Source organism: Haematobia irritans, chromosome 4, assembly GCF_050003625.1.
Source record: "Haematobia irritans isolate KBUSLIRL chromosome 4, ASM5000362v1, whole genome shotgun sequence".
NCBI lineage: Eukaryota > Metazoa > Arthropoda > Insecta > Diptera > Muscidae > Haematobia > Haematobia irritans.
The window spans coordinates 13,884,185-14,028,363 of record NC_134400.1 but is presented as its reverse complement, the minus strand read 5'-3'; the positions used below and the strand labels follow the sequence as shown (position 1 = coordinate 14,028,363).

Genomic DNA, 144,179 nt, shown 5'->3' with positions numbered 1-144,179 from the left:
GTTGATTCCAATATAAGGGATCAGCACATTTAAATCTATATGGTATACCATTGCTACACTCTATGTAATATTGGCAATCATAGGGATCGGGATAATACTGATTACCATTCAGACATATACTGGGATCTATAGGATTTGGAGTTTCCACTGTCGTTGTCTCATTGGGTTCCATGGTGGTTATCTCGGTAGTGGTAAATTCTGGATCATTTGTATTAGCCGAGGATATTTCTGGATTTGGTGTAGTTGTCGTCACATCATTTCCATTATTACAATCACCAACATCACATGAACCCTTTGCCACATTCCAATAGGTTTTTTCTGGACAATTTAATCGATAAGGATGTCCTTTGTAGCATTGAATGAATTGTTTACAATTCTGAGGATATGGATGATATGATGTTTCATCACCAACACAAAAACTGGGAGTTGTTGGATTCGTGGTAGTTGTTTCTGTGGTTCCAGGTGATGTGGTACTTTCCCCATTATCGCATATACCAACAACACATGCTCCAATTTTATCGTTCCAATAAGTAAATCTCGGACAACTTAATGTTATTCCCTGACCATCTATACATTGTATAAAATTAGTACAATTATTGGGATCCGAATGATATGAGATACCATCACCACAATCTTGTGAAGGTGTTGTCGGAGTAAGTGTTGTCTCTGTCGTAGTTGAAGTTGGTGAAGATGTCACTGTTGTAGTTGTTGTTGTTGCCATAGAACAATGTTCAGTTCCTAATACACATGCCAATACCTCTTGATTCCAGTATAAACCATTGGGACATTTTCTTCTTTCGCTACGACCATCAACACATTCCAGATAATATTCACAATTGCTAGGATCTGCCTGATAAAGTTGATCATTATCACAGATAGGATAATTAGGAGTTGTTATAGGATTTTCAGGGCTTGTAGTTGGAAATTCGGTGGTTGTAGTGGTATCCTCGGTACTTGTAGTGGGATCCTCGGTACTGGTATTGGGTTCATCAGTGATTGTAGTGGAATCCGCGGTACTTTTAGTAGGTTCTTCGGTGGTAGTAGTTGGATTTACGGTGCTTGTTGTAGGATCTTCAGTGCTGGTAGTGGAATCCGCGGTACTTGTAGTCGGTTCATTAGTGATTGTAGTAGGATTCTCGGTGCTTGTGATAGGATCTTCGGTACTTGTAGTAGGATTATCGGTGCTTGTTGTAGGGTTTTCAGTACTGGTAGTGGAATCCGCGGTACTTGTAATCGGTTCTTCAGTGATTGTAGTAGGATTCTCGGTACTTGTAGTAGGTTCTTCGGTGCTTGTAGTTGGATATACGGTGTTTGTAGTTGGATCTACGGTGTTTGTTGTAGGATCTTCAGTACTGGTAGTGGAATCCGCGGTACTTGTAATCGGTTCTTCAGTGATTGTAGTAGGATTCTCGGTGCTTGTGATAGGATCTTCCGTACTTGTAGTAGGATTATCGGTGCTTGTTGTAGGATTTTCAGTGCTCGTAGTGGAATCCACGGTACTTGTAGTCGGTTCATCAGTGATTGTAGTAGGATTATCGGTACTTGTAGTAGGCTCTTCGGTGCTCGTAGTAGAATTTTCGGTGCTCGTAGTTGGATCTTCAGTGCTTGTGGTAGGATTGTCGGTGCTTGTTGTAGGATTTTCAGTGCTTGTAGTGGAATCCGCGGTACTTGTAGTGGGTTCTTCGGTGCTTGTAGTAGGTTTCTCGGTGCTTGTAGTAGGCTCTTCGGTGCTCGTAGTAGGATTTTCTGTGCTCGTAGTTGGATCTACGGTGCTTGTTGTAGGATCTTCAGGTTCTTCAGTGATTGTAGTAGGATTCTCGGTACTTGTAGTTGGCCCTTCAGTGCTTGTAGTAGAAGGATTTGTTTGTTCCATGCAATGATCCGAGGTCCAAACACAGGACAATAGTTGTTGATTCCAAAAAAGAGGTGTAGCACACTTGTGCCTATAGGGAATACCATTACTACATTGTATAAAATAATGACAATCCTCAGGATCAGGATGGTACACTTCACCATTTGCACATATAGTGGGGTTAACGGGGTTGGTAGTTGGACTTGTACTAGTACTGGTAGTAGGTCTCACGGTGGTTGTATTAGGAACCATGGTGCTTGTAGTTGATGGATTTGACTGCTCCATGCAATGTGCCGAAGTCCAAACACAGGACAATAATTCTTGATTCCAAAATAAAGGTGGTGAACATTTATGCCTATAGGGAATACCATTACTGCATTGTATAAAATAATGACAATCCTCTGGATCAGGATGATACATTTCACCATTTGCACATATATTTTCAATATTTATTGACGATTTTACTTCGTTCTGCGAAATGGGCATCGCAGCCACCTTGCAATGATCCGATGTCCATGTACAGGATAATAGTTTTTGACTCCAGTATAAAGGCGATGAACATTTTTGCCTTTGTCCAATACCATTACTACACTGAATAAAGGATTGACAATCTTCAGGATCTTCATAATATCCATCACCATTCACGCACAATTGATTAATCCATACAGATGTGTCATCTTTAACTACATTTCCAATTGACTTCCAAGGATATCTATTTGACAATTTCGATGTGTGGCCAGGATCTGCTAGGAATACCAAGAGACCACATAATGTGGTAGCGAATATCCAAATATTCATATCACTTTTTTTCACTATCACTTCGCTTGCACTATCCAATGGCTCGTCGCATTTAAGTTTTCCTATAGAATTGCAATTTTCAAATGTTTCAAATTCATATCAAACGATAGAATTTATAAGTTTTGATTTAATTTCTATTACAACGCCTTTTTCAAATCAATTGACAATCTAACGATTCGATTTCTTATCAACTCATCAAGATAACACTAAATTGGTATTTGTCGAATTTTATTCCATGTTCTTCTGTTCTGAGTTTGTCATTGATAACGAAATGCATTTTTTATGCAGATCTGATAGTGTGGGAAAATATTGAAATTAAATGAATCGGAGACAAAAAAAAATTCCTGAAAAAAATCAGCATATCTGCAAATACGCTCTTCAGACCTGAAACTAGGTAATTTGTCGATTTGGAGATTTCAGAAGCAATTCCATGTATATCTCAATTAATAAACTTTTATCAAAAATGTTATTTCTATAGAAAATTTTTACAAAATTTTATTTCTATAGAAAATTTTTACAAAATTTTATTTCTATAGAAGATTTTTACAAAATTTTATTTCTACAGAAAATTTTTACAAAATTTTATTTCTATAGAAAATTTTGTCAAAATTTCAATTCTATAAAAAATGTTGTCAAAATTTTATTTCTACAGAAAATTTTTGCAACATTTCATTTCTATACGAAATTTTGTCAAAATGTTTATTTCTATAAAAAAATGTAAAAATTTTATTTCTATTGAAACATTTCTCAAAATTTTATTTCTATGCAACTTTTGTCAAAATTTAAATTCTAGAAAATTTTGTCAAAATTTTATTTCTATAGAAATTTTCTCAAAATTTCATTTCTATAGAAAATTTTGTCAAAATGTTTATTTCTATAATAAAATTTTGTCAAAATTTTATTTCAATTGAAAAATTTCTCAAAATTTTATTTCTATAGAAAATTTTACAATTTTTTTTAATAGAAAATTTTGTCAAAATTTTATTTATGTAGAAGATTTAAACAAAATTTTTTTAATTTTTGAAAATTTTATTTTTATAGAAAATTTTGTCAAAATTTTATTACTAATGAAAATTTTGTCAAAATTTTATTTATATACAAGATTTTGTCAAAATTTTATTTCCTATAGAAAATTTTTCCAAAATTTTATTTCTGTAGAAAATTTTGTCAAAATTTTATTTCTGTAGGAAATTTTGTCAAAAATTTATTTCTATAGAAGATTTTGTCAAAATTTTATTTCTATAGAAAATTTTGACAAAATTTTATTTCTGTAGAAAATTTTGTCAAAATTTAATTTCTGTCTTTATATGGAAAATTTTATTTCTATAGAAAATTTTCTCAAAATTTTATTTTTATAGAAAATTTTCTCAAAATTTTATTTTTATAGAAAATTCTTTGCAAAATTTATAGAAATGAAATTTTTGAAAATTTTATTTTTATAGAAAATTTTGTCAAAATTTTATTACTAATGAAAATTTTGTCAAAATTTTATTTCTATAGAAGATTTTGTCAAAATTTTATTTCTATGGAAAATTTTGTCAAAATTTTATTTCTATGGAAAATTTTGTCAAAATGTTATTTCTGTAGGAAATTTTGTCAAAATTTTATTTTTATAGAAGATTTTGTCAAAATTTTATTTCTATAGAAAATTTTGTCAAAATTTTATTTCTATAGAAAATTTTGTCAAAATTTTATTTCTGTAGAAAATTTTTTAAATTTCGTGTCACGTGCACACCTCTAATCGCTATGGCTATATTTACACACTATTTTAATTGCTGGGCGGAAAATTTTGTCAAAATTTTATTTATATGGAAAATGTTATTTCTATAGAAAATTTTCTCAAAATTTTATTTTTATAGAAAATTCTTTGCAAAATTTATAGAAATGAAATTTTTGAAAATTTTATTTTTATAGAAAATTTTGTCAAATTTTTATTACTAATGAAAATTTTGTCAAAATTTTATTTCTATAGAAGATTTGGTCAAAATTTTATTTCCTATAGAAAATTTTTCCAAAATTTTATTTCTGTAGAAAATTTTGTCAAAATTTTATTTCCTATAGAAAATTTTTCCAAAATTTTATTTCTGTAGAACATTTTGTCAAAATTTTATTTCTGTAGGAAATTTTGTCAAAATTTTAGAAGATTTTGTCAAAATTTTATTTCTATAGAAAATTGTGTCAAAATTTTATTTCTGTCTTTATATGGAAAATTTTATTTCTATAGAAAATTTTCTCAAAATTTTATTTTTATAGAAAATTCTTTGCAAAATTTATAGAAATGAAATTTTTGAAAATTTTGTCAAAATTTTATTTCTATAGAAAATTTTGTCGAAATTTTATATCTGTAGAAAATTTTGTCAAAATTTTATTTCTGTGTTTATATGGAAAATTTTATTTCTATAGAAAATGTTCTCAAAATTTTATTTTTATAAAAAATTTTCTCAAAATTGTATTACTATATCCGCCACCTTGTATATAACTGGCCAAAAATGGACGATATTATTAATGCACAAGAACAATCATGGATAAAAAACTGATATCAATTGATTTCTATTTGCTGCCAACGGATAGATATCACTCACTTGTCGGCATGGGTTGGTGGATGTGAACTGCACTACCTACATTACAACATTGTTTTTCACCATATGAAAATGATAAAGCCTAAAAGTATGCTAACTAACCATTTTCAAATTTCTTTGTACTTTGTCTGCCACAATTGTATGGAATGAAATGAGATGGGGTAACGAACATAAAGCTGATAAGGGATGCAAGGGCTAGATTTCCCCCCGTCAAAAAAAAATTAGACACAGAAGGTTTGGTTTTAATTGTGAATGCTTATTGAAGAAATAGAAAACGCTTTGTTTAGTGGGGTCTGACTCATTCAGTAACCTCTTGGATAGGTCGGGTACCCAGGAATTAGCTGCTTGGAGCCCATAACATTTCACCAATTTCCGCCTATCGCTATGGCTATATTTACACACTATTTTAATTGTTGGGCGGAAAATGGGCTAGTGTTGCTATCGCTTATGAAATCTTGTTAACTCCCTACCATAAAATGAAGCCGTCTAGTCGCTCGCCAGTTTTAGACTTCGCCAACAATTTCTGCCCACTGAAAAGATATGGGGGAATACAGTTTTTCTATCGTTCGAGCATTTAAAACATATTGTAAATTGTATGTTTATTTCTACTACAAATTATGAACATTTGTTTGCAAACAAGAAGTTACACGAAGGTAAACATACCATCTCAGGAAACACCACCACTTAAAGCGACAATTCAAAAAGAATACCGAGAAAAATTACATTTTTTCAATTTGGAAAGATCTCTTATCAGTCCATCAATTATCGATGTAGACAAAGATAGTAGAAATGCGTTGTCAATTTATAATTAGATCATGTAGTTTTTCAAAGAACTTCATTTTTGACACATTTCTATAGATGCTCGCTTCTTCATATTGCTACTGGAATCGATGTTGTTTGACTGCAGTATCAATCTTATATAATAACACCAAGCAATAGAAATAAAATGTTGACAAAATTTTCTATAGAAATAAAATGTTGACAAAATTTTCAATAGAAATAAAATTTTGTATATAGTTAAAATATTTTGACAAAATTTTCTATAGAAATAAAATTTTGCAAAAATATTTTATTGAAACAAAATTTTGATAAAATTTTATATAGAAATAAAATTTTGACAACATTTTCCACAGAAATAAAGTTTTGACAAAAATTTTCTATAAAAATAAAATTTTGAAAACATTTTCTATAGAAATAAAATTTTGCCAAAATTTTCAATAAAAATAAAATTTTGAAAAAATTTTTTATAGAAATAAAATTTTGACAACATTTTCTATCGAAGTAAAATGTGGACAAAATTTGCTATAGATATAAAATTTTGACAAAATTTGCTATAGAAATAAAATGTTGAGAAAATTTTCTTAAGAAATGAAATTTTGACAAAATTTGCCCATAAAATTTTGACAAAATTTGTCTATAGAAATAAAAATTTCACAAAATATTCTATGGAAATAATATTTTGACAAAATTTTCTATAGAAATAAAATTTTGATAAAATTTTATATACATTCGTGTTTTGTTTTTGAGAAATAAAATGTTGAGAAAATTTTCTTAAGAAATGAAATTTTGACAAAATTTGTCTATAGAAATAAAATTTTGAAAAAATTTTCTATGGAAATAATATTTTGACAAAATTTTATATAGAAATAAAATTTTGACAACAATTTCTACAGAAATAAAGTTTTGACAAAATTTTCTATAAAAATAAAATTTTGACAAAATTTTCTATAGAAATAAAATTTTGACAAAATTTTGTACAGTTAAAAAATTTTTACAAAATTTTCTATAGAAATTTCACAAAATTTTCTGTGGAAATAAAATGTTGACAAAATTTTCTATAGAAATAAAATTTTGAAAAAATTTTCTATAGAAGTACAATTTTGATAAAATTTTCTATAGAAATAAAATTTTGAGAAACCTTTTTATAGAAATAAAATTTTGAAAACAATGTTAATAAAATTTTCTATAGAAATAAAATTTTGAAAAAAATTTTTATAGAAATAAAATTTTGACAACATTTTCTATAGAAACAAAATTTTGACAAAATTTTCTATAGAAATAAATTTTTGAGAAACTTTTTTATAGTAATAAAATTTTGAAAAAATTTTCTAGAGAAATAAAATTTTGTCAACATTTTCTATAGTTATATAAATATAGTTATAGAAATAAAATGTTCAGAAAATTTTCTATAGAAGTAAAATTTTCTTAGAAATAAAAGTTTGACAAAATTTTCTATAGAAATAAAATTTTCGGAAAATTTTCTATACAAATAAAATTTTCAGACAATTTTCTATACAAATAAAATTTTCAGAAAATTTTCTATACAAATAAAATTTTCAGAAATTTTTCTATACAAATAAAATTTTCAGAAAATTTTCTATACAAATAAAAGTTTTATAAAATTTTATATAGAAATAAAATTTACAAAAAATTTTATATAGAAAAAAAAATTTTCAGAAAATTTTCTATAGAAATAAAATTTTCAGAAAATTTTCTATAGAAACATAAATTTTAGAAAATTTTCTAAAGAAATACAATTTTCTGAAAATTTTCTATAGAAATAAAATTTTTACAAAATTTTCTATAGAAATACAATTTTGATATTTTCTATAGAAGTAAAATTTTGAGAAACCTTTTTTAGAAATAGAATTTTGAAAAATATTTTCTAGAGAAATAAAATTTTCAGAAAATTTTCTATAGTAGTAAAATTTTCAGAATATTTTCTCAAAATTTAATTTCTATAGAAAATAATGTCCAAATTTTATTTCTATAGAAAATTTTATCCAAATTTTATTTCTGTGGAAAATTTTCTAAAAATTTTATTTCTATAGAAAATTTTCTGAAAATGTTTTTTACTATAGAACATTTTCTGCAAATTTCATTTATATCGAACATTTTTTCAAAATTTTATTTTTACAGTAAATTTGGTAAAAATTTTATTTCTATAGAAAATAAAAATTTTATTTCTATGGAAAATTTTGTCCAAATTTTATTTCTATGGAAAATTTTCTGAAAATTTTATTGCTATAGAAAATGTTTTGAAAATTTTATTTCTATTGAAAATTTTGTCAAAATTTTATTTCTGTAGAAAATTTTATCAAAATTGTATTTCTCTAGAAAAATTTCTCAAAATTTTATTTCTATATAAAATTTCATTTCTATGGAAATTTTTCTGAAAATTTTATTTCTATAGGAAATTTTCTGAAAATTTTATTTTTACGAATTTTACCAATTTTTTTAAATAATGTGTAGCGTAGTGTTATTGAAGACAAGCCCCGATAAAAGTATCATGTTTTTCTCGGTGTCTTTGATAAGATCGATCTATCACTAGATGAAGTTCAAGTCCTATAAAAGGCCAAGAAATCATTGTTATGGAAGAGTTCAACAATTGATTTATACTTGAATATTACCCGGAACCTCAAATAAGGATAAAGAAGCAGCTGGAAAAATGAAAGGTAAGAAAACATAGAGGACTATGCCAAGGATCCTTTTAATTCTCTAAACATTCCCGGTAGCATTGCTTCATATCCTGGTAGCGTTGGCTCTTTCACTCCAATTGTGTATGGCTGGAAAGGCAATTTGTGATGATGGCGAAATTACCGGAAACCCCAACAACTGTTCTTCCTATTTTGAATGCTGCAATGGACAATATCAGGAGATATTCTGTGAAGCAGGCTATTATTTCGAGATAGAATCTAAAAAATGCCTAGAAGATGTTAATAATATATGTGGGAGACATTGCCAAGAGGGCGATATTTCAGCAAATGACAAATGCTGCTCCTCTTACTATGTTTGCTGTAAGGGGGAATTGGTGGAAGAAATTTGTGATACTGGCTACTATTTCGATTTGCAAACAAAGCGATGCGAGAAGGATGTGGACCATACCTGTTGGCCTCTGTGCCACGATGGCGAAATTTTCCCCAGTAACAATTCCTGCGCATCGTATTACATCTGCTGCAATGGAACATTAAAGGAAGAATTTTGCCAAAATGGATATTATTTTAATGCGTCATGCAATAAATGTGAAGAGGATATCGAAAATGTATGTTGCTCCAAATGCCAAGAAGGGGAGATTAGTGCCAACGACAATTCCTGTTCGTCTTATTACGTTTGCCAAAATGGTCAAATGAAAGAAGAATTTTGTAAGGTGGGATTTTACTTTAACTCTCAAACAAAACAGTGTGAAGAAGATCTCCATAACAATTGCTGGCCCATATGTCAAGATGGAGATGTTAAACCAAGCGAATCTTGTTCAGTTTACTTCAACTGCAGCCATGGAGCATGGGAGATAGAATTTTGCCCGGAAGGTTACTACTTCGACCATCAAATGGAAAGATGTGAGCGGGATCTTAATCACTCGTGCTGGCCTCAGTGTCAAGAAGGTGAAATGACCGGAAACCAACAAAATTGTTCAGCTTATTACATTTGCTCCGAAGGAAGTTTGCTGGAGAAATTCTGCAATGTTGGATTCTATTTTAATAACCAAACAAAAAAATGTGAAATCGATACACACCACAATTGTTGGCCATTATGTGTAGAGGGCGATAGTTCGGAAAGTGATTCCTGTTCTTCTTATCTCATCTGCAGGAATGGAGCATGGCAGGAAGAATTCTGCAAAGAAGGATATTATTACAATGGCCAAACAAAGCAATGCGAAAAAGACAATAACAACATCTGCTGGTCTCAGTGTCATGAAGGAGAATTTGCTGTAGGCAATTCCTGTTCATCGTATCTAAATTGCAGCAATGGCAGTTGGAAGGAAGAATTCTGTGCAGTTGGTCATTATTTTAGTTTCGAATCCAAAACCTGCATATACGACCTCAACAATATATGTTGGGATCGTTGCAAGGATGGCTCAATACTGGCAAATGAAAACTCATGTTCTTCTTACTATAATTGCACCAATGGGCTTTGGAATCAAGAATTTTGTAATGGTGGTTATTATTTCAATTCCCAAAGCGAGCAATGTGAGCCGGATGTTAATAAAATATGTTGGTCAAGATGTCCAGAAGGTGGTATATCGGCAATCTCATGTGCCTCCTATTATATCTGCAGTAACGGAACTTGGATTAAGGACTCCTGCAATGAAGGCTATTTGTTCAATGCCCAAATAAATAGATGTGAACCGGATGTAAACAATATTTGTTGGGATCAATGCCACGAAGGTGAACTTAAGCCCAATAAAAATTCATGCTCTTCTTACTATAGTTGCAGCAATGGTTACTGGAAAGAAGAATTCTGCAGCGAAGGATACTACTTTGACGCCGAAAATGATAAATGTGAGAAAGATGTGAACCATTCGTGTTGGCCACAATGTAGCGAAGGGGAAATGACAGAAAATAGTAACTCCTGTTCAGCTTATTATGTCTGTAAAAATGGCGATTTAGTAGAGCAATATTGCAAAGTTGGATATTATTTCGATGCTAAAACCAAACAATGTAAATATGATACCAACCATGAATGTTGGCCAACATGTACAGAAGGCGAAATTTCCGAAAATGACTCGTGTTCATCATACCTCATTTGTGCGAATGGAGAATGGAAAGAGGAATTCTGCAAACCAGGATACTATTTCAATTTGCAAAACATGAAATGCCAAGAAGACATCGATAATAGTTGTTGGACTCATTGTCAGAATGGAGATACCTCGGCAAGCAATTCTTGTTCGTCATACCTCACTTGCAGCAATGGTTACTGGAAAGAAGAATTCTGCAGCGAAGGATACTACTTTGATTCCGAAAATAAGCAATGTGATAAGGATGTGAACCATACTTGTTGGCCACAATGTAGCGAAGGGGAAATGACAGCAAATAGTAACTCCTGTTCATCTTATTATGTCTGTAAAAATGGCGATTTAGTAGAGCAATATTGCAAAGTTGGATATTATTTCGATGCTAAAACCAAACAATGTAAATATGATACCAACCATGAATGTTGGCCAACATGTACAGAAGGCGAAATTTCCGAAAATGACTCGTGTTCATCATACCACATTTGTGCGAATGGAGAATGGAAAGAGGAATTCTGCAAACCAGGATACTATTTCAATTTGCAAAACATGAAATGCCAAGAAGACATCGATAATACTTGTTGGACCGATTGTCAGAATGGAGATACCTTGGCAAGCAATTCTTGTTCGTCATACCTCACTTGCAGCAATGGTTACTGGAAAGAAGAATTCTGCAGCGAAGGATACTACTTTGACGCCGAAAATAATAAATGTGAGAAGGATGTGAACCATACTTGTTGGCCACAATGCAGCGAAGGAGAAATGCAAGCAAATAGCAAGGCATGCTCATCTTATTACATCTGCAAGAATGGCGATTTTGTAGAACAATATTGCAAAGTGGGATATTATTTCGATGCTCAAAAGAAACAATGCGAATATGATACCAACCACGAATGTTGGCCTTCATGTACAGAAGGCGACATTACGGAAAACGACTCGTGTTCATCCTATCTTATTTGTGAAAATGGAGGATGGAAAGAGGAATTCTGTAAACCAGGATACTATTTCAATTTGCAAAACATGAAATGCCAAGAAGACATCGATAATAGTTGTTGGACTCATTGTCAGAATGGAGATACCTCGGCAAGCAATTCTTGTTCGTCATACCTCACTTGCAGCAATGGTTACTGGAAAGAAGAATTCTGCAGCGAAGGATACTACTTTGATTCCGAAAATAAGCAATGTGATAAGGATGTGAACCATACTTGTTGGCCACAATGTAGCGAAGGGGAAATGACAGCAAATAGTAACTCCTGTTCATCTTATTATGTCTGTAAAAATGGCGATTTAGTAGAGCAATATTGCAAAGTTGGATATTATTTCGATGCTAAAACCAAACAATGTGAATATGATACCAACCACGAATGTTGGCCTTCATGTACAGAAGGCGACATTACGGAAAACGACTCGTGTTCATCCTATCTTATTTGTGAAAATGGAGGATGGAAAGAGGAATTCTGTAAACCAGGATATTATTTCAATTTGCAAAACATGAAGTGCCAAGAAGACATCGACAATAGTTGTTGGACTCATTGTCAGAATGGGGATACCTCGGCAAGCAATTCTTGCTCATCGTACCTCGCATGCAGCAATGGTTACTGGAAAGAAGAATTCTGCAGCGAAGGATACTACTTTGACGCCGAAAATAATAAATGTGAGAAGGATGTGAACCATACTTGTTGGCCACAATGCAGCGAAGGAGAAATGCAAGCAAATGGCAATGCATGCTCATCTTATTACATCTGCAAGAATGGAAACATGGAAGAAAATTACTGCAAAGTCGGATATTATTTCGATTCTCAAACGAAACAATGCGAATATGATACCAACCACGAATGTTGGCCTTCATGTACAGAAGGCGACATTACGGAAAACGACTCGTGTTCATCCTATCTTATTTGTGAAAATGGAGGATGGAAAGAGGAATTCTGTAAACCAGGATACTATTTCAATTTGCAAAACATGAAATGCCAAGAAGACATTGATAATAGTTGTTGGACTCATTGTCAGAATGGAGATACCACGGCAAGCAATTCTTGCTCATCGTACCTCACTTGCAGCAACGGTTACTGGAAAGAAGAATACTGTAGCGAAGGATACTACTTTGATTCCGAAAATAAGCAATGTGATAAGGATGTGAACCATACTTGTTGGCCACAATGTAGCGATGGAGAAATGCAAGCAAATATCAATGCATGCTCATCTTATTACATCTGCAAGAATGGCGATTTTGTAGAACAATATTGCAAAGTGGGATATTACTTCAATTCTCAAAAGAAACAATGCGAATATGATACCAATCACGAATGTTGGCCTACCTGTAAGGATGACGATATTTCGGAAAATGACTCCTGCTCATCATACCTCATTTGTGCGAATGGAGAATGGAAAGAGGAATTCTGCAAACCAGGATACTATTTCAATTTGCAAAACATGAAATGCCAAGAAGACATCGATAATAGTTGTTGGACTCATTGTCAGAATGGAGATACCTCGGCAGGGAATTCTTGTTCATCGTACCTAACTTGCAGCAACGGTTACTGGAAAGAAGAATACTGTAGCGAAGGATACTACTTTAATTCCGCAAATTACCAATGTGAGAAGGATGCGAACCATACGTGTTGGCCACAATGTAGTGAAGGAGATATGCAAGTAAATATTAACTCCTGCTCATCTTATTATGTCTGTAAAAATGGAAACCTGGAAGAAGATCATTGCAAAGTGGGATATTATTTCGATTCTCAAACGAAACAATGTGAATATGATACTAACCACGAATGTTGGCCAATATGTACAGAAGGCGAAATTTCCGAAAACGACTCCTGTTCGTCATATCTCATTTGTGCGAATGGGGAATGGAAAGAGGAATTCTGTAATCCAGGATACTATTTCAATTTGCAAAACATGAAATGCCAAGAAGACATCGATAATACTTGTAGGCCTCAATGTCAGAATGGAGATGCGTCGGCAGGCAATTCTTGTTCATCGTACCTCACTTGCAGCAATGGTTACTGGAAAGAAGAATACTGTATCGAAGGATACTACTTTGTTTCCGCAAATAAGCAATGTGAGAAGGATGTGAACCACACTTGTTGGCCACAATGTAGCGAAGGAGAAATGACAGCAAATAGTAACTCCTGTTCATCTTATTATGTATGTAAGAATGGAAACCTGGAAGAAGATTCATGCAAAGTGGGATATTATTTCGATTCTCAAACTAAACTATGCGAATATGATACTAACCACGTATGTTGGCCTACATGCAAGGATGGTGACATTACAGAAAACGATTCCTGTTCGTCTTATCTCATTTGTGCGAATGGGGAATGGAAAGAGGAATTCTGTATTACAGGATACTATTTCAATTCTCAAAACAAATCATGCGAAGAAGATATTAACCACACTTGTTGGTCTTTATGCAATAATGGCGAAATTTCCTCCAGCGATTCCTGTTCCTCATTCCTCCAATGTCAAAATGGAGTATGGAAACAAATCTACTGCTCAGAAGGATATTTCTTTGACTCCCAGTCAAAGAAGTGCGAAGAAGATGTAGAAGGCATTTGTTGGACTCCTGTACCACCACCCCCAGCTACTTGTGATCCTCTTTGCTGTAACCAACCAAATGGAAAGCCTATTCTTGGGGACACGTGTCAGCAATTTATCGTATGCGATTCTGGAAAGCCAAATGTTTTTAATTGTCCAAATAATTTACACTTCAACGTTATGACCGGTTTTTGTGATTTCCCTCAAAATGCTAACTGTGATAAGCCTTATACGCCTCCTTCAGGACCCAATGCTGGACCCTCAGGAACTTATTGTGCCACCAATGGACGTTGTTTGGGCCAACATGATGGCACTTTTCTACTTGATTCAGAGAGTTCGTGTAGCGGAAAATACGTAGTATGTCAATGTGAATGCGAAGTGGAACGTTCGTGCAGCCCACCGTTGATGTTCAATAGCAAATTAGGTGTTTGCGATTGGCCAGATAACTTTGGATGTTAAATGTGTACACTGGCATCACAGCAGATATTGTAAATAAATATTCTTCAAAGATTATTGTAAACTGTATGATATATATCCAATAAATATAATAATGAAAGCATAAATATACGGCCCATAAAAATCATTGGTTGATCACATTTCGTTCGAATTTTAGATATTAGAAATTTTGTCAAAATTTCATTTCTATAGAAAATTTTGTCAAAATTTCATTTCTATAGAAAATTTTTTCAAAATTTTATTTCTATAGACAAATTTTGTCAAAATTCCATTTATTAAGAAAATTTTCTCAAAATTTTATTTCTAAAAAAGATTTGATAAAAAAAATGTTAAAATTTTATTTCTAAGAAATTTTTGTCAAAATTTTATTTCTATAGAAAATGTTGTGAAAATTTTATTTCTATAAAAAATTTTGCCAACATTTTATTACTAGAGAAAATTTTTCTATAGAATTTGTCTATAGAAATAGTTTTTCCAAAATTTTCTATAGAAATAAAATTTTGACAAAATATTCTCTTGGAATAAAATTTTGACAAAATTGTCTCTGGGAATAAAATTTGGACAAAACTTTCTCTAGTAGACAATATTGTGTATAGATATAAAGTTTTTCCAAAATTTTCGATAGAAATAAAATTTTGACAAATTTTTCTCTACGAACAAAATTTTCTCTAGTAATACAATTTTGATAGAACTTTCTCAACTAATAAAATTTTGACAAAATTTTTTATAGAAATAAAATTTTGACAAAATTTTTTATAGAAATATTTTGAGAAAATTTTTTATAGAAATAAAATTTGGACAAAATTTTCTATAAAAATTTTGAGAAAATTTTCTATAGAAATGAAATTTTGACAAATTTTTTATTTCTATAAACAAAATTTTGATAAAACATTCTCTAATAATAAAATTTGGATAAAATTTTCTATAGAAATAAAATTTTGACGAAATTTTCTATAGAAATAAAATTTTGACGAAATTTTCTACAGAAATAAAATTTTGACGAAATTTTCTATAGAAATAAAATTTTGACGAAATTTTCTATAGAAATAAAATTTTGACAAAATTATCTCTAGGAACAAAATTTTGACAAAATTTTGTATATAAATAAAGTTTAAACAAAATTTTCTCTAGGAACAAAATTTTAATAAAGCTTTCCCTAGTAATAACATTTTGACAAAATTATCTCTAGGAAAAAAATGTTGACAAAATTATCTCTAGGAAAAAAAATGTTGACAAAATTTTCTTTAGAAATAAAATGTTGACAAAATTTTCCCTTGGAATAAAATGACAAAATTACGTATAGAAAGAAAATGTTGACCAAATGTTAATAAAAAATTTTGATAAAATTTCCTATAGAAATAAGATTTTGACAAAATTTTTTCTAGGAATAAAGTTTTGAGAAGTTTCTTTGGGAATAAAATGTTTACAAAATTTCTCTAAGAATAAATATTTGACAAAATTATGGTAAGTATCAATTTTCCCCTGTTGGTGCAATTTAAAAATAATTATAATTTATAATATAAAATAAAGTTTTGAGAAGTTTCTTTGGGAATAAAATGTTTACAAAATTTCTCTAAGAATAAATATTTGACAAAATTATGGTAAGTATCAATTTTCCCCTGTTGGTGCAATTTAAAAATAATTATAATTTGGGCACATTTGTAATTATAATAATACACCAAAATAAATTTTTCTTATTAAAATTAATAATAAGTTGTTAAAATAAAATAACAAATAATTTATTTCGAAGAAACATTTTTTTTATAACCACAAAAATTTTATCAAAAGCTGCAAAATAAGAATTTTTTCATTTGGTAGTTTTTGATAAAAATGTTCTTCATATTTTGGTAGAATATTTTTGTCTCGAGGGGCAATCTTACGTGCGACTCAGTTTTTTAATCTTTCCAGCCTATATTGATTGTTACCAAACTCCCTAGAACAATACGGCCCAAAAAAAGTTAAAATAATAGGAAAACCTTCAAAACACTTCTGGATAAATTTCAGTTTTTATGTAGATTTGTTTGTTTTTAATTTATTAAAAATTATATTTAATAAAATGAACATAAATAAGTATATTTCCTTGTTGTGTGTTTGTTTAATATATATATTTTTTTTTATTTTTACTTCCTTTTTCAGTTTGTTGTTTAATTTAATGTTTTGTTTCAACTTCTCGTTTACGGTACGTATAGGGAAAAAATTATATAGAAGAGAAGAGAATTCTTGGTATTTTCTTTAAAAGGATTTCTTTGTTTCGTGTTGTTGCTATCATTTTTTTCAATATAAGTATCTCATTTTTTTTTTATTATTTTGTTTTAATCGTTTCAATATTCTTATTTTGAAGTTATTTTTTATTTTAATTATTATATTCATATGGTTGGTTTTAAGAGTAAATACATAAATGTGTTTTCTTGTTTATCATGTAATAATAATAATAATGAAAAAAAAATAAAGAGGGTTTTCTGCCTTCTGCTTCATAAGTTATTTCATAGCATGAATGGGGGGGGGGGAGAGAGGTTTGGGTTGATGATAGTGGAATAAGATGTAATTTATGAAATTGGATAAGGATGTAGACGAATATGTTGAAAGGAAGAGTATAAAGTGGAAAACCAAATGCTATTGGTCTTCCGTATTGGAATTCCTGGTTCCATATTAGTTTTTATTTTGAAATATTCCTTGATTTTGTTTATTTGTTTCGTTTTGTTTTGTTTGTGTTTGTGTGTGTGTGTGTTTTTTTTTCTATAAATAATTGAGAAACTCTACCATGGGTTTATGTTAACAACACAACAACATGGCACCTTTGCGAAAGGGACGAGAGTTATAGTTCGCTTAAACGATGATCCATCGTTTTCATGAGTGTATATGTGTGTGGCGAATGTGGTGGGGGGAGAGGCTTGTTGGGCCGGGGATTGGTTTGGATTTGAGGGTGATCTATCTGGACGATTCCTTTTGCGGTTATCGTGGTCTTTGTATATATATTTAGATATATATGTATATACTACTTATCTGCTGCTCTAAATACGTACGAATTTTAATAGTACTAAAATTCTTATTTCTTGTGGTTTAATGCTACATATTCCATTTTTTGTATTATTTGTAATGTAAATGTTTTCTCTTCCATATGCTGGAGTAGTAGAATTTTTAAATCCTCGTTTATCTCTGCTCTGGTTTGGTGGTGTGAAACGTGTTTTTAGTTTTTATTCTCTAAACCCAGGGGCATGCGATTTGAAGACTGCCGTGAGTTCATGTATGAATTCGAGTTTGAGTTGGATGAGTTGCTTTGGCCGCCCTGTGTGCGTCCTCCGCCGCCGCCGCCACCGCCCATGTGACGTGGTGGAGGTCCATTGCTGCGTGGATTCGATGAACTATTACCAGATGTGCGGGGACCACGATAGTTTCCAGGGCCGGTGGGTTCATAGCGGGAGCCACCATCTTTATTGGCGGCATACACATTGCCACCACCACCACCGCCGCCACTGCCATTTTGATAATAGCCACCGGAATTGTTATTCTCATTATTGCGGAAATAAATACCGCCACTACCACCACCGGATTGACCTCCCCCTCGTGTGTTACCGCCATTTTGTTGGGGTCCCCCAGAGCCATAATTGGAACGGCCCCGATAGCCTCCACCGCCACCGGGATTACCACCACCAGGACGTCTATCGTCACGGCGATCATCATTGCGTCTTTGATAGCCACCGCCGGCATTACCCTGACCTCCGCCTCCTGTTCCCTGATTACGATTTGCCGAATTGCGTCCATAACCTTGTGAATCTTGAGCATGCCAATGATTGGAGGCATCATTGCGATTATCATAGCCCTCGGAAGAGTTGGCATTGCTGGAGCCCGCCGCTGATGATGAGGTCCATTCGTTTTTACGCTGCTGTTGTGTTTGCACCGTAATCGGAGAGTTGGCATTAACTTCGGCCGTATTCCATTTGTTGGTTTCAGGGCCGGCATTGGATGATTTGAAATCGCCCGTATTCGTAACAGCATTGTTGGCATTAGTTGCGGCCACAACACCTGTGTTTTTTAATCCCGCATCCGCCCAATCGTTAATCAAATCGGTTTTATTTAACGGTACCACCACCGTCGTTGCTTTGGTTTCATCGTCTCTCACTCCCAATGATTTCTTGAGAACATTGGCCGCATTATTCAATTGATTTTGCATTTGTTGGTCATAATTAAGACCGGCTACCACGGGATTGTCGAAGGGGAAACCTCCCGCATTCTTGGGGGCGGTGGTGGAACTCAAGTCATTTTGGTTGTCATTGGGCAGTTGATGTTGTTGCATAACACCGCCTCCACCTCCAACTCCTACTCCTGCTCCTCCCATCAAATTTTGGGCATTTGATGACGCCACTTGTTGTGGCAGCAATCCAGTTTGTTGCTGTTGTTGTTGTGGCAGAGATTGTGGCATTTGATGCTGAATTAATGAATTTTGAGGATTACCAGTAGCACCAGCTCCCAAACGGTTCATTAACATCAATGCTGGAGCTTGTTGTGCTGCATCCACTGAAGTGGACATTAACATTTGTTGTTGCTGTTGGGGGGGATTTTGTTGCATGTTGCCCTTTTGCGATTGTTGAGCGGTTTGTTGCTGCTGTATCTGTTGCTGCTGCTGTTGTTGTTGATGGAATAGGGGACTTGGTGAATTGTTTGCCAAGACATTGGCAGCCTGTGAGGCTGGCGCAATTTGTGGGAATGATTGGTTTGTGAATGTTTGAGTTTGTATAGGTGCTTGTGCAACATTCTGATGAACCTGTTGCTGTTGTTGGGGTGGCATATTTGCGTTCACGGGGACTTGCGAAGTTGGTGCAACACTACCGTTTGTCAAAATTTGGGCATTCTGTTCTGCTAAAAGATTTGGCGAGGGTTTCTGCTGATGTGACAAAGTTTGCATGTTCACTTGCTGTTGTTGCTGAGCCTGTGGCGCCATCATTTGTGCCTGTTGTTGGGCCGTTTGCTGTTGTGGAGGCTGCTGCGGCGCCTGAGTCTGTCCCTGTTGTTCAAAAATTAAGGTAGCCTGCGGTCCACCTGCCTGGCATTGTTCGGGGGAATCTAATTCGCTGTCCTGCAGGAAATAGAAATTACCACCGCCAATGACTTCAGCCAATGGACGCATTTGCTGCAAATACTGTTGATGCTGTTGCGCTGCCTGTTGTTGTTGTTGCGCTACATGTTGTTGCTGCTGCTGTTGGGGGTGAGTGTTGAAGAATCCCTGTTCTACAGCATGTACAGGAGTGGGATTATACAGACCCGGAGGAGGTGGAGGTGGTTGTTGCATTGGTGCCATACCAGGCACAGACACACCAGTATTTGCCGGACTACCAAGCATTTGACGCTGCTGTGTCTGTTGATTAACACCTCCGCCGCCAGTAGGAGCTTGTTGGGGAGCTAATTGAGCGGTTGTCGCACCCGATACCAGCTGACCAGGTCCTGTGGGTTGTGGTACATTAGCCATCATAGCTCCACCGGGAGGAATTTGTTGCATTTGTTGAGGAGTAGGTGCTGGTATTGCAGCATACATAGCTACATGCACCGGGGTAGTAGCTCCTGAATGTGCACCCGGAGCTGTAGTTTGGAAAGCAGGCACAGCTGAAGCTGGGGGAGCCATGGGTGTTTGTATCAATGGAGCAGCCGGCATATTAGAAAGCACTTGCTGTTGCGACTGTTGCTGCTGCTGATGAGGCTGCTGCTGCTGTTGCATTTCCATATGTTCGTTATGTAGCTGTTGTTGCATTGGCTGTTGTGATTGAACTTGCTGTTGCTGGACCATAACATTCTCACTGACCTCATTGCCAGCGGTAACATTTTCAGCCATATTCAAATTTTCCATATCCTCCTCCAAGGCAGTGCTTGCAGCAGCACTATCTTCTTGCTCTTGCCCAATAACCTCCATGCCACCATCTCCGCCATCTTCCATGACATTATCCGTATCGTTAATCTCCTCTTTCATTTCAGTTTCTGCCACATCTGTCAAATAGATTTTATCCAAATAATCACATTCCTGTATGCGATGGAAAACACGATTAACGTTTTCATAGGTGGTTTCACCATACTGCTTGGGACGTGCATCAATAGTCATGGAAAAAATTTCGGCCGCCTTTTGGGCCGAAGTAGCGAATGGAACATCCTCTGCTGTTTCGGGTCGTCTAGTTTGAACGTCCATACAGCTGAAAAAAGAGGACAGGAAAACGGAATAAGAACTGTGTTAAAATTCTAAAACCAATTCACTTACAATTTTTCAATAATATCCAGTTCACTTTGTTCCATTTTGGCAGCACCATGTTCGCCCGCTAAGAAGTCATTACGCACAGCTTCGTCAGTAAAACAAGACAAAATATTCTGGATGATCAATACTTCACGTATCTTGACAGTTTCAGCTTGGGCTTTGGCAATCAGATCCTAATTATAAAAAAAAAAAAAAAACATTTTTTTAACAACTCAATAAAAATAAAAATTTGAATTAATTTTGATGGCAAAATTCAATTCATTTTTTTATTGAAGCAATCAATTATTCATTGTATTATTTTACAATCGTCTTGTAATTCAGATTTTACATTTTCATACTAATTGTCCTTTTGACAAAATTTTCTATAGAAATAAAATTTTGACAAAATTTTCTATAGAAATAAATTTTTGATAAAATTTTCTATAGAAATAAAATGTTGACAAAATTTTCTATAGAAATAAATAAAATTTTGACAAAATTTTCTATAGAAATAAAATTTTGACAAAATTTAGTATAGAAATAAAATTTTGACAAAATTTACTATAGAAATAAAATTTTGACAATACTATAGAAATAAAATTTTGACAAAATTTACTAAGAAATAAAATTTTGACAAAATTTTCTAAGAAATAAAATTTTGACAAAATTTACTATAGAAATAAAATTTTGACAAAATTTACTATAGAAATAAAATTTTGACAAAATTTACTATAGAAATAAAATTTTGACAAAATTTACTATAGAAATAAAATTTTGACAAAATTTACTATAGAAATAAAATTTTGACAATACTATAGAAATAAAATTTTGACAAAATTTACTATAGAAATAAAATTTTGACAAAATTTTCTATAGAAATAAAATTTGAACAAAATTTTCTATAGAAATAAAATGTTGACAAAAATTTCTATAGAAATAAAGTTTTGATAAAATTTTCTATAGAAATAAAATTTTGATAAAATTTTCTATAGAAATAAAATTTTGACAAAATTTTCTATAGAAATAAAATTTTGATAAAGTTTTCTATAGAAATAAAATTTTGATAAAATTTCTATAGATATAAAATTTTTACAAAATTTTCTATAGAAATAAAATTTTGACAAAATTTTCTATAGAAATAAAATTTGAACAAAATTTTCTATAGAAATAAAATGTTGACAAAAATTTCTATAGAAATAAAGTTTTGATAAAATTTTCTATAGAAATAAAATTTTGATAAAATTTTGACAAAGTTTTCTATAGAAATAAAATTTTGACAAAATTTTCTATAGAAATAAAATTTTGATAAAGTTTTCTATAGAAATAAAATTTTGATAAAATTTCTATAGATATAAAATTTTTACAAAATTTTCTATAGAAATAAAATTTTTACAAAATTTTCTATAGAAATAAAATTTTGACAAAATTTTCTATAGAAATAAAATTTTGACAAAATTTTCTATAGAAATAAAATTTTGACAAATTTTTCTATAGAAATAAAATTTTGACAAAATTTTCTATAGAAATAAAATTTTGACAAAATTTTCTATAGAAATAAAATTTTGACAAAATTTTCTATAGAAATAAAATTATGACAAAATTTTCTATAGAAATAAAATTTTGACAAAATTTACTATAGAAATAAAATTTTGACAAAATTTACTATAGAAATAAAATTTTGACAATACTATAGAAATAAAATTTTGACCAAATTTTCTATAGAAATAAAATTTTGACAAAATTTTCTATAGAAGTAAAATTTTGACAAAATTTACTATAGAAATAAAATTTTGACAAAATTTACTATAGAAATAAAATTTTGACAAAATTTACTATAGAAATAAAATTTTGACAAAATTTACTATAGAAATAAAATTTTGACAAAATTTACTATAGAAATAAAATTTTGACAAAATTTTCTATAGAAATAAAATTTTGACAAAATTTTCTATAGAAATAAAATTTTGACAAAATTTGGTATAGAAATAAAATTTTGACAAAATTTACTATAGAAATAAAATTTTGACAATACTATAGAAATAAAATTTTGACAAAATTTACTATAGAAATAAAATTTTGACAAAATTTACTATAGAAATAAAATTTTGACAAAATTTACTATAGAAATAAAATTTTGACAAAATTTTCTATAGAAATAAAATTTGAACAAAATTTTCTATAGAAATAAAATGTTGACAAAAATTTCTATAGAAATAAAGTTTTGATAAAATTTTCTATAGAAATAAAATTTTGATAAAATTTTCTATAGAAATAAAATTTTGATAAAATTTCTATAGATATAAAATTTTTACAAAATTTTCTATAGAAATAAAATTTTGACAAAATTTTCTATAGAAATAAAATTTTGACAAAATTTTCTATAGAAATAAAATTTTGACAAAATTTTCTATAGAAATAAAATTTTGACAAAATTTTCTATAGAAATAAAATTTTGACAAAATTTTCTATAAAAATAAAATTATGACAAAATTTTCTATAGAAATAAAATTTTGACAAAATTTACTATAGAAATAAAATTTTGACAAAATTTACTATAGAAATAAAATTTTGACAAAATTTACTATAGAAATAAAATTTTGACAATACTATAGAAATAAAATTTTGACAAAATTTTCTATAGAAATAAAATTTTGACAAAATTTACTATAGAAATAAAATTTTGACAAAATTTACTATAGAAACAAAATTTTGACAAAATCTACTATAGAAATAAAATTTTGACAAAATTTACTATAGAAATAAAATTTTGACAAAATTTTCTATAGAAATAAAATTTTAACAAAATTTACTATAGAAATAAAATTTTGACAAAATTTACTATAGAAATAAAATTTTGACAAAATTTACTATAGAAATAAAATTTTGACAATACTATAGAAATAAAATTTTGACAAAATTTACTATAGAAATAAAATTTTGACAAAATTTACTATAGAAATAAAATTTTGACAAAATTTTCTATAGAAATAAAATTTGAACAAAATTTTCTATAGAAATAAAATTTGAACAAAATTTTCTATAGAAATAAAATTTTGACAAAATTTTCTATAGAAATAAAATTTTGACAAAAATGTCTATAGAAATAAAATTTTGACAAAATTTTCTATAGAAATAAAATTTTGACAAAAGTAGTGGATTTGAAACACTAATTCTCAATAGTAAAATATGGAGCACGCAGATTTCTGGAATTAAGTTCCGATATTCGGAAATACAAATTGCAAGAATTTATTTTTTATAACGAATTCAATCCATTTTGGGTCCAAACTGGATGAACAACAAATGGGTGTTACTCGACTAAGCACGAAAAGTAAAATCGGTAAGTAGTACTTCTAGTTTCTGACAATCTGAGTCATCAGTATACTTATACTTTGAATGGAGTCATAGATTAAAATGGTTCAAAAACTGCGACCTCAAAAATACGAAATTTAATTTTCGATTACAAACCTTACGAGCTTGCTTTTTCTGCTCCTTTTCAGCATCCTTGGCAAATTGTTGCATTTGCTTGACCAAATCCCGAGCAAACTCTAAAGTTGCACATACAGCATCGTACTTGTTTACGGCAGCACGTTGTTCAGTACTCAGTTCTTTGCCCGTGGCATCTAATGCACGGTATCCTTCCAATTTCGTCTGAAATTAATAAATAAATAAATAAAATACTAAATAATTCATATAAAAAACTGACATTTTTCATACAATTGTTTATCGTTTCTCTCTTTGTTACTCAACCAATGTCCAATTCATTAAAAAATAAATGTATTTTTCTGCCTTTTTATACATTTGAAATTCTAGTGGTCTGGTAAAAAAATAAATTTTTAAATATTTTCATCCAAAAATTTAGTTCAAAGGATTTTCAAGAGCCAAAATGGATTGTTTATAAATTTTCTAGGCCCTTAATGGCCTTAAAAGATTTTAAATGGAATCGAAACATATATTGTTTGCTGTTACGCCTTAATTTGAGAAAATTGAAATTTTTCGCAAATACAAGACATATTCTTAATATATTACTTCTATTGTGTTACAATCGCTCTTAGATTGTCAATTTTTCAGCCACTCTAAAACATGTTTTAAAACAATTATATTAAACAATTTACAGACAATGTTAGTCTTCCGCTTTTCAACATACTCTTTCCTGCTTTAATAGACTTTTCTTCTGCCACTATTAAAAAATTTCTTTGGGTGTATAGCTTTGCATGTTTTTGTGTTCTTACTGACTCCAATGGCTGACCTATGATCCTTCTTCTTTGAAAAAAAATATATTTCTATAGAAAATATTGTCCAAATTTTATTTCTATAGAAAATTTTGTCAAAATTTTTTATTCCAAAACAAATTGTCAAAACTTTTTATTCTATAGAAAATTTTGTCAAATTTTTTTATTCTATATACAATTTTGTCAAAATTTTTTATTCTATATGCAATTTTGTCAAAATTCGTTTTGTTTTGTTATTGTTGGTTTTGTTCTTTAAGCATTGTTGTTGTTTTTTATTTTCAGTTTAAAACCATGCATTGACTAAACTACAAGTGTAGCTTAACCAACAGAGGAAAAGAATGTTTGTCAAATTTATTTGGACAAAGCCCTATAGACTGCAAGATGGTTGGATGGACGGACGTTTCGGAATTACCACATTCCTCATCAGCATCCTCTACTTGCAGCAAAACTATCAACCAATTATCAGAATAAATTCAGGCAGTTCATTAAACCCAACAATGAACCACACTTGAACCTTCCGAAAAAACGTTTTGCATGATAGCAGGCTTATGCCGAAATAAATTCGTACAAACATATCTCTTTTCTCTTTTCCTATTTTTTTATTCCAAAAAAAATTTTGTCAAAATTTTTTATTCTATAGAAAATTCTGTCAATATTTTTTTATTCCATAGAAAATTTTGTCAAAATTTTTTATTCCAAAAAAAAAATCTGTGAATATTTTTTATTCCATAGAATGTTTTGTGAAAATTTTTATTCTATAGCAAATTTTGTCATAATTTTTTTATTCTATAGAAAATTTTGTCAAAAGTTTTTATTCTATAGAATAATTTTTACTCCAAAAAAAAATTTGTCAAAATTTTTTATTCTATAGAAAATGTTGTCAAAATTTTTTTATTCTATAGAAAATTTTTTCAAATTTTTTATTCTATAGAAAATTTTGTCAAAATTTTATTTCTACAGAAAGTTAATGTACCTCTTAGTTGGAGAGGTATATATTGCAAAATCTACCAAAAACATAAAAAATTCTACCAATCTACCAAACAGTAGAAAATCTACCATTTTTGCTAGAATTCTACCAACTGTGGCAACCGTGGGGCGTTATTTTTTGTGTAAGCTGCTAAATTCGTAATAATACACCGATTTCCGCGAACCTTTTTTGCAGGGAACTCATAAAAAATCGGGGCTTTATTATGGAAAAATTCGGGAAATCGGGCGATACGTATATTTGAGAGCTATGTCTCAATTTGAACCGATTAAGAAGATAGTTTGCAGCAAACGTCTGCAACGAATACACAAGCGAATACTTCAAGCACACGCCACACAATTCGAGTAGTAACTTCAGTGTCCATTTCTCAAACGAGTGAAATAGAAACCTTGCACATTGTGAACCAAAACAAATAGAACCCAGTAAAGCAAGCACCCAAAAATGTTTTGAAGTATTCGAATGTAATCGGAATTCCAAATCCATTCGTTTTATAATTTCCATTTCTGTGTAGATGAAGTTATTTCGTTTTCTCAACCATAAGAGTATGCTACACACACATACACACTTGATCGACGATTGTGTTTGTCTTTTGTTTGACAGTTACTTCGTGTCTCATACGAAGTTTCGTCGTTGCTAAAGCAAAGTATTCTATCTTCACTAAAAATGTTTTGATTTACTCGTATCGTGACGATTACTTCAAAACCAAAATATTGAAAAGAACTGTAAAACGATTCCTTTTGAATGTGATGGCTCTGCAATGCTTGACACTGTAATCGCTTTACAGTGGTTTTGTTTTATTCATTAATCGAAGTATTCGAAGTATTCGTGGAGTGTATTGCCTTCACTAGAATATCGATTACTTCGAATAGGCTTGCGCAGGCCTTTGTTTTGCAGAAGATTACCTTGTGCTACATTTGAGTAAGATTGGTTTATAAATGGGGGAATTATGATCAAAAATACGATTAGGGTCAAATTTTGGGAAATCGGGTGATACATATATGTATAAGAGACATATCTAAATCTGTACTGATTTCAATGATCCTTTGCACATATAATTAAAACTATAGAAAACTAGATTTAATCAACTTTGAGTGAGATCGGTTAATACATTAGGGGTTTATGACAAAATTTGGGAAAATCGAGCGATACATGCATATATAGGGGACCTATATCTAAATCTAAAACGATTTCGATGAAATTATGTAGGTTTGGTTGTATCCACAGAAAGTTACCTTGTGCTAACTTTGAGTAATATTGGTAAATAAATAAGTCTATTATTGCCAAATTAGGGAAAATGGGGCGATACATATATAGGGATATCTAAAACTGATCCGGTTTAAATTAAATTTTGCACACTTAATAAGTGGTGAATTAGTTAACGATCGCGTAAAGTGACCCCAATTATCGATATCGGGCGATACATATATATGGGAGCTATATCTAAATTTAATCCAATGTTGTCCAAATTCAATAGCGTGTACAAAATTCATCAAAATCCGTTAATAAGTGCGACCGGAATGCTGCGAACCCTAAGGGCTAGATCGACTCAAGTGGTGATTCGATCGGAATATATTTTATGGGGTCTAAAATCAATATTTCTGGGAGGCACATTTTTTTTTTGCAGATCAAAGTATTATACCCTGACCACTAGGTATAAAAACAATGCCCACCAATTGAATTAAATTATATGCGTTAAATCGAACTATTTTCATAAGCGCGAAAATTTCAACTCGAACCACGGACATAGTTCTGGCCTTTAGTAATAACCCAGCAAAACAATTTGGAAGTTCTTCCAAAGGCACAACTTTAAAAGCACTTCCAGAAGATGCACTCCCAATGATGTTCTTTATTTTAACTACCCAGGAAGTTATTTTAATTCAATTTTTTACATCTTTGTTTTTTTCCATACCTTTAATGGGTAATTTGAACTTTTTTTGTTTCAACTAAGTTAAAAACAGAGTAAGAATTCATAAAAAGGTACAAATCATTTAAATTTTGTCGAAAGAAATGCTAAATCCAATCTGAAAAAGTTGTGAATTTTTGGAAATATCTGAGGTCAAACGTTTCCGACAAGCGTTAGAATCCATTAAAAATTATAAAAAATTAAAAATATTATTTATTTTACAAAAGATCACAGAATTTGTTAATTTACATCCAAAACATTGAATTCGGATCACACCTAAAGAAGTGATGCAAATTCAGTGCAACGGCTGTTGAAATGGAGGACTTCCGTCCTATGACAAGCCCATGTTAAATTCATCGCTTCTGCGTCAATTTTACACCACTTCCGAACCAAAAATAACATTTTCATTACTTTTTTGGGGACGCTTTTTTGCTGGGAATTGAGGTAATATAATCATATTTACAACCCAGCAAAAAAAATTTGGAAGGCACTTCCAAACGATGTACTCGCAAAGATGTTCTTTACTTTAACTACACAGGAAGTTCTTTTAATTCAATTATTTATAACTCGCTTTTTAATGGGTAAATTTAATTTTTTTGTTTCAAAAATGTTAAAAACAGAGTAAAAATTTTGTCGAAAAAAATTCTACATCCGTTCAATATATATTGCAAATTTTTCAAAGCCTTAGAATGCATTAAAAATCATAACAAATTATAAAAAAAAATATTTATTTGGCAAAATATGATAACATTTTTTAATTCACACCCAATACACTGAAATCGAAACACAGAGTAAGAAGTGATGCAAATTCAGTGCAACGGCTGTTGAATTCATCGCTTCTACGCCAATTTTGCACTACTTCCGGTTCCAAAAAGAACATTTTCACTAATTTTTGGCGACGCTTTTTTTGCTGGGAATATATTAACCGATTTGATGAAATGTGAAAATTGGCACATTTCTCATATAATATTATCGTATAAAAGATTTGAAAGCGGTATTACATCGACAGGCATTGCTAAATCGACTCATTGCGGTTTGGGATGGATTGTTAAAACAACCTACATATCACTGTAATAGCACACGGAATAGGCACCTAAAAACTATAAAATGTGTCATTCATGAGATTTCTACGACTTATAGCAGAACCACCGCCGTTTAATAATAAAAATATCTTTGAATTGCTATATAATAGTTTAGGTTAGATATAGTGGCATACCGTTATTCCAGGATCACGTAGACTATTTAGTCCATTGTGATACCAGAGATACCAGAGTATGTTTAGATCAATAACAAGCGACCAAATGTTTTAATGCCAAAGTCCGAACGCCATTTCTGAGAGGGTATAATCCACCGCTGAAAACTCTTTGGTGTTCAGTCGAAAGTGGGGTTGAACCTAAGCCTCTATGTAAGCAAGGTGGACATGCTAACCATTGCACCACGGGGACTCCCACGGTACTACATAGTAAATGGACGCATTCGTTTTTTGAGTCGTCACCTATTACATTGCCCTGATCAAAAATCCCAAAAATCTTGGAGTTTAAAATCCCATAAATTGTGGCAAATTCGCAAGTGAATCAAATTAGAAGACCACCCAACTGCTTAAGTATATGAATCATTGCAAATAAATAAGAAATAAAGAAAAAAATACATAGCTTCATTACTCAGCTACTCAAGATAACCTAGTAAATTAGCAATACTTCATAATAATTCCAAATCATTTGTAGCAGATATAAACACAACCCTTGTTTGCAATCATCCAAACATTATTCGTATGAAGACAAAAGAAAAAACAACAATAACCGAAGAGGAAAACAGAATGGCAAAACACATGCCAAAAATTGAGTAGCCATATCTAACGGATGCTAGCCTTGCCACATGTATGTATAGATTGTTGGCTTTTATTTTTCTTATTTGTTTATTATTATTATTTTTTTTTTAAGTTTCACAAACATCTCATAATTATAGTACGTTAATCGTGTTGATAGAATGTTCACAGGATAAGATTCAAAACTAAATTATAAAAAAAGAAAAAATAAATAAAACGAAGTTTAAGGTTAAAAATTAATGTTTATACATTTTGATATTCAAAATTGTTATCCCCCAACAAGGTTAATATTATAAAGAGGTAAAATTCGAAATTTGAAGAAGTCTTCTGAAGGGGAAGGTTAGGTATAGTGGCAAACCCGATATTTCAGGCTCACTTAGGCTATTCAGTCTATTGGTGGTGAACTTCTCATCACCACCCATTGGTGGTGGACTATACTCAGTGGTGAACTTCTTCATCACTGAGCACCTCCCGATACTTTTTATATTTCTTTTTATAGGCGAGTCCGAACGTTCCACAAAGCAGTGAAACCACTTAGAGAAACTTTGACACTCAGAAATGTCACTAGCATTACTGAGAAGGGATAATCCACCGCTGAAAAAAACTTACAATTATTTAGCAATACAAAATTTTTTGAAAGGGGGATATACAAAAAAATATTTTTTTTTTTTAAATTTTAAATTACTGTGCAATTCTTGTTCATATAAAATTTATTCTTTTTTATTTTTATTTCAAAATTCTTTTATTTTTATAATCTCCACCATGGGATGGGGGGTACACTTTGTCATTCCGTTTGTAACACATCGACCCCATAATGTATAATTCTGAGTCGATTTAGCGATGTTTGTTCGTCAGTCCGGCTATCCGTCAGTATTAGAGTGATCAAAAAACTGGTTTTTCTGAAAGTCGGGTTTTCTCGGTTCTAAAAAACCGGACCATTTTTTAAAGCCGGTTGGCGGTATTTTAAAAATTAAATAACCGGCATAACCGCTCCAACCGGTTTTTTCCCCAAGAGTAGGTTAGGTTAAAGTGGCAGCCCGATTAAGTTTCGGGCTCACTTAGAGTATTCAGTCCATTGTGATACCACATTAACTAAATGTAACTATTACATATGGGCACTTCTAGTTTTAATCGCTGAACCTTCTGATTATTTTCTTCTGCTGAACCAACCAGATTGTTCCATAAACATTAGCAGACTAATTAAATTAACGTTTTCCAGGTCCGACAGTAATCTAAAGCTATATGCCCCTAAAATTTGCTTACGCCTTACACAAAATGCAGGACACTCACACAAGAGGTGTTTAATTGATTCATTTTCCCCCGCATTATGACAGCTCATACAATAGTCATTATACTTCGCGCCAATAGTTTTTGCAAAATCACCTATCAGGCAGCGACCCGTTATAGCAGATATCAGGAGTGATATCTGAAGTCTTGAGAACACTAGCATATCTAGTGTGCGGTTTTTGCCCCAAAAGTAGCACAAACGCTTAATTTAATATAAATGAAGGAAAAAATACTTCAACGTTTTAATGTAAAAATTAGATTCCTTCCTTAGATGCATTTAGCTTTAGAAGAATCATTTTATTGTTTTTCAAAATATTCACAAAAAGAGCTCATTTTCTACCGAAAGGTACAGCAAATTAAGTCGAATAATAATGTAAGAAATATCATAGATTTTGTTGACAAAATATATGCTCCTAATTGAACAAGCACGATTTGCTTTGAATGTGCGCTAACTCCCGGACGAAACAAGCTATCGATTTAAAACTTGGCACAAGTAGTTATTATTGAAGTAGATCTGATGGTATTGCAAATGGGCCATATCGGACCATATAGGTATATAGCCCCCATATAAACCAATCCCCAGAATTGACTTGCCGAACGTCAGGGAGGAGCAAATTTCTCTAAAACAACCATACAAAAATTGGTCGATATCGTGAGGGAACCAAGAATATTATTTTGTTAAATCGCTTTATTTTTTTTAATTAACATTTAATGTTTTATTTTATGGAATTTGCAATGTGATCGAATATAGTTTTGGAATTAGTTTGGAACTGGTTGACGAATATGAGATTTTTATACCCTTCGCCACACTGTGGAACAGGGTATTATAAGTTAGTACATATGTTTGCAACACCCAGAAGGAGTCGAGATAGACACATGGTGTCTTTGGCAAAAATGCTCAGGGTGGGCTCCTTAGTCGATATAGCCATGTCCGTCTGTCCGTGAACACATTTTTGTAATCAAAGTCTAGGTCGCAGTTTTAGTCCAATTGACTTCAAATTTGGCACAAGTATTTGTTTTGGAATTGTTTCAGAATAGATCCCTATTGATTTTGGAAGAAATCGGTTCAGATTTAGATATAGCTCCCATATATATATTTCGCCCGATATGGACTTATATGGCCCCAGAAGCCAGAGTTTTACCCTAATTTGCTTAAAATTTTGCACAAGAAGAACATTTAGTACTATAGTCAAGTATGCCAAATTTCATGAAAATCGGTTCAGATTTAGATATAGCTCCCATATATATCTTTCGCCCGATATGCACTAATACGGTCCCAGAAGCCAGTTTTACCCCAATTTGGTTGAAATTTTGCACAGGGAGTAGAATTAGTAGTGTAGTCAAGTGTGCCAAATTTTATTGAAATCGGTTCAGATTTAGATATAGCTCCCATATATATCGTTCGCCCGATTTACACTCATATGACCACAGTGGCCAATTTTTTACTCCGATTTTATTGACATTTTGCACAGGGAGTAAAATTAGCATTGTAGCTATGCGTGCCAAATTTGGTTGAAATCGGTTCAGATTTAGATATATCTCCCATATAGCTTTCGCCCGATTTACACTCATATGACCACAGAGGCAAATTTTTAACTCCGATTTTGTTGAAATTTTGCACAGGGAATAGAATTAGCATTGTAGCTATGCGTGCCAAATTTGGTTGAAATCGGTTCAGATTTAGATATAGCTCCCATATATATGTTTTTCTGATTTCGACAAAAATGGTCAAAATAACAACATTTTCCTAGTAAAATCGTCACTGCTTAGTCGAAATAAAATTTGGCAAAATTTTCCAAATAAAATTTTTCTATAGAAATAAAATTTTCACAAAATTTTCTATAGAAATAAAATTTTCACAAAATTTTCTATAGAAATAAAATTTTCACAAAATTTTCTATAGAAATAAAATTTTGACAAAATTTTTTAAAAAATTTTCTATAGAAATAAAATTTTGACAAAGTTTCCTATAGAAATATAATTTTGACAAAAATTTTCTATAGAAATAAAATTTTGACAAAATTTTTTATAGATATAAATTTTTTTCTTTCTTTCTTTTTCGGGAGGTTCAAGTGTAGTTCACTTTGGGTTGAGTGAATTACCCGAATTTATTCTGATAATTGGTTGATAGTTTTGCTGCAAGTAGAGGATGCTGATGAGGAATGTGGTGATTCCGAAACAGCTGTACATCCAACCATCTTGCAGTCTATAGGGCTTTGCGCAAATAAATTTGACAAGCATACTTTCCCTCTGTTGGTTAAGCTACACTTGCAGTTTCGTCAATGCATGGCTTTAAGCTGAGATCAAAAACAACGATATAAAATTTTGGCAAAATTTTCTATAGAAATAAAATGTTGAGATTTATTGTTTGGTAGTTTTTTTGTTAAAATTTGCTCAAAATTTTGGTAGATTATTTTTGGCTCGATTGGCAACCGTGACTTTAATACCACATTATAAGTTTATTTCTCGTGTAGAAGTGGTAATCTTGCCTTGTCGATGGGTGGTTAGCATGCCCGCCTTGCATACACAAGGTCGTGGGTTCGATTCCTGCTTCGACCGAACACCAAAAAGTTTTTCAGCGGTGGATTATCCCACTTCAGTAATGCTGGTGACATTTCTGAGAGTTTCAAAGCTTCTCTAAGTGGTTTCACTGCAATGTGGAACACCGTTCGGACTCGTCTATAAAAAGGAGGTCCCTTGTCATTGAGCTTAACATGGAATCGGGCAGCACTCAGTGATAAGAGAGAAGTTCACCAATGTGGTATCACAATGGACTGAATAGTCTAAGTGAGCCTGATACATCGGGCTGCCACCTAACCTTGCCTTGTCGACACATTTACAATTCAAGGAATATTTATATACAAAAAACTAGTGACAATACGATGAGATAGTTTTCTGCAAAAATATAAATTAAATTTTTAATATGAGGAAATATAATAGAATATTTCTTTGGAAGAAACATATTTTTCCATACTAACCACCAAAATTTAATCAAAAGCTTTCAAATTTAGTGAATTTTTGGTAGAATTTTCTTTAAATTTTAGTATATTATCCGAGTGGATAATTATTTATTGTGTCGATAAAACAGATAATCCCATACAAAAAAAAATTACTAACAAGTGGTCTATCTTCCGGTTAAAGTCCTGTATGCACCTCCAGCATTTCTAATGGAAGCAAAGTGTAAGCAGTGGGAATTTTTGTTAGCAAATATGTTGCGATGTATTTCTTATGAGTAGCGGAAATTTCCCCTATAAGGATGAGAAACTGGTCATAATTGCGCTAAAGTTCTAAGACTTGATTCCCCAAAGTATTTTGAAGACGAATTTATATTCTAAATACAATCGATGCTAAAGATTTTTGTTTTCTTTTGCGAAAAAAAATATGAAAATATTTGTTGATATTTCCCTATTGAAAATCTACTGAGATCTATGAGGATTTTGGTCAAAATCCTCGTTTACAAGGATTTCGTGCCTAGTGCGAATGGGCTATTAAATAAAAATTCACTTTCAAAAACGCCCACCAATTCCATAACATTACTTATTACGATACAATCTGGCCACATTTCCAATAAAATATAATCAAGGAAAATCACATAAGAAAAAACAAGAAACAAATCTAGCACAAGAAACATCTGTGTCTTAACGAACAAACAAAATAACTTCAAAATAATTTGCATTTATTGAAGCGGACATCATCTCATTAAATAAAAATCAATAAATAGCAAAATAACATTAACACAATTCCTATGTACCAACAATTCAAATATGGCAACTCTAAAAGGCTTTTGATACTAAACATGGCGTCGCGAAAAATCCGCAAAAAACGAACACAAAAACGAAATGCTAGAAAAAAATGGTGGAAAATGGGACAAAGAAATAGCAAAAATTCAATCCTTTGTCCTAAATCACAATCCACTTGGCTGGATAATTCTTGAAAATTAATCATGCGAATTTCATAGCACTCAATCAAAAAACGTTCACACATTTATAGCCATTGCAATAGAAGAGAATTTCACAAAAATGTTTGCCGGTCAGAGACGCCGCCAATGTATTTTTTCATAAATTCACAAAAAAGAGAGCACCTTTTAGGGGTAGGGTGGGGACGTGTTCTTCACGATGAAAAAAAAAAAATTTTGGATATTAACGAATTGGTGTTGAGGGTTAATGAAACTTCTTGAAATTTTCACTAGCATAATTGAGCTCTAATTGCGGTTCACCTTGATTTTACATATTCATCAGTTTTTAGGCGTTTTTTTTCTGTTCATGCCACTTTTTTTCATGTGGAGCAGCAGTAATGCACCCCACACCGTTCAACTCCAATCACATAGGCAAATACGCACGCACACACGTACTTTTCTGGACACCCATACATACCTTACGTTTTTCCAAATTGCGTATTTTATGCTCAATTGTGGTAAAAGTCAATTTCATAGGATTTAGGGCATCATTGCCAACATCCTTGTTGGCTGCTGCTGCAGAACCAGTGGTTGAATTGGTCTCCCAATTTTTTCCATTGTTATTGCTGCCGCTGGTGGTGACAGAGGCGATCGTTGTTGCCGCTACCACCACATTGTTGGTAACTTCCTTTGCGGATTTACTTGATGTCTCATTATTGCTACTGTTGTTGGACTTGGTTGTCGAATTATCCGTTAGTTTTTTACTGCCCTTGCCACCGCCGCCACCACCACCTCCAGCACTAGATCCACTCGGGCCACAAGAATTCATTGAATTCACGGAAGATTGTTTCACTAGCTTAGTATTTGTTGTTGCAATATTTGAAGCAGAAGGCATCCTTCCTCTATGGATAAAAACTGAAACAGGAATGAAGCGAGAAACGAAAAAATCCGCACAGAGAATGTTTCCGCTCTCTTCTCCCAATAAAATAATTCAATTCCTCTTTGTGATTGTCATTCGTTGTTCGATATTCAAAGAACTTGGTTGCTGTAGTTGCCACATTTATTAATTTTTGTTATTTTAACAACTCTCAGTGCTGCCAAGTCCATTAAAATTTATTTCTATTTTTACCCAGCAAGAAAATAACTCATAACCTGTTTCTGTATGTCGAACGAAACCCCAGTCGACTGAAAAGCAGTCACTCGAATTCGAATCAATTTGGGTTTCTCTATTTTTGAATGTTCATATCGTTTGTATGAGTATTATCAAATTTTTGGCCTGAGAATTGATTCAAATTCCAAAACTGTTTTTACTTATTTCTTGACACTTATTGTATATGTTCGTTTGTTTGTCGAGTGACAACAAAAATACTCTCGTTCGACATACAGAAACAGGGTATCATTCTTTTTGCGCTTTATAGTCTATCAGTTATTCCGGACGGAATGTCGGTGTTTGTAAAGAATCTTACAGTGTGTCGGATCGATACGACTTGTCGGCGATGACTAAATAATCGGTAAATGTGATATCGATCCCATAAACATGCAGCAGTATCGATTATGCCTTATATGGGATATGTTCGACACGAGCACTGTCGTCCGAAATAACTGATAGTCTGTAAAGCGCATTTGGAAGCTTATCATATTTTGGAACAGAAAACTGGAAGTAAAAATTTCTTTTCCACTTCCTTTTTGAGTATAAAAGAATTCGTTCTGGAAATCTCATGTCCTTATAAAATGAATCGATTTCTATAGAAAATTTTGTCAACATATTATTTCTATAGAAAATTTTGTCAAAATTTTATTTCTCTAGAATTTTTTGTCAAAATTTTATTTCTCTAGAAATTTTTGTCAACATTTTTTTCTCTAGAAAATTTTGTCAACATTTTATTTCTATAGAAAAATTTTTCAAAATTTTATTTATATAGAAAATTTTGTCAAAATTTTAGTTCTATAGAAAAATTTTGTCAAAATTTCATTTCTATAGAAAATTTTTGTCAAAATTGTATTTCTATAGAAAATTTTGTCAAAATTTTATTTCTATAGAAAAATTTTGTCAACATTTTATTTCCATAGAAAAATTTTGATTATATTTTATTTCCATAGAAAACTTGGTCAAAAGTTTATTTCTCTAGAAAATTTTGTCAAAATTTTATTTTCATACACCCAAAGAAATTTGTTAGTAGGGACAGCAGAAAAGTCTGCTAAAACAGCAGAAAGTCTGCTGAAAAAGGGACAGCAGTCACTGTTTGCTGAAATAGCAAACATTTCCTGCTATTTTTGAAGCTCGATTACACTAAAACATGTTTTATTTTGGCTAAAACAAATAAAAATGTCAACTTAGGAGCTATCCTAACATAATTAAAACAATATTTTATGAATATCTATAGTATTTGACCAAAAATCTAAATATTTATCGAATTGAGGCATAACAGCGAACAAAATGTTTGCTGATCGTATTTAGGAGCTTGTAGGTATATTACAGTGCAAAAATATACCAAAAACTACTTTTGGTTCTTAAATATGCTTTGGGGAAAATTTTATAACCTAAAAATTTTATAAATTGTTGTTCACTTGCCCCTGAAGTACAAAAATATAACAGCAGACATCGACTGCTGTTTTTAGCAGACTTTTTTCTATGAGTGTAGAAAACTTGGTAAAAAATGTATTTCTCTAGAAAATTTTGTCAATTTTTTGTCTCTAGAAAATTTTATAAAAATTTTATTTCTATAGAGAATTTTGTCAAATTTTTTTTAATTAGAAAATTTTGTCAAAATTTTAGTTCTATAGTAAAATGTTGTCAAAATTTTATTTCTATAGAAAAATTTTGTCAAAACTTTTTTATAGAAACATTTTCTCAAAAATTTATTTATATAGAAAATTTTGTTAAAATCTTATTTTTATAGAAAATATTGTCAACATTTTATTTCTATGGAAAATTTTGTCAAAATTTTATTTCTATAGAAAAATTTTGTCAAAATTTGATTTCTATAGAAAATTTTCTCAAAAATTTATTTATATAGAAAATTTTGTTAACATTTTATTTTTATAGAAAATTTTGTCAAAATTTTATTTCTATAGAAATTTTTGTCAACATCTTATTTCCACAGAAAAATTTTGATTATATTTTATTTCCATAGAAAACTTGGTCAAAAGTTTAATTCTCTAGAAAATTTTGTCAATTTTTTTTTAATTAGAAAATTTTGTCAACATTTTAGTTCTATAGAAAAATTTTGTCAAAATTTTATTTCTATAGAAAAATTTTGTCAAAACTTTTTTATAGAAACATTTTCTCAAAAATTTATTTATATAGAAAATTTTTTATTTTTATAGAAAGTTTTGTCAAAATTTTATTTCTATGGAAAATTTTGTCAAAATTTTATTTCTATAGAAAAATTTTGTCAAATTTTGATTTCTATAGAAAATTTTCTCAAAAATTTATTTATATAGAAAATTTTGTTAAAATTTTATTTTTATAGAAAATTTTGTCAAAATTTTATTTCTATAGAAATTTTTGTCAACTTTTATTTCCATAGAAAAATTTTGATTATATTTTATTTCCATAGAAAACTTGGTCAAAAGTTTAATTCTCTAAAAAATTTTGTCAAAATTTTATTTTCATAGAAAACTTGGTAAAAATTTTATTTCTCTGGAAAATTTTTTCAAAATTTTATTTCTCTAGAAATTTTTGTCAATTTATTGTCTGTAGAAAATTTTTGCGAAATTTTATTATTTCTATAGAAAATTTTATCAAAATTTTATTTCTATAGAAAATTTTGTCAAATTTTTTTTAATTAGAAAATTTTGTCAAAATTTTATGGCTATAGAAAATTTTTAAAAATTTCATTTCTATAGAAAATTTTTAAAAATTTCATTTCTATCAAAGACTTAAATTGTAAAGATTAATGCCTACATGCAAAACAATTTATTGACAGTTTATCGAACGAATTTGTATGGCAAATGTAGGCTTTACGTTTTCTTTAACTTTTTTGCACATTGATGTCGCTTTTTTTTTGTAAACTGACGTTTATTTAATTCCAGACGAAACGGATGAGTGGAAAGGAAGTGCAGAGTTGCTTTCTACATTATTGTCAGTTATTTTGTTGCAGTACTATATTTCACTTCGAGGTATATAAAGCAGAGAATGAAGCCGACCCATTGTTGTCGGCGGTGGCTGACACTAACTTTTTATCTCCGGCGGCGGATTGACGGCTAAGCCGATATAAATTGGTCAATTCGGCGTCCATTATAAAATCAATTTGAAATTATTCCAATGGTAATGAGATTAGTTGTACAACCAGTCATTCAATCACATTTACATTTCATTCAAATTTTCTGAGCTAAAGTTTTGCAAAATTAATGTAGCAACTTGATACTGACGGATTTTGGGTAGAAATTCAAATATTTTGACAAAAAATTCAAAAATTATTCATAAATTTTTCTGATTTAAACTAATATTTTTGATTAATTGGCGGCTAATTTTGAGTCGAGATGAGTCGACATCTTCGGCAGCGGCTTCGACTGGCAAAAACTGGTCGGCGGCGACTAAAAACGACGGCGCGACTCGGCGGATTCATTCTCTGACATAAAGCTAAATGCTTGATGTCTTCGGCCAAGTTCAAGCAAGTTTTACAAACATAAATAGTATTAAAAAAAAAAAACAAACATACCAAACTTTTTGCCTCAAAATCAGAGAATGAAGCCGACCCATTTTTGTCGGCAGACACTAATTTTTTGCCACCGGCGGTGGCGGGTTGACGGCTAAGCCGATATAAATTTGTCTATTCGGCGGCGGCAAATTATCCATTATAAAATTATGATAAATTTATATGAATAATAATGGGATTAGTTGTACAATCAATCGTACAATCATATTTATATTTCAATCAAATTTTTTTGAGCTAAATTTTTGCAAAATTATTATTTTTGGTGGAAAGTTAAACATTAAAAAAATACAACAATTATTAATAAAATTTTCTGATTTAAAACAATATCTTTGATTATTTGGCGGCTAATTTTGAGTCGACGTATTCGGCGGCGGCTTCGACTGGCAAAAATTGATCTGCGGTGGTAACATTGGCGGCGCGACTCGGCGGCTTCATTCTCTGCTCGAAATTGTGCTTTGCTAATATTCGATATTGCCAGCCTCATTAGATTTTAGTTACTTTATTTAACCCTCTAATGCTCAGACCCGCCTTTAGGCGGCCTTTACTTAATAAGAAAGCTTTTAGTAAAACACACCTCAAGACAACAAAAATGGGCAAAATAAAAAGAAAACTTATTTGAAACTATTCAAGAGGCTTTGCAGCATATGCTGAATTTTACGGTATACTTTTCTCTTGCTTAGTTCTCTTGCTTTTGTGTCTTTAGGTGAGTACTATGTTCGGTTTTTTCACCAAAACACTAAATTAAAAGTACAAATATATTTATGAAAACGATTATATTTTGATCGAGTCTTGCCAAATAATGGATGGAAAAGATCCAAGGAATTGATTGCAAATAATTTTGTATTTCTAAATTAGTTAATTAAAAAAAGTAACCGTGAAGACAAGCTGGTTTTCAGCGTGAAAACTGAACATAGTACTCAGCTTTTAACATTAAAAATTTAATCAGCTGGCAAAAAAAATTGGGGCATTAGAGGGTTAAGTTCGTGTTATATTCGCATTATAGTTTTTATAATTTACATCTTTGCTTCTTGTAACAGACACAGCGCCATATGTTGTATAAAGTACAACTCTTGTGAAGTAGGTCCTTATTTTAGTTTGCAGGGTTGATTTTCATCACTATGTCGTTTGAGTCAATTTATCAGTTTAAGTGGAAGTTTGAAAGTGTGTTGAATGGTAAACATTTCTCCAAAGCTTATTGGTTTTTATACCCCCCACCATAGGATGGGGGTATATTAACTTTGTCATTCCGTTTGTAACACATCGAAATATTGCTCTAAGACCCCATAAAGTATATATATTCTGGGTCGTGGTGAAATTCTGAGTCGATCTAAGCATGTCCGTCCGTCTGTCCGTCTGTCCGTCCGTCCGTCTGTCCGGCTGTCCGTCCGTCTGTGGAAATCACGCTAACTTCCGAACGAAACAAGCTATCGACTTGAAACTTGGCACAAGTAGTTGTTATTGATGTAGGTCAGATGGTATTGAAAATGGGCCATATCGGACCACGTTTACGTATAGCCCCCATATAAACCGATCCCCAAATTTGGCTTGGGGAGCCTCCCGGAGCAGCAAAATTCATCCGATCCGGTTGAAATTTGGTACGTGGTCTTAGTATACGGTCTCTAACAACCATGCAAAAATTGGTCCATATCGGTCCATAATTATATATAGCCCCCATATAAACCGATCCCCAGATTTGACCTCCGGAGCCTCTTGGAGGGGCAAAATTCATCCGATCCGATTGATATTTGGTACCTGATATTAGTTTATGGCCTCTCATAACCATGCAAAAATTGGTCCATATCGGTCCATAATTATATATAGCCCCCATATAAACCGATCCCCAGATTTGAACTCCGGAGCCTCTTGGAGGAGCAAAATTCATCCGATCCGGTTGAAATTTAGTACGTGGTCTTAGTATACGGTTTTTAACAACCATGCAAAAATTGGTCCATATCGGTCCATAATTATATATAGCCCCCATATAAACCGATCCCCAGATTTGACCTCCGGAGCCTCTTGGAGGGGCAAAATTCATCCTATCGGGTTGAAATTTGGTACCTGATGTTAGTTTATGGCCTCTCATAACCATGCAAAAATTGGTCCATATCGGTCCATAATTATATATAGCCCCCATATAAACCGATCCCCAGATTTGAACTCCGGAGCCTCTTGGAAGAGCAAAATTCATCCGATCCAGTTGAAATTTGGTACATGGTGTTAGTATATGGTCTCTAACAACCATGCAAAAATTGGTCCATATCGGTCCATAATTATATATAGTTCCCATATAAACCGTCCCCAGATTTGACGTCCGGAACCTCTTGGAGGAGCAAAAGTCATCCGATACGGTTGAAATTTGGTACATTTTGTCAATATATGGCCTCTACCAGTCATGTAAAAATTGGTCCATATCGGTCTTTAGTTATATATAGCCGATGACTTATTACACAAAAATTGGTCCATATCGCCAAAAATAATCTACCAAAACTTTATTTCCATAGAAAATTTTGTCAAATTTTATTACTATAGAAAGTTTTGTCAAAATTTCATTTCTATAGAAAGTTTTGTCAAAAGTTTATTTCTATACAAATGTTTGTCAAAATTTTATTTCCATAGAAAATTTTGTCAAAATTTTATTTCTATAGAAAATTTTGTAATCTACCTAAACTTTATTTCCATAGAAAATTTTGTCAAATTTTATTACTATAGAAAGTTTTGTTAAAATTTCATTTCTATAGAAAGTTTTGTCAAAAGTTTATTTCTATAGAAATGTTTGTCAAAATTTTATTTCTATAGAAAATTTTGTAAAAAATTTATTTCTGTAGAAAATTTTGTCAACATTTTATTTCTATACAAAATTTTGTCAAAATTTTATTTCTATACAATATTTTGTCAACATTTTATTTCTATAGACATTTTTGTCAAAATTGTATTGCTATAGAAAATTTTGTCAACATTTTACTTCCATAGAAAATTTTGTCAACATTTTATTTCTATAGAAAATTTTGTCAAGTTTTTATTTCTATAGAAAATTTTGTCAAATTTTTATTTCTATAGAAAATTTTGTCAAAATTTTATTTCTATAGAAAATTTTGTCAAGGTTTCATTTCTATAGAAAATTTTGTCAAAATTTTATTTCTATAGAAAATTTTGTGAAACTAGATTATATACGTATTTAATCGGCCTTTTTTTGTTTAATATATACCCCGTATGGGCTAACTTACAATTTAGAAGACAGTGTTAAAAAGTTTTACGATACCTTGCCATCGGCAAGTGTTATCGCAACCCAAGTAATTCGATTGTGGATGACAGCCTTTAGTAGAAGTTCCTACGCAATCCATGGTGGAGGGTACATAAGATTCGGCCTGGCCGAACTTACGGCCGTATATACTTGTTTAAGTTGTGTTTGTTTTAAACATAGTACTCACCTTTATACATTAAAAAGAAAAAAACTCTGTTTATTATTTCAACAATTAATTCTACATTTTGTTTATTAATTTTAAAACTTTTTCTCATATAGACTCTTTCAAGACCAACATATTTAACTTTTTGTTTTTAGTTTTCAAAATTCTAATATTAAAATTTTATTAATAGTTCTTATACATGTATATATGTACTTGTTATGGTTGGGTAACTTGTTTGTTGTAATTTGGTTTAATTTTCAATGAATCGACGAAGTGCACTTATGTGTGTTTTTTGGAAACTACTTGAATGGAGGCTCTAGACGATTTTTTGTTTTAGTTGATTTATTTTTGGTAATGGAGTAATTAATGGATAATAGGGTGTTTCCGTACATAGTTGGAGGATAAGCCATTTTCAAATGAGCTTAAACCCAAACACCAAACACAAAAAAAATATTAAAATTTTTTAATAGGCCAAATGAAATATGAAATGTTTTGTATAAAAATGGCTGAGTTATCTGTAGGTTTTTAGTCATCAAAGATATAAAGTCCACCAGTGGCTTATAGTCTGTAGAGTAGGGGGCTGTATAGTTCGGGAGAGAGAGAACAAGGAGGATGGGAAAAGAAAGGATTGGAGGTATAGAAAAGATATAGTCTAGTTGAGGTAGTTAAAAGGAAAATAGAAACGGGATTTTCAAATTTTGGCCCTAACAAAAATAATAATAATAATCAACAATTTTATTTTCTATAGGAAATTTTATCATAATTTTATTTCTGTTGAAAATTTTGTCAAAATTTTATTTCTATATAAGATTTTTATAAAAATTTTATTTCCATAGAAATGTTTAGGAAAATTTTATTTCTATAGAAAATGGTGTCAAAATTTTATTCCTATAGAAAATGTTGTCAAATTTTTATTTGACAACAAAATTTTACTTCTGTAGAAAATTATAGCAAAATTTTATTTTTTTTTGTATAGAAAATTTTTGAAAATTTTTTATTTCTATAGAAAATTTTTTCAAAATTTTATTTCTATAGGAAATTTTCTCAAAATTGTATTTCTATAGAAAATTTGTTCAAAATTTTATTTCTATAGGAAATTTTTGTCAAAATTTTATTTCTATAGAAAATTTTTGTTAAAATTTTATTTCCATAGAAATTTTTGTCAAAATTTTATTTCTATAGAAAATTTTGTAAAAATTTTAATTCTATGGAAAATTTTGTAAAAATTGTATTTCTATAGAAAATTGTGGCAAAATTTTATTTCTATAGAAAATTTTGTAAAAATTGTATTTCTATAGAAAATTGTGGCAAAAATTTATTTCTATAAAAAACTTTTTCAAAATTTCATTTCTATAGGAAATTTTCTCAAAATTTTATTTCTATAGAAAATTTTGTCAAAATTTTATTTCTATAGAAAATTGTGGCAAAATTTTATTTCTATAGAACTGTTAAAATTTTATTTCTATAGAATATTTGTGTCAAATTTGTATTTCTATAGAAAATTTTTGCCAAATTTGTATTTCTATAGAGGATTTTTTTAAAATTTTATTTCTATAGAAATTTTTGTAAAAACTTTTATTTCTATAAAAATTTTTGTCAAAAATTCTATTTCTATAGAAATTTTTGTCAAAAATTTTATTTCTATAGCAATTTTTGTCAAAATTCTATTCAATTCTATTTCTATAAAAAATTTTGTCAAAATTTTATTTCTATAAAAAAGTTTGTCAGAAGTTTATTTCTATAGAAAATTTTGTCAAAATTTTATTTCTATATAAGATTTTTATAAAAATTTTATTTCCATAGAAAATTTTGTAAAAATTTTATTTCTATAGAAAATGTTGTCAAATTTTTATTTGACAACAAAATTTTACTTCTGTAGAAAATTTTGTCAAAATTTTATTTCTGTAGAAAATTTTATTTCTATAGGAAATTTTCTCAAAATTTTATTTCTATAGAAATTTTTGTAAAAATTGTATTTCTATGGAAAATTTTGTAAAAATTGTATTTCTATAGAAAATTGTGGCAAAATTTTATTTCTATAGAAAATTTTTGTCAAAATTTTATTTCTATAGAAAATTTTTGTTAAAATTTTATTTCTCAAAAATTATATTTCTATAGAAATTTTTGTCAAAATTGTATTTCTGCAGAAAATGTTTGTCAAATTTTTGTTTTTATAGAAAATTTTAGCAAAATTTTATTTCTATGGAAAAATTTTAGCAATATTTCTATGGGAAAATTTTGTCAATTTTTTTAATGGAATATTTGTGCCAGAATTTTATTTCTATAGAAATTTTTGTCAAAAATTTTATTTCTATAAAAATTTTTGTCAAAAATTTTATTTCTATAGAAATGTTTGTCAAAATTCTATTTCTATAGAAAATTTTAGCAAAATTTTATTTCTATAGAAAAATTTTTCAAAATTTTATTTCTATAAAAAATTTTGTCAACAGTTTATTTCTATAGAATATTTTGTCAAAATTTTATTTCAATAGGAAATTTTCTCAAAATTTTATTTCTATAGAAAATTTTGTCAACATTTTATTTCTATAAAAAATTTTTGCCAAATTTTTATTCCTATAGTAAATGTTGGCAAAATTTTATTTCTATAGAACATTTTGTCAAAATTTTATTTCTGTATAAATTTCAAAATTTCATTTCTATATAAAATGTTTGCCAAATTTGTATTTCTATAGAAAATGTTTGCCAAATTTTTATTTCTATAGACAATTTTGTCAAAGTTTTATTTCATAGAAAATTTTGTCAATTTTTTTTTATGGAATATTTGTGTCAAAATTTTATTTCTATAAAAAATTTTGTCAACATTTTATTTCTATAGAAAAGTTTAGCAAAATTTTATTTCTATAGAAAATTTTTGCCAAATTTTTATTTCTATAGAGGATTTTTTTAAAAATTTTATTTCTATAGAAATTTTTGTCAAAAATTTTATTTCTATAAAAATTTTTGTCAAAAATTTTATTTCTATAGAAATTTTTGTCAAAAATTTTATTTCTATAGAAATTTTTGCAAAATGTTATTTCTCTAGAAATGTTTGTCAAAATTCTATTCAATTCTATTTTTATAGAAAATTTTGTCAAAATTTTATTTTTATAGAAAAATTTTGTCAAAATTTTATTTCTATAAAAAATTTTGTGAACAGTTTATTTCTATAGAAAATGTTGGCAAAATTTTATTTCTATAGAACATTTTGTCAAAATTTTACTTATGTATAAATTTTAGCAAAATTTCATTTCTATATACAATTTTTGCCAAATTTTTATTTCTATAGAAAATGTTTGCCAAATTTTTATTTCTATAGAAAACTTTGTCAAAATTTTATTTCTATAGAATATTTGTGTCAAATTTTAATTTCTATAGAAAATTTTTGCCAAATTTGTATTTCTATAGAGGATTTTTTTAAAATTTTATTTCTATAGAAATTTTTGTAAAAAATTTTTGTTCTATAGAAAAATTTTGTCAAAATTTTATTTCTATAGGAAATTTTCTCAAAATTTTATTTCTATAGAAAATTTTGGCAAAATTTTATTTCTGTATAAATTTTAGCAAAATTTCATTTTTATATCAAATTGTTGCCAAATTATTATTTGTATAGAAAATTTTTGCCAAATTTGTATTTCTATAGAAAAGTTTGTCAAAGTTTTATTTCATAGAAAATTTTGTCAATTTTTTTTTTTTAATTTTTGTTAAAATTTTATTTCTACAGAAAATTTTGTCAAAATTTTATTTCTTTAGAAAATTATAGCAAAATTTTATTTCTATAGAAAATTTTGTAAAAATTTTATATCTAAAGGAAATTTTTGTCAAAATTTTATTTCTTAAGAAAATTTTTGTTAAAATTTTATTACTATAGAAAAATTTTGTCAAAATTTTATTTCTACAGAAAATGTTGTCAAAATTTTATTTCTATAGAAAATTTTGTCAAAATTGTATTTATATAGAAAATGTTTGTCAAAATTTTATTTCTACAGAAAATTTTGTCAAAATTTTATTTCTATAGAATATTTGTGTCAAATTTTTATTTCTATAGAAAATTTTTGCCACATTTGTATTTCTATAGAGGATTTTTTGAAAATTTTATTTTTATTTAAATTTTTGTAAACAATTTTATTTCTATAAAAATTTTTGTCAAAGATTTTATTTTTATAGAAATTTTTGTCAAAAATTTTATTCCTATAGAAATTTTAGTCAAAAATTTTATTTCTATAGAAATGTTTGTCAAAAACCTATTCAATTCTATTTCTATAGAAAATTTTGTCAAAATTTTATTTCTACAGAAAATTTTGTCATAATTTTATTTCTATAGAGAATTTTTGTCAAAATTTTATTTCTATAGAAATTTTTTGTCAAAATTTTATTTCTATAGAAAATTTTATTTTTTTATAAAATTTTTGCGAATTTTTTTATTTCTATAGAAAATTTTGTCAAAGTTTTATTTCTATATAAAATTAATAAATAACAAAATAAATAAATAATTAAATAAATAATTTTTTTTTTATGGAATATTTGTGTCAAAATTTTATTTCTATAGAAAAATTTTGTCAAAATTTTATTTCTTAAGAAAATTTTGTCAAAATTTTATTTCTATAGAAAATTTTGTCAAAATTTTATTTCTATAGAAAATTTTTGTCAAAATTTTATTTCTATAGAAAAATTTGTCAAAAATTTTTTTTCTTAAGAAAATTTTTGTTAAAATTTTATTTGTATAGAAAATTTTTGTCAAAATTTTATTTCTACAGAAAATTTTGTCAAAATTTTATTTCTATAGAAAATTTTGTCAAAATTTTATTTCTATAGAAAATTTTTGTCAAAATTTTATTTCTATAGAAATTTTTTGTCAAAATTTTATTTCTAGAGAAAATTTTTGCGAATTTTTTTATTTCTATAGAAAATTTTGTCAAAGTTTTATTTCTATATAAAGTAAATAAATAACAAAATAAATAAATAATTAAATAAATAAAAAAAATGATTGATTTGTTTTCTTATACAAAAAAAAAAAAAAAATTTTTTTTGATTTATTTTCTTATATAAAATAAAGGAAGCTTTGGTTGTTTACGACTCTTTGGAAGTGTTTACTATTCCTAATTCATAATGTCCATTTCTTGTTTTTTTTGCATTATTTTTTTATAAATTTTGTTTGGAAAACATTTTTCTCTAACAACTAATTTTTTTTTTAGAAAAAAGCCATCTCTTTAGGTTTGGAAAATTGAACAAAAAAATGCAACACTTCTATATCTCAGTGTGTGAATGGAGGATGGAAGAGTAGGACCAGGAGCAGAGGAGCAGGAGGATTTGGATAAATCTAAATGTTACCACTCTCACTACTGATATTCCAAAGAATCACTATCCAACATTGTGGATGATTGTTTGGAGGTGCGACGACGCCAGTAGTCTGAGTAGCGGGCCTCATACTGTGCAGTTGTACGCCACGGTGGCCATTTCAGCTATTCCTCTACCAAATCCCAAATCATCAATGAAGCATCAGTGCCACCCACGGTTACCAATTGTTGGTCACCATATAAAAATCGGGCACATGCCACCATACCCGAATAGACCTTGGCCTCATGGAACTCAGCTCTGGGGTTTATACAAGGATATCTAGAAACACACAAAAAATTACATTTGGCATTAAAATCATTCACAAATTCCTCTCTTACCTAAATAATCGTATATAACCATCAGCATCACCGGAGGCCAACATATCTTGGGCCGCTGATCTTGTGCATGTGGATATTATCGTATTGCTATTACTGTAGTAACGATTACTCCACATGCCAGCTACCAAAAAGCCCACTGTACAATTACTCGTTAACCATTTGACATCCTTCATGGCTATAGGACTACGTTCTGGACTCAATGATTTGGCATCCCAGAATAGCAAATCGAAATCTATCGTTACGGTTTGCACAAAATTACCATCCATACTCCAGTCCACATGGGTGAGGGGTTGTGAGCCACGTATTTTATTGACTTTCTTATAGGAGAATCCATCTCGTGAGACGCGGAAGAGATAAATGCTACCATTTTGTGAACCCATGGCAATCATATCACCCACTGGAAAGAAATACCAAAAATACCAACATTCTAATTAGGAGAAGATATTTCTTAAGTTATGTTAATAACATTCACCAGTTTTTGGTATAAACAAATAAATGAATCTAAAAGGAAAAGTCCCACATGCCCTTAGAATTTTTGGCAAATTATCTGATCCTTTTTCAGCCGTCCGTCTATCCAAAACGAAGAGGTCCATATACCCCTAGCATTTGTGGAAAATTATCTGATCCTATTTATCGATGTCCTTTCATCCGTCCGACTGCCCATATACCATATTTTTATAATCCAAGCCCATGCCACAATTATTACCCGATTTTTGTTTGAGTGTATAAGTAACTTGGGTTGCTCACCGCTACAGGGGTTACCCACTATAGCGGTGAGCGAATGCACTTCTCTACCCCTTGACATATAAAATTCGAAAATTCCCAAGGAATTGTAGCTGACTGCTCAGCCCAGTGCGTCCGTCCATCCATCCGTTTCTATATTGTTGTCCATGTCCAGTGTACACATGTGTATGCTCTTATGGTCCAAAAATAGTAGTTTGAACCATGTACCAGTATGATCTTGAGATCATCGTGCTTTATCGAAGAAAGATATAAACTCTTAAATTAGAATTCCGTAGAAATTGAAGATGTGTGCAAGTCCCAGTGCGTCCGTCCGTCCGTATCTATTTTACTGTCCGTCCAGTGTAAACATGTGTATGCTCTTATGATCCAATAGATATTTGAAGCATGTACCAGCATGAGATCATCGTGCTTGATTGAAGAAAGAAATAAACTCTTAAATTTAAATTCCGAAGAAATTGTGGATGTCTGCATGGCCTAGCGCGTCCGCATGTCCGTTTTCATGTTGTTGTTCGTCCAGTGTACACTTGTGTATGATCTTCTGGTCCAAAAGTAGGTGTTTAAACGATGTTTCAGCATGAATGTAAGATCATGATGGTTGATTGAAGAAAGAAATAAAAAGTTGTCCATTGTTTGTTCAACTGACATAACCCCCATTCGAATTTGACCCGCTTGCAGCCAAAAAATCGAGTCTTTGTTAGAATTTCACCCCGACCAATAACATAGAAATTCGTCCATTCATATGACAGACGTATGACGTTCCGTCCATCCACCCATCAGTCTGTCTCTCCATTTGACCATCCATATACTATCCACCTATCCGTCCATCAGGCTATCCATCTATATTTCATCCATCTGCGTGGATTTCCATCTGTCCTTCCGTCCATCCGTATATCCGCACATCCGTCTGTCCATCAATCTGTCTGACCTTCCGTCCATCAGCCTGTCCATCCATCTTCGATAATATTTCATCGATTAATCAATGGTTCAAAATTTGATACGGCTGGCCGTACGTCCGTCCGTGCGTCCATTTGTCTGCCCACTAGTCTACCAGTCCATCCACCTTCCTTCCGTCCGTTCATCCATCCTCCCGGTAATTATTTTATAATCTGTCTGACATTTCGTCCTTGCATCAGTACGTCCTTCAAACTTGTATCCATCTGGTCGTACGTTCATCCGTCTGACCATTAATCTATCCGTTCATCTGTACGCCCATCCATCGGTCTGTCCGCACATCCGTCTATTATAAAAACTTGTCTATCCGTCCATCCATCTTATATCCATCTGTCCGTCCGTCCATCCATCAGACTGGTCTTAGGTCTATCCATTTGTAAAAATACGATAATACTTCTTCGATAACCCAATGGCTCATAATATGATCCGTCTGCCCACTAATGTACCGTCGATCCATGTTCTTTCCATCCGTCCACCCATCTATCCGTCCGTCAAAACCATCCGTTCATCCGTCTGTCCATTAGTCTCTCCGTCCATCCAAGTGTCCGTCCGTCCATCAGTTTGTCCATTCATCTTGCATCCATTTGTTTGGCCTTCCTTTTATCCATCCGCCTGTCTCACACATCTGTTTGTTACAAAGAGTATAGAAATACGATAATACTTGTCCGATTACTTAATGGCTTAAAATTTGATCCGTCTACTACTACTATATAATACTTCTCCGATTACTTAATGTCTTAAAATTTGATCCGTCTGGCCTTGCGTCTATTCGTCTGGACATCCGTCCATTACTCAGCCTATTAGCCTATCCGTTCGTCCTTCCATTTTCTTCCATCTACCACTCATCTGTCTGGTCTTACAACCATCCATCCGTAAAAATGTTATCCATTTGGTCGTCCATCTATCCATTCGTCAAAATGTTATCCATTTGGCCGTCCATATGTCCATTAGTCTATCCATCCATCTGTCCGTCCGTCAAAATGGTGTCCATTTGTCCGTCCGTCTGTCCATAAGTCTATCCATCCATCCATCTTGTAACCGTCCGTCAATCAGTTTGTCCGTCCACCTTTGGGGCCTTCCGTCCGTCAAAATTTTATCGATCTGATCTTCCGTTCATCCGTTTATCCATCAATTTCCGCACATCCGTCTAATATTAATAATATAGAAGTACGATAATATTTCTTCGATTACCTAATGTCTTAAAATTTTAAATGTCTGTTCATGCGTCTATCCGTCCTTTCATCCGTCTGTCCATTAGTCTATCCGACGATCCATCTTCTATTCATCTGTCCGTCCCCCATCAGTTTGCCCATCCACCCTCTCTCCATACTTCTGACCTTCTGTCTATCCATTTCTCCGTCCGTCCGTCCATCCGTCTGTCCGCATTTCCGAGTTTTATCGAGAATATAGAAATACGAATATCGATTACCCAGGATCATAATCTGATCAGTCTGGCCTTCTGTCTATCCATTTCTCCGTCCGTCCATCCGTCTATCCGCATTTCCGAGTTTTATCGAGAATATAGAAGTACGAATATCGACCAGTCTGGCCTTCCGTTCATCCATTTGTGCGTCCGATCAGGCTGGCCTTCCGTTCATCCATTCGTGCGTCCGTTTGTCTGCCCAGTAGTCTATCAGTCCATCCATCTTCCTTCCGTCCGTCCATCCATCCTCCATTAATCTGTCTGGCCTTTCGTCCTTGCATCAGTACGTCCTTCAAACTTGTATCCATCTGGTCGTACGTTCATTCGTCTGACCATTAATCTATCCGTCCATTCATTAGTCTGGCCTTCCGTCTAACATATTCATCTGTACGCCCGTCCATCGGTCTCACCGCACATCCGTCTATTATAAAAACTTGTCTATCCGTCCATCCATCTTATATCCATCTATACGTCCATCCATCCATCTGACTGGTCTTAGGTCTATCCATTTGTAAAAATATGATAATACTTCTTCGATAACCCAATGGCTCATAACATGATCCGTCTGCCCACTAATGTACCGTCGATCCATGTTCTTTCCATCCGCCCACCCATCTATCCGTCCGTCAAAACCATCCGCTCATCCGTCTGTCCATTAGTCTATCCGTCCGTCCATCAGTTTGTCCGTTCGTCTTGCATTCATTTGTTTGGCCTTCCTTCTATCCATCCGTCTTTCTCACACATCTGTCTGTTGCAAAGAATATAGAAATACGATAATACTTCTCCGATTACTTAATGGCTTAAAATTTGATCCGTCTACTACTACTATATAATACTTCTCCGATTACTTAATGGCTTAAAATTTGATCCATCTGGACATCCGTCCATTACTCAGCCTATTAGCCTATCCGTCCGTCCACCCATTTTCTTCCATCTACCACTCATCTGTCTGGTCTTCCAACCATCCATCCGTAAAAATGTTATCCATTTGGCCGTCCATCTATCCATTCGTCAAAATGTTATCCATTTGGCCGTCCATATGTCCATTAGTCTATCCATCCATCTGTCCGTCCGTCAAAATGGTGTTCATTTGTCCGTCCGTCTGTACATAAGTCTATCCATCCATCCATCTTCTATCCGTGCGTCAATCAGTTTGTCCGTCCACCTGTAGGGCCTTCCGTCCGTCAAAATTTTATCGATCCGTTCATCCGTTTATCCATCAGTTTCCGCACATCCGTCTAATATTAATAATATAGAAGTACGATAATATTTCTTCGATTACCTAATGGCTTAAAATTTTAAACGTCTGTTCATGCGTCTATCCGTTCTTTCATCTGTCTGTCCATTAGTCTATCCGACGATCCATCTTCTATTCATCTGTCCTTCCCCCATCAGTTTGCCCATCCATCCTCTCTCCATACGTCTGTCTATATATTTCTCCGTCCGTCCATCCGTCTGTCCGCATTTCCGAGTTTTATCGAGAATATAGAAATACAAATATCGATTACCCAGGATCATAATCTGATCAGTCTGGCCTTCTGTCTATCCATTTCTCCGTCCGTCCATCCGTCTGTCCGCATTTCCGAGTTTTATCGAGAATATAGAAATACGAATATCGATCAGTCTGGCCTTCATCCATTTGTCCATTAATCCGTCCATCAGTGTTTCCATCCATCTGTCTGGGCTTCGGTCTATCTATTTGTCCGTCTGACCATTCGTGTGTAAAAATACGAAAATACTTCTTCGATCATCCAATGCTCAAAATCTGATCCATCTGGCCGTCCATGCGTTTATTATCGTGCATACTTCTTCGATTACCCAATAACTCAAAATGTGATCTGTCTGATCGTCTGTCTATTGGTCTGCCCGTTCATCCATCTGGTCGTCCGTCCATCCGTCTATTAGCTATTACCCAATAGCTCAAAATTGGATCCGTTTATCTGTGTGGCCTTTCATCCATACGTCTGTTTATCTGTCTGGTCGTCCGTCCATCCGGTTATTATTTTATTTCTTGTTTCACATTCCCCTTTTATCCCCATCCTATGGTCTGCGAAATAAAAACGTAGATATTTCTATGGATAAGATTCTCTTACCTTGATTAAATGCCACACAATTTATAGGCGATCCACAAACCCTTAGGGTTAGCATAACTGCTCCATTTTCACAATTAATTACCAATAAATGACCCTCAGTGCTGCCCGCAGCCAGGGCTGTACCAAACGGATGGAATGCCAAGGAGACACATTCATAGCCCGTTTGTATGGTCCAAATAAGTTTACTTTTACGCCACAAAGCAATGTGCTTATCATGACCCGCTGTGGCAAACAGATCATCCTCGGGATGGGCGGCCAAGCCCCATAATTGGCGGCCATGGCCAAAAACAACTTGAGTGAAACGCCGCTGTAACGAACCTTCCAAGATATTATTGCGTGTGGTACCGACATAGATATTGCCATCATTACGACCGGGGCGTTGAGGGTAAATAGTGCGAACTCCGCCAGCGGATTCCGGAAGCTAAACAATACAAACAGTTTCCAAACAGTTAGTTGCCCAATATATACTCAGAGCAAACTCTAGCTTACCTTAGTGTCGGCAATTTTCTTGTAGTTTTGTAAAGAATCCCAGGCAGCAATTTTGCGATCCTTTTCACCACCCGACAATAGAGTCCCCTCACCCAACATAATCAAGCAACCAATGCCTTTGGTATGGGCCTCGAATTCGGTACGCACAAAATAGGCACCATCGGAGTCCACAGAGTAGATTGTAATGAAACCATCTGAATCGGCAGTTATAACATCACCATCGGGCTCAAATTGAACACTGGTAACATGTGACCGTGAGGGCTGTTTAACAATATCGGTGCGCTCAAAGAACCCATCCTTGCGACGATGCCAAAAGGCCAAGTGACCACGACCATGGGTTATAATTAAATTATCATCCAGTGGATGGAAGGATGCTCCCGATAGACCTTCTTGCAGGGTCTGTATAAGGAAATAGGGCTTCTTGTAAACAAGAGACTGAGAATCTGAATTTTGCTTTCGCTACTTACCGCAACTTTACCCAAAAGATGACCCCATTGCCATTGCCAAACCGAAAGTATACTCTCACGTCCACTATCCACGGCCAATATATAACTGCCTCCGTTCTAGGTGTTATAATTTGAGGTATATTTTAGTTTCAGTTACCCTTTTAGGGGAGGATCTAGAGAACTTACCAATTGTGAGAAGGCGACTGCTGTTACGCCCGTATCCAATTCACCCATTCCAAAAACATATAAAGTTTGTAAAGACTCTGTGCTCCATATACGGACATGAGCTTGAGATTTTCGATCTCTTCCTGCTTTTTGACCAGAGGCCACAAGTTCTCTGGATGGATGAACATCCATGCTGAAAAACAGAGCACACCAGGGGTTTGAAAAAATAAAATCAAAATCATGGGAAAATTAGACTGGGGATAAAAAAATTGAAAATCGACTAATTTGGACTAATGGACTTTATATAAAAATAAATAAAAATCAAGGTTTACTTTTTGCAAATTTCAAAATCGTTTTTTTTTATTATCTTCGACCTATCGACTTCTTATGTTTTTGACGATCGAGATAAATCGACCAAAATCGAATTTTAACGAAAAAATGTAAAAGGATGGATGGACGCACTATCCATCTATCCGTGCGTCCGTTTATCCGTCTGTCCGTATATTCGTCCCTTATAAAGAACATAGAAATACGATAATACTTCGATTATTCAAAACGTGATCCGTCTGGCCGTGCGTGTATACGTCCGGGCATCCGTCCATTTGTTTGCCCATTAGTCTGTCCGTCCATACATCTTCCTTCCGTCCGTACTTTCGTCCCTACTTCCGTCCGTACTTCTGTCCGTAATTCCGTCCGTACCTCCGTCCGTCCATCCATCTTCCATTTGCTTGGCATTCCCTCCATCCATCAAAATTTCATTCATCTGACCCACCGTTCATCCGTCTGTCCATTAGTCTATACATTAGTCGTTTGGATTTTATGTCCAAAACATTAAATCAAGATTTATTTTTTGAAAATTTCAAATCGTCTTTTTATTATCTTCGACCTATCGACTACTTATGTTTTTGAAGATCGAGAGAAATCGACCAAAATGTAATTTTAACGAAAGAATTAACAAGTCTGCCAATGCGTTCGTACATCCATCCGTCCGTTAACATTGTTGTCTGTCCAGTGTACACTTGAACGATGTATCAGCATAATCGTGGGCTCATGGAGCTCGATTGAAGAAAGATATAACCTCTTAAGCTTGTCCATACACTCGACAGACATAGCCGCCTTCCAGTTTGACCTGTTTACACCCAAAACTCAAGTATGTTCATCCGTCTGTTTGTCCATCCTTCTGGCCTTCTGTCTATCTATCCGACCGTTTGTTCATCTGTTGTCCGCAAATCCGTCTCTTATATAGAAATACGATAATACTTCGAATACTCAATGGCTTAAAATTTGATCAGTCTTGCCGTACGTGTAAACGCATGGGCATTCATCAATTCATCTTCCTTCCGTTCGTTCTACCGTTCGTTCGTCCGCCCATCCATTTGTTCATCCATCTTCCATTGGTTTAGCATTTACTCCATCCGTCAAAATGTCATTCTTCCGTCTGTCCATTAGTCCAATTCGAATTTCTAATTAAAGTTCGAATAGACGATTTTTGTCGCTATAATAAAGATTTGACTCGATTTTCAAAAATTTGAAAAGTCGGTTTTGAAGTTTACCAAATGTTCTCGACATTTTTCTTGTAACACTTACCACATAATATCCTCCGTATGCCCAGTGTAATGACGTTGAGCATCTTCTTCACGATCCAGTAAAACTGCAACGGCAGCGACATAGTATAAAAGTTCTCCGGAAGGTAATACCCAAAGATTGCGTCTGGCATCAATGCCACGATAGCCATGCCTGTAATAAGAGCATATTCATTTTTAATAAACTATATTAAAGTCATTTGCAATAATTTCTATTAAATGAAATGAAATAAAACAAAATAAAAAGATAAAATAAATTTTGTCAAAATTTTATATCTAAAGGAAATTTTATTTCTATAGCAAATTTTGAAAATTGAAAATTTTCTCAAATTTTTATATCTGTAGGAAATTTTGTCAAAATTTTATTTCTATAGAATTTTTTGTCAAAATTTTATTTCTATAGAAAATTTTGCCAAAAATGTATTTCTATAGAAAATTTTGTCAAAATTTTATTTCTATAGAAAATTTTGACAAAAATTTATTTCTACAGAAAATTTTGTCAAAATTTTATTTCTATAGAAAATTTTGTCAAAACTTTATTCCTATAGAAAATTTTGTCAAAGATTTATTTCTACAGAAAATTTTGTCAAAATTTTATTTCTATAGAAAATTTTGTCAAAATTTTATTTCTATAGACAATTTTTTCAATATTTTATTTCTATAGAAAATTTTGTCAAAATTTTATTTCTATAGAAAATTTTGTCAAAATTTTATTTCTATAGAAAATTTTGTCAAAATTTTATTTCTATAGAAAATTTTGTCAAAGTTTTATTTGTATCGAAAATTTTGTCAAAGTTTTATTTGTATAGAAAATTTTGTCAAAATTTCATTTCTATAGAAAATTTTGTCAAAATTTTATTTCTATAGAAAATTTTGCCAAAATTTTATTTCTATAGAACATTTTGACAAAATTTTATTCCTATAGAAAATTTTGTCAAAATTTTATTTCTGTAGAAAATTTTTTCAATATTTTATTTCTATCGAAAAATTTTGTAAAAATTTTAGTTCTATAGAAAATTTTATTTCTATAGAAAATTTTGTCAAAATTTTATTTCTATAGAAAATTTTGTCAAAATTTTATTTCTATAGAAAATTTTGTCAAAATTTAATTTCTATAGAAAATTTTTTCAATACTTTATTTTTATAGAAATATTTGTCAAAATTGTGTTTCTATAGAATTTTTTGTCAAAATTTTATTTCTATAGAAAATTTTGTGAAAATTTTATTTCTATAGAAAATTTTGTCAAAATTGTATTTCTATATAAAATTTTGTCACAATTGTGTTTCTCTAGAATTTTTTGTCAAAATTTTATTTCTATAGAAAATCTTGTCAAAAATTTATTTCTATAGAAAATGTTGTCAAAATTTTATTTCTATAGAAATTTTTGTCAAAAATTTATTTCGATAGAAAATGTTGTCAATGTTTTATTTGTATAGAAAATTTTGTCAAAATTTCATTTCTATGGAAACTTTTGTCAAAATTTTATTTCTATAGAAATTTTTGTAAAAATTTTATTTCTTAAAAAATTTTGTCAAAATTGTGTTTATATAGAAAATTTTGTCAAAAATTTATTTCTATAGACAATTTTATCAAAATTTTATTTCTATAGAAAATTTTTTCAATATTTTGTTTCTATAGAAAATTTTGTCAAAATTTTATTTCTATAGAAAATTTTGTCAAAATTTTATTTCTATAGAAAATTTTGTCAAAATTTTATTTCTACAGAAAATTTTGTCAAAATTTAATTTCTATAGAAAATTTTTTCAATATTTTATTTTTATAGAAAATTTTGTCAAAATTGTATTTCTATAAAATATTTTGTCAAAATTGTGTTTCTATAGATTTTTTTGTCAAAATTTTATTTCTATAGAAAATTTTGTGAAAATTTTATTTCTATAGAAAATTTTGTCAAAAATTTATTTCGATAGAAAATTTTGTCAAAGTTTTATTTGTATAGAAAATTTTGTCAAAATTTCATTTGTATAGAAAATTTTGTCAAAATTTTATTTCTATAGAAATTTTTGTAAAAATGTTATTTCTATAGAATTTTTTTTCAAAATTGTGTTTCTATTTATAGAAAATTTTATCAAAATTCTATAGAATTTTTTGTCAAAAATTTGTTTCTATAGAAAATTTTATTTCTATAGAAAATTTTGTCAAAATTTTATTTCTATAGAAAATTTTGTCAAAATTTTATTTCTATTGAAAGTTTTATTTCTACAGAAAATTTTGTCAAAATTTTATTTCTATAGAAAATTTTTTCAATATTTTATTTCTATAGAAAATTTTGTCAAAATTTTATTTCTATAGAAAATTTTGTCAAAATTTTATTTCTATAGAAAATTTTGTCAAAATTTTATTTCTATAGAAAATTTTGTCAAAATTTTATTTCTACAGAAAATTTTGTCAAAATTTAATTTCTATAGAAAATTTTTTCAATATTTTATTTTTATAGAAAATTTTGTCAAAATTGTATTTCTATAAAATATTTTGTCAAAATTGTGTTTCTATAGATTTTTTTGTCAAAATTTTATTTCTATAGAAAATTTTGTGAAAATTTTATTTCTATAGAAAATTTTGTCAAAAATTTATTTCGATAGAAAATTTTGTCAAAGTTTTATTTGTATAGAAAATTTTGTCAAAATTTCATTTGTATAGAAAATTTTGTGAAAATTTTATTTCTATAGAAATTTTTGTAAAAATGTTATTTCTATAGAATTTTTTTTCAAAATTGTGTTTCTATTTATAGAAAATTTTATCAAAATTTTATTTCTATAGAATTTTTTGTCAAAAATTTGTTTCTATAGAAAATTTTATTTCTATAGAAAATTTTGTCAAAATTTTATTTCTATTGAAAGTTTTATTTCTACAGAAAATTTTGTCAAAATTTTATTTCTATAGAAAATTTTTTCAATATTTTATTTCTATAGAAAATTTTGTCAAAATTTTATTTCTATAGAAAATTTTGTCAAAATTTTATTTCTATAAAGAAATTTGTCAAAATTTTATTTCTATAGAAAATTTTGTCAATATTTTATTTCTATAGAAAATTTTGTGAAAATTTGATTTCTATAGAAATTTTTGTCAACATTTTATTTCTGTAAAAAAAATTTTTGAAAATTTTATTTCTATAGAAAATTTTGTCAACATTTTATTTCTATAAAAAAATTTTTTTGAAAATTTTATTTCTATAGAAAATTTTGTCAAAATTTTATTTCTATAGAAAATTTTGTCAAAATATTATTTCTATAGAAATTTTTTTCAATATTTTATTTCTATAGAAAATTTTGTCAAAATTTTACTTCTATAGAAAATGTTGTCAAAATTTTATTTCTATAGAAAATTTTGTCAAAATTTGATTTTTAAAGGAAATTTCGTCAAAACTTTTTTATAGAAAATTTTGTGATTTCTACAGAAAATTTTGTCAAAATTTTATTTCTATAGAAAATTTGTCAAAATTTTATTTCTAAAGGAAATTTTGTCAAAACTTTTTTTTTATAGAAAATGTTGTGAACATTGTATAGAAAATTTTATTACTATAGAAAATTTTGTCAATTTTGTGTTCTAAAGAAATTTCTGAAGTACCTCGGAATCAAGATCAAAAACAATTTTTTTTTGATAATTACTTACACCCATTGCAATTGTAATTTCTTATCCGGTGGTGTATTATCAGCCGGTGCATGATGTAATGGTGGATAGAAGGTACGTCTCAAACCTCTTATAGTGACTTTAGTTGGGTCCTCTTTCATCATATCGAGCATAGTGTATTCACCATTTGTGCGTAAAATCTCACTTTCCGGTGCATAGAGAATACGTGGACGACTTTTACTTCGTGGTCGGGCACCACGTAAAGGAACCTTTGGAAGATCTTCATTTGGAAGTATGGGAGCGGCCGCCATGACTGAGGGTCTCGAACGTGAACGCCTTATAGGGGAGCCGGCAATTAATGCTGTACCAGTGGCCAAATAGAATGTGTCCACATCGGCAAATTCATTGCGCAACTGGGAGAAACTGCGTACCTACAATGAAAAAAAAAGGCATTTGTAATAACACTTCACAGAGAGAGTGAGTACTTTGCTAATTTGTTGAAGCATTAAATTAAATTATAATGGAAATTCATCTACAAGTGTTTGAAATAAAAACTTCTTATGTGTACTTCAGTGTTGTTCTAGGACTTTAATAAATTCATGTTATGGTCTCCTTGATGTTCGTCATTTTTATGCTTTTACATGGGCCCTCCCCCCCAAAGTGGTAGACCAAAATGGATAGAAAGTGAGAGAGTGACAGGGAGACACCCATAGACATACACACATACACCCCGACATTCATAGACATACATACCTCTTGTCCTGTGCCTGTGTACATTTTCTTGGCTCCATTAATTTTCAGCACTTGACCCAAATCTTCCAGCACTTCTTCGAAGGGCTGAGAAGTGCGTAGATTGAGCAGGACACGGCACTGTAACGATATTCAAGCGTAAAGATGAGGATTATTATTATTACTACAACAACAACAACTGCAACAATATATAAATTATAATAGAAATAATTTCAATAGCAATAACTGGAATGTTAAGGGCAAGATGAATGAGAAATGAGGGAGGGGAGGAGGGAGGTTGAAATAGCGATATCACGTACGTTAAATAAATGAAAACTTTGACGTTCGCTTAAGTCTAACCGTCTAAGCTTCTACACTGATAAAAAAATATTGACCTAATAATTTACACAATTTTAAGTACCATTTTTATTTAAAATAATTAAATTTTAGTTAAAAGAAAGTTTATAATATTTGGTTCAAGAATTATTTTCATTACATTTAGGACACAAATCTATGAAATTTGCATTGTTAAAGTTATAGGTCTTTCAAGTGAAGGAAATTTTCATTACAGTAAAGAAAAATATTTTTAATTTAAAGAAATCGTCTTTAAATTTAGTGAAATGAAATTTTTACAAAATTTTCTATAGAAATAAAATTTTGACAAAAATTTTCCATAGAAATAAAATTTTCCATAGAAATGAAATTTTGACAAAATTTCCTATAGATATAAAATTTTGACAAAACTAACTATAAACAAAAATTTCTATAGAAATAAAATTTTGACAAATTTTTCTATAGACAAAATTTTCTATGGAAATAAAAATTTTCTATAGAAATAAAATTTTGAAAAAACTTTCTATAGAAATAAAATTTTTACAAAATTTTCTATAGAAATAAAATTTTGATAAAATTTTCTATAGAAATAAAATGTTGACAAAATTTTCTATAGAAATAAAATGTTGACAAAATTTTCTATAGAAATAAAATTTTGACAAAATTTCCTATAGAAATAAAATTTTGACAAAATTTTCTATAGAAATAAAATTTTTATTTTAAGAAAATCAATACAAAATCCTTAAGGGAAAGTCAACATTTTGGTATCCAAGTAAACTTTTTTTTGAGTGTAGAAAAAATGTCTTAGGTCCTATTTGGTAATGGCTAATGCCTCGCTACTGAGGTTATTGGATATTTAAGATTGTTCTCTTTGGTTTTTTTTCTATATACACCATAATTCTTGTTATAATTTATCACTTGGACCAAAGGAGCTGTATTAGAGAATATTTATTGGTGTTGTTGGTTGTGTGTATGTGTGTGTTTTTTTTTGCTGCTCTTCCATGCTTATTTTGACTAAGTAGACAGTCCTGACAGGATATTGGCAAAAAAATATCCATTGAAAATCTAGCAAATCTCGTAATACATAAGGAAATTAAAATGATGATGATGAGATGGGGATGATTAAATTGACATAACACTGTGAATAAGGATACAAGGCCATGGCCAAGTAATGGTTTTGTTTTTTTTTGTCTTCTCTTTGACTATGTCAAAATATTTTTAGCGAAATGGAGATTAAATAAAAAGATAGGAAATTGTTTTTAAATTCTCTAAAAATCATTTGGACATAGATTGGATTTTTACCAAGGATTTGGTTTTTCGTCCCTGAACAAGAGAGAAATGTTATATTAATAGGAAAATGCTAATGTTCATCATAGACTCGGTTGGGGTAGCGAGATATCTTACATTGAAAATAAGTCCATTAATAAACTGATGCTAAATTTAACTTAGTTTTATTCCAAACCCAATTTTGAGATTTAGTGTGGCATTATTTTTCTTCGAATTTTATACTGTCCACAGCAACAAAATTTTCTATAGAAAACAATTAAAAAAAAAAATTATAGAAATAAAATTTTGACATATTTTCTATACAAATGAAATTTTGACAAAATTTTCTACAGAAATAAAATTTTGGCATAATTTTCTATAGAAATAAAATTTTGAAAAAAATTTCTATAGAAATAAAATTTGGACAAAATTTTCTATAGAAATGAAATTTTTGACAAAATTTTCTATAGAGATGAAATTTTTGACAAAATTTTCTATTGAATTAAAATTTTGATAAAATTTTCTATTGAAATAAAATGTTGACAAAATTTTCTATGGAAATGAAATTTTGACTAAATTTTCTATAGAAATAAAATTTTGAGAAATTGTTGTATAGAAATAAAACTTTGAGAAAAATTTCTATAGAAATACGATTTTGAGAAAAGTTTCTATATAAATAAATCTTTTAGAAAATTTTGTATAGAAATAAAATTTTGAGAAAATTTTCTATAGATATAAATAAATTTGACAAGCATACTTTTCCTCTGTTGGTTAAGCTACACTTGTAGTTTAGTCAATGCATGGCTTAAGCTGAGATCAAAAACAGCAAAAAAAAACAGAAATAAAATTTTGTCGAAATTTTCTATAGAAATAAAATTTTGACCAAAATTTTTCTATAGAAATTAGATTTTGACCAAAATTTTTTTATAGAAATAAAATTTTGTCAAAATTTCGTATAGAAATAAAATTTTGACAAAATTTTCTATAGAAATAAAACTTTGACAAAATTTAGAAATAAAATTTTGCAAAAACTTTCTACAAAAATAAAAATTTTAAAAAATTTTCTATAGAATTTTGACCAAATTTTCTACAAAAATAAAATTTTGAGAATATTGTCTATAGAAATAAAATTTTAACAAAATTTTCTATAGAAATAAAGTTTTGACAAAATTTTTTGTAGAAATAAAAATTTGACAAAATTTTCTATAGAAATGAATATTTGCCAAAATTTTCTATAGAAATATAATTTTGCCAAAATTTTCTATAGAAATAAAATTTTGACAAAATTTTCTATAGAAATGAAACTTTGAGAAAACTTTGTATAGAACTAAAATTTTGAGAAAATTTTCTATAGAAATAACATTTTGCCAATTTTGACAAAATTTTTCTATAGAAATAAAATTTTGTCAAAACTTCGTATAGAAATAAAATTTTACCAAAATTTTCTATAGAAATAAAACTTTGTCAACTTTCTACAAAAATAAAAATTTGAAAAAAATTTCTATAGAATTTTGACAAAATTTTCTATAAAAATTAAATTTTGAGAATATTGTCTATAGAAATAAAATTTTAACAAAATTGTCTATAGAAATAAAATTTTAACAAAAATTTCTATAAAAATAAAGTTTTGACAAAATTTTTTGTAGGAGTAAAATTTTGATAAAATTTTCTATAGAATTTTGACAAAATTTTTTGTAGAAATAAAATTTTGAAAAAAATTTCTATAGAAATGAAAAAAGAAATGAAAAAAACAACAACGATTTGCTAAAATTTTTTATAGAAATATAATTTTGGCAACATTTTCTATAGAACTAAAATTTTGACAAAATTTTCTATAGAAGTGAAACTTTGAGAAAACTTTGTATAGAAATAAAATTTTGAAAAAATTTTCTGTACAAATAAAATGTTGACCAAAATTTTTCTATAGAAATAAGATTTTGACCAAAATTCTTTTTTTATAGAAATAAAATTTTGTCAAAATTTCGTATAGAAATAAAATTTTAACAAAATTTTCGATAGAAATAAAATTTTAACAAAATTTTCTATAGAAATAAAATTTTAACAAAATTTTCTATAGAAATAAAATTTTGCAAAAACTTTCTACAAAAATAAAAATTTTCTATAGAATTTTGACAACATTTTCTATAAAAATTAAATTTTGAGAATATTGTCTATAGAAACAAAATTTTAACAAGATTTTCTATAGAAATAAAGTTCTGACAAAATTTTTTGTAGGAGTAAAATTTTGACAAAATTTTTTGTAGAAATAAAATTTTGAAAAAATTTTCTCTAGAAATGAAGATTTGCCAAAATTTTCTATAGAAATATAATTTTGCCAAAATTTTCTATAGAAATGAAACTATGAGAAAATTTTGTATAGAAATAAAATTTTGAAAAAATTTTCTGTAGAAATAAAATTTTGACAAAATTTTTCTATAGAAATAAGATTTTGACCAAACTTTTTTTATAGAAATAAAATTTTGTCAAAATTTCGTATAGAAATAACATTTTAACAAAATTTTCTATAGAAATAAAACTTTGACAAAATTTAGAAATAACATTTTGCAAAAACTTTCTACAAAAATAAAAATTTGAAAAAAATTTCTATAGAATTTTGACAAAATTTTCTATAAAAATTAAATTTTGAGAATATTGTCTATAGAAATAAAATTTTAACAAAATTTTCTATAGAAATAAACATTTTAACAAAATATTCTATAGAAATAAAGTTTTGACAAATTTTTTTTTGTAGGAATAAAATTTTGACAAAATTTTCTATAGAAATAAAATTTTAATAAAAGCTTTCTATAGAAATGAAGATTTGCCAACATTTTCTATAGAAATAAAATTTTGACAAAATTTTCTATAGAAATTAAACTTTGACAAAATTTTCTATAGAAATAAAATTTTTGCAAAATTTCCTATAGAAATAAAATTTTGAAAACAAAATTTCGATAGAAATAAATTTTTGACAAAAAATTCGATTGAAATAAAATTTTTGACAAAAAATTCGATTGAAATAAAATGTTGACAAGATTTTTTATAGAAATGGGAGCCACCGTGGTGCAATGGTTAGCATGCCCGCCTTGCATACACAAGGTCGTGGGTTCGATTCCTTCTTCGACCGAACACCAAAACTTTTTTCAGCGGTGGATTATCCCACCTCAGTAATACTGGTGACATTTCTGAGGGTTTCAAAGCTTCTCTAAGTGGTTTCACTGGAATGTGGAACGCCGTTCGGACTCGGCTATAAAAAGGTTTTGGCTTGTCATTGAGCTTATCATGGAATCGGGCAGCACTCAGTGATAAGAGAGAAGTTCACCAATGTGGTATCACAATGGACTGAATAGTCTAAGTGAGCCTGATACATCGGGCTGCCACCTAACCTAACCTAACCTTCTATAGAAATTAAATTTTGACAAACAATTCTATTGAAATAAAATTTTTACAGAATTTTCTATAGAAATTAAATAAAAATAGATTCTCATATTTACACCTTTCACCATTACTGTTGTGCATGGTACAATAAGTTTCTGCATTTGTATGTAACGAACAGAAGGATGGTATTTTTTGAAAATCCAACGAAATTTCAGTTTCCACAAGCATTAAATCTTGCCATAAACGTGTGTCAGATTGTCAAAATTTTGTGCACTCCCTGTTATCGTAAAGAATAGCACAATTTAAATTTAACAAATATCCAGTTTTAATACCAACAAAATAGCTAACAATTGGCAATTTCACGCCTTTGTTGATATCAATCAATACGCAGTGGGCTAAAAAGACAAATACTCCCAGAGGATGTGTGAGGAAAAAAAAAACAGCATTTGGCAGGAAAAAGCCAAATACTTATCTGAACAACAATAGAAAAAAATAGCCAATGTTAGTTCCATGGTTTGCTATGCCAACATAAAACCGAACCAATAGCCAGAAACCACAAATTCTTGGTAGCCCCAAGAGTTATACAAACTTATTGTTGCAAATAGAAGCCAAAACCCCCTTCCCCACACACACTACGGTGTGGTGGGAGGATGGGTGTCACAGATTCAATTGAGAATAAAGCAAACTCATCAACAATTAGTGTAGAAGGGTATATAGTCATCTTATTTTAAATGGATGCTGATAACAAGCCACTCACTCACTCGACAACCCACACACACATTCTCTTCGACATCAAAACAATGTTGTAATTTTCCACCTCAATTGTGCTGCTTTAAAAGATACGGGTGAGATAATTTAAGAGAAGAAGAGAGGACCAAGTGCATTGCTACATGCAGAGAATAAATATGGTCAAGGTGATTATGTTGGAATAGCGAAGTACTGTGAGTGGCGAAGAGAAAGAAGATAATGAAGTCAGATGGGGCTGCTTATGATGATACCGTTAACTCAACCTACAACAAAAAGTCTTTGTATTTAATTTATTTTTATTAAATAATTCAATCATCACGATTTTGTTTGGTATTTTAGATATAACATACCCACCAAGGAAATTTGAAAAAATGTGAGATTTTGAGAAATTTCCATTATTTTATTCTACCTTACTGTGTTTTATACACGATAAAATTCAGAAAATTTAAATTTATTACGAAAACTGTTAAAAAAAAAAAACAGGATTTGTATTTAAATGATGGCTGAAATGTAGCGCATTAAAGGAAATTCTATAGAAAATTTTGGCAAAATTTTCTGTAAAAATAAAAGTTTTGACAAAATTTTCTATAGAAATAAAAATTTTGACAAAATTTTCTATAGAAATAAAAATTATGACAAAATTTTTTATAGAAATACATTTTTGACAAAATTTTCTATAGAAATAACAATTATGACAAAATTTTCTATAGAAATAAAATTTTGACAAAATTGTCTTTAGACGTAAAATTTTGACAAAATGTTCTATAGAAATAAAATTTTGACAAAATTGTCTTTAGACGTAAAATTTTGACAAAATTTTCGATAGAAATAAAATTTTGACAAAATGTTCTATAGAAAAAAAAAAATTGACAAAATTATCTATAGAAATAAAGTTTTAAAAAAATTGTCTCTAGGAATAAAATATTGACAAAATTTACTATAGAAATACAAATTTTGACAATTTTGACAATTTTCTATAGAAACAAAAATTTTAACAAAATTTTCTATAGAGATAAAATTTTGACAAAATTTTCTTTAGACATAAAATTTTGACAAAATTTTCTATAGAAATAAAATTTTGACAAAATTATATATAGAAATAAAGTTTCAAAAAAAATGTTCTCTAGGAATAAAATATTGACAAAATTAGCTATAGAAATACAAATTTTGACAAAATTTTCTGTAGAAATAAAAATTTCGACAAAATTTTCTATAGAAATAAAATTTTGACAAAATTGTCTTTAGACGTAAAATTTTGACAAAATTTTCGATAGTAATAAAATTTTGACAAAATGTTCTATAGAAAAAAAAAATTGACAAAATTATCTATAGAAATAAAGTTTTAAAAAAATTGTCTCTAGGAATAAAATATTGACAAAATTTACTATAGAAATACAAATTTTGACAATTTTGACAATTTTCTATAGAAACAAAAATTTTAACAAAATTTTCTATAGAAATAAAATTTTGACAAAATTTTCTTTAGACATAAAATTTTGACAAAATTTTCTATAGAAATAAAATTTTGACAAAATTATAAAGGGTGATTTGTTAAGAGCTTGATAACTTTTAAAAAAAAAAAAACGCATAAAATTTGCAAAATCTCATCGGTTCTTTATTTGAAACGTTAGATTGGTCCATGACATTTACTTTTTGAAGATAATTTCATTTAAATGTTGACCGCGGCTGCGTCTTAGGTGGTCCATTCGGAAAGTCCAATTTTGGGCAACTTTTTCGAGCATTTCGGCCGGAATAGCCCGAATTTCTTCGGAAATGTTGTCTTCCAAAGCTGGAATAGTTGCTGGCTTATTTCTGTAGACTTTAGACTTGACGTAGCCCCACAAAAAATAGTCTAAAGGCGTCAAATCGCATGATCTTGGTGGCCAACTTACCGGTCCATTTCTTGAGATGAATTGTTCTCCGAAGTTTTCCCTCAAAATGGCCATAGAATCGCGAGCTGTGTGGCATGTAGCGCCATCTTGTTGAAACCACATGTCAACCAAGTTCAGTTCTTCCATTTTTGGCAACAAAAAGTTTGTTAGCATCGAACGATAGCGATCGCCATTCACCGTAACGTTGCGTCCAACAGCATCTTTGAAAAAATACGGTCCAATGATTCCACCAGCGTACAAACCACACCAAACAGTGCATTTTTCGGGATGCATGGGCAGTTCTTGAACGGCTTCTGGTTGCTCTTCACTCCAAATGCGGCAATTTTGCTTATTTACGTAGCCATTCAACCAGAAATGAGCCTCATCGCTGAACAAAATTTGTCGATAAAAAAGCGGATTTTCTGCCAACTTTTCTAGGGCCCATTCACTGAAAATTCGACGTTGTGGCTCGTTAGTAAGTCTATTCATGATGAAATGTCAAAGCATACTGAGCATCTTTCTCTTTGACACCATGTCTGAAATCCCACGTGATCTGTCAAATACTAATGCATGAAAATCCTAACCTCAAAAGAATCACCCTTTATATAGAAATAAAGTTTCAAAAAAAATGTTCTCTAGGAATAAAATATTGACAAAATTAGCTATAGAAATACAAATTTTGACAAAATTTTCTATAGAAATAAAAATTTCGACAAAATTTTCTATAGAAATAAAATTTTGACAAAATTTTCTTTAGACATAAAATTTTGGCAAAATTTTCTATAGAAATAAAATTTTGACAAAATGTTTTATAGAAATAAAATTTTGACAAAATTATCTATAGAAATAAAAATTAAAAAAAAATCTCTAGGAATAAAATATTGATAAAATTTACTATAGAAATAAAATTTTGACAAACTTGTCTGTAAAAATAACATTTTGCGAAAGTTTTCTGTAGAAATAAAATTTGGACAAAATTTTGTATAAATTTAATTGAGTAAAATAATTTTTTTTTACAAAATATTCTCTAGGAATAAAATATTTTGTAAAAAGTTTCCTAGGAATAAAATTTTGACAAAATGTTCTTTAGGAATAAAATTTTGACAAAATTGGCTCTTTGAATAACATTTTGACAAAAGGTTCTCTAGGAATAAAATTTTGATGTTTTTGTAGATTTTACAAACTATTCGTCTCCACCTAAGACGTAATTCATAAATTTTCTATAGAAAAAAAAATTTTTCTAAAATTTTCTATAGACAAACAATTTTGACACATAGACATAAAATATTTACTAATTTTTCCATATCAGTAAAATTATTGTAAATTATAAATTTTCTATAAATTAAAATTTTTACAAAATTTTCTTTAGGAATACATTTTTGACAAAACTTTTTATAGAAATGAAATTTTGACAAAATTTTCTCTAGGAACAAAATTTTGACAAAATTGTCTACAGAAATAACATTTTGACAAAATTTTCTCTATCAATAAAATTTTGGCAAAATTTTCCCTAGGAATAAAATTTTGACAAATTTTTCTTTATCAATAAAATTTTTTCTTGGAATAAAATTTTGAAAAAGAAAAGTGGAATAAAATTTTCTATAGAAACAAACTGTTGACAAAAATTTTTTTTAGAAATAGAATTTTCGTTTTGTTTGTTATTGTTGGCTTCTCTTCAATCGTTATTGTTGTTTTTTTGTTTTTGATCTCAGCTTAAAGCCATGCATTGACTAAACTACAAGTGTAGCTTAACCAACAGAGGAAAAGTATGCTTGTCAAATTTATTTGGGCAAAGCCCTATAGACTGCAAGATGGTTGGATGTACAGCTGTTTCGGAATTACCACATTCCTCATCAGCATCCTCTACTTGCAGCAAAACTATCAACCAATTATCAGAATAAATTCGGGTAATTCACTCAACCCAACGTGAACTACACTTGAACCTCCCGAAAAAGGGTTTGATAGTCGGCTACTGCCTAAACAAATTTGCCAGCATAGAATTTTGACAAAATTTTCTGTAAAAAATAAAATTTTAAAGGAATGAAATTTGGACAAAATGTTCTCTAGGGATAACTTTTTCACAAAATTTCTTATAGGAATAAAATGTTGCCAACTTTTCTCTCGGAGTAAAAATTTGATAAAAGTTTCTCTTGGAAAAAAATTTTGACAAAATTATATTTAGATATAAAATGCTGACAAAATTTTTAATCTATAGAAATCTGGCTTTTACTTTTCGGATCATTTTTTGCGTCCACATATTAGACGCTATGCAACCATGATTGCCACAGTTGGTAGAAATTTACCAAAAATTATAGATTTTGACTACTTGTTAGATTGGTAGAATCCTTCATTGTTTGGTAGATTTTGCAAAATATTCCTCTCCACCTAAGTGGTACTTTACAATTTCTATAGAAATAAAATTTTAAAAAAAAATTCTATAGAAATAAAATTTTGACAAAATTTTCTATAGAAATAAAATTTGGACCAAATGTTCTATAAATATAAAATTTTGACAAAATTTTCTATAGAAATAAAATATTGACAAAATTTTATCTAGGAATAAAATTTTGCAAAAATTTTCTATAGAAATAAAATCTTGACAAAATTTTCTATAGAAATAACATTTTGGCAAAAATGTCTCTAGGGATAACATTTGGACAAAATTTTCTCTAGGAATAAAATTTTGACAATAGTTTCTCTTGGAATAAAATTTTGACAAAATTATCTCTAGACATAAAATGTTGACAAAATTATCTCTAGAAATAAAATGTTGACAAAAATTTCTCTGGGAATAAAATTTTGACAAAATTTTCTCTTGGAATAAAATGTTTACAAAATTTTCTGTAGAAAGAAAATTTTGACCAAATGTTCCATAAATATAAAATTTTGATAAAATTTCCTACAGAAAATTTCCTTTTGGCAAAATTTTCTATAGATATAAAATTGTGACAAAATTTTCTATAGAAATAAAAATTATATAGAAAATAATAAAATTTGGTGCTACAAAATTTGCTTTCTCTAAGTGTAACTAATAAGACTCAAATAGTATTTTGTGTATTCTCTCAAAAAGATTTTTAACCAATGGATTTTCAATTTCCTGTCTCTGGTCCAGAAGTAGGCTTTATTATGAAAACACCCCTAAATGTAGGCAATATTTATTGGGTTTGTTTGTGCCGTAATTTTTAACACGACTTCCTCCACCATTTTATGAAGCCTAACTGGCCTCCAACTAGCCTTTCTTCTTTTTCAAGTTTTTTTGTTTCCATTTCCTATGCTCTGCAATTTGAACTCTTTGCTCTTTTGTTTGAAGTGGTTAAGTTTTAAGTATTTATGGTTGTTATAATTATGATGTCTTCATTGTTGACCCAAATGTTACATGGAATTTTCTAGCATACAAAATTTATAGTTAGGAAACGCATAAAGTGGTCCGAAACATACACAAATCTCTATGATTTCGTTGGCTGCAAATGTAAAAGGGAAGCAGATTAGAATGGGTGTAGGATTAAATTAAATATGATGGTACCGGAAAGCACCGAGTTAAGGATGAACACCGACAAAATTAATGTCTCTCTCCAAAGAACATAATCTGGGGTAAAGCCTAGAAGAGGCAGTCGCAGCATGGTCTGAGCATTTTATGGGGAGTTTTGTATGATCCCATCTCCTTGCAAATCTTGCTAGAAATAATATTTTGCTCTCATGGAAGAAGGAATGTAAATGATGTGACATTGGAGTTGACGGGAATTCCCAGATAGATAGAGAGAATTATTCAAGTGGCTGGTATATGAGAGAATATTTTAGGTTTCGGCGTGAATTTAAGGGATATTTCCGGTATAGCTCAAAATGAGGTGGACTTTGTTTAATGCCTCAACTAGATGCGATTTTGTCATACCGTTCAAATTCCGAGAGAATTTTTTAGGGATATTTCTTAACGGGATATTTCCGACATAGATCAAAAGGAGGCGGACTATATTTTGAGCCTCAGTTAGCTAAGATGTTTGCATACCCTTCAAAATCCTGACAGAATTTTTTCTGTCTTGCATACAAAGGATTTAAGGATTCAGTCCACGTTTCGGCCAAACACCGTAAGTAATGCTAGGTTAGGTGGCAGCCCAATGTATCAGGCTCACTTAGACTATTCAGTCCATTGTTATACCACATTGGTGAACTTCTCTCTTATCACTGAGTGCTGTCCGATTCCATGTTAAGCTCAATGACAAGGGACCTCCTTTTTATAGCAGAGTCCGAACGGCGTTCCACATTGCAGTGAAACCACTTAGAGAAGCTTTAAAACCCTCAGAAATGTCACCAGCATTATTGAGGTGGGATAATCCACCGCTGAAAAACTTTTTGGTGTTCGGTCGAAGCAGGAATCGAACCCACGACCTTGTGTATGCAAGGCGGGCATGCTAACCATTGCACCATGGTGCTAGTAGCATTTCTGTGATTACAGAAGTGATTTAACACCCTGTTGAGACTCGACTAGAGTAGTGATCTCAACATAGAATCGGGTAGCACTAATTGATAAGAGGGAATTTCACCTCCTGTGGTATCACAATGGATTGAATAATTTGACTGAGTGAGTTTAAAGTAGGGGGCTGCCACTATACCTAACCTAGCAGTGGATCGTTTGATGTGAACCTAACGACCAATGTAGAGCACATAACTTCGTAGAGAGGATCAATCCTGGCCACCGGCTGCTGAGAGAGATTCTGTACCGCAAACGATTTTTTTAATACTTCTCAAGGGAGTGGTACTAGTAATCCTAATAAGTTCTACAGGATAGCGGGGAGAGTCTTAGGAATTAATTATTACTGGCCAAAATCTGGGAGCCTGAAGATGAACCTAACGAGTAAAGCAGAGCGCAGAACTCTGCAGGAAGGTATTCTACAGGACCTACTAAAGATTCTGTACCGCAGACGATTTTATTAATACATCTCAGGGGACTGATCCTAATAGATTTTGCAGGATAGCGGGCGAGAGTCTTAAGAATGAATTATTACTGGCCAAGATCTGAGAGCCTGAAGAATAATCCCGGGAAGATAGACCTATTCTTGTTCACTAGAGAGAGAAAAATGTCTCCAAATAGCGAACGCGTCAATAGTTTGGTTTGGATAATATGGGAAACGGTGGAGGTATTGGCGGATGCTCCAAAAATCCATAATTGTCTACCGTGAATGTTCTCATGGACACCAGAACAGAATACAGGGGGATGGATCGTGAATATTCCCAAGGATAACCAGAAGATTATAAGAGTAAGCAGCGGTCGGATACCGCAACAATCCATGATCGGAGGTTAGGTTAGGTTAGGTATAGTCGCCGCCTGATATTTCAGGCTCAGGCTCTTATCACCTGCTCGATTCTATGCTTATCCTTTTATGGCCAAGTCCGTACGGCGTTCCACCATGCGGTGAAACCACATAGAGAGAGAGGATGATCCACAGCTGAATTCTGGTCGAAACCTGGAATGAACACATAACCCTGAGTATGCATGGCGGAGGTATTAACCATTGCACTGCGGTGGCTCTCATGATCGTAAAATCTGAGTGTGAATTTTCTAGGTCATAAAGACAAATATCCCAGATTGGGACTCCAGATCCATGACGACGAAATGGTCCTGGCAGAAAGATGGTCCTGGGGAAGTGGGACCCCATAATGCAAACGAAAATAACTGTTACATGGATGTATCGTGAATATTCTCAAGGATATCTAGAAGGCAATGAGAATGGGAAGCGGTGGTACGCAGATATAATCAATGAGCGAACATCAGAGCTACCTTAACGTCCGCGTGTGGCATTTTGAGGCCAGAATAACGGTCTTGGGATAGTGGGATCCCAGAACCATGACAGCGAATGTGAAATTCTGATGTGCGAAAGACGGTCCTGGGGAACTAGGACCCCAGAATGCAAAGGGAAATAACTGTTACATGGATGGATCGTGAATATTCTCAAGGACAACTAGAAGGCAACGAGAGTGAGCAGCGTTCAGACGCAGAAACAATCAATGAGCGTACATGTGAGGTAACCTTACGACTGAGTGAGAAATTCTGAGGCCATAAAGACCTACCTGGGACAGTGGGACCGCACAACCATATGAAATTCTAATGCCAGAAAGACGGTTCCGAGAAAGTGGCCGAGTGTGGAATTTTGAGGCCATAAGGACCAATATCTAAGATTGGGACTCCAGATCCATGATGACGAATGTAAAATTCTAGTGCCAGAAAGATGGTCCTGGGAAAGTGGAACCCCAGAATGCAATTGAAAATAACTGTTACATGGATGGATCGTGAATATTCTCAAGGATAACTAGAAGGCAACGAAGGTGAGAACGCAGAAGCAATGAATGAGCGAATATCTGAGACAGATTTATGTTCGAGTGTGAAATTCTGGGGCCAGAAAGTCCATCCTCGGACAGTGGGACCTAAGAACCATGACGACGGATGTGAAGTTCTGAGAAATAAAGGTTACACGGATGGATCGTGAATATTCTCAAGGATAGCTAGAAGAAAACGAGAGTGAGCAGCGATCGGACGCAGAAACAAGCAATGAGCGTACATCAGAGGTAACGTTACGACTGAGTGAGAAGTTCTGAGGCCAGAAAGACCATCCTGCGACAGTGGGACCGTAGAACCATGTGAAATTCTGATGCCAGAAAGACAGTCATAGGGTAGTGGGACCCCAGAATAGAATGTAGACGGAAATAATTTATGGAGAAGGCAATGACAGTGAGCAACGATCGGACGCAGCAAAAATCAATGATCGTAAATCTGAAAAAAATGTACGGGCGAGTGTAAAATTTTGACGCTAGAAAGACGATTCTGTGCTAGTGGGACCTCAAAACAGATATCTGCAGGATATAACTGTTACCCCGCGCGAACTGTGAATATTCTCATGGATAACCGGAGGAAAAGAGGTGCGAGACAGAAATACTGCCGCCAGAAAGTCCTGGAGTAGTGGGAACTCGAACAGATAGCAGAGGGAAATAACTGTTACACCGATGAAAGGAGAGAGTAAACGCGTGCGAGGTGAGACCAGACAACGGGATCTTATACCGATTGTCGCATAGTCTTCTAAGTAAAAGTGCGGAAGTCAGTGCGGAAAGTATTAACTGGCTCAGAAATAGTGGGAAGTCAGAGAATGTGAATATTCTTACGGGAAGCCGGAGGGCAATGATCATTACTGTGCGTTCATGAATTGTAGAGGAATAGAGAAGAATAATCAACGATTACTCAACTATACAGTAGAATCCGCATGGGATTAGTTCCTGAACAACGAGGAACAGGAGTATAAACATGAACGCCATACGCATACAGACACATATAACGACGGAGAACGATGTGTAATGGGTAGAAGGTGGCGAAAATAGCAAAACCAAGGCTGGAGAACTAATGAAAGAGAGTGAGACAAAAGTCTGCAGCGCCTTAGGAGTCATGACCGAGCTTCTAGAATTGAGGTCATATCCGTGCCGAATAGCATCAGCGGATGATGGTGTATGTAGTGCGTGTTGGAGGGAGTAGGTGACCTTGGAGCACTACCTTAGTAACTGTCATTTTTTCGCTATATCAGGTAAGGGGTGATTAAAAACCCCAAGACTAAAAAAGCGACTGGGAATTGTCTTGCCATCTATCCAACATATTATACCAAGTATGGAGGAGTGGGAAGACAGGGGCATACCCTTCAGAACCCTTAACCTGTATACGGACGGATCAAAAATGGAAGAGAGAACGGGCAGCGGCATTTATTGCAGTGAACTGGGAATAAGGGAGTCTTACACACTGGATAGTGATTGCAGTATTTTTCTGGCTGAGATTTCTGTGATCGCAAAGGCTGCAGAGTCGCTGTTGATGAGGCCGTTATTCAGAAGCGATATCGGCTTCTTCATCTACAGTTAAGAAGCTATAAAAGCATTATGCAGTGCTGACATAAGGTCTAAGTTAGTCAGCCGCTGTCGTAGAGAACTCAAGGATCTCATTGAACCGCATAATATAATTGTCCAGGTACCCAGGGCACTGTGGGATAATAGGAAATGAGTGATAATGGAATATATGGATAATGGCTAAGGAGACCGCTCGTGTAACGGAAGGTTTTCCTCTCCTTATCATTACAGAATAGAGGTCAAATATTATTAACTATGTTGAAGAGGCTGCATCTCTTCGGATGGTTGCGAGCAAACCAAGTTGATATGGGACGAAAAGAACCGAAGGAACTGCGAAATTTTAATGTCGATGAACAGAGAGGAATTGCGGCCTTTGATTGGCATCATAACAGAAAATAACGCTCTTGGGATACACATAGCAAGAATAGGCCTTAAAGATGATGATATCTGTAGATGGTGTTCAAGACACCTGGAAGTTACGGAAGACTCGTACCACTTGTCACAGTGTCAGTGTCCAGCATTATCCTTTAGAAGAAACAAGATACTGGGCTCCTTTTTCTTTCAGCCTCTCACTGATCTGCGGGAATGCAGCTTAAGAAACATCCTCACCTTCATCAGGGCCTCTGTTTGGTTGTTCTAATGTTTCTTTTAAAGAAGGCGGAGAAGTGGAAGTTCTGGGACTATTCCAAAGGGGACCACGTCGGTAGGAAGAAGATGGAAAGATTACATCGAGGAATCACAATGGACCTATATTGGTCTAAGTGGACATCAATTGAACACAAAATTGATGTCATCCTCTACAACCTAACCTAACCGCCGATTTAATCACAATATAAAATTATAATCCAAGATTACGAAAAAAAATTCTCATAACTCACACATTTGGCTTCGCTTTGATTGCCTGGAAATTCCTCATTACTGAACCTAACCGAATAGCCACATTATGCTTCTCGCACCATAATTTTCGACCAAGCCCAACATACAGCCACTCTCCTTGAACGGCCCACAACAGTTGGTATGGCCAGGCGTCGATCTAAAAGTCCACCCGCAAAGCAGAAAAAAATAAAATTAAAATGTAAATCATGCATTACGAGACACAACGGATGTTAGGTACTAAAAACTTGTATTTATGAATGAAATTTCTGACTCTTTGCATTTCATCATTAAAGTTCTTCTTCATGAGGGCAAAAGTGTGTAACATTTGCAAATTAATGTGGATGTTACTTGCTTGGTGGCAGGAAACCATCTATACTGAAGAAGCAAACTTAAGGGTGGTCCAGCGATAATGTTCAAAATTGTAGGCTTCTCATAGGAAAGCTAAGGAAGACAAAATAGCGCTCAGCAATGCCATAAATGACAGCAAAAGGAATCAATGAGAGGAACTCTGAAATGACACTAACTGAGACCCCTGGGGCTGGGGTGTTTATAAAATCGTAATGAAGAAGTTAGGGGTGCAAGGAACCCGGTACAAAGATATGGATGGCGAAACCATGGATAACATACACACAAAAAATGTTTATACCCTCCACCATAGGATGGGGGGTATATTAACTTTGTCATTCCGTTTGTAGCACATCGAAATATTGCTCTAAGACCCCTTAAAGTATATATATTCTGGGTCGTGGTGAAATTCTGAGTCGATCTGAGCATGTCCGTCCGTCCGTCTGTTGAAATCACGCTAACTTCCGAACGAAACAAGCTATCGACTTGAAACTTAGCACAAGTAGTTGTTATTGATCTAGGTCGGATGGTATTGCAAATGGGCCATATCGGTCCTCTTTTACGTATAGCCCCCATATAAACGGACCCCCAAATTTGGCTTGCGAGGCCTCTAAGAGAAGCAAATTTCATCCGATCCGGCTAAAATTTAGTACATGGTGTCAGTATTTGGTCTCTAACAACCATGCAAAAATTGGACCACATCGGTCCATAATTATATATATCCCCTATATAAACAGATCCACCGATTTGGCTTGCAGAGTCTCTAAGAGAAACAATTTTCATCCAATCCGGCTGAAATTTGGTATATTGTGTTAGTATATGGTCTCTAACAACCATGCAAAAATTGGTCCACATCGGTCCATAATTATACATAGCCCCCATATAAACCGATCCCCCGATTTGGTTTGCGGAGCCTCTAAGAGAAGCAAATTTCATCCGATCCGGCTGAAATTTAGTACATGGTGTTAGTATATAGTCTCTAACAACCATGCAAAAATGAGTCCACGTCGGTCCATAATTATATATAGCCCCCATATAAACCGATCCCTCGATTTGGCTAGCAGAGCCTCTAAGAGAAACAATTTTCATCCGATCCGGCTGAAATTTGGTACATGGTGTTAGTATATGGTCTCTAACAACCATGCAAAAATTGGTCGAAATCGGTCAATAATTATATATATATAGGCCCCATATAAACCGATCCCCAGATTTTACCTCCGGTGCCTTTTGGAGAAGCAAAATTCATCCGATCTGGTTGAAATTTGGTACGTGGTGGTAGTATATGATATTTAACAACCCTGTGAGTTGTAATTTGTGAATGACATGACAATTAAAAAATTAATTGATCCAATTAAAAAATTTGTTGAATCAATTACATTTTTAATTGAATATTTTTAAAAAATCAATTGAATTTTTAATTGGAAAAATATTCGTGAAATTATTTTCTGTGTAGTCAACACTCGAGAGTCGATGGCCATACATAAGACAATGCTACAACCTTCACTCCATTCAGGGTGGAAGAACTTTAAGATAGCTGCTTTCAAGATAAAGAATAACAAGGCTCCTAGACTTGATGGGAAACCGGTCCAGGAGCCTAAAGAAGATAGCTAGATGACCATACAGAAGACAATACTTCAGCGTTTACTCCATTCCGGGAGGAAGAACTTTAAGATAGTTCCCTTCAAGCTAAAGAATAGCAAGGCTCCTGGACTTGATGGGATACCGGATGGCAGAACATTGGCAGAAATTAGTACTTATAATTAAAGGAAAAGGAGGCCCAAGCGAACCATCCTCACACAGGCTCCTATGTATGCTTAACACAGCTGGTAGACCGCTGGGTTAGGCTTATCAAGCAACGACTAGAAAAAACGATCCAGATAAGAGGAGGACTCTCTCACAGACAATGCGTGTTCCTCTGCTCAGGAAAATTCACGATGAGCATACTTAGAGATGTAATTAAACTTGGCTCTAGGTACCCAGAAGGGCCAGCCATCATACTTGAAACCCTAGATCTGAAATATAACAACCACGATGGGTTGAAATCACATCAGGCGCTGCCCAGGAATCAATCCTGGACCCTGATCTATGGAATATTAGCTACGATGAGATCTTAAGGATTGAGATGCTAGTGGACACTTTTTATACCCTCCACCATAGGATGGGGGCATATTAACTTTGTCATTCCGTTTGTAACACATCGACATATATTGATCTAAGACCCCATAAAGTATATATATTCTGGGTCGTGGTGAAATTCTGAGTCGATCTGAGCATGTCCGTCCGTCCGTCCGTCTGTTGAAATCACGCTAACTTCCGAACGAAACAAGCTATCGACTTGAAACTTGGCACAAGTATTTGTTATTGATGTAGGTCAGAAATGTATTGAAAATGGGCCATATCGGTCCACTTTTACGTATAGCCCCCATATAAACGGACCCCCAAATTTGGCTTGCGATTGCTCTAAGAGAAGCAAATTTCATCCGATCCGGCTGAAATTTGGTACATGGTGTTAGTATATGGTCTCTAACATCCGTGCAAAAATTGGTCCACATCGGTCCATAATTATATATAGCCCCCATATAAACCGATCCCCCGATTTGGTTTGCGGAGCCTCTAAGAGAAGCAAATTTCATCCGATCCGGCTGAAATTTGGTACATGGTGTTGGTATATGTTCTCTAATGACCATGCAAAAATTGGTCCACATCGGACCATAGTTATATATAGCCTCCATATAAACCGATCCCCCGATTGGGCTTGCGGAGCCTCTAAGAGAAGCAAATTTCATCCGATCCGGCTGAAATTTGGTACATGGTGTTGGTATATGTTCTCTAATGACCATGCAAAAATTGGTCCACATCGGTTCATAGTTATATATAGCCTCCATATAAACCGATACCCAGATTTGACCTCTGGAGCCTCTTAGAGGAGCAAAAGTCATCCGATGGTCTCTAAGAAACACGCAAGAAGTGGTCCATATCGGTCCATAATTATATATAGCCCCCATATAAACCGTTCCCCAAATTTGATCTCCGGAGCCTCTTGGAGGAGCAATATTCATCCGATCCGGTTGAAATTTGCAACGTGCTGTTAGTACAAGGCCGCTAATAACCATGACAAAATTGGTCCGTATCGGTCTATAGTTATATATAGCCGATCCCCAATCACACAAAAATTGGACAATAGGTTCATAATCATGGTTGCCACTCGAGCCAAAAATAATCTATAAAAATTTTATTTTTATAGAAAACATTGTCAAAATGTTATTTCTATAGGAAATTTTGTCAAAATTTTATTTCTATAGAAAATTTTGTCAAAATTTTATTTCTATAGAAAATTTTTTCCAAATTTTATTTCTATAGAAAATTTTGTCCAAATTTTATTTCCATAGAAATTTTTTCCAAATTTTATTTCTATAGAAAATTTTGACCAAATTTTATTTCAATAGAAATTTTTTTTCCAAATTTTACTTCTATAGAAAATGTTGGCAAAATTTTATTTTGTCAAAATTTTATTTCTATAGAAACTTTAAACTTAATTATATACGTATTTAATCGGCCTTTTTAGTTTAATATATACCACGTATGGACTATGTGGTATATATTACGGTGTTATGAAGTTTTAAGATACCTTGCCATCGGCAAGTGTTACCGCAACCCAAGTAATTCGATTGTGAATGACAGTCTTCAGTAGAAATTTCTACGCAATCCATGGTGGAGGGTACATAAGCTTCGGCCTGGCCGAACTTACGGCCGTATATACTTTTTTGTATTGAGGATTTAGATCCCAGAGGACACTACGCTAACGATATCGCAGCGGTGATACCAGGCGCGAAACACCACAGATACTCAGAGAAATGCTTTGACTGTAACAGAGGAACAAGTCGATGATGCATGCTATAAATTTTATTTAAACAGCCACCAAATTTCTTAAGTGATGGACAATATTTTTGGATCCAACTAAAGTTTTTTTTTTAAAGATACCATTTAATTCCCCCACCTTTACCTATTTTCTTAATATTCCACATTATAGTTGAAGCACCCTTTAAAAAATTCTGAGATGATGGTGTTGATGACAACAGAAATTGTGGCATTGGCGTTCTTTGCTTCTCAAAAAGATTCGTTTCACTAAACTCAAAACTTTCGAGGAAAATGAGGCACAAACAAAAAACGACCAAATATTCTCTAAAATCTAAGCTGCATAAATGGATCCTAATTACTTAATAAAGAGCAGATGTTACACCCTAAACAAGTTTGAATAATCGTTAGAGAGGGATGTAACAAAACCAAAAGCAAAAAAATTAGAAAAAAAGAAACAGAAGGCGTTGATGCTATTCCATCTTCAAAGTTCAATTTTCCAAAGTTCCACAAGGAGCCTTGAACAGAAAATAAATCACACGGCCCAGATATTTGGTGTTTCGTATTTTCTTGGGTTATAACTAAACATTATTGTTATTATTATTATTATTTGGCTTTATGGAATCTATAATTTGTATGCTAATTAATGGTGATTGCAAATGATGATCAGATACCATTATGGCCTTGCTGTGGTGGGCCCTGAAGGAAAGAAGGAAAATGAAAGAAATATTTATGAGCTACTTTAGGAGGAGTGAAAAGCCAGGAAAGCCTCAAAACAGAAAATATGGATAAAAAAAAAACAAATAGATAAACTATATGTAAAGTTGAGAGAATCGATACAGGGTTTGAAGAAAATTTTGCCAAAAATCTAACAAATAAGAAAAAAAGTAAGTAAAGTAGAAAGTCGGGCGGGGTCGACTATATCATACCCTAAACCACCATTACAGAATTAGTAATCATAAGCATTTGTGCGGTAACATATAGGTCTGGGAGATAAACCGCAGTTGCATATTTAAGAAAATTAAGGGGTACATGTCTATGGGTGCTTTGTGTCAATCTGACTATAGCTCATAGTACTATGGCCAAATTTGGGAAAATCGAGCGATGCATATATATGGAGGCTATATCTAAATCTGAACCAATTTGCATAATATTTTGCGGGTTTGATTAATACCACAAAAGGTTACCTTGTGCAAGATTTGAGTAAGATCAGTTAAGAAATGAGGCCTGTATGGTCAAACATAAAGTTATTAGGGGCGAATTTTTCAAAATCGGGTGAGACATATATGGGAGCTATATCCACATCTGAACCGATTTCGATGAAATTTTGCACATATAGTTAGTACTATAGAGGACTGGATCTAGCCAACTTTTAGTAAGATCGGTTAATAAATAAGGGTTCTATGACCAAATTTGGGATAATCGGGCTATACATATCTATGGGAGCTATATCTAAATCTGAACCGATTTCAATGATTTTTTGCACATATAGTTAGTGCTATAGAAGACTACATGTAGCCAAATTTGGGTAAGATCGGTTGATAAATAAGGGTTTTATGGCCAAATTTAGAAAAATCGGGCGGTACATATATATGGGAGCTATAGCTAAATCTGAACCGATTTCGATGATTTTTTGCACATATAGTTAGTGCTAAAGAAGATTATATTTAGCAAACTTTGAGTAAGATCGGTTGATAAATAAAGGTTTTGAGGCCAAATGTGGGAAAATCGGGCGATACATATATATGAGAGCTATATCTAAATCTGAACCGATTTGGATGAAATTTCGCAGACTTGAAGGGCGATGGAAAAGATTACCTTTTGCCAAATTTGGTGACGATCCGTTTGAAAAAACGCACAACGTGACCCCATTTGTCAAAATCGGGCGATACATATATATGGGAGCTATATCTAAATTTGATCCGATTTCTTCCAAATTCAATAGCGTTCGTCCTTGTGCCCAACAAACTCCCTGTACCAAATTTCATCAAAATCGGTTAATAATTGCGACCGGAATCCTGTGAACAACAAATACATGGACAGACGGACGGACGGACGGACACCAAGCACTAGATCGACTGAGAAGGTGATTCTGAGTCGATCGGTATATATTTTATGGGGTCTCAAATCAATATTTCTGGTAGGCACATTTTTTGGCCGATCAAACTTATTATACCCTGACCACTATGTGGTTTAGGGTATAAAAATTAAAACAATATTTCTACAGAAAATTTTGTTAAAATTTTATTTTTATAGAATTTTTTTTCAAACATTTTTTTTCTATAAAAAATTCTGTAAAAATTTTATTTCTATGAAAAATTTGGTCAAAATTTTATTTCTTTAGAAAATGTTAATAAAATTTTATTTCTATAGAAAATTTTTGCAAAATTTTATTTCTAAAGAATATTAAAAAAAATATTTCTATAGAAAATTTTCTCACAATTTTATTTCTATAGAAAATGTTCTCACAATTTTATTTCTATAAAAAATTTAAAAAAATTTTATTTCTACACAAAAACTTTTATTCCTATAGAAAATTTTTACAAACTTTTATTTCTATAGAAAATTTTTACAAAAATTTATTTCTATGGAAAATTTTCTCAAAGTTTCATTTCTATAGAAAATTTTTGAAAAAATTTTATTTCTATAGAAAATTTTGTCAAAACTTTATTTCTATAGAAAATTTAGTCAAACTTTTATTTTTATAGAAAATTGAGCCAAAATTTTATTTCTATAGAAAATTGAGCCAAAATTTTATTTCTATAGAAAATTGAGCCAAAATTTTATTTCAATAGAAAATTTTGTAAAAATTGTATTTCTATAGAAAATTTTATAAAAATTTTATTTCTACATAAAATTTTTGACAAAATAAAAACAAATAAATAAAGTATATGTAAAAAAAAGGGGGTCTATACATGGTTTGGAGAAAATTTTACCAAAATCCTAAAAAAAATCAATTGTCAAAATTTTGTTTCTATAGAAAATTTTTTTTCTATAGAAAATTTTGTCTATATTTTATTTCTATAGAAAATTTTCTCACAATTTTATTTCTATAGAAAATTTTGTCACAATTTTATTTTTATAGAAAATTTTGTCAAAATTGTATTTTTGCAAAATTTCATTTCCATAGAAAATTTTCGCAAAATTTTATTTCTATAGAAAATTTTGTGAAAATTTTATTCCTATATAAAATTTTGTCAAAGTTTTATATCTATAGAAAATGCTCTCAATATGTTATTTCTATAGAACATTTTTTCAATTTTATTTCTTTAGAATATTTTTGTCAAAATTTTATTGTAATATAAATTTGAAAAATTCTTGCAAAATTTTCTATTACAATAAAATTTTGACAAAATTTTGTATAGAAATAAAACTTTGAAAACATTTTCTAGAGAAATAAAATTATGTCAAAAAATTTCTATAGGAATAAAATTTTGATAAACTTTTCTATAGAAATAGAATTTTAACAAAATTTTTATATACGAATAAAATTTTAACAAAATTTTTTATAGAAATAAAATTTTGAGAACATTTTCTATAGAAATTCAATTTTGACAATAATTTTTATAGAAATAAAATTGTGTCAAAAATTTTCTGTAAACATAAAAATTTTGACAACATTTTCTATAAAAATAAAATTTTCCCAAAATTTTCTATAGAAATAAAACTTTGCAAAAATGTTCTAGAGAAATAAAATTATGTCAAAAAATTTCTATAGGAATAAAATTTTGACAAAATTTTCTACAGAAATAAAATTTCGAGAACATTTACTAAAGAAATACAATTTTGACAAAAAATTTTATAGAAATAAAATTGTGTCTGTGGACATAAAAATTTTCTATAGAAATAAAATTTTCAAAAAAATTTCTATAGAAATAAAATTTTGAGAAATTTTTCTATAGAAATAAATTTTGACAAAATTTTCTATAGACATTCTTTGACATAAGTTTTTTTTCTCTATAACATTTTTATTTCTATAGAAAAATTTGTCAAAATTCTATTGTAATAGAAAATTTTGCAAACATTTTATTTCTATAGAAAATTTTTGCAATATTCTATTGTAATAGAAAATTTTGCAAGCATTTTATTTCTATAGAATTTTTTTTTTTAATTTTATTTCTATAGAAAACTTTGTCAAAAATTTATTTCTATAGAAAACGTTGTCAAAATTTTATTTATATAAAAAATTTTGTCAAAATTTTATTGCTACAGAAAATTTTGGCAAAATTTTAGTTCTATAAAAATATAGAACACTTTTGTTCTATAGAAATAATATCAGGATATTCTTAGGACAATTCAGTCTGTCTTTATTGGTTTCCTTGTATTTGGGAATTTGTATGTGCCATTTCTTGGTCATATATATGTGTTAGTGAAAATATTGACAAAATGAGTAAAGAAAATCGTATATTGAATCTACAACACCAGCTTGTATACAAAGCACCGGGCAATCAAATAAGCAAGAAACAATAAAATAAACAATAGTGAACAAATAGATACACTGTGGAAAACAAAGGACCAGCGTTGAGAAATTCCAAAAAGTTGTGAAAAGCACTGTCTATGGTTTGGTAAAGTCCCCATATAGACCGACTGGATATCTATATGTATTTTAGGACCACAAATATATGCTCCGAAGTTGGTGGGTATCGGTCCATGTTTTGGTATATCCCCATATAAACCGAAGTCTATATCCTTCATGGGTTTGAATATATTTTCACAGGTATTTCTCCCAGTGCACAATGAAAACCAACTCTAGCATTGCATGTATACACAATAACCTTGGCCTTGGACACTACAAAATCGCGTTTGTTTATGTGTATGAGCAGAGCAGCACATTAGTAGAAGGTAGTAGTAGCAGCGCAAATAGTGCAATGAAATAACAACCAGTCAATAACTTCCATTGAAATAGAAAACTCTTTGTTCGTATCTAAAGGGGTGAGAACAATGAATGCAAACAAAAAAACAAAAATAAATAAAATGGAGAAAGATGAAACAAATCGTTTGTGTTTTCCTCTTGGCACTTGATATGTAGTACAATTTTTACTTAGTTTCTTTATTTTTTGCTTTCTCATGCATTTCCTGTTTCCATTTCCAATATCGAAATGGGTATGGAAATTTTTGGTCATGTGGCAAAAAGAATATAATAATATTCTTTTTGAGTCCCTGGAGGGGGTATTGAATTTGTAAGAAATTTTCTTTTACAGAGCCAAACATAATCTACCAAAATTTCGAGAAAGTTTCACCAAACACTTATTTTGTCCAAATTTTCTATAGAAAATTTTGTCAAAATTTTATTTCTATAGAAAATTTTCTCAAAACATTATTTCCATAGAAAATTTTGTCAAAATTTTATTTCTATAGAAAATTTTGTCAAAATTTTATTTCTATAGAAAATTTAGTCAAGATTTTATTTTTATGGAAAATTTTGTCAAAATTTTGTAAAATTTTTGTTTTTCAGAAAATTTTGTCACAATTTTATTTCTATAGAAAATTTTGTTAAAATTTTATTTCTATAGAAAATTTTCTCAAAACATTATTTCCATAGAAAATTTTGTCAAAATTTTATTTTTATAGAAAATTTTGTCAAAATTTTATTTCTATAGAAAATTTTGTCAAAATTTTATTTCTATAGAAAATTTTGTCAAAATTTTATTTCTATAGAAAATTTTGTCAGAATTTTATTTCTATAGAAAATTTTGTCAAAATTTTATTTCTATAGAAAATTTTCTCAAAACATTATTTCTATAGAAAATTTTCTCAAAACATTATTTCCATAGAAAATTTTGTCAAAATTTTATTTCTATAGAAAATTTTGTCAAAATTTTATTTCTATAGAAAATTTTGTCAAAATTTTATTTCTATAGAAAATTTTGTCAAAATTTTATTTCAATAGAAAATTTTCTCAAAACATTATTTCCATAGAAAATTTTGTCAAAATTTTATTTTTATAGAAAATTTTGTCAAAATTTTATTTCTATAGAAAATTTTGTCAAAATTTTATTTCTATAGAAAATTTTGTCAAAATTTTATTTCTATAGAAAATTTTGTCAAAATTTTATTTCTATAGAAAATTTTGTCAAAATTTTATTTCTATAGAAAATTTTGTCAAAATTTTATTTCTATAGAAAATTTTGTCAAAATTTTATTTCTATAGAAAATTTTCTCAAAACATTATTTCTATAGAAAATTTTCTCAAAACATTATTTCCATAGAAAATTTTGTCAAAATTTTATTTCTATAGAAAATTTTGTCAAAATTTTATTTCTATAGAAAATTTTGTCAAAATTTTATTTCTATAGAAAATTTTCTCAAAACATTATTTCCATAGAAAATTTTGTCAAAATTTTATTTTTATAGAAAATTTTGTCAAAATTTCATTTCAATAGAAAATTTTGTCAAAATTTTATTTCTATAGAAAATTTTGTCAAAATTTTTTTTCTATAGAAAATTTTGTCAAAATTTTATTTCTATAGAAAATTTAGTCAAAATTTTATTTCTATAGAAAATTTTCTCAAAACATTATTTCTATAGAAAATTTTCTCAAAACATTATTTCCATAGAAAATTTTGTCAAAATTTTATTTCTATAGAAAATTTTGTCAAAATTTTATTTCTATAGAAAATTTTGTCAAAATTTTATTTCTATAAAAAATTTTGTCAAAATTTTATTTTTATGGAAAATTTTGTCAAATTTTTGTTTCTATCGAAAATTTTGTAAAATTTTTGTTTTTCAGAAAATTTTGTCACAATTTTATTTCTATAGAAAATTTTCTTAAAATTTTATTTCTATAGAAAATTTTGTCAAAATTTTATTTCTATAGAAAATTTTCTCAAAACTTTATTTCCATAGAAAATTTTGTCAAAATTTTATTTCTATAGAAAATTTTGTCAAAATTTTATTTCCATTTGTTTTGTTTTGTTATTGTTGGTTTTGTTCTTTAAGCATTGTTGTTGTTTTTTTATTTCAGCTTAAAACCATACATTGACTAAACTACAAGAGTAGCTTAACCAACAGAGGAAAAGAATGTTTGTCACATTTATTTGGGCAAAGCCCTATAGACTGCAAGATGGTTGGATGGACGCACGTTTCGGAATTACCACATTCCTCATCAGCATCCTCTACTTGCAGCAAAACTATCAACCAATTATCAGAATAAATTCAGGCAGTTTATTAAACCCAACAAAAACCACACTTGAACCCTCCGAAAAAAGGTTTTACATTGATAGCCGGCTTATGCCGAAATAAACTCGAAATAATGGGTTTAATAAACTGCCTGAATTTATTCTGATAATTGGTTGATAGTTTTGCTGCAAGTAGAGGATGCTGATGAGGAATGTGGTAATTCCGAAACGTGCGTCCATCCAACCATCTTGCAGTCTATAGGGCTTTGCCCAAATAAATTTGACAAACATTCTTTTCCTCTGTGTGTTAAGCTACTCTTGTAGTTTAGTCAATGTATGGTTTTAAGCTGAAATAAAAAAACAACAACAATGCTTAAAGAACAAAACCAACAATAACAAAACAAAACAAATGGAAAAAGAAGAGGAGGCACGCTCAAAATAAACCCAGCCATGTGAATTCAAATCGATGATTTGACAGTGGCATAGGAAAAGAGATATGTTTGTTTCGAGTTTATTTCGGCATTAGCCGGCTATCAATGTAAAACCTTTTTTCGGAGGGTTCAAGTGTGGTTTTTGTTGGGTTTAATAAACTGCCTGAATTTATTCTGATAATTGGTTGATAGTTTTGCTGCAAGTAGAGGATGCTGATGAGGAATGTGGTAATTCCGAAACGTGCGTCCATCCAACCATCTTGCAGTCTATAGGGCTTTGCCCAAATAAATTTGACAAACATTCTTTTCCTCTGTTGGTTAAGCTACTCTTGTAGTTTAGTCAATGTATGGTTTTAAGCTGAAATAAAAAAACAACAAAATTTTATTTCTATAGAAAATTTTGTCAAAATTTTATTTCTATAAAAAATTTTGTCAAAATTTTATTTTTATGGAAAATTTTGTCAAATTTTTGTTTCTATCGAAAATTTTGTAAAATTTTTGTTTTTCAGAAAATTTTGTCACAATTGTATTTCTATAGAAAATTTTGTTAAAATTTTATTTTTATAGAAAATTTAGTCAAAATTTTATTTCTATAGAAAATTTTGTCAAAATGTTATTTCTATAGAAAACTTTGTCAAAATTTTATTTCTATAGAAAATTGTGTCAAAATTTTATTTCTATAGAAAATTTTGTCAAATTTTTGTTTTTCAGAAAATTTCAACATTTTATTTCTATAGAAAAATTTGTCAAAATTTTATTTCTATAGAAAATTTTCTCAAAACATTATTTCCATAGAAAATTTTGTCAAAATTTTATTTCTATAGAAAATTTTGTCAAAATTTTATTTCTATAGAAAATTTTGACAAAATTTTATTTCTATAGAAAATTTTGTCAAAATTTTATTTCTATAGAAAATTTTGTCAAAATTTTATTTCTATAGAAATTTTTGTCAAAATTTTATTTCTATAGAAAATTTTGTCAAAATTTTATTTCTATAGAAAATTTTGTCAAAATTTTATTTCAATAGCAAAATTTCTCAAAACATTATTTCCATAGAAAATTTTCTCAAAGTTGTATTTCTATAGAAAAATTTGTCAAAATGTTATTTCTATAGAAAATTTTGTAAAATTTTTGTTTTTCAGAAAATTTTGTCACAATTTTATTTGTAGAGAAAATTTTGTCACAATTTTATTTCTATAGAAAATTTTGTTAAAATTTTATTTCTATAGAAAATTTTGTCAAAATTTTATTTCTATAGAAAATTTTGTCAAAACATTATTTCCATAGAAAATTTTGTCAAAATTTTATTTTTATAGAAAATTTTGTCAAAATTTTATTTCTATAGAAAATTTTGTCAAAATTTTATTTCTATAGAAAATTTTGTCAAAATTTTATTTCTATAGAAAATTTTGTCAAAATTTTATTTCTATAGAAAATTTTGTCAAAATTTTATTTCTATAGAAAATTTTCTCAAAACATTATTTCCATAGAAAATTTTCTCAAAGTTTTATTTCTATAGAAAAATTTGTCAAAATGTTATTTCTATAGAAAATTTTGTAAATTTTTGTTTTTCAGAAAATTTTGTCACAATTTTATGTCTAGAGAAAATTTTGTCTAATTTTTGTTTTTCATTAGAAAATTATTTCTATAGAAAATTTTGTCAAAATTTTATTTTTATGGAAAATTTTGTCTAAATTTTATTTTTATAGAAAATTTTGTCAAAGTTTCGTCACAATTTTATTTCTATATAAAATTTTGTTAACATTTTATTTCTATAGAAAATTTTGTTAAAATTTTATTTCTATAGAAAATTTTCTCAAAACATTATTTCCATAGAAAATTTTGTCAAAATTTTATTTCTATAGAAAATTTTGTCAAAATTTTATTTCTATAGAAAATATTGTCACAATTTTATTTCTTTGGAAAATTTTGTCAAAATTTTATTTCTTTGGAAAATTTTGTCAAAATTTAATTTTTATGGAAAATTTTGTCAAAATTTTATTTCTATAGAAAATTTTGTTAAATTTTTGTTTTTCAGAAAATTTTGTCACAATTTTATTTTTATGGAAAATTTTGTTAAAATTTTATTTCTATAGAAAATTTTATTAAAATTTTATTTCGATAGAAAATTTTGTCAAAATTTTATTTCTATAGAAAATTTTGTCAAAATTTTATTTCTATAGAAAATTTTGTCAAAGTTTTATTTCTATAGAAAATTTTGTCAAAATTTTATTTTTATAGAAAATTTTGTCAAAATTTTATTTCTATAGAAAATTTTCTCAAAACAATATTTCCATAGAAAATTTTCTCAAAGTTTTATTTCTATAGAACATTATCAAAATGTTATTTCTGTAGAAAATTTTGTAAAATTTTTGTTTTTCAGAAAATTTTGTCACAATTTTATTTCTAGAGAAAATTTTGTCAATTTTTTTTTGTCAGAAAATTTTGTCACAATTTTATTTCTATGGAAAATTTTGTTAAAATTTTATTTCTATAGAAAATTTTGTCAAAATTTTATTTCTATAGAAAATTTTCTCAAAACTTTATTTCCATAGAAAATTTTCTCAAAGTTTTATTTCTATAGAAAATTTTGCCAAAATTTTATTTCTAGAGAAAATTTTGTCAAATTTTTGTTTTTCAGAAAATTTTGGCACAATTTTATTTCTATAGAAAATTTTGTTAAAATTTTATTTCTATAGAAAATTTTGTCAAAATTTTATTTCTATAGAAAATTTTCTCAAAGTTTTATTTCTATAGAACATTTGTCAAAATGTTATTTCTATAGAAAATTTTGTAAAATTTTTGTTTTTCAGAAAAATTTGTCACAATTTTATTTCTAGAGAAAATTTTGTCAAATTTTTTTTTCAGAAAATTTTGTCAATTTTATTTCTATAGAAAATTTTGTTAAAAATTTATTTCTATAGAAAATTTTGTCAAAATTTTATTTCTATAGAAAATTTTCTCAAAACATTATTTCCATAGAAAATTTTCTCAAAATTTTATTTCTATAGAAAAATTTGTGAAAATGTTATTTCTATAGAAAATTTTGTAAAATTTTTGTTTTTCAGAAAATTTTGTCACAATTTTATTTCTAGAGAAAATTTTGTCAAAATTGTATTTCTATACAAAATTTAGTCAAATTTTATTTCTACAGAAAATTTTGTCTAAATTTTATTTCTATAAAAAGTTTTGTCAAAACTTTTATTTTGATAAAATATATTCTCAAAATTTTATTTCCATAGTAAACTTTTCGAAATTTTATTTCTTTGGAAATTTTTTCAAAATTTTATTTCTATAGAAATTTTCCTCAAAATTGTATTTCTATAGAAAATTTAGTAAAAATTGTATTTCTTTAGAAAATTTTGTAAACATTTTATTTCTATAGAAAATTTTGTCAAAATTGTATTTTTATATCAAATTTTTTCAAAATTTTATGTTTATAGAAATTTTTGTCAAAACTTTATTTTTATAGAAAACTAGCGTAACCCGGCCCGCTTCGCTGCGCCTTCCGAAGCATCCAATAAATCGGAAAAAGCAAAAATAGTAAAAAATTTTACCACATTAACATTTGCTAAAATGTTGGAAAACTATGCACCCTCTATGTTGGCTGCCAATTTCATGTAAATTTAAGTTCTTTACTAAAAAGAAGTCTGGCAGAAGCCTGTGAAAAAATCATAAAATTATGTACCGAGTTCCCATTTACTACTTTCAATTTAAGAAAAAAAAAAAACGGACAAAAGGGAACCCTCCCCCCACCTTCTTGAAACTTTCCTTCAAGTGAGGGGCAAGGAAGTTTGCCTCTTCGTTCGTAACCTTCCCCCACTGCCTATGTAAATTTCAAGAAAACTTAAGAATTGTTGTTTTTTTTTGCAGTTTTAGAGGAAGACCTCCTCCCCGACTAAATATCGAAAAGTGATGTAGCGTATCTTTTGTAAACGTCCCAGAAAATGTCAAGCAAATATCAAAAAATCAGGTATCAACTATTAATATCGTAACCTCTCCCCAGTCCTCTGTAAATTTCAAGTAACTCGGTAAAGTTTAATTGTTTCTCTGTATGTACTTAAGAGAAGCGGATGTCTCCCTATGCCCTTTTATTTTTATTAAAAAATCGAGAACCTGATATAAATTTCATAACCCATTTTTTCCGTAAAATTTCAGTCGGGGGAGTTTAGTTTTGTTTGTACTTTCAAACAAAAAAATTCGGGCAAAGGGGTGGTCCCCCTCCCCGACCAAATATCGAAAAATAATGTAGCGGATTTTTGTCTAGATGCCAACCCCAACATGCAATGAAAATTTCAAGCAAATCGCATAATTTTGTTCCAAGTTTCAAAAAGTAGGGCAAGGGGGAGGTCCCCCTTCCCATCCACATATGAAATCATCGGGTACCCCATATTAATTCCATAACCTCACCACATGTTCTCTGTAAATCTCAGATAATTTAGAGAATTTTAGTTTTTTCACTGTAATTTAAAAAAAAGTCGAACAAAGGGGAGGCCCCCCTGCCATCAAATATCGAAATAAAAAGTAGCGGATCTTTGTCTAGATGCCAACCCCAATCTTCAACGAAAATTTCAACCAAATCGGTCAACTTTGGTCTAATTTTCAAAAAGTACGACAAAGGGGAGGTCCCCCTCCGCGACCAGGTGTCAAAAAATGAGATACCCTATTTTCACCACATGAACGCCCCCTACGATCTCTGAAAGTTTCAAGTAAATCGGTTCAGCCGTTTCGGAGCCAACTCGGAACATACAAACAAACAAACAAACAAATAAATAAACATAGATTGAATTTTATCTGTATATATAAAATTCAAATTATGTTTGTTTATTTGTTTGTTTGTTTATTTGTATGTTCCGGGTTGGCGCGAAAACGGCTGAACCGATTTACTTCAAACTTTCAGAGATCGTGGGGGGCACTCATGTGCTGAAAATAGGGTACCTCATTTTTTGACATATGGTCGCGGAGAGGAACCTCCCATTTGTCCGACTTTTTGAAAATTAGACCAAAGTTGACCGATTTGCTTGAAATTTTCATTGAAGATTGGGGTTGGCATCTAGACAAAGATCCGCTACTTTTTATTTCGATATTTGGTGGCGGAGGGGGGCCTCCCCTTTGTTCGACTTTTTTAAAGTACTGTGAAAAAACTAAAATTCTCTAAATTATCTGAGATTTACAGAAAACATGTGGTGAGGTTATGGAATTAATATGGGGTACCTGATGATTTCATATGTGGATGGGGAGGGGGACCTCCCCCTTGCCCTACTTTTTGAAACTTGGAACAAAATTATGCGATTTGCTTGAAATTTTCATTGAATGTTGGGGTTGGCATCTAGACAAAAATCCGCTACATTATTTTTCGGTATTTGGTCGGGGAGGGGGACCTCCCCTTTGCCGATTTTTTTTTTTTTTTAAGTACAAACAAAACTAAACTCCCCCGACTGAAATTTTACGGAAAAAAACGGGTTATGAAATTTATACCAGGTTCCTGATTTTTTAATAAAAATAAAAGGGCATAGGGAGACATCCGCTTCTCTTAAGTACATACAGAGAAACAATTAAACTTTACGGAGTTACTTGAGGACTGGGGAGAGGTTACGATATTAATAGTTGATACTTGATTTTGTGATATTTGGACGGAAGAGAGGCCGCCCCTTTAGGCTTATAATTTGTTTGACATTTTCTGGGACGTTTACAAAAGATACGCTACATCACTTTTCGATATTTGGTCGGGGAGGAGGTCCTCCTCTAAAACTGCAAAAAAAATTAAGTTTTCTTGAAATTTACAAAAGCAGTGGGGGAACGTTATGAACGAAGAGGCAACCTTCCTTGCCCCACATTTGAAGGAAAGTTTTAAGAATTTTCTGGGAAGGTTAGGGGTGCTATTCACTACGGTGTTTGTCGATATTGTATCGGGGAAAGTAACGTCCCTTTAAAACAATAGAGCAAAATTTAAACATCGCCGATCTACTTGAAATTTACAGGGAACGTGGGAGGAGGTGATTAAATTTATACATGATTTTTAAATTGGTATATGATTTTTCGATATCTGGTTGGGGAAGGGAAAATTGAAATAAACTTTGTCGATTTACTTCGATAGAATTTATAGGGACCATTGAGTAGTTGCGAAATTAATATAGGGTACGTGATAGTCCGATATCAGGTCGGAGTGGTGCGAAGGTGGGGAGAGGGTGCCCTTTTGTCCGTTTTTTTTTTCTTAAATTGAAAGTAGAGGGTTGTCCATAAATGGGAACTCGGTACATAATTTTATGATTTTTGCACAGGCTTCTGCCAGACTTCTTTTTAGTAAAGAACTTAAATTTACATGAAATTGGTAGCCAACGTAGAGGGTACATCATTTTCCAACATTTTAGCAAATGTTAATGTGGTAAAATTTTTTACTACGTTTGCTTTTTCCGATTTATTGGATAATATAGTGCTTAATTTTCAGATTTGTTGAGGAAAAGGATACCTTTCCTTGACAAACCACACTTAAAATTCACAAGAAATATAGAAGATTGTCCAACTACTTGAATACAGAATATTATTAAAAAAATTTGGAGGAAAGGGTACACCCTCTCCCGCCGTATTTGTACCTATAAACGAAAAATCAAGTAGTCCGATTTGTTTAAAAGAATTCAAATCTTTTCGAATTTGTTTTCAGCACGAAGGATATAGTTGACTAAGTTAACGCAAAATGTTCCTCCAAATACTCTTGGGAAGGCGCAGCGAAGCGGGCCGGGTTACGCTAGTATATATATAGATTTTGTCAAATTTTTATTTTAATAGGAAATTTTGTAAAAATTTGTTTTTATACAAAATTTTGTCAAAATTTTATTTCAATAGTTTTGTTTTGTCATTGTTGGTTTCTTTCTTTAATCATTATTGTTGCCTTTGCTTTCAGCTTAAAACCATGTATTGACTAAACTACAAGTGCAGCTTAATCAACAGAGGAAAAGAATGTTTGTCAAATTTATTTAGACAAAGCCCTATAGACTGCAAGATGGTTGAATGGACGCACGTTTCGGAATTACCACATTCCTCATCAGCATCCTCTACTTGCAGCAAAACTATCAACCAATTATCAGAATAAATTCAGGCAGTTCACTAAACCCAAAAGTGAACCACACTTGAATCTAGTCAATGCATGGTGTTAAGCTGAAATCAAAGACAACAACAAAAATTATATTTTTTTTAGAAAATTTTGTCAAAATTGTATTTCTACAGACAACTTTTTCAAAAAATTTTTTTTTTTATAAAAAATTTTCTAAAAATTTTATTTCTATAAAAAATTTTCTCAAAATTTTATCTCTATCGCAAATTTTTCCAAAATTTTATTTCTATGGCAAAATTTCTCAAAATTGTATTGCTATAGAAAATGTTGTCAAAATTTGATTTTTATAGAAAATTTTGTCAAAATTGTATTTTTATAGAAAATTTTGTCAAAATTTTATTTCTATAGGAAATTTTGTCAAAATTTGATTTTTATAGAAAATTTTTTCAAAATTGTATTTTTATAGAAAAATTTTGTCAACATTTTATTTTTAAAGGAAATGCTATTAAAAGTTTTCTCCGAAAATTCTTAAATTCCTTACTTATATTTGTCTATAGAAAATGATTGTTTTAGTAATTCTAAGCTTTACACAGAAAATTCTCAATTTAAGCCGCTAAAAACTCATCCCAATGTGGTTTTAATTTGTAAACTCACTACACCTCCTACTTAAATCACTTTTTTTTCCATTGATTTGCCTTGAAAGTGATTGCCTTGGACCAATATTTGTTTCTCACATGGGAAATGTGAACTAACTGTAGTCTACACTCTCTTTCTCTCTCCATATCATCACTATTTTACCACTTCATTGTTATTATTCTGATTGCCCCCTAACGTATGCTATGATTTTTTAGAGAAACAAATTTCTGCCAGACTATAAGCTATGGCTTTTTTGCCATTTCTGTTTTTCTGCAATCTTTTGTGAATATGGCAGAGGGAGAATAGCAAAAAAAAAAAAAAAGTGAACCCACAGACAAAGTTTCTGAAATAGCAACAATTTCAATTAAATGGAAATTTGATTGATTGCAATTTTTTGTCCGTTTTTCTATGTTTCTGCAAGAGTTCTTTTGGATGTAAGCTCTTTTCTTGGGCCAATTCAATGGAAAGTGTTATCGACATAGAGAATATGCACAAACCAAAGGAGTATTGATGACAATATATGGGCATTCTAAGGAGAATGTGTGGTTGTCTATCTACATTTTTAGTTATTTCCGATTACAATTAAACTTCCAAGCTATATAAATTTCACATTGCATTTTTTTTCTGTTGTTGTACAGAAGAGATCTAGAATAGAATTCTAACTCAAATGTAGACACGTAGCATTGTTTTAATCTGTATGTCCTGTTTTGTCTTGGGTTTCAGACAATTGCCTACAGCTATATATTTTAGATTCTATCTATGTGTATTTCTTGGTATCTATGGCATTGAGTTTTTATGTTAAAGTGCCTGCTCGTTGTAAATTTTTAAATGGTTCGTTTTGTTCTTCTAATTGGACGACACAGTAGCAGGACTAATATTACATTAAGTCGATTTATCTAAATAGGTACTTCTAATAACAAGAGAGCAGAAGGTTGAGTTGTCAGTTTCGATTAATTGTTTAAACTAATATTGAAAATGATAAATTTTCTATAGAAATAAAATTTTGACAAAATTTTCTACCGAAATAAAATTTGGCAAAGTTTTTTTTGAAAAAAAAATTCTACAGAAAATTTTAAGAAAATTTGGACAAAATTTTCCATAGAAATAAAATTTTAACAATTTTTTTTAAGGAAATAACATTTTAAGAAAATTTTCTAAAGAAATCAGATTTTGCAAAAATGATCTATAGAAAAACAAGTAAGGAAAGTCTAAAGTCGGGCGGGGCCGACTATATTATACCCTGCACCACTTTGTAGATCTAAATTTTCGATACCATATCAAATCCGTTAAATGTGTTGGGGGCTATATATAAAGGTTTGTACCAAATATATACATTTAAATACCACTCGATCTGGACAGAATTTGATAGACTTCTACAAAATCTATAGACTCAAAATTTGTGTCGGCTAATGCACTAGGGTGGAACACAATGTTAGTACAAAACCAGTAAGGAAAGTCTAAAGACGGGCGGGGCCGACTATATTATACCCTGCACCACTTTGTAGATCTAAATTTTCGATACCATATCACATCCGTCAAATGTGTTGGGGGCTATATATAAAGGTTTGTCCCAAATACATACATTTAAATATCACTCGATCTGGAAGAATTTAATAGACTTCTACAAAATCTATAGACTCAAAATTTAAGACGGCTAATGCACTAGGGTGGAACACAATGTTTGTAAAAAAATATGGGATGCGTTTAAATCTGAAGCAATTTTAAGGAAACGTCAAAAAATTTTATTTATGATTTATCGCTCGATATATATGTATTAGAAGTTTAGGAAAATTAGAGTCATTTTTACAACCTTTCGACTAAGCAGTGGCGATTTTACATTTGTCGAAATCAGAAAAACATATATATGGAAGCTATATCTAAATCTGAACCGATTTCAACCAAATTTGGCACGCATAGCAACAATGCTTATTCTCCTCCCTGTGCAAAATTTCAACTAAATCGGAGTTAAAAATTGGCCTCTGTGGACATATGAGTGTAAATCTGGCGAAAGCTATATATGGGAGATATATCTAAATCTGAACCGATTTCAACCAAATTTGGCACGCATAGCAACAATGCTAATTCTACTCCCTGTACAAAATTTCAACTAAATCGGAGTTAAAAATTGGCCTCTGTGGACATATGAGTGTAAATCGGGCGAAAGCTATATATGGGAGATATATCTAAATATGAACCGATGTCAACGAAATTTGGCACGCATAGCTACAATGCTAATTCTACTCCCTGTGCAAAATTTCAACTAAATCGGAGCAAAAAATTGGCCTCTGTGGTCATATGAGTGTAAATCGGGTGAAAGCTATATGTTGGAGATATATCTAAATCTGAACCGATTTCAACTAAATTTGGCACGTATAGCTACAATGCTAATTGTACTCCCTGTGCAAAATTTCAACTAAATCGGAGCAAAAAATTGGCCTCTGTGGGCAAATGAGTGTAAATCGAGCGAAAGCTATATATGGGAGCTATATCTAAATCTGAACCGATTAGGCTGATGTTTTGCAAGTTTTTCGAGACTCATAAAATATTCGGATGTACGGAATTTTAGGAAGATCGGTTGATATACTCGCCAATTATGACCAGATCGGTGAAAAATATATATGCCAGCTATATGTAAATCTGAACCGATTTTTTCCAAAATCAATAGGGATCGTCTTTGAGCCGAAACAGGATCCTATACCAAATTTTAGGACAATCGGACTAAAACTGCGAGCTGTACTTTGCACACAAAAATACATCAACAGACAGACAGACGGACAGACAGACAGACAGACAGACGGACATCGCTAAATCGACTCAGAATTTAATTCTAAGACGATCGGTATACTAAACGATGGGTCTCAGACTTTTCATTCTTGACGTTACATACAAATGCACAAACTTATTATACCCTGTACCACAGTAGTGGTGAAGGGTATAAAAATTTGAGAGAATTTTCTATAGAAATAAAATTTTGACAAAATTATCTATAGAAATAACTTTTCTATATAAATAAAATTTTGGCAAAATTTCCTATAGAAATAAAAGGTTAACAAAATTTTCTATAGAAATAAATTTTTGAGAAAATTTTCGATAGAAATAAAATTTTGGCAAAATTTTCGATAGAAATAAAATTTTAAGATATTTTTTATTGCAATAAAATTTTGACATAATTTTCTATAGAAATTGACAAAATTTGCTATAAAAAGAAATAAAATAAAAATTTTGACAAAATTTTCTATAAAAATTAAATTTTAACAAAAATTTTTATATAAAGAAAATTTTGAGAAAATTTTCTATAGAAAGAAAATTTTGATAAATTTTTTTATAGAAATAAAATTTTCAGAAAATTTTTTATAGAAATAAAATTTGAATTATTTTAATTTCTATAGAAATAAAGTTTCTAGAAAATTTTCTATAGAAAAAATCTTTACAAAATTGTTTATAGAAATAAAATTTTGACAAAATTATCTATAAAATTAAAATTTTGAAAAATTTTTTTATAGAAATAAAAATTTTGACAAAAATTTCTATAGGAATAAAGTTTTTATAATATGTTCAATAGAAATAAAATTTTGACAAAATTTTGTATAGAGATAACATTTTGACAAAATTTTTTATGGACATACAATTGTGAGAAAATTTTCTATGGACATAAAATTTTGAGAAAATTTTCTATGGACATAAAATTTTGACAAGATTTTCTATAGAGATAAAATTTTGACAAAATTTTTTATAGAGATAAAATTTTGACAACATTGTCTGTAGAAAAAATTTTTTTCAGAAAATTTTATATAAAAATAAAGCTTTGAGAAAATTTTCTAATATTGAAAAGGATAAATTTTCTATACAAATAAAATTTTGACAAAATTTTCTACAGAAATAAAATTTTGACAACATTTTTTATGGAAATAAAATTTGGCAAAATTTTTTATGGAAATAAAATTTTGAAAAAAAAAAATTCTACAGAAAATTTGGACAAAATTTTCCATAGAAATAAAATCTTAACAAATTTTTTTAAGGAAATGACATTTTAAGAAAATTTTCTAGAGAAATAAAATTTTGCAAAAATTATCTATAGAAAAAAAAAATTGACAGATTTTTCTATAGAAATAAAATGACAAAATTATCTATAGAAATAAATTTTCTATATAAATAAAATTTTGACAAAATTTAGTATAGAAATAAAATTTTGGCAAAATTTCCTATAGAAATAAAAATTTAACAAAATTTTCTATAGAAATAAATTTTTGAGAAAATTTTCGATAGAAATAAAATTTTAAGAAATTTTTTATTGCAATAAACTAAAATTTGAAAAAAATTTCAATAGAAATAAAATTTTGACAAAATTTTCTATAGAAATAAATCAGGTCATACATCTACCATATTTTGCTGCCCCTAATCGGAAGAAATCTGCTTTCAATTCTACTTTGTTATTTTCCAAGTGTTATTTTCCAAGTGTTTACAATTTGTTTTGCTGGATATCATTTCTTTCCCTCCTACCCCCACAAAAAAAAAACACATAAGTAACATTGAAATGTAGTCTATTATCAAATGCAATATTCTTATCAAAATTTTGTTAAGATAACAAATTCGTTTGTTTGGCTTGACGTCACATACTGCGCACACTACACACCAGTTAATGGGACAATGAATTGTTTGCAATCATATTAATAATGATTTTATTGCTATTTCTTTCTGATTTCACGCTAAGAATCCGAATTACATTAAACAACATTTTGTGTGAGAAGCATTTTTATCACGATTCGAGCGTTGTTTTGTGGTATATGAAGCCACAAATTCAAATATTTCCTGTATACCCATTCCATTATGCGTTGAACATTCCATATATTCCAAAGCATTGACCTCTTTGGCTAAAGCCAATCCTTGGTCTCGGGTTATACATTGAATTCTTGTATGTTCACGTAAATCAATTTTGGTCGCTATCACTATCACAGGTACATTGGGACAATAATGTCGAATTTCAGGTAACCATCGTCGTTTTAGATTCTCTAGGGCATTAGTTTCCTCAACCGAAAAGCATAGGAGAAAAATATCCGTATCACCATAATCGAAGGGCTTTGTATTCAGGCCAGCTGTGTCACATAATAACAGCGGAAGCTTCACACCATCAACACCAGCACACTCGGTTAAATATTCCTCATATATCGTTGGCGGATATTCTTCCAGTAGATATTTGTCAGTATAGAATCTTAAAATTGAAGTTTTCCCAGCACATCCATCACCGAGAGTTACACATTTAATGGGTAACATTTGAATTTAACTCAAATGGAAAACTCAATAAAGAAACGTTCCATTTAACCGTCTTGAGAGTTCACAATATACTGAGCATTGTCATCGGTGGTAGTAGAGTTTGTTTTTTCTGTTTATCATTTCCATCATTATTTGCTGATAATTCAATTGTATAATTTTAGAGATAATTTTAGAGATACCCAGCCTAATAGGAGGCTGAAGAGTCAATTTATTAGATTTCAAAACAATATACCAAATTTCGAAAAAAAAAAAATTTACCAAAAATCTACCAAACTTAAAAGCAAATAAAAATTTTATTTTATAGAAAATTTTATTTTTACAGAATATTTTGTATAAATTGTATTTGTATAGAAAATTTTGCCAAAATTTTATTCCTAAAGAAAATTTTGTCAAAACTTTATTTCTATAGAAAATTTTGGAAAAATTTTATTTCCAAAGAAAATTTTGTCAAAATTTTATTTCTATAGAAAATTTTGGAAAAAATTTATTTCCAAAGAAAATTTTGTCAAAATTTTATTCCTATAGAAAATTTTGTAAAAATGTTACTTCTTTAGAATATTTTGTCTAAATTTTATTTTTTTTAGCAAATTTTGTCAAAATTTGAAATTTTGAAAATTTTGTCAAAATATTATTTCTGTAAAAAATTTTGTCTAAATTTTATTTCTAAAATTTTGTCAAAATTTTATTTGTATAGAAGATTTTGTTTAAATTTTATTTTTATAGCAAATCTTGTGAAAATATTGTTTCTATAGAAAATTTTGGCAATTTTTTTTCTATAGAAAATTTTGTCAAAATTTTATTTCGGTAGAAAATTTTGCTAAAATATTACTTCTTTAGAATATTTTGTCAAAATTTAATTTCTATAGCAAATTTTGTCAAAATTTTATTTATATGGAAAATGTTGTCAAAATTTTATTTAAATAGAGAATGTTGTCTAAATTTTATTTCTATAGAAAATTTTGCCAAAATTTTATTTCTATAGAAAATGTTGTCAAAATATTATTTCTATCGAAAATTTTGTCTAAATTTTATTTTTATTATTTATTTTATTTATTTATTTTCTATAGAAAATTTTGTCAAAATTTTATTTCGGTAGAAAATTTTGTAAAAATTTTACTTCTTTAGAATATATTGTCAAAATTTACTTTCTATAGCAAATTTTTGTCAAAATTCTATTTCTGTAGAAATTTTTTTTTTCAAAATTTTACTTCTTTTGAAATTTTTTTCAAAATTTTACTTCTTTAGAAAATTTTGTCAAAATTTTATTTCTATGGAAAATTTTGTCAAATTCTATTTCTATAGAAAATTTTGTCAAAATTTTATTTCTATAGAAGATTCTGTAAAAATTTTACTTCTTTAGAATATTTTGTCTAAATTTAATTTCTATAGCATTTTTTGTCAAAATTTTATTTCTAAAATTTTGTCAAAATTTTATTTGTATAGAAGATTTTGTTTAAATTTTATTTTGATAGCAAATCTTGTGAAAATATTGTTTCTATAGAAAATTTCTATAGAAAATTTTGTCAAAATTTTATTTCTATAGAAAATTTTGTAAAAATTTTACTTCTTTAGAATATTTTGTCTAAATTTTATTACTAAAGCAAATTTTGTCAAAATTTGATTTATATAGAAAATTTTGTCAAAATTTTATTTCTGTAGAAAATTTTGTCTAAATTTTATTTCTAAAATTTTGTCAAAATTTTATTTATATGGAATATTTTGTCAAAATTTTATTTCTATAGAAAATTTTGTCTAAATTTCATTTTTATAGAAAATCTTGTCAAAATATTGTTTCTATAGAAAATTTTGGCAATTTTTTTTTTCTATAGAAAATTTTGTCAAAATTTTATTTCGGTAGAAAATTTTGTAAAAATTTTACTTTTTTAGAATATATTGTCAAAATTTACTTTCTATAGCAAATTTTGTCAAAATTCTATTTCTGTAGAAATTTTTTTTTTCAAAATTTTACTTCTTTTGAAAATTTTTTTCAAAATTTTACTTCTTTAGAAAATTTTGTCAAAATTTTATTTCTATAGAAAATTTTGTCAAATTCTATTTCTATAGAAAATTTTGTCAAAATTTTATTTCTATAGAAAATTTTGTAAAAATTTTACTTCTTTAGAATATTTTGTCTAAATTTTATTTCTTTAGCAAATTTTGTCAAGATTTGATTTATATAGAAAATTTTGTCTAAATTTTATTTATACAATTTTGTCAAAGTTTTACTTCTTTTGAAATTGTTTTCAAAATTTTACTTCTTTAGAAAATTTTGTCAAAATTTTATTTCTATAGAAAATTTTGTCAAATTCTATTTCTATAGAAAATTTTGTCAAAATTTTATTTCTATAGAAAATTTTGTAAAAATTTTACTTCTTTAGAACATTTTGTCAAAATTTTATTTCTGTAGAAAATTTTGTCTAAATTTTATTTATACAATTTTGTCAAAGTTTTACTTCTTTTGAAATTGTTTTCATAATTTTACTTCTTTAGAAAATTTTGTCAAAATTTTATTTCTATAGAAAATTTTGTCAAATTCTATTTCTATAGAAAATTTTGTCAAAATTTTATTTATGTAGAAAATTTTGTCAAAATTCTGTTTCTATAGAAAATTTTGTCAAAATTTTATTTCTATAGAAAATTTTGTCAAAATTTTATTTGTATAGAAAATGTTGTGAAAATTTTATTTATAGAGAAAACCTTGTCAAAATATTGTTTCGATAGAAAATTTTGTCAAAATTTTATTTCTATAGAAAATTTTGTCAACATTTTATTTCTATAGAAAATGTTGTCAAAATTTTATTTCTATAGAAAATTTTGTCAAAATTTTATTTCTATAGCAAATTTTGTAAAAATTTTATTTCTATTGAAAATCTTGACAAAATTTTATTTCTATAGAAAATGTTGTAAAATTTTTATTTCTATAGAAAATTTTGTCATAATTTTATTTCTATAGAAGATTTTGTAAAAATTTGTCTTTTTTAAAATATTTTGTCTAAATTTAATTTCTATAGCAAATTTTGTCAAAATTTTATTTCTATAGAAAATGTTGTAAAAATTTTATTTCTATAGAAAATTTTGTCAAAATTTTATTTCTATAGAAGATTTTGTAAAAATTTTACTTTTTTAGAATATTTTGTCTAAATTTAATTTCTATAGCAAATTTTGCCAAAATTTTATTTATATAGAAATTTTTGTCAAAATTTTATTTCTATAGAAAATCTTGTCAAAATATTGTTTCTATAGAAAATTTTGACAAACTTTGTTTATATAGAAAGTTTCAAGTCTATAGAAAATTTTGTCTAAATCTTATTTCTCTAGAAAATCTTGTCAAAATATTGTTTCTATTGAAAATTTTGTCAAAATTTTATTTCTTCAGAAGAGTTTCTCAAACTTTTATTTTAATAGATTTTTTTTATAAATTTTATTGATAAGAAAATTTTGTCAAAATTTTATTTCTATAGAAAATTTGGTCCATTTTTTTACATATAGAAAATTTGTGTAAATTTATTTATATAGAACATTTTGTCTACATTTTATTTATATAGACTATTTTGTCATTATGTTATTGCTATAGAAAATTTTGTCAAAATTTTATTTCTATAGAAATTTTGTCAAAATTTTATTTATATGGAAATTGTTTCTATTTATATAGAAGATTGAGTCAATATTTTATGCAAATGTATTCGGCATGGCCGAACATTCAGCCATTCTGAATTAAGGTTTTTATTCAATTTATATTTGTTTTTTTTTTATTACAAACTAGTCTATCTATATAATTAAAATTATATCCACTAACGAATGTCGTTCATGAAATCGTGAATATCCGTTTACCAAACCGTGGAATCGGTTGATTTTGGGTTAGTAGCCCTTTTTAAGTAGTTGTTAAATTATTTAAGTTACATAAAACAACATATATTTCTCTTTTCATATTCTTCCCCATTAATATTTTCTCTTTTTATCACTTTTTCGGCATTCATCAGATTTTGGACACATATAGATGCCACTGTTTCAAAGACTTCCGAAACACCAATTTCTTCAAGTGCTGAACATTCACGATATTCAATAGCTCCAATTTCTAGAGCTATTTGTTCACCTTGTTCATATGTGATAGGTGTAATTTTCCATTTTTGTAAATAGGCATTATCATCCCGTAGATCCGTTTTGGTAGCTACCAATATTATAGAGGCATATGGACAGCACATTCTTATATAGGAAATCCAACGATTGGGAATCGCATGAAAACTTTGTTCTGCATCAGCCACGGAAAAGCATAAAATGAAAATATCTGTATTGGGGAAATATAGACGGGTTATGGAGTCATTACAAATCGAACCAGAAGTATCCCATATTTGTAAATCCACTTTTGTACCATTCGGTGATTTAACTTTCATTGAATAGAATTCATAGTTTGTATCTGCCTTTACATCTTCACAGAAACGTTCATTGATATAGGAACTCAGAAGAGTTGTTTTTCCAGCGAGTTTTGAGCCAAGGACTATACATTTGAAAAGACGCATTTGTCCAAAAAAAAAAAAAAGATCCAATAATTTCAACACTATGTTTGTATTAGTTTATAAATTAAAAGAGACCGTATTTCAAAACAAGTGAATGAGTTTACTTCTTCACTATTAATATTGTTTTAAAATCATTTTAGTTGGTTTTGCCATAAATGTATATTCTTATTTTATTCAATAAACTTGCGGTCAAATCTTTATTGCTCCCTGCATAATGCAGTGGCAGTTTAATTAATAATTTTAATTCTATTTTAATTTTATTTCTATAGAAAATTGTGTCAATATTTAATTTCTATAGAAAATTCTGTCAAAATTTTATTTATATAGAAAATTCTGTTAAAATTTAATATATATAGAAAATATTGCCTAAATTTTATTTCTATAGAAAATTTTGTCACAATTTTATTTTCATACAAATTTTTGTCAAAATTTTATTTCTATAGAAAATTTTGTCCAAATTTTGTTTATATAGAAAATTTTTTCAAAATTTTATTTCTATAAAAATTTTTGTCAAAATTTTATTTCTATTGAAAATTTTGTCAAAATTTTATTTCTATAGAAAATTTTGTCAAAATTTTATTTCTATAGAAAATTTTGTCAAAATTTTATTTCTATAGAAAATTTTGTCAAAATTTTAATTCTATAGAAAATTTTGTCAAAATTTTATTTCTATAGAAAATTTTGTCAAAATTTTGCCTCTATAGAAAATTGTGTCAAAATTTTATTTTTACAGAAAAATTACGTCAAATTTTTTTTTCTATATAATATTTTGTCAAATTGTTATTTCTATAGAAAATTTTGTCAAAATTTTATTTCTATAGAAAATTTTGTCAAAATTTTATTTCTATAGAAAGTTATGTCAAAATTTTATTTCTATAGAAAATTATGTAAAAGTTTTATTTCTATAGAAAATTTTTTTAAATTGTATTTCTATAGATAATTTTGTCAAAATTTTATTTCTTTAGAAAATTTTGTCCAAATTTTGTTTATATAGAACATTTTCTCAAAATTTTATTTCTATAGAAAATTTTGTCAAAATTTTATTTCTATAGAAAATTTTGTCAAATTTTTATTTCTATAGAAAATTTTGTCAAATTTTTATTTCTATAGAAAATTTCTATATTTCTATATAAAATTTTGTCCAAATTTTATTTCTATAGAAAATTTTCTCAAAATCTTGTTTCTATAAAAAATTTTGTCAAAATTTTATTTCTATAGAAAATTGTGTCAAAATTTTATTTCTATATAATAATTTGTCAAATTGTTATTTATATAGAAAATTTTGTCAAAATTTTATTTCTATAGAAAATTATGTCAAAATTTTATTTCTATATAAAATTTTGTCCAAATTTTGTTTATATAGAAATTTTTTTCAAAATTTTATTTCTATAAAAAATTTTGTCAACATTTTATTTCTATAGAAAATTTTGTCAAAATTTTAATTCTATAGAAAATTTTGTCAAAATTTTAATTCTATATAAAATTTTGTCAAAATTTTACCGCTATAGAAAATTTTGTCAAAATTTTATTTCTATAGAAAATTTTGCCAAATTTTATTTCTATAGAAAATTACGTCAAAGTTTTATTTCTATAGAAAATTATGTAAAAATTTATTTCTATAGAAAATTTTTGTCAAAATTTTATTTCTATAGAAAATTTTGTCAAAATTTTATTTCTATAGAAAGTTATGTCAAAATTTTAATTCTATAGAAAATTATGTAAAAGTTTTATTTCTATAGAAAATTTTGTTAAAATTTTATTTCTTTAGAAAATTTTGCCAAAATTTTATTTCTACCGAAAATTATGGCAAAATTTTATTTCTATAGAAAACGTTGTTAAAATTTTATTTCAATAGAAAATTTTGTCAAAATTTTAATTATATGGAAAATTTTGTGGACATTTTATTTCTATAGAAAGTTATGTCAATATTTTATTTCTATAGAAAATTATGTAAAAGTTTTATTTCTATAGAAAATTATGTGAAAATTTTATTTCTATAGAAAATTTTGTCAAAATTTTATTTCTATAGAAAATTTTGTCAAAATTTTATTTCTATAGAAAATTTTGTCAAAATTTTATTTCTATAGAAAATTATGTGAAAATTTTATTTCTATAGAAAATTTTGTCAAAATTTTATTTCTATAGAAAATTATGTGAAAATTTTATTTCTATAGAAAATTTTGTCAAAATTTTATTTCTATAGAAAATTTTAATTTTATTTCTGTAGAAAATTTTGTCAAAATTATAATTCTATAGAAAATTTTGTCAAAATTTTATTTCTATAGAAAATTTTGTCAAAATTTTATTTCTATAGAAAATTATGTGAAAATTTTATTTCTATAGAAAATTTTGTCAAAATTTTATTTCTATAGAAAATTTTGTTAGAATTTTATTTCTATAGAAAATTTTGTAAAATTGTTATTTCTGTAGAAAATTTTGTCAAAATTTTATTTCTATGGAAAATTTTGTCAAAATTTTTATTTTATAGAAAATTTTGTCAATATTTTATTTCTATAGAAAATTTTGTCAAAATTTTATTTCTGTAGAAAATTATGTAAAAATTCATTTCTATAGAAAATGTTGTCGAAATTTTATTTCTATAGAAAATTTTGTCAAAATTTTATTTCGATAGAAAATTGTGTCAAAATGTTATTTCGGTAGAAAATTTTGTTAGAATTTTATTTCTATAGAAAACTTTGTCAAAATTTTATTTCTATAGAAAATTTTGTCAAAAGTTTATTTCTATAGAAAATTTTGTCAAAATCTTAATTCTATCGAAAAGTTTGTCAAATTGTTATTTCTGCAAAAAAAAAGTCAAAGTTTTATTTCAATAGAAAATTTAATTTTAATTTTAGTCTTATTTTTTTTTTAATTTAAAATTAAAATTTTGTATTTATGGTTACTTTTATATTTGTTTTAATTTAAATTAAAATTCAAAAGGGTGCCCTTAAATCGACGTAGCATGTCTTTGTGGTATATGGATTTTTTTTATTTTGCGGCGAGTATGTGGTAGTCAAGAAACCATGATTCATTCAATTTCATTCCGTGTAATTTTATATTAAGCTTCACCATCATCACAGAAACATGAACATATTTCTTGGTTAGTTCACTGGCAAATAACATAGACCGCTGGCCGAGATTCCAAGATCAAGCTAGAAATATTTTGCACATTTAGCCTCTCGTAAAGCAAGAACGATGCCGCCCATAAAATGTGTGATTTTGGGAAACCCTAATGTGGGCAAAAGTTGTCTTTTGCACACATATATCAAACGGCAGTTTACCGAACCGCCTCGATTCTCATGCGGTCATTATCTTACCAAGGCTATGGCTACCACCAATGGATCCCAAGTAGATTTACTTGTCTTCGATACTCTCAGTTCAAAGGATTGTGATCGTATCAATCGTTTAGCTTATCGTCATACTGATGTATTCGTGCTTTGTTTTAGTGTTGCCAAACCAGATGATTTCTATCATATTCGTTTGCGGTGGTTGCCAGAGGTACGAAATTATTGTTCGGCCACTGTACCTATAGTGGTAGTGGGAACTAAACTTGATATGCGAGAATGTGATGAAATTCCCACCCTAGGCTGTATCACATATGATCAGGGTCTTACAATGGCCCAAGAAATAGGTGCTCTGGACTATAGAGAGTGTTCGTCACTGCATGGCATTGGTGTGTGTGAAGTGTTTAATAGTGCAGTGACTTGTGGTCTATACAATCGTTCGATAAATCGAATCCAACGTAAAAAGAAAAGTAAGTGTGTGATAATGTAAAAATCAAATTGAAGAGATTATGAATAAAATGAAGGATAAATGTTGCCAGAATTGCAGGGTTTGTTGATTCTTTTATTAGGGATGGACTTTTATCAAAATTTTATTTCTATAGAAAATTTTGCCAACATTTTATTTCTATAGACATTTTTGCAAAATTTTATTTCTATAGAAATATTTGTCAAAATTTTATTTCTATAGAAAATTTTGTCAAAATTGTATTTCTTTAGAAAATTTTGTCAAAATTTTATTTCTAAAGAAATTTTTGTCAAAATTTTATTTCTATAGAAAATTTTGTCAAAATTGTATTTCTTTAGAAAATTTTGTCACAATTTTATTTCTATCGAATATTTTGTAAAAATTTTATTTCCATATAAATTTTTGCAAAATTTTATTTTTATAGAAAAATTTGTAAAAATTATGTATATATACGGAAAATTTTAGCAAAATTCTTTCTCCATAGAAAATTTTGTCAAAATTTTATTTTTATAGAAAATTTTAGCAAAATTTTAGTTCTGTAGAAAATTTGTCAAAATTTTAGTTTTATTGAACATTTTGCCAAAACCTTATTTTTATAGCAAATTTGTTTCATTTTTTTTTGTATAGGAAATTTTGGCGCTATTTTATTTCTATAGAAAGTTTTGTCAAAATTTTATTTCTATGGAAATTCTGTTAACATTTTATTTTTGTAGTAAATTTTGTCAAAATTGTATTTCCATAGAAAATTTTGTCAACATTTTATTTTTATAGAAAAATTTGTCAAAATTTTATTTCTGTAGAAAAGTTTGTCAAAATTTTATTTCTCTAGAGAATTTTGTCAATTTGTTTTTCTATACAAAAAACATTTATCTTTATTGGTAAAATTCTACCATCTGTGGAGTACTCGTTGCAATCGATGGAGACAAACACAATCCTATATGTGCCCATGGGAATTTTCAATATAATTTCTTATATAACCCAATCACATTCTTAGCAATTCTAACACGTTGCATTCCAAGTTCCCAGTACATAGTTTCATGTATTCAATACGTATTTAATTTCTCTCAAATAAATCAAAAATTGTATTGTGATTGGAGGGCAAAGGATGTACGTTTTGTCCAATCTCTTGCACTATTTGTTTGGTCCCACTACGGAACGTGATGTCATTTGTCCTCGAATCAATCCAAGAATCGTGCAAAATTTGCCGATATGATGATAGGAGCACATATGGTTGGGCAATATTCGTATACTTTTGATACTTTTTATAAATTACTAACTGCTAAACTTTGTTTTGGGATTGTTTTCAACGTTGTTTCCCGCTGTGCATTTCACCTCTTCATTTCTAGGTGCTCACTTAGTAAACATAATTAAATTATTTACTTTGTGAAAAAAAACTTTATGTTGTTTATCGTAATAACTGTGTGAAGGAAAAAGGAATGAATACTTTGTGGAAAAGATGGTTATGTTTTAACTAATGAGGCCTTATAGGAGGCCTCATTAGAGGTACTTCAATTTTCTATAAAAATTAAATTTTGACAAAATTTTCTATAAAAATAAAATTTTGTCAAAATTTCCATTAGGAATAAAATGTTAACAAAATTTTCTATAGAAATAGAAGTTTGTCAAAATTGCATATAGAATACAATTTCGAGAAAATTTTCTACAAAGTAAAATTTTGGTAAAATTTCTACAAAATAACATTTTGACAAAATTTTCTATAGAAAAAAATTTTGTGCAAAAATTTTCTATAGAAATAATTTTGTGCAAAAATTTTCTATAGAAATAAAATTTTAACAAAATTTTCTATAGAAATAAAATTTTGATAAAATTTTCTACAGAAATAAAATGTTCACATAATTTTCTATAGAAATCAAATTGTGACATAATGGCCTTTAGAAATAAAATTTTGAAAAAATTTTCTATTCAAACAAAATTTTAGCAATATTTTTTATAAAAATAAAATTTTGACAAAATTTTTCTACAAAAATAAAATTTTGAAAAAAATTTCTGCAGAAATAAAATTTTGACAAATTTGTCTATAGAAATAAAATTTTGACAAAATTTTCTATAGAAATAAAATTTTAACAAAATTTTCTATAGAAATAAAATTTTGATAAAATTTTCTACAGAAATAAAATGTTCACATAATTTTCAATAGAAATCAAATTGTGACATAATGGCCTTTAGAAATAAAATTTTGTAAAAATTTTCTATTCAAACAAAATTTTAGCAATACTTTTATAAAAAAAAAAAATTTGACAAAATTTTTCTACAGAAATAAAATTTTGACAAAATTTTTCTACAAAAATAAAATTTTGAAAAAATTTTCTACAGAAATAAAATTTTGAGAAAATTTTCTATAAGAATATAATATTGAAAAAATGTTCGATTGAAATAAAATTTTGACAAAATAATAAATAAAAAATAAAATATTGGCAAAATCTTCTATTGAAATAAACTTTTAAAAATTTTCCATAGAAATAGAATTGTTGACAAAATGTTCTTTAGAAATAAAATTGTGGACAAAATTATCTATAGAAAAAAATTGACAAAATTTTCTATAGAAATAAAATTTTGAGAAAATTTTCGATAGAAATAAAATTTTGACAAAATGTTCTATAGAAAAGAAATTGTGACAAAAGTTTCTATAGAAAAAAAATTGACAAAATTTTCCATACAAATAAAACTTTGACAAAATTTTATATAGAAATACAATTTTGACAAAATTTTCTATAGAAATAAAATGTTGACAAAATTTTCTATAGAAATAAAATGTTGACAAAATTTTCTATAGAAATAAAATTATGACTAACATTTTCTATACAAATAAAATTTTGACAAAATTTTCTATAGAAATACAATTTTGACAAACATTTTCTATAGAAATAAAATTTTAACAACATTTTCTATAGAAATAAAATTTTCACATAATTTTCTATAGAAATAAAATTTTGACAAAATTTTCTATAGAAATAAAATTTTGACAAAATTTTCTATAGAATTATAATTTTGACAAAATTTTCTACAGAAATAAAATTTTGACAAAATGTTCTATAGAAAAGAAATTGTGACAAAAGTTTCTATAGAAAAAAATTGACAAAATTTTCTATAGAAATAAAATGTTGAAAACATTTTCCATACAAATAAAATTTTGACAACCATTTCTATAGAAATAAAATTTTTACAAAATTTTCTATAGAAATACAATTTTGACAAAATTTTCTATAGAAATAAATTGTTGACAAAATTTTCTATAGAAATAAAATGCATTTTTTATAGAAATAAAATTATGACTAACATTTTCTATACAAATAAAATTTTGACAAAATTTTCTATAGAAATACAATTTTGACAAACATTTTCTATAGAAATAAAATTTTAACAACATTTTCTATAGAAATAAAAGTGTGAAAAATGGTTTTTGGAAATAAAATTTTGACAAAATTTGCTAACAAAATTTTGGCAATATTTTTTATAAAAAAAAAAATTTGACAAAATATTTCTACAGAAATAAAATTTTGAGAAAATTTTCTACAGAAATAAAATTTTGAGAAAATTTTCTTTAGAAATAAAATTATGAAAAAATTTTCAATAGAAATAAAATTTTGAGAAAATTTTCTATAGGAATAAAATTTTGAGAAATTTTTCTATAGGAATAAAATTTTGAGAAAATTTTCTATATAAATAAAATTTTGAGAACATTTTCTATGTAAATAAAATTTTGACAAAAATTTTCTATAGATATAAAATGTTGACAACATTTTTATAGAAATAAAATTTTTAATAAATTTTTTACAGAAATAAAATTTTGACAAAATTTTCTATAGGATTAAAATGTTGACAAAAATTTCTATAGAAATAAAATTTTAACAACATTTTCTATAGAAATAAAATTGTGAAAAAATGGTCTGTTGAAATGAAATTGTGACAAAATTTTCTAATAAAATGTTGGTAATATTTTTTATAAAAATAAAATTTTGACAAAATATTTCAATAGAAATAAAATTTTGGGAAAATTTTCTATAGAAATTAAGTTTTGAGAAAATTTTCTATATTAATAAAATTTTGAGAACATTTTCGATAGAAATAAAATTTTGACAAAACAATAAAAAAAAAAATAAAATATTGGCAAAATTTTCTATTGAAATAAACTTTTAAAGAGTTTCTCTATAGAAATAAAATTGTCGACAAAATTTTCTATAGAAATAACATTTTGACAAAAATTTCTATAAAAATAAAATTTTGACAAAATTTTCTATAGAAATAAAAATTTGGCAACATTTTCTATTGAAGTATAATTTTGACAAAATATTCTTTAGAAATGAAATTTTGAAAAAATGTTCAAGGAAATAAAAATACTTCTTTGAAATACATAAATTATAAAAATAAAATTTTGACAAAATATTTCTACAGAAATAAAATTTTTAGAAAATTTTCTTTAGAAATAAAATTATGAAAAAATTTTCAATAGAAATTAAATTTTGAGAAAATTTTCTATAGAAATTAAATTTTGAGAAAATTTTCTATAGGAATAAAATTTTGAGAAAATTTTCTATAAGAATAAAATTTTGAGAAAATTTTCTATATAAATAAAATTTTGACAACATTTTTTATAGAAATAAAATTTTGACTAAAATTTTCTACAGAAATAAAATTTGGCAAAATTTTCTATAGGAATAAAATGTTGACAAAAATTTCTATAGAAATAAAAAATGGTCTTTAGAAATAAAATTTTGACAAAAGTTTCTAATAAAATGTTGGCAATATTTTTTATAAAAATAAAATTTTGACAAAATATTTTAATAGAAATTAAATTTTGAGAAAATTTTCAATAGAAATTAAGTTTTGAGAATATTTTCTATTGGAATAAAATTTTGAGAAAATTTTCGATAGAAATAAAATTTTGACAAAACAATAAAAAAAATAAAATATTGGTAAAATTTTCTATTGAAATAAACTTTTAAAGAATTTTTCTATAGAAATAAAATTGTCGACAATATTTTCTAAAGAAATAACATTTTGACAAAATTTTCTATAAACATAATATTTTGACAAAATTTTCTATAGAAATAAAATTTTGGCAAAATTTTCTATTGAAGTATAATTTTGACAAAATTTTCTATAGGAATGAAATTTTGAAAAAATTCTCAAAGAAATAAAAGTTTGTCAGAATTTTCTGTAAAAATAAAAATTTTGACAAAATTTCCCTATAGTGTCGAAAAGAAATATATGTAATATTGCATTTAGAGAATATGTTAGGTTTATACTAAATGTATTTCGGTATTCTGAATCAGATATCATAGTGTTACACTCAATTTCTGCTACTGGTGTATGGAATGAATGTGTATAAATATGCTCGTATACATGCACCCATACACGTACACACACAGAATTACAAATCAAATGTTGATGTTATGCTTTAGACGTTAATTGTGCATTTTATGCATAATTTATATGTCGATGGGATAGCTTAACTTCAGGCATTTGAAAGTTCACCGTATAATGCATATGAAATTGCAATGTATTTACCTTCTCTTACACACACACACCATCTTTTAAGAGCCATTTGAGCAGAAATACACACACATTGTGTGGGTCCTTAGTGTTGACTTTCCAGGAATGTTTCCACACACTCTCCCACACACCCCGTTATATATATATGCGGTGTGGGTATTTGATTTGGTATGTGCATGCATATATGAACGAACACACGAAGAAATTCTCTCCCCCTGGATCTTTACGAGAATGTACGTACATCTTAGCCACATATGTCAATAGTTGGCAACGCCAATGGCCACAAGACCTCCTTAAGGCTTTATGACTTTATCTTTGTTAATTGTAGCTGTGTGAAATGCAATTTGAAATTGGATTTTGCTTGGTCGTTTAACTGGCACAATTGTAATTCATTATTTGCCTGTTAAGCAGCGGGCAATAATAAACCTTAATTGTTGGCGAATAGTTGTGGACATTTTCCAAGTGAATTCCTTAAAAGCTCATAGATATTGAGTAGCTCGATGGCATAGATTTTGTGTTTACCCATATATGAGTTAATTGCATTGCCGAAGTTGTATGCCAAAGTATGTGAATACTCGAAATTCTCAAAGCCAAGAGCAAAAGAAGGGTTCTCCATGTGAAGATATTGCATTTTTTTTATGAAATGGGATTTTCCTAGAAAATTTTATTGCACTTGGAAATTTCCTAGACAATTTTAATGAACTGTAATTTTTATTGCAAATTTCAAGGAAAACTGAATCTTTACAGAAAACTTCATTGAGAATGAAATTTCGTAGAAAAGTTCTATGAAAAATCTTCTACAGAGATTTTCGTTGATAATGAAATTCTTATAGCAAAATCCATTGCTAATGAAATTCCCTTACAAAAATTCATTTTTTATAGCAAAATTTCATTGCTAATGGAATTTTTCTAGAAAATTGAGAGGAAATGGAAATTTTCATTGGTAACAGAATTTTCATAGTACATTTTAATGGAAATGGAATTTTTACAGAAATAAAATTTTGACAAAATTTTATATTAAATAGAAATAAAATGTTGGCAAAATTTTCTATAGAAATAAAATTTTTGACCAAATTATCTTTAGAAATATAATTTTTGACAAGATTATCTATAGAAATGAACTTGTGACAAAGTTTTCTAAAGAAATAAAATTCTGACAAAATTTTCTATAGAAATAAAATATTGAGAACATTTTCCATAGAAATATAATGTTCACAAAATTTTCTATAGAAATAAAATTTTGAAAAAATTCTATATAGAAATAAAATTTTGACAAAATTCTTTATATAAATAAAATTTTGTCAAATTTTCTATAGAAGTAAAATTTCGACAAAATTCTCTATTGAAATAAAATGTTGACAAAAATTTCTTATAGTAATAAAATTTTGACAACATTTTCTATAAAAATAAAATTTTGACAAAATTCTCTATAGAAATAAAATGTTGACAAAAAATTCCTATAGTAATAAAATTTTGACAAAATTTTCTGTAAAAATAAAATTTTGACAAAATTTTCTATAAAAATAAAATTTTGACAAAATTTTATATAGAAATAAAATTTTGACAAAATTTTCAAATAGAAATAAAATTTTGACAAAATTGTCTATATAAATAAAATTTTGACAAAATTTTCTGTAAAAATAAAATTTTGACAACATTTTCTATAGAAATAAAATGTTCACAAAATTTTCTATAGAAATAAAATTTTGACAAAATTCTGTATATAAATAAAATGATGACAAAAAATTCTTATAGTAATAAAATTTTGACAAAATTCTATATAGAAATAAAATTTTGACAAAATTCTTTATATAAATAAAATTTTGTCAAATTTTCTGTAGAAGTAAAATTTTGACAAAATTCTCTATAGAAATAAAATGTTGACTAAAGTTTCTTATAGTAATAAAATGTTGACAAAAGTTTCTTATAGTAATAAAATGTTGACAAAATTTTCTGTAACAATAAAATTTTGACAAAATTTTCTATCGAAATAAAATTTTGACAAATTCTGTATAGAAATAAAATTTTAACAAAATTCTCTATAGAAATAAAATGTTGACAACAATTCCTTATAGAAATAAAATGTTGACAAAATTGTCTATATAAATAAATTTTTGTTAAATTTTCTGTAAAAATAAAATTTTGACAAAATTTTCAGTAAAAATAAAATTTTGACAAAATTTTCAATAGAAATAAAATTTTTGTCAAATTTTCTGTAAAAATAAAATTTTGACAAAATTGTCTATAGAAATAAAATTTTGACAAAATTTTCTATAAAAATGAACTTGTGACAAAATTTTTAAAGAAATAAAATTCTGACAAAATTTTCTATAGAAATAAAATTTTGAGAACAATTTCTATAGAAATAAAATGTTCACAAAATTTTCTATAGAAATAAAAATTTGACAAAATTCTGTATAGAAATAAAATGATGACAAAAATTTTTTATAGTAATAAAATGTTGACAAAATTGTCTACTTAAATAAAATTTTATCAAATTTTCTATAGAAGTAAAATTTTGACAAAATTCTCTATAGAAATAAAATGTTGACAAAAGTTTCCTATAGTAATAAAATTTTGACAAAATTTTCTGTAAAAATAAAATTTTGACAAAATTTTCTATAGAAATAAAATTTTGACAAAATTTTCAATAGAAATAAAATTTTGACAAAATTGTCTATATAAATAAAATTTTCACAAAATTTTCTATAGAAATAAAATTTTGACAAAATTTTCTATAGAAATAAATGTTTGACAAAATTTTCTATAGAAAGAAAATTTTGACAAAATTTTCTACAGCAATAAAATTTTGACAAAATTTTCGATAGAAATTTAATTTTTGATTTCTATAGAAATAAAAATTTGACAAAATTTTCAATGTGAACTGTGAAAAAATTTTCTATAGAAATAACATTTTTAAAAAATTTTCTATAGAAATAAAATGTTCACAAAATTTTGTATAGAAATACAATTTTACAAAATGCTGTATAGAAATAAAATTTTGACAAAATTCGCTATAGAAATAAAATGTTGACAAAAAATTCTTATAGAAATAAAATTTTGACAAAATTCTCTATAGAAGTAAAATGTTGACAAAAATTTCTTATAGTAATAAAATTTTCACAAAATTTTCTATAAAAATAAAAATTTGACAACATTGTCTGTAAAAATAAAATTTTGACAAAATCTTCTATAGAAATAAAATTTTCACAAAACTTTCTATAGAAATAAAATTTTGACAAAATTCTCTATAGAAATTAAAATTTTGGTTTCTATAGAAATAACATTTTGAAAAATTTTTCTATAGAAATAAAATTTTGACAAAATTTTATATAGAAATAAAATTTTGACAAAATTCTCTATAGAAATAAAATTTTGACAAAATTCTCTATAGAAATTGTCTATATAAATAAAATTTTGACAAATTTTCTATAGAAGTACAATTTTGACAAAATTTTCTATAGGAATACAATTTTGACAAAATTTTCTATAGAAATACAATTTTGACAAAATTTTCTATAGAAATAAAATTTTTACAAAATTTTCTATAGAAATAAAATTTTGACAAAATTTTCTATAGAAATAAATTGTTGACAAAATTTTCTATAGAAATACAATTTTGACAAAATTTTCTATAAAAATTTTTTTTTGACAAAATTGTCTATATAAATAAAATTTTGACAAATTTTCTATTGAAATAAAATGTTGAAACAATTTTCTATAGAAATTAAATTTTGACAAAATTTTCTATAGAAATACAATTTTGTCGCTAGAAAAACTTTTAATGAAAAATTTCATTTTAAATGGAATATCATAGCAAATTTCGTTGAAAATTGGAATTTCAAGAAAAATTTTAAAATTGAATTTTTATTAGATATATATTTTTCACAGTAAATTTTTCCTGGAATGGAATTTCTAACAAATTTAAATTGAATGTTCATAGAAAGTCTTTATTAAAAAATTTTTTCCATGGAATTTTTATAGGAAATTTCATTGAAAATCGAATTTTCATAGAAGGTTTTGTTGATGAATTGAATTTTCATAAAAATTTCGTTAAAATTTAAATTTTCATTGAAATGCAAATTAAATTATTAAAATATCAATGAAAATTGTATTGCATATAAAATATTTGTTGAAAATTTCATTTCATTGAAATTCTCCATGACAATGCATCATTGGCAAATCCTCTAAATGATTATTCATCCAAATTGTTTTGCACTGCAAGAAAACTATATTTGCTTTGCACACCCTCCCATAAGTATGCATCATTTCGCATTCATTGATGGGTGTTTCCTAAAAGGTATGCCATAACATTTAAAGGTTTGTTATTTCTACAAAATTATATGGAGGTACTTTGTATTGGTTGGAATGATACGTTACGTTTTCTTTTAAATGCAAGGTATTTTTGTGAGAAATATATGAATTACAAAGAAATACAAACCAGGGGAGTTTGACGCCCTCAGCTTGATTGATGTATAATTATTTAACGCCCTACCTTATGCTATGGAAATTTTTATTTTCTGTTAAGTGTGTTGAGTACCATGATTCGTGGGTATTTGTATGATAGGAATGGGCTATAGAATGTAAAAGAGGATATTTTATTTTGTTACGTTGATTTCAGTGTTGTGATGAAATGTGTAAACAGTCATTACAAACACGCCACGTCATTTAGATAGAGTTTTTGGACAATTGTCGAAATTTTTTGTTTTTTTTTTGTGCATTAAAAAGAGAGCGAAAGGTTTGGTTTAAAAGCTTTAAGAAACGAGGTCAGTTCGAATAGGATTTTTAAATAGAATTAGTATAGAAAATTTCGTAATATAATTTCGTTATATAATAGCGAAAAGGAAAAAGACAAAAGATGATAGATAACACAGCCATCGCAGTGTAATGAACATTTTATCAAAATAAGAAAATTTTGTCAAAATTTTATTTATATTGAAAATTTTGTCACCATTTTATTTCTATAGCGAATTTTCTCAAAACTGTATTTCTATAGACAATTTTATCAAAATTTTTATTTCTATAAAAAATTTTGTCAAAATTTTATTTCTATAGAAAATGTTGTCAAAATTTTATTTCTATAGAAATCGAAACTTTATTTCTAAAGAAACTTTTGTCAAAATTTTATTCCTATAGAAAATTTTGTCAAAATTTTATTTCTACAGAAAAATTTGTCAAAATTTTATTACTATAAAAAATGGTGACAATTTTTTTTCTATAGAAAACTTAATCAAAATTTTATTTCTATAAAAAAAATGTCAAAAGTTTATTTCTATAGAACAAAAAATTTTATTTTTATAAAAAATTTTGTCAAAATTCTATCTCAATAGAAAACGTTGTCGAAATTCTATTTTTGTAGTACACATTTAATTTTTTTTCTATAGAATATTTTGTCAAAATTTAATTTTTATAGAAAATTTTGTCAAAATTTTATTTCTATAGAAAATTTTTGGAAAATTTTATTTCTGTAGAAAATTTCATCAAAATTTTATTACTATAGAGAATTTTTGTCAAAAATTTTATTTCCATAGAAAATTTTGTCAAAATTTCATACCTATAGAAAATTTTGTCAAAATTTTATTTGGATACAAGAGTTTGTCAAAATTTTATTTCTATGCAAAAGTTTGTCAAAATTTTATTTCTATAGAAAATTTTATTTCTAAAGAACATTTTGTCAAAATTTTATTTCTATAGAAAATTTTCTCAAAATTTTAGTTTTATAGAAAATTTTCTTAAAATTTGATTTCTATATAAAATTTTAGCAAAATTTTATTTGTATAGAAAATTTTGCAAAATTTTATTTCTGTAGAAGATTTTGTAAAAATTTTATTTCTATAGAAAATTTTGTCAAAATATTATTTCTATAGAAAATTTTGTCAAAATTCTATTGCTATAGAAAAGTTTGTCAAATTTTTTTTGTATAGACAATTTTTGCACAATTTTATTTCTATAAACAATTTTTTTTGCTATAGAAGAATTTGTCAAATTTTTATTTCTATAGAAAATTGTGTCAAAAGTTTATTTCTATTGAAAATTTTGTCAAAATTTTATTTCTATAGAAAATTTTGTCAAAATTTTATTTCTATTTTGTCAAAATTTTTTGCTATTAAAAATTTTGTCAAAATTTTATTTCTATAAAAATCAAAACTTTATTTCTATAGAAACTTTTGTTAAAATTTAAATTCTATAGAAAATTTTGTCAACATTTTATTTCTACAGAAAATTTCGTCAAAATTTTATTACTATAAAAATTTTTTCTATAGAAAACATAGTCAAAATTTTATTTCTATAAAAAAGTTGTCAAAATTTTTTTTCTATAGAACAAAAAATTTTATGTTTATAGACAATTTTGTCAAAATTCTATCTCAATAGAAAACGTTTTTTGTAGTACACTATTTTTGTAGTACACTTTTTGAATTTTTTTTCTATAGAATATTTTGTCAAAATTTAATTTTTATAGAAAATTTTGTCAAAATTTTATTTCTATAGAAAATTTTTGCAAAATTTTATTGCTATAGAAAATTTTCTCAAAATTTTATTTCTATATAAAATTTTAGCAAAATTTTATTTCTGTAGAAGATTTTGTAAAAATTTTATTTCTATAGAAAATTTTGTCAAAATGTTATTTCAATAGAAAATTTTGTCAAAATTTTATTGCTATAGAAAATTTTATTTCTATAGAAAATGTTGTCAAAAGTTTATTTCTATAGAAAATGTTATCAAAATTTTATTTCTATAGAAAATTTTGTCAAAATTTTATTTCTATTTTGTCAAAATTTTTTGCTATTGAAAATTTTGTAAAAATTTTATTTCTATAGAAATCAAAACTTTATTTCTATAGAAACTTTTATCAAAATTTAATTTTTATAGAAAAGTTTGTCAAAATTTTATTTCTATAGAAAATTTTGCAAAATTTTATTTCTGTAGACAATTTCATCAGAATTTTATTTCTATATAGAATTTTTGTCAAAATTTTATTGCTATAGAAAATTTTGTCAAAATTTTTTATATAGACAATTTTTGCACAATTTTATTTCTATAAAAAATTGTATTAAAATTTTGTTTCTATAGAAGATTTTGTCAAATTTTTATTTCTATAGAAAATTGTGTCAAAGGTTTATTTCTATTGAATATTTTGTCAAAATTTTATTTCTATAGAAAATTTTGTCAAAATTTTATTTCTATAGAAAATTTTGTCAAAATTTTTTCTTTAATAGAAAATTTTATCAAAATTTTATTTGAACAAACAATTCATAATTGCCACAATCTCCTATATTTATTTTTTATCCCTATATTTTAATCACCAACCCTCGCTCGATGAAATCGACAACCCAAAAAGATGGTGATGATTTTGGCAATGACGGCAAACGCTGATGATGATGTTGTTGAAATAAAAACCACACAAAATTGATGGCTAAGGCCAATGTTGTTTTGTTGAAAATCGTGTTTCACGTTTTTTTGCGGTATCCGCAGGCACATATCTCACCTCCCCCTCGCCCATACTCCAAACACTCACAAATCACTTAGGTTCGCCCACTGATGCCTTAGTTGAAAAAAAAAAGAAAAACGCCAGCATGTCGGCTAAGCTTTTGTATTCTCCCTTTGTGTATATGGTAGAAAATGGAAATTTCGGGTTTCCTGAGATTTCTAGGTCGATTTTTGTTTAAACGTTCGTCAATGGATAAAGGCACAAGAAAATAAAAATTTGCCCATAGAGCAATCAAAAACCCTTAGAACGCTTTGGGTTGGTGGACATGAAGGTGAATAAAATCCTATATGGAGAAAGCATATGAAAATGGCTTTCAAATTGACCATGACTTCAATTAGAACTTCAAGCCTCAGGCGCAAACGAGGTGGGAAGGACATTTTCTTGTGTGTGTATGTGTGTTTTGTCTGACAAAAGAAAATGGTTTTTGGTAATAAAACAAATTGCAGACAATTGATTTTTTACCATGCCATATACCAAAGAAAAAACCCTCATAATTTTTATCTCTTTTAAAATCCCTTTTTAACGAAGAGTTAAAAGGCTAGGAGTGAGGATTTGACGCTAAAATAGAGGTTTATGGCGTTTGTTTTTTTCTTTATTATTTTGTGTTTATTCAAAGCTGCATTTTAATGTTAAGTCTAAGGCTAGGCAATGGTTTTTGTTTTGTAGACACTCCTAAAAGTAGGCAAAGGTTAAACGATTTCATTGAGATTTTTACACTTTACATAAAGAGGTGTGTGCTTTCGTGTAAAATTTAAAATAACCTTTGTTTTCTAATTTCATTTAATTTCGAAAAGGTGTGGATATAGGCAAATTTATTCGTTTATAGTTTTAATTTTAGTTTTTGGTAATTTTCTTTATGGAATGGTGATGGAATAAAATTTTGTAAAAAAATTCTTTAGAAATAAAATTAAATAAAATGTTGAGAAAATATTCTATAGAAATACAATTTTGCAACAAATTTCTATAGAAATAAAATGTTGACAAAATTTGCTATAGAATTAATAATTTTGACAAAATTTTCTATAGAAATAAAATATTAATTATATTTGTTTAATTCGGCTTAAGTTCATGTCATAAAAACATATGCTGTTGTTTTGTTGAGTTGTTTTTTTATTCCAAAAAATATCCTCCAATATTTAGAAACATCTCCGATGTTCGTCTTTTGGGAAATTTATTTAGAAGTAAAAGAACCATGAACGTATTCGCAAACGAGTTGTAGTAAAATAAATTTCCCTGAAGACGAACATCGGAGATGTTTCGAAATATTGGAGGATATTTTTGAATAAAAAAACAACTCAACAAAACAAACACATATGTTTTTATGACATGATCGTAAGCCGAATTAAACATATATAATTAACAATTTAAAGGTAAACTATCAAACAACAACGAAATAAAATATTGATAAAATTTTCCATAGAAATAGAATTTTTACAAAATTTTCTATAGAAATAAAATTTTGACAAAATTTTCTATAGAAATAAAATTTTTACAAAATTTTCTATAGAAATAACATTTTTACAAAATTTTCTATAGAACTAAAATTTTCAGAAAATTGTCTATAGCAATAAAATTTTGACAAAATTTTCTATAGAAATAAAATTGTGAAAAAATTGGCTATAGAAATAAAATCTTGACAAAATTTTTTATAAAAACATAATTTTAATAAAATCTTTTATAGAAATAAAATTTTGACAAAATTTTCTACACAAATAAAATTTTGATAAAATGTTCTATAGAAATAAAATTTTGATAAAATTCTCTATACAAATAAAATTTTGATAAAATGTTCTATAGAAATAAAATTTTGATAAAATTTTCTATAGAAAAAAAAATTTGACAAAATTTTCGATCGAAATAAAATATTCAGAAAATTGTTGATAGAAATAAAATTTTAACAAAGTTTTCGATCGAAATAAAATTTTCTATAGAAATAAAATTGTTAGAAAATTGTCTATATGAACAAAATTTAAATAACATTTTTTATAGAAATAAAATTTTCTATAGAAATAAAATTTTGACAAAATTTAGTATATAAATAAAATATTGACAAAATTTTCGATCGAAATAAAATTTTCAGAAAATTGTCTATAGAAATAAAATTTTGACAAAATTTTCTATAGAAAAAACAAAATTGACAAAATTCTCCATCGAAATAGAATTTTCAGAAAATTGTCTATAGAAATAAAATTTTGACAACATTTTCTATAGAAATAAAATTTTGACAAATTTTCTATAGAAATATAATTTTGACAAAATTTTCTATAGAAAAAACAAAATTGACAAAATTATCCATCGAAATAGAATTTTCAGAAAATTGTCTATAGAAATAAAATTTTGACAACATTTTCTATAGAAATACAATTTTGACAAAATTTTCTATAGAAATAAAATCTTGACAAAATTTTCTATAGAAATGAAATTTAGGGAGGTTCAAGTGTAGTTCACTTTGGGTTGAGTGAATTACCCGAATTTATTCTGATAATTGGTTGATAGTTTTGCTGCAAGTAGAGGATGCTGATGAGGAATGTGGTAATTCCGAAACAGCTGTACATCCAACCATCTTGCAGTCTATAGGGCTTTGCCCAAATAAATTTGACAAGCATACTTTTCCTCTGTTGGTTAAGCTACACTTGTAGTTTAGTCAATGCATGGCTTCAAGCTGAGATCAAAAACAACAATAACGATTGAAGAGAAGCCAACAATATCAAACAAAACAAATGGGTTTAATAAACTGCCTGAATTTATTCTGATAATTGGTTTTAAGCTGAAATAAAAAACAACAACAAAACAAATGAAATTTTGACAAAATTTTCTGTAGAAATAAAATTTTGACAAAATTTTCTATAGAAATAAAATTTTGACAAAATTTTATATAGAAATATAATTTTGACAAAAATTTCTATAGAAATATAATTTTGACAAAATTTTCTATACAAATAAAATTTTGACAAAATTTTCTATACAAATAAAATTTTGACAAAATTTCTATACAAATAAAATTTTGACAAAATTTTTTATACAAATAAAATTTTGATATAGATATAGAAATAAAATTTTGACAAGGTTTTCGATAGAAATAAAATTAAAAGAAAATGTTTTTTGAAAAAAATTTCTAAAGACATAAAATTTAAAAAAAAAATTCAGTAGAATAAATTGTGCAAAAATTTTCTATAGAAATAAAATTTTGACAAAATTTTCTATAAAAAATATTAGGACAAAAATTTCTATAGACATAAAATTTTGACAAAATTTTCTATGGAAATAAGTTTGGACAAAATTGTCTATAGCAAAAAAAAAATCTTGACAAAACTCTCTATAGTAATCAAATTTTGCAAAAAATGTTCTATAGAAATAAAATAATGACAAAATTTTCTATAGAATTTTTTTTTATACCCTCCACCATAGGATGGGGGTATATTAACTTTGTCATTCCGTTTGTAACACTTCGAAATATTGCTCTAAGACCCCATAAAGTATATATATTCTGGGTCGTGGTGAAATTCTGAGTCGATCTAAGCATGTCCGTCCGTCCTTTCGTCTGTCCGTCTGTCCGCCTGTCCGTCCGTCTGTGGAAATCACGCTAACTTCCGAACGAAACTAGCTATCAACTTGAAACTTGGCACAAGTAGTTGTTATTGATGTAGGTCGGATGGTATTGAAAATGGGCCATATCGGCCCACGTTTACGTATAGCCCCCATATAAACCGATCCCCAAATTTGGCTTGCGGTGCCTTCCGGAGCAGCAAAATTCATCCGATCCCGTTGAAATTTGGTACGTGGTCTAAGTATACGGTCTCTAACAACCATGCAAAAATTGGTCCATATCGGTCCATAATTATATATAGCCCCCATATAAACCGATTCCCAGATTTGACCTCCGGAGCCTCTTGGAGGGGCAAAATTCATCCGATCCGGTTGAAATTTGGTACCTGATGTTAGTATACGGTCTCTAACAACCATGCAAAAATTGGTCCATATCGGTCCATAAATATATATAGCTCCCATATAAACCGATCCCCAGATTTGACCTCCGTAGCCTCTTGGAGGAGCAAACTTCATCCTACCCGATTGAAATTTGGTACGTGGTGTTAGTATATGGTCTCTAACAACCATGCAAAAACTGGTCCATATCGGTCCATAATTATATATAGCTCCCATATAAACCGATCCCCAGATTTGACCTCCGGAGCCTCTTGGAGGGGCAAAATTCATCCGATCCGGTTGAAATTGGGTACCTGATGTTAGTATACGGTCTCTAACAAGCATGCAAAAATTGGTCCATATCGATCCATAATTATATATAGCTCCCATATACACCGATCCCCAGATTTGAACTCTGGAGCCTCTTGGATGAGCAAAATTCATCCGATCCAATTGAAATTTAGTACGCGGTGTTAGTATATGGTCTCTAACAACCATGCAAAAATTGGTCCATATCGGTCCATAATTATATATAGCTCCCATATAAACCGATCCCCAGATTTGACCTCCGGAGCCTCTTGGAGGAGCAAAAGTCATCCGATGCGGTTGAAATTTGGTACATTTCGTTAGTATATGGCCTCTAACAGCCATGTAAAAATTGTCAAATTTTATTACTATAGAAAGTTTTGTCAAAATTTCATTTCTATAGAAAGTTTTGTAAAAAGTTTATTTCTATAGCAATGTTTGTCAACATTTTATTACCATAGAAAATTTTGTCAAAATTTTATTTCTATAGAAAATTTTGTAAAAAATTTATTTCTAAATTTTGTCAACATTTTATTTCTATAGACAATTTTGTCAACATTTTATTTCTATAGAACATTTTGTCAACATTTTATTTCTATAGAAAATTTTGTCAACATTTTATTTCTATAGAAAATTTTGTCAAAATTTTATTGCTATAGAAAATTTTGTCAACATTTTACTTCCATAGAAAATTTTGTCAACATTTTATTTCTATAGAAAATGTTGTCAAGTTTTTATTTCTATAGAAAATTTTGTCAAAATTTTATTTCTATAGAAAATTTTGTCAAACTGAATTATATACGTACTTAATCGGCCTTTTTTTTGTTTAATATATACCCCTTATGGACTAACTTACAATTTAGAAGACAGTGTTAAAAAGTTTTACGATACCTTGCCATCGGCAAGTGTTATCGCAACCCAAGTAATTCGATTGTGGATGACAGCCTTTAGTAGAAGTTCCTACGCAATCCATGGTGGAGGGTACATAAGATTCGGCCTGGCCGAACTTACGGCCGTATATACTTGTTTTTTTTTTTTTTAAATATTGACAAAATTTTCTATGGAAATAAAATTATGACAAAATTTTTTATAGAAATAAAATTTTGACAAAATTTTCTACAGAATAACATTTTGTCAATAGCAATAAAATTTTTTCAACATTTTCCATGGAAATCAAATTTTGCCAAAAATTTCTATAGAAATAAAGTTTTGGAACAAAACTCTATAGAAATTATATTTCGAAAAAAAAAATGTCCATAGAAATAAGATTTTGATAACATATGATATAGAAATCTAATTTTGTAAAAATTTTCTATAAAAATAAAAGTTTGGAAAAATTTCAGTAGAAATAAGATGTTGCAAAAATTTTCTATAGAAAAAAAAAATTTCTATTGAAATACAATTTTTACAAAATATTCTATAGATTTAAAATACTGTCGAAATTTTTTATAAAAATAAAATTGTGCAAAATTTTATTTCCAACGAAAATTTGCAATAGAAATAAAATTTTGTCAAAATGTTTTATAGAAATAAAATTGTGTAAAAATTTTCTTTATAAATAAATTTTTGACAAAATTTTGTATAGAAATAAAATTTTGTCGAAATTTTTCATAGAATTAAAATTTTGGCCAAATTGTTTATAGAAGTAGGTTGTTTACTCTGCCTATCCTGCTCTAATTTATACCACTGGAATTGCCTTATTCCACAAAAAATAGCGTATGGCTTATCAAAGTTCATAGGGATTTGGTCAATATTTCCTAAAAAAACCAACTCTTTTTCCAATTGAGGTCGTAGTTGTTAATTGTACAAAATATATAAAAAAATAACAAACAATGGATGTGGAACCCCTGGGGCTTGGGCTTTATAATCTTTATTAAATACATTACGTAAAAAAAAAACACTAGACCCATACGATTTATTGAAATTTAAATATAAATTGCCACACTAGTCCATGTCAGCAATCACAGTTTTTATGCTGTAGCACCTCACCTGGCATATGTGTGCGAGTATACTCGAGTATATGGTATAGTATCACAGGGACAATGTGATAAAATAAATTTTCATCAATCGTAGTAGTGATTAAGGCGATAAAATTGCATACATTTTAAAGCATACTTTACGCGGTAGCATTCCCCAATTCCCATGCAAATTTACTTTGGTGTGTTGTTTTTTTTGTTTTTGGTTTTGGTTCTCGGTTTGGTTTCATGGAAGATTTGTGAAAAGTGTGTGTGTTGGCATTTTCTCACATATACACAGTTGCATTTGCTTTACTTTGTATGTGTACACAGCAAAAAATATATTATATTAAAATGTCTTCAATCACAAAAATAATAGTTTCAATCACCAACGTCGATTAAAAAATTAATTGTTCCAATTAAAACATTTTACATTTTAAACAATTACATTTTAATTTGATTAATTTTTAGAATTCAATTAAAAAATGTTGGTGATATTTATATAAAGAGTGATATTTATATATAGACCGTGGGTTACCATTTGTATTAGGAGTGCAAACTCCAAAAAAATATTTCTATAGAAAATAATTTTAATTTAATGGACAATGTTTTAAAAATTTTAGTTTTATAGAAAATTTTCTCAAAATTTTATTTCCATAGAAAACATTGTCAAAATGTTATTTCTATAGAACATTTTGTCAACACTTTATTTCTATAGCAATTTTTTGAAACACTTTATTTCTATAGAATATTTTATCAAAATTTTATTTCTATAGAAAATTTTCTTTTTATGGAAAATTTTGTTCTTTTTATGAAATATTTTGTTAAAAATTTTATTTCTACAGAAAACTTTTTCAAAATTTAATTTTTATAGAAAATTTTTGCAAACGCTTAATTCTATAGAAACTTTTGTCAAAATGTTATTTATTTATTTTTTGGCAAAATTAGACTTATAGTCAAATATAAGAATAAAATTAGAATAGTAGCATTGGCTACAGAGGTCATCAGCTAACAAAATGTTATTTCTATAGGAAATTTTGGTAAAATTTGTAGCCCTATAGGAAATTTTGTAAAATTTTATTTCTATAGAACATTTTGTCAAATTTTTAAAAAACAAAAATTGTCAAAATTTTATTTCTATAGAAAATTTTTCCAAAATTTTAATTCTATAGAAAATGTTTTATAGAAAATATTTTATTTATATAAAAAATTTTTGCAAAATTTTATTTATATAAAAAATTTTTGCAAAATTTTATTTCTATAGAAAATTTTTCAATTTTTTTTTTATTAGAAAATTTTTGCAAAATTTAATTTCTATAGAAAAATTTTGCAAAATTTTATTTCGATAAAAAAATTTTGTTTCTATAGGAACTGTTGGTAAAATTTTTAGTTTTATAGAAAATGTTTTTTAATTCCTTTAAGAAATTTTGGTAAAATTGTATATCTATGGAAATCTGTGAACAAATTTTATTTTTATCGAAAATATTTGCACAATTTTATTTCTATAGAAAGTTTTGTCAACATTATATTTCTATAGAAATTTTTGTAAACTTTTTATTTCTATAGCAAATTTGTGCAAAATTGTATTTCTATAGAAAAGAAACAGCTTTCCAAAGTTTTATTTCGGTAGAAAATTTTGGCAAAATTGTGTTTCTATAGAAAACTTTGTCAAAATTGTATTTCTATAGAAATTTTTTACAAAATTTAATTTATATAGACATTTATTCACAATTTTATTTCTATGGAAAATTTTGTCAAAATTTTATTTTTATAGAAAATTGTTAGAAATTTTTATTTCTATAGAAAATTTTGTCTAAATTTTATTTCTATACAAAAATTTGCCAAAATTTTATTTCTATAGAAACTTTTGTCAAAATTTTTTTCTATAAAAAAATTTGAAAAAAATTTATTTCTATAAAAAAATTGTCAAAATTTTATTTCTATAGAAATTTTTACAAAATTTTTGTATAATTTTTAGTTCTAAAGGGTGATTCTTTTGAGGTTAGGATTTTCATGCATTAGTATTTGACAGATCACGTGGGATTTCAGACATGGTGTCAAAGAGAAAGATGCTCAGTATGCTTTGACATTTCATCATGAATAGCCGAACGATCTGCCACAACGTCGAATTTTCAGTGAATGGGCCCTAGAAAAGTTGGCAGAAAATCCGCTTTTTTATCGACAAATTTTGTTCAGCGATGAGGCTCATTTCTGGTTGAATGGCTACGTAAATAAGCAAAATTGCCGCATTTGGAGTGAAGAGCAACCAGAAGCCGTTCAAGAACTGCCCATGCATCCCGAAAAATGCACTGTTTGGTGTGGTTTGTACGCTGGTGGAATCATTGGACCGTATTTTTTCAAAGATGCTGTTGGACGCAACGTTACGGTGAATGGCGATCGCTATCGTTCGATGCTAACAAACTTTTTGTTGCCAAAAATGGAAGAACTGAACTTGGTTGACATGTGGTTTCAACAAGATGGCGCTACATGCCACACAGCTCGCGATTCTATGGCCATTTTGAGGGAAAACTTCGGAGAACAATTCATCTCAAGAAATGGACCGGTAAGTTGGCCACCAAGATCATGCGATTTGACGCCTTTAGACCATTTTTTGTGGGGCTACGTCAAGTCTAAAGTCTACAGAAATAAGCCAGCAACTATTCCAGCTTTGGAAGACAACATTTCCGAAGAAATTCGGGCTATTCCGGCCGAAATGCTCGAAAAAGTTGCCCAAAATTGGACTTTCCGAATGGACCACCTAAGACGCAGCCGCGGTCAACATTTAAATGAAATTATCTTCAAAAAGTAAATGTCATGGACCAATCTAACGTTTCAAATAAAGAACCGATGAGATTTTGCAAATTTTATGCGTTTTTTTTTAAAAAAAAGTTATCAAGCTCTTAACAAATCACCCTTTATAAAAAATTTTGTCAAAATTGCGTTTCAATAGAAAACTTTGTCAAAATTTTATTTCTATAGAAATTTTTTGCAAAATTTAATTTATATAGAAATTTTTCACAATTTTATTTCTATGGAAAATTTTGTCAAAATTTTATTTTTATAGAAAATTGTTGAAAATTTTTAATTCTATAGAAAATTTTTTCTAAATTTTATTTCTGTAGAAATTTTTTTCAATATTTTATTTCTATCGAAAATTTTGTCAAAATTTTATTTCTATAGAAAATTTTGTCAAAATTTTATTGCTATACAAAAATTTCCAAAAATTTTATTCCTATAGAAACTTTTGTCAAAATTTTTTTCTATAAAAAAATTTGTCAAAATTTTATTTCTATAGAAAATTCTTGTACAATTTTATTTCAATTGAAAATTTTCTTAAAATTTTATTTCTAAGAAAATTTTGTCAAAATTTTATTTCTATAGAAATTTTTTTGCAAAATTTAATTTATATAGAACTTTTTTTCACAATTTTATTTCTATGGAAAATTTTGTTAAAACTTCATTTTGATAGAAAATTGTTGCAAAGTTTTATGTCTATAGAAAATTTTTGCAGAATGTTTTTTATAAGAAAATTTGTGCAAATTTTTATGTCTATAGCAAATTTCGTCAAAATTTTAGTTGTATAGAAACTTTTGTCAAAATTTTATTTCTATAGAAACTTTTGTCAAAATTTTATTTCTATAGAAAATTTTTGCAAAATTTTATTTTTCTAAAAAATTTTTGCAAAGTTTTATTTCTATAAAAAATTTTTGCGAAGTTTTATTTCTATAAAAAATTTTTGCAAAATTTGTAGTTCTATAGGAAATTTTTGTAAAATATTAGAATGTTTTGTCAAAAATGTAGTTCTATAGAAAATATTGTCAAAATTTTTAGTTCAGCAGAAAATTTTGTCAAAATTTTGTTTCTATAGAATATTTTATTTCTATAGAAAATTCTTGTACAATTTTATTTCAATCGAAAATTTTCTTAAAATTTTATTTCTAAGAAAATTTTGTCAAAATTTTATTTCTATAGAAAATTTTTGAAAAATGTTATTTCTGTAGAAAATTTTTGCAAAGTTTTATTTCTATAGAAAGTTTATGCAAAATATTACTTTTAAGGACATTTTTCTATGGAAAATGTTGTCAAAATTTTATTTCTTCAGCAAATTTCGCCAAAATTTTATTTCTATAGAAAATTTTGTCGACATTTTTAGTTCTATAGAAAATTTTGTCAAATTTTTATTTCTATAGAAAATTTGGTATAAATTTTATTTCAATATAAAATTGTGTCAAAATTTTTATTTCTATAGAAAATTTTCTCAAATTGTTATTTCTAAGAAAATTTTGTCAAAATTGAATTTCTGGGGAATTTTTTTTCAAAATTGTGTTTCTATAGAAGCTTTTGTCCAAATTTCATTTTTATGGAATTATGTCAAAATTTTGTTTCTATAGTATATTTTGTCAAAATTTAATTTTTATAGGAAATTTTATCAAAATTTTATTTCCATAGAAAATTTATGCAATTGTTTTTTCTAAAGAAAATTTTGTCAAAATTTTATTTTTATTTAGAAAATTTTGTCAAGGTTTAATTTCTGTATTAAGTTTTGTGAGAATTTTTTTTGCGAAATTTTTTCAAATATTTGAAATTTTATTGTCTAATATTAGAATACTTCATTTTGGATATTAACAAACTTTTTGGTTACATCTCAAAATATTATTATTAACCCCCGTATAAAGACATTTCTTGTATTAAATATTGGGTGGTTAACGTAGGGGTATTAATATTGCATATGTATGAGTATGTATGCCAGAAACATTGAATGAAATTCCAGCATTGTGGATGGTTTCTGATTTTTTCCCTTTATTTTTCCATTTTTGTACTTTGCAGAACATTGTGGGCTACTGGTACTCTTACCTGAACTGAGTGATCCAAATTATTGATAATACGTATGACACGGCCAGCACTGCGTTTTATCGAACCCGATGTGGTCGATAATGTGCCCAAATCCGCTTCCATTATTGATGGCTTACGACTGGCTGGCTTTGAGCCCCAGCCTTGATTGCCGGGCGATGCATACCACATGCCGTTCTTTTTACCGTAACTCGCAGGCTGCATTCGACCATGGGAAAATTGGAATCGATTGCCAGCAGGAGGACAGGCAAGCACATCATTCATTTACCATTGTATGGAATATGAAAATAAAGAGAGGAAGAAGGGGAAAAAATTATTTCTTTTGCTACATTGTTGTTGAAAAGTTGCAAAAATGCAGATTTCTTTTTGTTTTTTTTTTTTTTTTTACTTAAGTTTTATATTCATCCGACCCCTTAAATGGGGTCCCATCATATCAATAAAACCGCTATTCTTGCACAGTTATAAACGAAAAAATAAATATACTCTCCCACTTGATTCTATGCCTGGATGGCGTTTAACAGCAAACCAAAAAAAAAATATCCCAAATATTCCCTACCATCCATGCCAAAAAAGTAGTGCTATTTCTGTTGGTTTTTTTTTTGCAAATCTGATTTTAATTAAAAATTTCTGCAGTACAGCTTTTCAACACTAACACTTGTTGTTGGTATGGCAAGTGGTTTTTCATAATGTATTTGAATGAGCGAAATAACTCATCGTTCATATGGACGACAATGGATTTTTGGGTTAAGGTAGTTGGAAAATGTGGTTAAGATAGGGTTAAGTATTTTCATTTGGACACAAAATACAGATTTCCTAAATTTAGAATATCATTAATTTTGCCTTCAAAAGAAAATAATTGAGGTTAGCGAAATTTTTTTAAATTATTTAAAAATTAATAACAAAATCGGACAAATTTCGAAAATAGTCTACAGAAATTAAAATTTTGACAAAATTTTCTATAGAAATAAAATTTTGAGAAAATTTTCTATAGAAATAAAATTTTAACAAAATTTTCTATAGAAATAAAATTTTGGCAAAATTTTCTATAGGAATCAAAATTTTTACAAAATTTTCTACAGAAAAAATAATTTGACAAAATTTTCTATAGAAATAAAATTTTTACAAAATTTTCTATAGGAATCAAAATTTTGACAAAATTTTCTATAGAAATAAAATTTTGAGAAAATTTTCTATAGAAATAAAATTTTGAGAAAATTTCCTATAGAAATAAAATTTTAATAAAAATTTGCTATAGAAATTAAATTTTGGCAAAATTTTCTATAGAAATAAAATTATAACAAAATTTTGTATAGAAATAAACTTTTGACAAAATTTTATATAGAAATAAATTTTTGACAAAGTATTCTATAGAAAAAAAATTTTGACAAAATTTTATATAGAAATAAAATTTTGACAAAATTCTATATAGAAATAAAATTTTGACAAAATTTTATATAGAAATAAAATTTCGGCAAAATTTTCTATAGAAATAAAATTTTAACAAAATTTTCTATAGAAATAAAACTTTGACGAAAATTTTCTATAGAAATAAACTTTTGACAAAATTTTCTATAGTCATAAAATTTTGACAAAATTTTCTATAGAAATAAAATTTTTACAAAATTTTCTATAGAAATAAAGTTTTGCAATAATTCTCTATAGAAATACAATTTTGACAAAATTTTCTATAAAAATAAAATTTTTACAAAATTTTCTCTAGAAATTGAATTTTAACAAAATTTTCTATAGAAATAAAATTTTGACAAAATTTTCTGTAGAAAGATAATTTTGACAAAAATTTCAAATAGTCATAAAATTTTGACAAAATTTTCTATAGAAATAAAATTTTGACAAAATTTTCTATAGTCATAAAATTTTGACAAAATTTTCTATAGAAATAAAATTTTTACAAGATTTTCTATAGAAATAAAATTATGACAAAAATTTCTATAGAAATAAAATTTTGACAAAATTTTATATAGAAATAAAATTTTGACAAAATTCTATATAGAAATAAAATTTTGACAAAATTTTATATAGAAATAAAATTTCGGCAAAATTTTCTATAGAAATAAAATTTTAACAAAATTTTCTATAGAAATAAAACTTTGACGAAAATTTTCTATAGAAATAAACTTTTGACAAAATTTTATATAGAAATAAATTTTTGACAAAGTATTCTATAGAAAAAAAATTTTGACAAATATTTCTACAAAAATAAAATTTTGAAAAAATTTCCTATAGAAATAAAATTTTGACAAAATTTCCTATAGAAATAAAATTTTAACAAAATTTTCTATAAAACTAAAATTTTGACAAAATTTTCTACAAAAATAAAATATTGACAAAAGTTCCTATAGAAACAAAATTTTGACAAAATTTCCTATAGAAATAAAATGTTGACAAAATTTTCTATAGAAATAAAATTTTGACAAAATTTTCTACAAAAATAAAATTTTGACAAAATATTCTATAGGAATAAAATTTTGACAAAATTTTCCATAGAAATAAAATTTTGGCAAAATTTTCTATAGAAATAAAATTTTGGCAAAATTTTCTATAGAAATAAAATTTTGGTAAAGTTTTCTATAGAAATAAAATTTTTACAAAATTTTCTATAGAAATAAAATTTGGACAAAATTTTCTATAGAAATAAAATTTTGACAAAATTTTCTATAGGAATAAAATTTAGACAAAATTTTCTATAGAAATAAAGTTTTGCAATAATTCTCTATAGAAATACAATTTTGACAAAATTTTCTATAAAAATAAAATTTTTACAAAATTTTCTCTAGAAATTGAATTTTAACAAAATTTTCTATAGAAAAAAAATTTTGACAAATTTTTCTGTAGAAAGATAATTTTGACAAAAATTTTCAATAGTCATAAAATTTTGTCAAAATTTTCTATAGAAATAAAATTTTGACCAAATTTTCTATAGTCATAAAATTTTGACAAAATTTTCTATAGAAATAAAATTTTCTATAGAAATAAAATTTTAACAAAATTTTCTATAGAAATAAAATTTTGACAAAAATTTCTATAGAAATAAAATTTTTACAAAATTTTCTATAGAAGTAAAACTCTGACGAAAATTTTCTGTAAAAATAAAATGTTGACAAAATTTTCTATAGAAATTAAATTTTGACAAAATTTTCCATAGAAATAACATTTTGGCAAAATTTTCTATAGAAATAAAATTTTAACAAAATTTTCTGTAGAAATAAATCTTTGACGAAAATTTTCTATAGAAATAAAATTTTGACAAAATTTTATATACAAATAAAGTTTTGACAAAGTATTCTATTGAAATATAATTTTGACAAAATTTTCTATAGAAATAAGGTTTTGCAATAATTCTCGATAGAAATAAAATTTAACAAAATTTTCTATAGAAATAAAATTTTGAGAAAAATTTCTACAGAAATAAAGTTTTGACAAAATTTTCCATAGAAATAAAATTCTGGCAAAGTTTTCTATAGAAATAAAATTTTGGCAAAATTTTCTATAGAAATAAAATTTTGGTAAAGTTTTCTATAGAAATAAAATTTTGACAACATTTTCTATAGAAATAAAATTTTGGCAAAATTTTCTATAGGAATAAAATTTAGACAAAATTTTCTATAGAAATAAAGTTTTGCAATAATTCTCTATAGAAATACAATTTTGACAAAATTTTCTATAAAAATAAAATTTTGAGAAAAATTTCTACAGAAATAAAATTTTGACAACATTTTCTATAGATATAAAATTTAGACGAAATTTTCTACAGAAATAACATTTTGACAAAATTTTCTATAGAAATTAAATTTTGACAAAATTTTCCATAGCAGTAAAATTTTCTATAGAAAAAAAAATTCTATAAAATTAAAATTTTGTCAAAATTGTCTGTAGAAATAAAATTTTTAGGAAGAAGCTGAAAAGACCGAATAAATTTGAATTTGTTTTTTTAGGATTCGCATAACTCAAAAAAGAAAATTCTGATACAAAAAGAAAAATCTGTCTTTAATTTATCCTTACTTCAATTCCCCGCTTCTTTGGATCGCGATCGATACCAAAATCATTAGTGTAAAGACTAATTTTTTAAAACCGTGCCTGTTTTTTTTTTTTCAGTGTATATCATCTTATATTAGTTGGCAATCGATATTTTCATGTGTTATAAATGGAATGATTTGACCATCCTATGGTGATGGGAAAAAAAAAGTCAAAAAAAAAAACTTTTTTAGTATATATTGTATATATAAAATCATTAAATTCTATTTCTTGCCTTATGTCGTCGACCTCGTATCAATACACTAACATATATTTATTGATAGTTTTTCCCGAGTTTGTGGTCTCTAGTGCTAACGCAACAAATATATGGTAAAGAACCAATAACATATGAAAAGAATGATCCATGCTTATTGTGTTTTTGTTTTGTTTTTGCAAATCAAAATTTAATTGAAATATGTTTTCATTAATAGCCTTTTCGATTTAAAGCGGGAAAAAACAGAAGTAGTTAGCCCAGCAAACAAATTTGAAAGTTATTTCCAAGTCAAGGCTGCGCATATACTAAAAAGTTCTTGTAGGGAAAAAGTTTATTTTAATTTCATAAGAAGATTTCTTGGGGTAAATTACAAATATAGGCCTAAGATGGATCGTAGTGGAAATTAAATAAAATAATCCAAATTTTGTCAAAATTTTATTTCTATCGAAAATTTTATCAAAATTTTATTTCTAACATATAGGAAATTTTGTCAAAATTTTTACAAACATTCTTTTCCTCTGTTGGTTAAGCTACTCTTGTAGCTTAGTCAACACAATGGTTTTAAAGCTGAGATCAAAACAACAAATATGATTAAAGTACAAACCCACAATAAAAAACAAAACACGAAAATTTTATTTCTATTGAAAATTTAGTTAAAATTTTATTTCTATAGAAAATTTTGTCAAAATTTTATTTCTATCGAAAGTTTTTTCAAAATTTTATTTCTATAGACATTTTTGTCAACATTTTATTTCTGTAGAAAATTTTAGCAAAATTTTATTTCTATAGAAAATTTTGTTAAAATTTTATTACTATAGAAAATTTTGTCAAAATTTTATATCTATAGAAAATTTTGTCAAAATTTTATTTCTGTGGAAAATTTTCTTTCTATAGAAAATTTTGTCAAAATTTTATTTCTGTAGAAAATTTTTGCAAAATTTTCTTACTATAGAAAATTTTGTCAAGATTTTTTTTATATAGAAAATGTTGTCAAAATATTACTTCTAGAGAAAATTTTGTCAAAATTTATTTCTACGGAAAATTTTGTCAAAATTTTATTTCTTTAGAAAATTTTGTTAAAATTTTATTTCTGTACAAAATTTTTCTAAATTTTGTTTCTATAGAAAATTTTGTCAAAATTTTATTTCTATAGAAAATATTATAAAACTATTATTTCCATAGAAAATTTTTGGAAAGTTTTTTTTTTTTAATATAGAAAATGTTGTCAAAATATTACTTCTATAGAAAATGTTTGCGAAATTTTATTTCTATAGAAAATTTTGTGAAAATTTTATTTCTATAGAAAATTTTTACCAAAATTTTATATCCATAGAAAATTTTGTCACAGTTGTATATCTATAGATAATTTTGTCAAAATTTTATGTCTGTAGAAAATTTTTGTAAAATTTTCTTTCTATAGAAAATTTTGTCAAAATTTTATTTCTGTAGAAATTTTTTGCAAAATTTTCTTTCTATAGAAAATTTTGTCAAAATTTTTTTTAAATAGAAAATTTTGTCAAAATTTTTTTTAAATAGAAAATGTTGTCAAAATATTACTTCTATAAAAAATTTGTAAAAATTTTATTTCTACAGAAAATTTTGTCAAAATTTTATTTCTTTAGAAAATTTTGTTAAAATTTTATTTCTATAGAAAATGTTGTAAAAATTTTATTTCTATAGAATATGTTTGCAAAATTTTATTTCTATAGAAAATTTTGTCAAAATTTTATTTCTACAGAAAATTTTTACCAAAGTTTTATATCTATAGAAAATTTTTACCAAAATTTTATATCTATCGAAAATTTTGTGAAATTTGTGTATCTGCAGAAAATTTTGTCAAAATTTTATTTCTGTAGAAAATTTTTGCAAAATTTTCTTTCTATAGAAAATTTTGTCAATTTTTTTTATATAGAAAATGTTGTCAAAATATTACTTCTATAGAAAAGATTGTCTAAATTTTATTTCTATAGAAAATTTTGTCAAAATTGTATTTCTTTAGAAAATTTTGTCAAATTTTATTTCTATTGAAAATTTTGTCAAAATTTTATATCTGTAGAAAATATTGTCAAAATTGTATGTCTGTAGAAATTTTTTGTAAAATTTTCTTTCTATAGAAAATTTTGTCAAAATTTTATTTCTGTAGAAAATTTTTGCAAAATTTTCTTTCTATAGGAAATTTTGTCAAAATTTTTTATATAGAAAATGTTGTCAAAATATTATTTCTATGGAAAATTTTGTCAAAATTTCATTTCTATAGAAAATTTTTTCAAAATTTTATTTCTATAGAAAATTTTGTCAAAATTTTATATCTGTAGAAAATTTTGTCAAAATTTTATTCCTATAGAAAATTTTTGCAAAATTTTCTTCCTATAGAAAATTTTGTCAATTTTTTTTTATATAGAAAATGTTGTCAAAATATTACTTCTATAGAAAAGATTGTCTAAATTTTATTTCTATAGAAAATTTTGTCAAAATTGTATTTCTTTAGAAAATTTTGTCAAATTTTATTTCTATAGAAAATTTTGTCAAAATTTTATATCTAGAAAATTTTGTCAAAATTTTATATCTGTAGAAAATTTTGTCAAAATTTTATTCCTATAGAAAATTTTGTCAAAATTTTCTTTCTATTGAAAATTTTTACCAAAATCTTATATCTATAGAAAATTTTGTCAAAATTTTATTTTTATAAAAATATTTATCAAAATTTTATTCCTATAGAAAATTTTGTCAAAATTTTCTTTCTATAGAAAATTGTTGCAAAATTTTATATCTATAGAAAATTTTGTTCCGTATTTCCGTATTTTATTTCCGTAGAAAATTATTGCAAAATATTATACCTATAGAAAATTTTTGCAAGATTGTATATCTATAGAAAATTTTGGCAAAATTTTATTAATGTAGAAAATTTTAGAAAAATTTTCTTTCTATAGAAAATTTTGTCAACATTTTTTTATATAGAAAATGTTGTCAAAATATTACTTCTATAGAAAATTTTGCCAAAATTGTATTTCTATAGAAAATTTTGTCAAAATTTTATTTCAATAGAACATTTTGTCAAAATTGTATTTCTATAGAAAATTTCGTCAAAATTTTATTTCTATTGAAAATTTTATCAAAATTTTCTTTCTATAGAAAATTTTGTAAAAATTTTATTTCTATAGAAAATTTTTACCAAATTTTATTTCTGTAGAAAATTTTTACTAAATTTTATTTCTGTAGAAAATTTTTACCAAATTTTATTTCTGTAGAAAATTTGTACTAAATTTTATTTCTGTAGAAAATTTTATTAAAATTGTATTTCTTTAGAAAATTGTGTCAAAACTTTTTAACAATTTTTTTTCTATAGAAAATTTTGTCAAAATGTTATTTCTAATTATAATTGAAGTACCGCTTAGATGGAAAGGAATGTGTCGAAACATCTACCAAAACATGGATGGTTTTAAATGAAATAAACACAAAATGTTTGTTACATTAGTGAGACTCGTTCCGACCGAACTTAATATAGACAACTTAATGGGGACAATGTTAAAAAGTTTTATGATTTTGTATTGATCTATTGTAAACACTTATTGTTTGCTGGGTATATACGGACAGACCCACAAACCAACCAACGAGCAAACCAATTGAAAATGCCAACCAATAATAAATCAATCAATTTGCTTATTGTTGCAATTGGTGGGATTGATAAAATTGATATTCTCCGTGGTCCATGAATAATGCAAGAATATTACTTAAGGTAGGCAATACAAGGCAATACACAAAATTTTATTTTGCACTGATCACAATTGTATTGGTCGGAAAAATCAATTAACGTACGATTTCTCAATTTATTTAAACATTTAAGATTCTTAACATAAACAAATTTTAACAATTTGGGGAAATTATAAAAACACTTAAGCGAGTAAAGAAAAAAGTGGGGCGGGAACCGACTAAATCATAACCTAAACAAATCCTACTGATTTAATAAAAATAAGTATCAATCATTTTAAAATGTTGGAATGTTGAAAAGTCAATATTTTCAAATTTTGATAAAGTCAAAAACTCCACTTGGGCAACTACAATAAAATTCGAAAGATCAAATTTATAAGTATGTATTATTAAGATATTTAATTTTTTGATTGAATTTTTAAAATAATTTCCATTGACTTAAGGTTATACAAACAATGACCAATCACTTTCATATTTAATTTATGCAAATAGGAAAACCTAAAAAAAATTCAAATATACAGCTTCAATATTATTTTCAATCAGTAGTTTGTGTATTATATTTATTTGCCACGTTTGTTTAAATAGTTGTCTAAGAATTCGTAATTTACTATTTATTTGTTTATAAAAGTAATTTACTTAAACAAAATGCTAGGGTACATTATCATGTTATTTCATGAACTGCAAGACAGGCAGACGGACATTGCTGGCGATGGATAGTTGATTCTTGTTTTTTTTTTAGTTTGTCAATACAAATGGTAAGAAAATGTTCTATAGAAATACAATTTTCACAAAATTTTCTATAGTAATAAAATTTTGACAAAATTTTCTATAAAAATAAAATTTTGACACAAAAATTATACAGAAATACAATTTTGTCAAAATTTCTTTTAAAAATAAATTTTGTAAAAATTTTCTATAGAAATAATATTTTTACAAAATATACTATAGAAATAACATTTTGACAAAATTTTTAAAAGAAATACAATTTTGACAAAATCTATAGAAATGCAATGATTGACAAAATTTTTGCTGGCGATGGATAGTTGATTCTTGTTTTTTTTAATTTGTCAAAAGAAATGGTTAGAAAATGTTCTATAGAAATACAATTTTCATATATTTTCTATAGTAATAAAATTTTGACACAAAAATTATACAGAAATACAATTTTGTCAAAATTTCCTTTAAAAATAAAATTTTGTAAAAATTTTCTATAGAAATAATATTTTTACAAAATATACTATGGAAATAACATTTTGCAATGATTTACAAAATTTCCTAAAAAATGACATTTTAACAAAATTTCCTAAAGAAATAAAATTTTGACAAAGTTTTCTAGAGAAATAAAATTTTTACAAACATTTTCTATAGGAATAAAATTTGACAAAATTTCCTATTGAAGTGAAATTTTGACAAAATTTTCTATAGAAATAAAATTTTGAAAAAATTTCCTATAAAAATGAAATTTTGACAACATTTTCCTTAGGAATAAAATTTTGAAAAAAATTTCTATAGAGATAACATTTTAACAAAATTTCCCAAAGACATTAAATTTTGACAAAGTTTTGTAGAGAAATAAAATTTTGGCAAAATTTTCTAAAGAAATAAAATTTTGACCAAATAAAATTCTATAGAAACAAAATTTTGACAAAAAATTCTATGGAAATAAAATTTTGACAAAAAAAAAATTCTATGGAAATAAAATTTTAGAGAAAAATTAAATTTTTACAAAATTTTATAGAGAAATTTCAAAAAAAAAAATCTATAGTAATAAAATTTTGACAAAATTTTCTATAAAAAAAAATTTTTTTGACAAAAAATTCTATATAGCTAAAATGTTGACAAAATTTT

General features: G+C 28.0%; 6 protein-coding genes across 6 annotated transcripts in view; 2 read left to right on the top strand and 4 right to left on the bottom strand.

Annotated features, from left to right (window-relative positions):
- Window positions 1-2,739, bottom strand: part of LOC142235304 (uncharacterized) — an 8,114-nt gene extending 5,375 nt beyond the window's left edge. Inside the window, exon 1 of the mRNA XM_075306559.1 lies at window positions 1-2,739. This exon is cut by the window's left edge and continues 1,388 nt beyond it. Within this exon, the coding sequence (XP_075162674.1) occupies window positions 1-2,650 (2,650 nt within the window). The 5' untranslated portion in view covers window positions 2,651-2,739.
- Window positions 2,740-8,605: 5,866 nt separating this feature from the next.
- LOC142234790 (uncharacterized) lies at window positions 8,606-14,844 on the top strand. The gene is made up of 2 exons (XM_075305977.1): window positions 8,606-8,684; window positions 8,745-14,844. Exons 1-2 carry the CDS (start codon window positions 8,678-8,680, stop codon window positions 14,738-14,740), a joined length of 6,003 nt encoding a protein of 2,000 aa, XP_075162092.1. The 5' UTR covers window positions 8,606-8,677; the 3' UTR covers window positions 14,741-14,844.
- Window positions 14,845-16,735: 1,891 nt separating this feature from the next.
- Window positions 16,736-36,066, bottom strand: Capr (Cell cycle associated protein caprin family member). The gene is made up of 4 exons (XM_075308136.1): window positions 35,554-36,066; window positions 24,417-24,599; window positions 20,979-21,145; window positions 16,736-20,913 (listed from the first exon to the last, which is right to left on the bottom strand). The coding sequence occupies exons 1-4, from the start codon at window positions 35,968-35,970 to the stop codon at window positions 17,925-17,927; spliced, it is 3,756 nt and encodes a 1,251-aa protein (XP_075164251.1). The 5' UTR covers window positions 35,971-36,066; the 3' UTR covers window positions 16,736-17,924.
- Window positions 36,067-48,210: 12,144 nt separating this feature from the next.
- Window positions 48,211-134,548, bottom strand: DCX-EMAP (Doublecortin-domain-containing echinoderm-microtubule-associated protein). The gene is made up of 10 exons (XM_075307355.1): window positions 134,381-134,548; window positions 61,049-61,165; window positions 60,338-60,726; window positions 56,711-56,860; window positions 55,145-55,316; window positions 54,980-55,075; window positions 54,513-54,911; window positions 54,024-54,444; window positions 48,813-49,209; window positions 48,211-48,753 (listed from the first exon to the last, which is right to left on the bottom strand). Exons 1-10 carry the CDS (start codon window positions 134,546-134,548, stop codon window positions 48,600-48,602), a joined length of 2,463 nt encoding a protein of 820 aa, XP_075163470.1. The 3' UTR covers window positions 48,211-48,599.
- Window positions 105,806-106,683, bottom strand: LOC142234372 (uncharacterized). The gene is made up of 2 exons (XM_075305495.1): window positions 106,444-106,683; window positions 105,806-106,359 (listed from the first exon to the last, which is right to left on the bottom strand). Exons 1-2 carry the CDS (start codon window positions 106,589-106,591, stop codon window positions 105,971-105,973), a joined length of 537 nt encoding a protein of 178 aa, XP_075161610.1. The 5' UTR covers window positions 106,592-106,683; the 3' UTR covers window positions 105,806-105,970.
- LOC142236106 (ras-related C3 botulinum toxin substrate 1-like) lies at window positions 109,669-134,484 on the top strand. The gene is made up of 2 exons (XM_075307356.1): window positions 109,669-110,342; window positions 134,354-134,484. Exons 1-2 carry the CDS (start codon window positions 109,784-109,786, stop codon window positions 134,404-134,406), a joined length of 612 nt encoding a protein of 203 aa, XP_075163471.1. The 5' UTR covers window positions 109,669-109,783; the 3' UTR covers window positions 134,407-134,484.
- Window positions 134,549-144,179: the final 9,631 nt, after the last annotated feature.

Coding starts and splice junctions, on each gene's coding strand:
- Capr (XM_075308136.1), bottom strand. CDS start 35,970: ATGCCTTCTGCTTCAAATATTGCAACAACAAATACTAAGCTAGTGAAA. Junction 24,600..35,553: donor GCAATTTGGAAAAACGTAAG/GTATGTATGGGT, acceptor TATTAATTTCAG/ACGAAATTGGAAGGATACCG. Junction 20,914..20,978: donor CTGGATATTATTGAAAAATT/GTAAGTGAATTG, acceptor CTCTTTTTTCAG/CTGTATGGACGTTCAAACTA.
- LOC142234372 (XM_075305495.1), bottom strand. CDS start 106,591: ATGCGTCTTTTCAAATGTATAGTCCTTGGCTCAAAACTCGCTGGAAAA. Junction 106,360..106,443: donor GAAAGTTAAATCACCGAATG/GTACAAAAGTGG, acceptor TCCCCAATACAG/ATATTTTCATTTTATGCTTT.
- LOC142236106 (XM_075307356.1), top strand. CDS start 109,784: ATGCCGCCCATAAAATGTGTGATTTTGGGAAACCCTAATGTGGGCAAA. Junction 110,343..134,353: donor AATCCAACGTAAAAAGAAAA/GTAAGTGTGTGA, acceptor TGTACTTTGCAG/AACATTGTGGGCTACTGGTA.
- DCX-EMAP (XM_075307355.1), bottom strand. CDS start 134,548: ATGTGGTATGCATCGCCCGGCAATCAAGGCTGGGGCTCAAAGCCAGCC. Junction 60,727..61,048: donor ACACAGGCACAGGACAAGAG/GTATGTATGTCT, acceptor TTTTCATTGTAG/GTACGCAGTTTCTCCCAGTT. Junction 49,210..54,023: donor TTGTGTGGCATTTAATCAAG/GTAAGAGAATCT, acceptor ATTTCTTTCCAG/TGGGTGATATGATTGCCATG.